Source organism: Anarhichas minor, unplaced genomic scaffold, assembly GCF_050575085.1.
Source record: "Anarhichas minor isolate MPS153535 unplaced genomic scaffold, ASM5057508v1 ptg000007l, whole genome shotgun sequence".
NCBI lineage: Eukaryota > Metazoa > Chordata > Actinopteri > Perciformes > Anarhichadidae > Anarhichas > Anarhichas minor.
Window position 1 is genome coordinate 15,406,016 of NW_027466453.1, and position 104,025 is coordinate 15,510,040.

The 104,025-nt window shown below is 41.3% G+C and overlaps 10 protein-coding genes across 16 annotated transcripts; 1 reads left to right on the forward strand and 9 right to left on the reverse strand.

Moving 5' to 3' along the window:
* The first annotated feature begins 2,539 nt into the window (after window positions 1-2,539).
* LOC142944904 (septin-9-like) lies at window positions 2,540-79,668 on the forward strand. 2 transcript variants are annotated; one of them, XM_076086101.1, is made up of 11 exons: window positions 2,540-2,814; window positions 10,195-10,965; window positions 71,246-71,455; window positions 72,968-73,096; window positions 73,533-73,614; window positions 73,868-74,005; window positions 75,671-75,788; window positions 77,024-77,119; window positions 77,271-77,367; window positions 78,025-78,076; window positions 78,264-79,668. In XM_076086101.1, the coding sequence occupies exons 1-11, from the start codon at window positions 2,760-2,762 to the stop codon at window positions 78,403-78,405; spliced, it is 1,890 nt and encodes a 629-aa protein (XP_075942216.1). In that variant the 5' UTR covers window positions 2,540-2,759; the 3' UTR covers window positions 78,406-79,668. The 2 variants fall into 2 exon arrangements, with proteins under 2 accessions (XP_075942216.1, XP_075942217.1); XM_076086102.1 differs by lacking the exons at window positions 2,540-2,814; window positions 10,195-10,965 and adding an exon at window positions 61,592-61,757.
* LOC142944913 (uncharacterized) lies at window positions 18,990-21,352 on the reverse strand. The gene is made up of 2 exons (XM_076086117.1): window positions 21,204-21,352; window positions 18,990-20,968 (listed from the first exon to the last, which is right to left on the reverse strand). Exon 2 carries the CDS (start codon window positions 20,965-20,967, stop codon window positions 20,089-20,091), a length of 879 nt encoding a protein of 292 aa, XP_075942232.1. The 5' UTR covers window position 20,968; window positions 21,204-21,352; the 3' UTR covers window positions 18,990-20,088.
* LOC142944909 (uncharacterized) lies at window positions 22,556-23,945 on the reverse strand. Its single transcript, XM_076086112.1, has 2 exons — window positions 23,872-23,945; window positions 22,556-23,580 (listed from the first exon to the last, which is right to left on the reverse strand). Exon 2 carries the CDS (start codon window positions 23,577-23,579, stop codon window positions 22,566-22,568), a length of 1,014 nt encoding a protein of 337 aa, XP_075942227.1. The 5' UTR covers window position 23,580; window positions 23,872-23,945; the 3' UTR covers window positions 22,556-22,565.
* Window positions 26,012-28,229, reverse strand: LOC142944907 (uncharacterized). The gene is made up of 2 exons (XM_076086110.1): window positions 28,189-28,229; window positions 26,012-27,658 (listed from the first exon to the last, which is right to left on the reverse strand). Coding segments are annotated over exons 1-2 (1,026 nt in total). The 5' UTR covers window positions 28,191-28,229; the 3' UTR covers window positions 26,012-26,634.
* Window positions 29,443-32,128, reverse strand: LOC142945210 (uncharacterized). Its single transcript, XM_076086632.1, has one exon. It carries the CDS (start codon window positions 32,126-32,128, stop codon window positions 31,106-31,108), a length of 1,023 nt encoding a protein of 340 aa, XP_075942747.1. The 3' UTR covers window positions 29,443-31,105.
* On the reverse strand, window positions 35,838-37,535 carry LOC142944910 (uncharacterized). The gene has a single exon (XM_076086113.1). It carries the CDS (start codon window positions 37,533-37,535, stop codon window positions 36,528-36,530), a length of 1,008 nt encoding a protein of 335 aa, XP_075942228.1. The 3' UTR covers window positions 35,838-36,527.
* On the reverse strand, window positions 40,117-42,836 carry LOC142944908 (uncharacterized). Its single transcript, XM_076086111.1, has one exon. The coding sequence runs from the start codon at window positions 42,833-42,835 to the stop codon at window positions 41,813-41,815; it is 1,023 nt and encodes a 340-aa protein (XP_075942226.1). The 5' UTR covers window position 42,836; the 3' UTR covers window positions 40,117-41,812.
* LOC142944912 (uncharacterized) lies at window positions 43,888-46,033 on the reverse strand. The gene is made up of 2 exons (XM_076086115.1): window positions 45,916-46,033; window positions 43,888-45,377 (listed from the first exon to the last, which is right to left on the reverse strand). Exon 2 carries the CDS (start codon window positions 45,374-45,376, stop codon window positions 44,414-44,416), a length of 963 nt encoding a protein of 320 aa, XP_075942230.1. The 5' UTR covers window position 45,377; window positions 45,916-46,033; the 3' UTR covers window positions 43,888-44,413.
* LOC142944911 (uncharacterized) lies at window positions 46,612-48,747 on the reverse strand. The gene is made up of 2 exons (XM_076086114.1): window positions 48,668-48,747; window positions 46,612-48,110 (listed from the first exon to the last, which is right to left on the reverse strand). The coding sequence occupies exon 2, from the start codon at window positions 48,107-48,109 to the stop codon at window positions 47,144-47,146; it is 966 nt and encodes a 321-aa protein (XP_075942229.1). The 5' UTR covers window position 48,110; window positions 48,668-48,747; the 3' UTR covers window positions 46,612-47,143.
* LOC142944905 (uncharacterized) lies at window positions 49,048-57,007 on the reverse strand. Of its 6 annotated transcripts, none has more exons than XM_076086103.1 (4): window positions 56,853-57,007; window positions 55,872-56,125; window positions 51,342-51,427; window positions 49,048-50,811 (listed from the first exon to the last, which is right to left on the reverse strand). In XM_076086103.1, exons 2-4 carry the CDS (start codon window positions 55,887-55,889, stop codon window positions 49,812-49,814), a joined length of 1,104 nt encoding a protein of 367 aa, XP_075942218.1. In that variant the 5' UTR covers window positions 55,890-56,125; window positions 56,853-57,007; the 3' UTR covers window positions 49,048-49,811. The 6 variants fall into 6 exon arrangements, with proteins under 6 accessions (XP_075942218.1, XP_075942219.1, XP_075942222.1 ...); XM_076086107.1 differs by lacking the exons at window positions 49,048-50,811; window positions 51,342-51,427 and adding exons at window positions 51,715-53,381; window positions 53,901-53,973 and having other exon boundaries at window positions 54,100-56,125; XM_076086105.1 differs by lacking the exons at window positions 49,048-50,811; window positions 51,342-51,427 and adding exons at window positions 51,715-53,381; window positions 53,901-53,985 and having other exon boundaries at window positions 54,100-56,125.
* Window positions 79,669-104,025: the final 24,357 nt, after the last annotated feature.

The window sequence follows — 104,025 nt, forward strand, 5'->3', positions numbered from 1 at the left end:
AATCTAAATCAGAAAGTCCTACAGATGGCATTTCTATCTGATATGAATGTTTCCTGTTCTCTGGCCTACTGCATTACTTCTATATATCACATTTCATCCTCACTGGTGACAAAGAAGAATTTTGTTTTGTAGAAGTAAACCCTTTAGTCATAAGGGAGATAATCATGGCGCAGCTATCGGATTCCCTTGAAAGAGGAGACGGTGTGGTGGAATTCACACCACAAGAAGCTAAAGACATGCATGACCATGTATATAACCTTTCACGGTATTGCAAACATTTAGGCCATTACATACCGCGTCCGAGGCTTATGTTCTGTTAATGGCAGATTAAAGCTGTTTTCAGAGCAGTGCATTGCATACCGCATCACTACGATACTGCTGTGATGTGAGTGGAGTTCTTACAGATCAGGGCGAAAAACACTGTGACAGTTGTTACAGCAGATTGAATTAGCGCTGTCTGGGCTTGTTGGGGTTTGCAAGGATATGCAGTAGAAGGAAGTGTGCTTTTCTTCTATGTGTATGTGTTTTTTAGTGACTAAAGGGCAGATTCCATGCATGTGTTGCTCACTGAAGTGTGTGAGCATGTTTACAAATCTGTCGTCCGTGTGTGCACATGCATCTGAGTTTTAGTCTGGATGTGAGTGTGTGCCAGGGCGTGGAGGAATCTGACGCACGTGTGTTGGGCAGGACTCACTGTGTGGGTGGAGGGTGTGTCTGGTGCAGGATTCTCTCCATGTCTTTATCTTTATCCATTTCCAGATCACATTACTATACGCTGGTGACACCGCTCCCACTAACACTGTTGGCCATAGCAACAGGCTTTATTTATAGGAGTAACACTGACCCCTGCTGGAGAAGGTGACGCAGTGTCAGTTATTGTGGGGTTCATACCTCAAGGAAAGAAGTATGCTCAAATACGATAGATGATCATATCTGGATGAGTCAATTGGATAAGTAAGACTACCCACCACAAGTGTCCCAGCCAGCTACATGAACAGTTTTAAACCTGTCCTGGCTTTTAAAAATTCCAGGCACAGGTCCAGTTTTCATGTTTGCCAGAAATGTTTTGTGACGATTAGAGAGTTTTCTCATACATATTGTGGGTTACATGCTTTGCATGGTTCAACTGCGGGGAAATGTGGTGTAAGATTAAGATCAGATTGCAGGTTTTGGTACAGTAAAGCCTCATATTTGTTTTTAAATATGTGCGTTAGTGTGTGTTTGTGGACTCGTGCACATCTGTGTTTATGATTGGTAAACATGCCTAAATCAACAGAAAATGCAAACCTCTATTCAAATGTAAGCAACAAATTGGCAGTAAGCTTGCCGGACATGCAAGATTTAAGTCCTTAACGCTTTATGATAAATCACACATGGGGTAACAACTATGCTTTTTTTCTGTCGCTTTACAGCCGGAAAGATTTATTACAGCTCAAATCCAAATTATTTTCCATTATCTCTCTACTTTCTCATCTCTCCAAATGCATTTGTCATTTCACGTACCTTCTCATTTCTCGCCGAGTTGTTGCTCTCAGAGCTCCATTCATTTTGGAAGCAGTGTTTGAGAAGAGAGTTGTGAGTGAGTACAGAGTCTCCTATAACACACACACACACCGCTACTGCTACTACTACTGTTAGTTCTTACTGTCTGCTCACTGCTAGCTGGTTATTTTTGGCGAAGAGACCAGCAGCATTGGTTTATTGACTTGTAAAGGTTGAATAAGCTTTAGTTGCCTCAGGGCAACTTCTCACTGTCTGTCGGACGGCTGGGTAACTCCAGCTTTCATAGAGGGGGAGAATAGAAGTGACTTTACACCAATGGTTACTGTGAGACAGCAGACACAGACACACACACACACACACACACACACACACACACACACACACACACACACACACACACAGAGCCTCATTCACATGGTCATTAAGTCATTAGGCTACTTATTTATTGATGTCTGCCTCCAGAGCGACTGAGCATGTCAGGCGATCTTCTAACCGCCTGCGAGAGTATGTCCTGACCATATTAGTCCATAGTATGATTCTGTCTCCACTCTGGATTTATTTATCTATCTACTGTAACTTTTCACTTCATCCACGTAAAGATACGTTTGGATGGAGACCTTTTTCTATGTGACTTTACGTAAGTGTGCTGATTTATGTGCTTAGAGGATGATAGCATGTTGGCATAATGGACAGAGTAAGGCTTTTAAAAAAAACTCAGTTATCCATGTGTTTCATCAGTTGCCCCGAGTGTGTTAGTCATGTGGTCGAGCCTACAGGAAGTGCGATTGAATGTTGCATGTTTATACTTTGACCGGCCCAGTCAAAAATGGGAGCTTTCACAGAAAGGAACCAGTCTGAGAGGACGGCTGCAGAAGGGGAGGGAGGTATGGAGGGAAGGAGAAAAGGGGGGGAGGGAAGACAGAGAGCTAGAGAGAGAGACCGAGAGAGCGAGAGAGAGGGAGGGTGGGGGGTTGTCATCGCTCGCTCATTCCAAGCTCTGGAAGTTGAGAAGGAGAAGAAGAGAAAAATAAGTTGCTGCTTTAAGAAAGAGAGGAGAGATAGAGAGAGGGTTTGGATCAGTGAGCTGAACTTTGTTTTTTCCCCCTCCCCTCCTCTCTCTTTCATGGGCTCCTAATTTGGGATTTGTTTAAAAGCAGGACTGCGCCTCAAGAAGACTTTTCCTTGCTGGGGAAAGGGAACCCTGCTCCCTCTCTCTGGCATTATACAAACCCGCACATACTCACTTGCTCCCCAAAATGTCTGATTCCACTGTCAACGCTCACTTGGAAGGGATCATATCAGACTTTGAAGGTTAGTTTCTGTCTGTCTTGAGCTCTGCTGCTCCGCCACTGTTCTTCTTCTTGTCCCTCCGTGGAGCGAGGCACTCTTTAACCCTGCCATGAGGACACCATAGATGGTTTCCACATGTGTGATTGGCACCGAGCGGATCTGGAAAAAAACGTCTAGCGGTGAGCTGTGGTGTTGTTGAAAGGGAAATCATGCTAAAAGTGTTGTTTTATATGTCTCCTTCACTGTTGTGATGCATTTGTTGTGGGTGTGGTGTGTGTATCTGAGATGTGTCAAAGAGAGAAACGGTGCATTCAGGAAAAAGGCGTGCAACTGATTTAGCCTCTCTTAAAGAGCATGACAGGGATACGTTGAGCTCCCAGGAGACGGCAACTGACCATACGGCTGTGAGGGGAACACCTGGCACACCCCCCCCCCCCCCCCTCTCTCTTCCCTCTTCTCCTCTTCCTTTTCATCTCTCAGCCCCTGGCCCACAGATTCCCGCTGTCATCCCTCTCCTCCCACTCGTCCTCCTCCTTCACTTCTTCGTCCAACGGCTGTGCTTCCTCTTTCCTCTCTCAGCAGCTCGTCCATCCTCAGCCCCTCTCCCCTTGGCCTGGGCTGCTGTTGGATGCGAGTAGGGTGGGTGGGGGTTGTTTGACAGGCCTCCCCCCCCTTCAACCTGTCTGTCTATCTGACTATCTGTCTCCTGTCTCTCACAAACACATAGCCATTAGGAACGCATCCGCACTTGTCCGGAGCTGCTCCTCTGTCAACACCAGTTTGCTCGTGGTATGTATTGTGAATCTCTCTTCCTCCCTTTAGGTCTTTAAACCGCCGGCTTACACAGAGCAACAGAGCAGAAAGATAAGTGGCGTTCAGAAAAGAGGGGCATCAGGAGCGAGAAAGTGGGCTTCATCCATGTGGCTGCAAGTCATGCTTTTAGACAGCCCCCCGCTCATGTGTAACACCAACATAATGGCTCACTGTTGTGATTGTCAATGGTGTGTGTTGCCCGTGGTTGGGCTGAGTGGGTGGTAATACCTTGGTGTCACCACCATGCACCATGATGTATGGCCCTGTGTGGCTCGGTGAGGACGGCATGGGACAGATGCAGCGGAGCGTGAGTCCTCAGCAGGTTGATAAGCATCAGGGTCAGAAAGTAAAGTTCTCGCCTTACAGTAAAATATTAGCTTCGTCATGGGGCTCTTTTTTATTCTAACACATTCTAAAATCAAAAACTCTGCTTTCATGAGATTAGACATGAGATTAGACACTAAAACTAGAAAAGATGGCTCCTTGGCTCAACTTTGCTCCTATGAGGCCATCTGCAAAAAGCATTGTTATGAATATATTCACTCATATCAAAATGGTTACTATTATGACGCCGCACTGGCCTTTTCACTGAGTCCATATCATAATCAAGCAAATGTCACTCAGAGTCATCCTCCAAAAAGACTTTGTACTTTTAGTCAACTAGCTTTCTAATTTTAAGGCGAGGCGATACAACTATTGAAAGGAGAAACAGGGAGGTTGCTGCCACTGCCTTACTTGGTCTGGTATGACAAGTAGCTTATGGTGGCTACTGTAAGCAAACTTTTGATAGATACTGTTGTATAATGGATAATACGGAGTCAGTCTCTCCACTTTGTTTTACATTCATGTGGTCACGGTTGCCGCTGTTAAGCAAATACATTGTCTGGATAATATTTAAGTTAGGTTACAGATGCAGGATTTTCCAGTTTTTACTTTGTTAATGTGTTAAATAACATATAGTAAATGACTGAAAGCCTCTTTATTTTTGAGTAATTTTCTATGGCTGCATTATTTGTGCACTCTTAATCTAATATATAAGTGCATGGTGGGAATATTTGCTCTTGAATCTTTCACACTATCAACATGCTGACTAGCCTCACTGCTCGCAGTCATCTTATTACATTTTGATGAGTGAAAAGTTGTGCATGCAATACATTCACATCATGTGCTTGTTATTATTAGAACTCTTGAAAAAGCAAAAACGAATGTGACACTTGTGCAAGCCAGTGCTACTGTAAACTATTCAGTTGACTTGTGAACGAAAACAGGAAGTTTAGTCGTGTAACAGTGTGTCTATTTGCTGTCTGATTGTGATTCAGTCTATCGTGCCCTTAGCTGATGACGCCAGCGAGAGGCTGAAAGAGACAGAGGACAGGATTTTGTTGCCCATGAGGCTGATGACCTCAGCTGCGACTTCAACCTCACAGACTGACTCAGATCATCGACCGGGCCACTGGGTCTTCCGCTCACCAGAATGAACACACACATTCATACGGCGTCATTTTTACAGCTCCTTGAAAAGAGGCCTGTTGTCTTGCAAATAGCCTCTTGTGTTTCCCTCTCAGGTTAATCATAGTGAAACGTTTAGCTATAGGTTAAATATCCCATCAAACGGATATGAACCAGATATTTCAACTTCTAGCAATGGAACCCAAACACTGCCACTGCTGCCAGTCTCTAAACTTTCATTTCTTTCCCTGCCTTCCTCTCTGTCTCTCTACGCTGCATGTTAAGGGCATTCACTGGTCCAGTGAAAGGAAATTCCGCAGGAGTTGATTTCTGTGGTTGGGGAAAATGTCGGGGTTAGAAGTGGAGGAGTGGATCTCAGCACAGCGCATTTATCATCTACAAAGAGGCCACGTGAAACATTTAACCCTGAAACATTCAAAAGAAACTTGCCATTCCAGGTTGCCGCTTTCACTAATTGCTCCTGAATCATATACAGGAGAATTTTAACAATCTCTACTAAATTAGAGGACCCACTTTGTTTTAGTACAATAATCTTTTATGGTTGACGGAGACAGATTTGACTGAGAATCATAGTAGGATTGCAAAAGCCTTTCGAAATGAGAACTGCCACTTAGCTGTGGTTTTGGATTTTTTTCAGGAACTCCGTTAAGTTAGTTGGTGCACCGTTACCCGTAATACACTGAAACTGTGCTATTAACAAGCTTTGGTATAAATATGCCAAAGAACAGACCATTAACTGTGAAAGTGTGAGGTCAGTCTTGTGACAAAACGCCACGAGGAGCCTCATAGACGTAGCTTGTGTGTTAGAGGGAGGAAGTGTCTCCTGACACAGGCTGATGATAGCCGTCCTCGGGAGTCTCCATCCTTATCAGCATTATCAGGACGCTCTATACTCACCAGCTCGGACAGGTTTCCTGCTCATGACGCCAACAGCATCAGAGCTGCTGGGAAGCACCAAGGGTCACTCTGAGGAGGAGTGAACACTGCAGGTCTTTGTTGGGATTCAAAGCTATAGTCCTTGCTGCTTTTCTCACTGTTGGACACGCGGAGTGAAATCTGCACTGATGCCAACCCCAGGCAAGACCCCAGAGTTAACAACAGGCTCCATGCTACGGCTAAAAACAAAGAGCCCGCGTTGAAAGGTTTTCTTTTGTACATTGAGTAGAACGTTGTTGTTTTTTCTGCAGGGAATGGAAAGTAAATTCTAAAAACGTAAAAGAATGTTTGACAACTGTGGCAGACATTTCCAGGAAGGAAAATTGGGCTTTAAGATTATATGTAAGGGCCAAATACCCCAATTCCAGTGGTCCAAAGCACAATTTGACCTTTTTTAGGCTACTGTGGTAAACTACTGAACTTTTTTACAGAGAGCGTGCAGCTCTTCATCTAACAGCTTATTGTCCTCAAGTGTTGCTTCTTTTTCCATTCCCCACAAATCTTGTCACGGTCAGCAGTACCCTCGCTGACGACTTCTTTACGCTTCCCCGCGACCGCTTCACAATTTAAAGTCATCCTGTGTTTTGCCAGTTAAATGCTTTTAATGTGAAGCAGCAGCAGTGGGACATGTTGCATTTGCATTAGCAGTAAACTAATAGAGCTCTGACATGGTTGTGGGCGAGTGAACAAACTGTGAGGCTTGTAACGAAATAAAATGTTTTTTCAGTTACGCTGTATTACATGCATGTTAAGGCAACGTGAAGCTAGCTGAAGGTTTAACAAGTTATGACTTTGAGCCTATTGCTAAAAAACGATCATGAAATAGTATCAAAACGGATTTTGCAGAGTATACCAGAGTATTATATGTTGTATGATGCTGCTTGTGATAGTACAGTACGTTTAGTTAGCAGTTTGACATAATTCCTTACTCATACTGTAGCAATACTCAGTTTCCCCCCCACCACTGAAGACAAGAGACGGCTCATCTGTCATGCTCAGAGAGGCATAGAGAATGTCCGTGTGGTGCTCATCCAGTACATGCTACACTGGAGAACAGTATCATCATGTGTTGTTCTGGCGGTCTAATCATGTTTCAATGTGTGTTAGTTGAAAAACATTATGCTTGGCCGCAATGTCTTCCTTATTTGGCAGTTCAGTCCGCAAGCAAGTTTACAGTATATCGCTGAGAATGTGAGTCCAAGATTAATGAGGTTTCAATTCCAGGTTGAATGAGAGGTAAAGAGAGGTAGGGAGAGCTAATGCAGAGAGAGAGAGAGAGAGGACTAATGTTGACATTTGGATCACATTGGTGCTCATTAGTATTATCTCAGCTTGGTTGGAATGGCTGCGATCACAGCTATCGCCTCAGAGCAGCAGCAGCATACAGCAGCTTGGAGACATCAAATGGTTTTATCCTTGATAACAAAATCGCATTTGTACAGCTATTTTTTTTTAAAAAAGGCAAGTAACGGAGGGAGAGATATCGATGTGTGACCTCCCCATCTACCTTCATTCATGCACACACAGATCCCATGATGCAGTGCGCTATGACGTCAACAAAGGCAAAGAGTTTGGCTTTAACCAGGGGCTTTAACCAGGGGCGACCAGGCTGTGTTTGCTTTACTCTACAGCTGTGTTTAAACACACATACACACACACACACACATATACATACAGAGAGAGAGAGAGAGATGGAAACATAACTGATAGGGCCTCTGTCTCCACTGTGTCTGTGAGGGCTTCACTGTGTCGGGCTCTTCTGTCGCCACAGAGCAGGCACACACACCACACAGTTTGCACAGTTCCAGGCAAAGGAGGTCATTATATCACAATCACAGTCTAACACAAATTAAAGTGGTCTGTGGCACTTTGAATATGCTTTTGCATATTAAATGGTCTTTTACTGCTCAAGCGTTTGCCCTTTAAAAGCTGAGCATCACCCGTCATGAACAGTGCGTGGTAATGTTCATTAAAGGCCGGAGGGAGAAATAGCTTCGGTAAATTAGATGCACCATTTGTGGTTCGTTTCCTGTCTTTATTGGCAACACATTCTTATCCATGTCGAAGGCCTTTACCACGCCATCCAGTGAATTTTACATATCATTTCATTGAGACTGTCTTTTTTTCTTCTACTTAAAGAAGAACATAGCACAAAGACGAGGACAAGTCTGTCTTCTGGGAACATTTTAAAGCCAGTTTTCTCAAATGAAATTACATTATTTCATTTGAGCAACACAAAGAGCTTTGTTTCAGAGAAGGATGAAACTATCTGTGATGGTGGAGAAGCAAACTATACAATGAGAGTTTGAATCTAAGTAACACATTTTTTTTTGTCATCGCCTCTCTTTCTATTTTTCCCCCTGTCGCTCAGTGGTGTAATAAAGAAGTGCCAAAATTGCCACATACAGTTAACACACAGGAATTTATTTTTACGGTATTCTGTATTCGAGAGGACTTACTGAGGCAAATCAACGAAAGACATTTGAGGACACATTACACCAGGGCCTATACAAAAGGCCAAAGTGCAATACATGTTATTGATTACTCAGTCTGCTGTTAAAGCCAGTGTTTCAAATTTGCACCCAGTGGACGTTTCCAGCCAGCAGCTGCCTGCTTCTCAGCAGACCCTCTGATATCACACACAGAAACCTGATAAAACATACAAAGGATGTGGAAGCAGTAAGCTCCAGGAGGAGGGTCTTCTCCCATGCTGGTGCTTGGCCCGCCAGCCTTGAAGCGGGCTACACGCCTGCGCAGGCTCCGATGTTTATCTGGGACAGAGGCTGTGTTGCTCCAGGGTTTGTAGCTGCTCTGTCCTCCGGGCCGAGCTGAGGTGAGCCTGGAGTCAACCTCACCATCTGACATGGAGCTCACTGTTGCCAGAGAAGAAAGCTTTTTAGCAAACATCGATAACAACAATATTGGCACTTTAAATTCATATGGAGGGAGAGGGCTAGTCAGTGTGGGAATGGGTTTGATAAAATATTTGGTGTGATTCGTCAGACACTTACTATAAAAGAAATGTGTTGGTGCTACCACTTAAAAATTATTTAAAAATGCAGTTTTAAATGTATTTTTTTGTTTTGTTTTTCAAAGCAGCAGCATATCAAACATGACATTTAATGTTACTGTGAACTAATAACACACAGGCAAAAACAGATTATTGTTATTTACCATTGCATAAAAAATAGCAGTCCCCCCCCCCCCCCCTATTAAAACAGTACATTTCTGGCCTCATATATTCATGTATTTGTTATAAAGTAGTTTAAATATCAACCAAACAAATACGCTGTCTCAAAGACACGGTGCATGTTGATATAACACCACAACAAAAGTTTTCCATAATATCTTGGTCAGTTATAAATTACGTTTGGTTTGTTCCCCCGTGAATGAAATAAAGTTATGTGGATCAGCGGTTACGCGATCAATAAATTAGAACGCGCGCGAGGCGTGGTCAGTTCGTTAGTCGTCAGGGCTACAGGTGCGCGAGGTGTCTGCGTAACGTAACATGTCAAGAGAAGACGTCCGTGTATCATAAACTGTAGTCACGAGGATCTTTTCGGTCAGTGCTATATGTGTGTTTGTACCTGACGTTATTATTAAAACTGGATTAGAGGAATATTCTTCTCCCGAGTCAATTAGAAATTACAAACGTCATGCTGTCGAGCTATGTGAAGCGTGTCAAAACCGGTAAGATTAGCATATTCAATTGGAGTTTATATTGGGCGATTTATTGGCTACAGCAATGTGTAAAGCGATAGTAACTGCGTTTTGTCTATGACTTGCCACCCCGTGCTCATAGCTACCGTATGTGGTGCACACTGCTTGTCATCTTCAGTTGCATTGTATGTTCTGTTTGCTCCCACACAACAAATAAGTCAACATGTTGTTTTTGGGCTTTTGTTAAGCGTTCTCTTCCTTTTCTGATTTAAAATCAAAGCACATCTTGTTCTGCTTCTGGTTTGAGTTGCTGCATCATGTGTCTTCAGTAAAAAGTCAGGCAAGCTGTGTTTTTGTTTTGCAAAATAATCGTAAAATGCATTAATAATGACGACAGTAAAATATCATACAGATCTCAAGCCAGCACCAGCATCTGAATGGTCTAATAGGTTCCTTCTGTTTCTAGTCTAACCACGAACATTAATATCATTATTAAATGTTCTGTGTTCTGTGTTTTCCCAGCACTGAAGCGGTCGTTTGAGGTGGAGGAGACGGATTCATCCGCACACTCTTCACCCCTGACTCGTCGGAACACCAACCCCCTCCGCTCATCCACCTCCTCCACATCCAGCCAGCGGAGCTACGACCTGAGCTCCCGCAACTCCGACTACTCCTCTTCCAGATCCTCCCCCTCCGAGTCCTCCAACCCACGCTCCCCAAAGACCGGCATGAGGCGCATGGAGTTGCCAGGGGGTCGTAACCCTGACGCGGCCTCGTCCCGCCGCACAGAGATGTCCATTGAGGTTTCCTCTAAGCAGATTGACAACTCACCTAGTGCCGGCATCGCCCGCTTTGGTCTCAAGCGCCCTGAGGTCAGTTTGAGCAGTCGGAGTACTCCACTGGACAGCTCCTCCAACTCCACCTCTAGCTCCATAAGCAAGCGGGCAGAGCTCAGCATGACGCGGCCCCACGAGCCCCCCGCCCCTCCCAAGAGGGTGGACGCCCAGCTGTCCTCGGCCCCGATCTCGAGGATCCCCGAGCCCCCTCAGAGAAGAGCAGAGCCCCCGTCCCCGAGCATCAGCCCGGTCGAGGGGGCCTCGAGGAGGCCGGAGATGCCCGTCTTCAGGCAGCCGGACGGTTTGGTGCCAAGCAGTGCAGCAGTGGAGAACAACAACAACAACAACCACCAGCCGCCTCCTGCACCTAGTGCTCCCCTGCCCTCCCTGACTGAGCCAAGGGTGGAGAGGATGCAGTCCCCGGTCGCAGAGCCACCCACAGCCCGACCAACAGACAGTGAGTACCTGCTCAGTTCAGCATGTTGTATAAACTCACTCTTGTGTGTGAAACAGCTGCCAAGGATAAGCTATATTTGTTGTTGTGATCTTCTCTAGCCTGTTTACATACCACCCATACATTAAGGGTGATTTCACACCTGTAGGTCGGTTAATTTGGTCGGGACCAAGAGAAAAACAATTGTACACCATTGCATATTTGTCCTATTCTGGTAATGAAGCAAGAGAAGTTAACATCAAATTATACAGACTCCGTTTTGGTGATTGTCATCCTGCATCAACAGGACATCATCAGGACCCTTGTGGGAAATCAAATTCCATTCAAGTCGGTGTCACAAAGCCTGATTATAGGCATTATTTGTATTTTTAGACTGCAAATCAGCTGCAGGTTATGATGAATAATGACTTAACGGGTAAAGACAGGACTGTACAAAAGCCGCTTTGCACGCTTCCAGATGTGAACGTCGGCATGAGGCGCATTGCTGTGGGATCGCTGTCACACACTTTCTATAATGGACTAAATGAATAATCCTGCCATTGGCAGCCTATTTCATCCGGCACTCTCCTCCCCTTCTGTTATCTCCGCTATCTATTTTGCAGAGGCATCGTAACTCCATCCTGTGCTCAGATTGTGATTGGTTTAAAGAAATAGAAACAAGCAGGAGCCTTTTTTCCCCCCCTATACCAGGCTGATAACGTGTGGAGCCAGACCTTTTGTTTAGCGCTGACACAGCGCTGCGGTGATAGGTCTGGCTATGCAAGACTAGTCTAGACTAACTGTCAATGTAGGTCAGGCAGGGTGATGATGAGAATCCCAGGGCTGCGTTAAAATCACTATAAATTCAGATTAGCTGAAATAGAGATTTGCAGTTTACAGTTTTTGTGTGTTAAATGTGCAGTAGGTGCATTAACCAGTTAATATTAAGATGCTAGCGACACAGCAAGTTTGTTAGCTACATTTTGGCCTTTTGTGTTTAATTTATTTTGTCTGTTCATTGTTTGCTTGACTTTTGTAGCATAAGAAGTTATACTTGTTTTTTTTTACATTATGTAAATCAACACTAAATCTGTCCAAAATCTAAGCAGTGCAGAGAGGGCACTATTGATGAAATCTAATATTTAAGTTCACCCCATGACCTTTCTTTTAGCGCCACCCTCAGGACAAACTCTGTATTTCATTTTTATCTGAATTACTGGCAAAGTTCTGTGAATACCTAAATTGTCCGTATGTTTATTTAATCTGTGTAATAAATTGCAGGCCTCTAAGCTTTTAGTCTTTGTTTTCATTTTTGGTTTCAGGATTATGGAGGATAGGTTATGTTACAGTTTCAGCGGCATGCTTTTATCTTTTCATTGTGTTGATTCACGAGGAGGCTGTAATAGAGTTTGTGTTACGCTGGCAAACGTGTGTGTTTATTTGTGATGCTTTGTGTGCGGTGGCTTCTAGAGCTCCACTTCTCTTGCGGGTTGTTTGTGTCGTTTCCTTCCTCAACCATTAGCCAATCAGAATTGCTTGTTTTGTACGCGTGTGTGTACTGTTATCTGGAGACAGCTGTGCTCATGGGTTGCTCGCCCTGGTTCAGTAGTATCCAGGCGTGGGCGGCTGGGAGGCGATACATTCCAAATGTGGAGGTCATAAAACATTCAACACAAAAATAGAAGGCCTCCAATTTCCACTTTTTACGCCGTGTGTCTGTTTCTCTCTCTTCCTCTCTCCATCCACGGCACTTCCTTTGCAGACGGCAAGGGCTTTCATTTAGTTCTGCCTTTGGCTGAGGCTATTTCTTTCCCGTAGTGTCTTAGGTATTGGTGAATCAGTCAGCAAATATGCATGCAAAATGTCTGAAATGTGGCCTTGTCTCAGTAGAAGGGGAAAATAAGCAAGAAAAAGTGAGAGGATTAAGTCTCAACTTCAGCCACATTTGGCTCAGATTACCACCTTTCTGCTCGGTCGTGCATGTGGAAAGAGGGAGGCGCTGCTTGAGAAGAAACAATGAGCAGATAGGAGGTAGAGAGAGAGAGAGAGAGAGAGAGAGAGAGAGAGAGAGGAGGTTCAGTGGCCAGAAGGGGAGAGGAAGAAAAATGGAGAAAGACTTAAAGTGTGCAAGAGAGAGTGTGATTTCCTGTAAAGTCTGTCTGCTGGAAGAAAACAAAATTAGAGAAGCCCACTTTAACCTCTAGTTATTTGGGAGTAAAACTAAGCTGACAGACCACACCGCTTTGACGACTTGTCCAAAACTACAATTTACTTTCCATTTCCTCAACAAGTACACACAGTACAGATTCAGGCGCATTCTTTTTTTTTTTTTTTTCATATTGTGTATTTTTTTAGAAGGGGAACCTGAGAGTGTTTTCAGTCTGTTTGTCTGTTGTTTACTTTTACTGCTGGTATCAGCACAGTATCCGGTGGGACGCTGGCGGTGTGTTTTTTTTTTATGTGTCCCATTTGGCCAATTAGACTGTTGCTTGAGGGCTCATGTGACGTTTCAGATCTGCCTGCCTCTGGGCTCCTAGTGCGTTAGTGTCTCTGTGCTCACATACAAGTATTCAATATATTGAATGTATGCATTCATCCTCGCACAGATGACGGGGTTCAGAATGCGGCGGCTGTCGCAAAGCGCACGGTGCTGTGTGACATGCTCCGTGTTTTTCGGTTGATTTGTTGGCTAATCATGAGCAGCTGCATAACGTCTTGTTGTGCTTCAACAGGATGTGACCCCATGTGTACAGACAGACGCACACATTCATCCGTTCAGTACGCTGCTCATCTTAGTTTCCTGTCCCACGCCTCGACTTGCTGTATTACACATTACATCGCATGTAGCATTGTGCTAAATCTACTGTTTACATTGTCATAAATGGTAAGCTGGCTGCATTAGAAAGGCATTGCTTTGCTTACACACGTGAATGTGTGCGTTTGTGTGAGTGGTGCCAACATAATCCGTTCCCTTTCCATCCTCCCACGCCCTCACAGCACCGACACTGACCACTGTGTGATCTCGGGAAGTCATTTGAAGTAATTCCCCACTGTTTTACTGGTCCAAAAAGAATGGTGTTAAGCTCCTTTTAGAAGATACTTGCTAATATATACCCGTTGAATTTTAATTTAACAACTGCCGGGCTATATGAAGAGGTGAGTTGATCCAGGGAAGCATGATGGGGAAGTTGAGCAAGGGACCTTGATGCAATGTGCTCTATTTAGTTCACTTAAACACAGTCCTGTTGTTGGGCTGTGGAGTCATGCGTTGTGAGTGCCGATAACACTTTTATCTGCCCTCATATTTGAGCGTAGCATTATGTGTTGTGCGCATGTGTGAAATAATCTGAAATAGTAAGCAACAATTTTAATATTATTTTATAAAATGATTTTGTTTAAAAAAAGCATAACGGCACATAGACTCTGGTTTTGCTGATTTTCTGCGTTGTTCTATATCATTTCAAAATAAAGATCTCTAAGTGTTGGACTGCTGGTCAGACAAAACAAGTTTGTTTATTATTAATTATTTATTGATTTTAAAAAACTAAGATGTGTTTGGGGTCAGTACATGTCCCAGAATGCTCGTAGAGTAAACTGGAAGTGAGAGAGTGAACAACACAAATGTTAAGTTTCAGTTCAGTGTTGAATAAGTCAATTTATCAACACAAAACCAAAAAACTTTTTTTTTTTGTGACAGGAATAACATGGTTTCTGCAGACTACCATTCTTCCTCATATGAATTATGAATGGTTGATTGGAAGTGTCTGCTGTGTTTTCTATCGAACCGCAGTGCCTGTTTGTTATTCAATATTGGCTCTGAACTCCGTCAGTCTTTAGAGGAACCTTTGATTTATAGTTATAATTAAAGCTGAGTCAGCAACAGTTTTTAATGACTCATTATCTTCTGATCTGCTGGGTCTTGTGCTGGCCTGCTGACTGCTATCCTGGTTTCGCCACATTTAAACGGCACTCGTCTCTTTCACACAAACATAAAGGCCTTTTGATGGGCCTGCCTGGGAGTTGGCAAGAAACGAGGACTTGTGCATGTCACAAGGGATGGAAATGGCTTGCTGCTAAATCGTTAGTGTGTGTGCGTGTGTGTGTGTTTTGCATGAAGCATGGAAAAACAGACCTGACTTCCTGTTTTTGCATATCTAGCTTATGTTCATCCAGTTTCCTTGAACTTAAAATAAAAACACTGACATCAGTCTGGCTGTTAACTATATTTTAATAAACACAATTTCAAACACTACAGAAAGAATACAAAACCATAAATGAAATACACTTTCTTTTTTTTTTTTTTTTTTGTAAAACTAATGAATTATCAGTGAAAGCTGTCCTTAACAGACTAGAGAACCGTTAACTTATCTCTTTCATTTTTTTGGTCAGCCACGGGATGGAAACCTTTCTTTATTACACAACAGTCATTTTGTAAATAGAGCTACAAATTTCAAAATATCAACATCAATGGTGAAACACTTCCTACCTGTTATGAGAAATGTAAACTGTCATGTTTTTGTAATTGTTTTACAGCAGATGTCTCAAACAGTGACATGGAGTTTAAAGTCTGCAGGGTTTCAGTTCAAGCAAACACCAAACCGTCCTCTTCCTCTTCTTTAACATATGAACATCTCTTGGTGAGGAAGATTAAAAACAGAGTTTAGTCTGAAATAACGTTGACTAACCGACTTGGTGGGACTGAGAAACTGAATAGTCTCAGCCCTTCATCACAGAGGGGGGACTTTTGGCCTTTTATCACAAGCATGTCGTACTGAGCCTATATCTCAGTCTTAACTCAACGTTTACAAAATAAGCTAATATAGTACACAATAAAATACAAAAATATTGACGTCAAACAAAATATACAACACCAGAGAACAGAACAATGAGGTGTCGTTCTCTTTTGAGATGCACTCCCATCACACCTTGGATTTGGCAATCAAAAATATAATGCATGTGACAATAAAGATGGATAAAAGAATCCAAGTACAATAATTACAATTATTTTCTCTGTCTGTACTTTTCTTCGATCACAATATACAACAGCAGTCCAAGCGTATATCTCCATCTTAACTGAACCCCATTTACAAAAAAGATAATATAGTAAAGAATAAAATCAAACATGTGGAAGCAAAACAAAGAAATACCCCTGGCCATTGTTCAGGAGTACTGAGGTGTTGTAACTGCCTTTTTATTTTTTTTTTATTTTTATTTTTTTTTTCCCCAATCGATTGATGACTCTTGCTGGCTTCGTGGTCCTAATCATCCTCAAAAAGCTATACTGTCACACCTTGGTTTAGACAATATCTATTGTTCTCCCTCATTTCTTATCTATATCCCGGATTGGATGAGACCATACATATGAAAATAAAAATCAAAACAAATATAATAACAATAATGCACTTTAACAAAGCACCACCCCATCCATTATTTTGCACGTTTGCGTGTCTGTTGTAGCTTTGTGGTTTGAAGTTGGTTGCTGGTCTGTTTTGTTGGTTAGAGGAGTACCTTTCCTGCATCACAATAAACAGCAGCAGTCCAAGGCCAGCAAGTTTAGCACCCCATGTGTTGCTGATGTGGGAAAGATCAGCGTTGCTTCTGAAGCGGTTTCTGAGTTGCAACAGTTGCTGTTGGTTTTGTCCACCTGAAAACTCTCTGATCTGTCTCAAGAGGTTAGTAGTGATCCTGTAGGTATCATCTGGATCATATTCCCCCTCCTGGTCAATATGCTGTGTGATATAAACTTGGTCTATATTCTGCAAAGCTCTACGTCCTGTGTTCTGCCCCCTGACACGAATTATGATCCTGTCACTGTTACTTCCCTCATACTCTGTTGCTGGGGGACGGACAACATAACGAGGAAGTTGCATGGATGCTCCTTGATTGAGACTGCCAACAGTGTAGTACCGGTATACATTTCCCCGAGGCAGTGGGTCCAACAGCTCCTCAAAGTTACCATAATGATGTGAGCCATAATCTCTACTGTCCGGGTCAAAAGGCAGGCTTATGTGGCCGTACGAATTGATGTCCACTGTGTTGGCAAACCAGTAGAGCAGCACAAGACTGTGTTTGGGCACAGATTGACCAAAGTTGATTTTCTTCAAATCATCGATTGAATCAAGATCTCTCTGCACAGCCGACACAGAGGTCAGCACAAGGAGCAGAGCTACACAGCAGATCATGACTCTTCCTGTCTTCTCCATCATCCTGTAGAGATATTTAAAAATGTATTGCTTACATTAATCATCCTTGCATTACATTCTCAATCTATACTATATATTATTAACTAGAGATGCATCAAATTATTATTTTTATGATTTGATCAGTAAGAATCCGGTTAGTATTACGAAGGAATACATCGTCCTCATTCAAATGTATTTGTAAGTTTATCTGATGTTAGTGAGGCTTCATGTTGCAATAGAAAGCGTTTCCTTGTTGAGTTGCGGTGGAGCGATGGTAACATAGAGAGAACAAAAAACTCACAAAAAACACTTCGTGTGGGATAACGCCTCGGCAAATACTAATTAAACAAAACTAACGTTCAGAAAATAAGAGAACTCACCTGAGTAAGTCTGCTGCCGTCAGGTATCTGATTTTCTCCCATTAATCATCCATACTGTACATTCTTAATCTATAACATATATTTTTAACTAGAGATGCATCAAATTACTATTTCATGAATTTTAAATCTATTTATTAGTTTTCATTCTAATGAATAGCTCACTCTAACACCTAATGGATAGGATGACAATTAACGCTCTGTAGTGATAGTAACATAGCTTGAGGTTAATTCTTCCCCAGTCACGGGGAATAGTGCCGCAGTAAATACTTAAACCAGTGTTCAGAAAAAAAGGAAAGCTCACCTTAGTCTGTCTGCTGCCGTTAGGTTTCTGATCTCTGTGTTTGTGAGAGCCTGTTCAACTCCTCCTAGGTTTTGTTTCCCTGAAAATGAAACTTATGAAACCTACTCTGCAACGCTTGTTCTTTCAAACGGCTTTTTGAAAAACAACTTCCTGCTGTGTTCAAGAAAAGAAAAGCAGTTCTCCCTTTCAGTGTTTTGACATTTACCAGTCTGTAGAAATGGAAAAAGATGATTATTTTTATTCGCAACTTTTAGAGGAATTATTCTGTAAAGTCTGTCTGTGAGTCATCAGGGATTTCTTTTTTTTTTCTTTTATGAAACCAGCCTGTGCATGTCCAGTTCGACCGTGAGACTGCAGAGGGACGGACTATGAGATTTGTAGTACTTCCTGGCTTATTATTAGCAGCATTCACTTATTACAGATCCATTTAAATTTACACGCGTTTCATGACTGCACATTTAGGTGTTTTGCTGCTCTTTTTCTTTATTCAAATGTTCATAATAGCGTTGTTGTAATTTACATTGGAGGTCACTGCAATAAATGAACACAGAATGAATTTTAAGATGAGATTTAAGTGCATGGTCAAGTGTTTCTTTCATTCTTTATTGAAATGAATGAAACACAAGTCATTTTTCCTTGTGAGAATAACCTTTTTTTATATATGAATTATTTTTTTGGTGTTTTTATGCATTTAGTTGATGGTACAGCTGAAGATAGACACTAAAGCGGGAAAGAGAGGTGACGACATGCAGCGAAGGGATGTGTGTCAGAGTTAAACTTGTGCCACTGCTCAGGTCTGCTCTACCAGGTGAGCTAACAAGGTGTGAGAGTTTCTTGATAGAGATTGCCAACAGTGTGGTACTGCTATCTGACATTTCCCCGAGGCAGTGGGTCCAACAGCCTCTCAAAGTTACCATAATAATGATGTGAGCCATAATCTCCTCCGTTTGGGCCAAAGGTCAGCGATATGATATCGTTATTGTCGATGTCCACTGTGTTGGCAAACCAGTGAAGGAGCACAAGACTGTTTAGGCACAAGGGATGGAAATGGCTTGCTGCTAAATCGTTAAAGTGTGTGTGTTTTGCATGAAGCATGGAAAAACAGACCTGACTTCCTGTTTTTGCATATCTAGCTTGTGTTCATCCAGTTTCCTTGAACTTAAAATAAAAACACTGACATCAGTCTGGCTGTTAACTATATTTTAATAAACACAATTTCAAACACTACAGAAAGAATACAAAACCATAAATGAAATACACTTTCTTTTTTTTCTTTTTTGTAAAACTAATGAATTATCAGTGAAAGCTGTCCTTAACAGACTAGAGAACCGTTAACTTATCTCTTTCATTTTTTTGGTCAGCCACGGGATGGAAACCTTTCTTTATTACACAACAGTCATTTTGTAAATAGAGCTACAAATTTCAAAATATCAACATCAATGGTGAAACACTTCCTACCTGTTATGAGAAATGTAAACTGTCATGTTTTTGTAATTGTTTTACAGCAGATGTCTCAAACAGTGACATGGAGTTTAAAGTCTGCAGGGTTTCAGTTCAAGCAAACACCAAACCGTCCTCTTCCTCTTCTTTAACATATGAACATCTCTTGGTGAGGAAGATTAAAAACAGAGTTTAGTCTGAAATAACGTTGACTAACCGACTTGGTGGGACTGAGAAACTGAATAGTCTCAGCCCTTCATCACAGAGGGGGGACTTTTGGCCTTTTATCACAAGCATGTCGTACTGAGCCTATATCTCAGTCTTAACTCAACGTTTACAAAATAAGCTAATATAGTACACAATAAAATACAAAAATATTGACGTCAAACAAAATATACAACACCAGAGAACAGAACAATGAGGTGTCGTTCTCTTTTGAGATGCACTCCCATCACACCTTGGATTTGGCAATCAAAAATATAATGCATGTGACAATAAAGATGGATAAAAGAATCCAAGTACAATAATTACAATTATTTTCTCTGTCTGTACTTTTCTTCGATCACAATATACAACAGCGGTCCAAGCGTATATCTCCATCTTAACTGAACCCCATTTACAAAAAAGATAATATAGTAAAGAATAAAATCAAACATGTGGAAGCAAAACAAAGAAATACCCCTGGCCATTGTTCAGGAGTACTGAGGTGTCGTAACTGCCTGTTTTCTTTTTTTTTTTTTTCAATCGATTGATGACTCTTGCTGGCTTCGTGGTCCTAATCGTCCTCAAAAAGCTATACTGTCACACCTTGGTTTAGACAATATCTATTGTTCTCCCTCATTTCTTATCTATATCCCGGATTGGATGATACCATACATATGAAAATAACAATCAAAACAAATATAATAAAAATAATGCACTTTAACAAAGCATAACACCATCCATTATTTTCCACGTTTGCGTGTCTGTCGCAGCTTTGTGGTGTGAAGTTGGTTGCTGGTCTGTTTTGTTGGTTAGAGGAGTACCTTTCCTGGATCACAATAAGCAGCAGCAGTCCAAGGCCAGCAAGTTTAGCACCCCATGTGTTTCTGATGTGGGAAAGATCAGCGTTACTTCCGAAGCGGTTTCTGAGTTGCCACAGTTGCTGTTGGTTTTGTCCACCCGAAAACTCTCTGATCTGTCTCAAGAGGTTAGTAGTGATCATGTAGGTATCATCTGGATCATATTCCCCCTCCTGGTCAATATGCTGTGTGACATAAACTTGGTCTATATTCTGCAAAGCTCTACGTCCTGTGTTCGGCCCCCTGACACGAATTATGATCCTTTCTCTGTTACTTCCCACGTACTCTCTTGCTGGGGGACGGACAACATAACGAGGAAGTTGCATGGATGCTCCTTGATTGAGACTGCCAAGAGTGTAGTACCGGTATACATTTCCCCGAGGCAGTCGGTCCAACATTCCCTCAGAGTTGTGATAACGATGTGAACCATAATCTCTGCTGTCCGGGTCAAAACTCAGGCTTATGTCGTCGTCCTCATCGATGTTAACTGCGTTGGCAAACCAGTAGAGCAGCACAAGACTGTGTTTAGGCACAGATTGACCAAAGTTGATTTCCTTCAAATCATCGATTGAATCAAGATCTCTCTGCACAGCCGACACAGAGGTCAGCACAAGGAGCAGAGCTACACAGCAGATCATGACTCTTCCTGTCTTCTCCATCATCCTGTAGAGATATTTAAAGTTATTTCTCCCATTATTCATCCATACTGTACATTCTTAATCTATAATTTATATTTTTAACTAGAGATGCATCAAATTACTATTTCATGAATTTTAAATCTATGGATTTGTTTTCATTCTAATGAATAGCTCACTCTAACACCTAATGGATAGGATCACGGGGAATAGTGCCGCAGTAAATACTTAAACCAGTGTTCAGGAAAAAAAAGAAAGCTCACCTTAGTCTGTCTGCTGCCGTTAGGTTTCTGATCTCTGTGTTTGTGAGAGCCTGTTCAACTCCTCCTAGGTTTTGTTTCCCTGAAAATGAAACTTATGAAACCTTCTCTGCAACGCTTGTTCTGTCAAACGGCTTTTTGAAAAAAACTTCCTGCTGTGTTCAAGAAAAGAAAAGCAGTTCTCCCTTTCAGTGTTTTGGCATTTACCAGTCTGTAGAAATGGAAAAAGATGATTATTTTTATTTGCAACTTTTAGAGGAATTATTCTGTAAAGTCTGTCTGTGAGTCATCAGGGATTTCTTTTTTTTTTCTTTTATGAAACCAGCCTGTGCATGTCCAGTTCGACCGTGAGACTGCAGAGGGACGGACTATGAGATTTGTAGTACTTCCTGGCTTATTATTAGCAGCATTCACTTATTACAGATCCATTTCAATTTACACGCGTTTCATGACTGCACATTTAGGTCTTTTGCTGCTCTTTTTCTTTATTCAAATGTTCATAATAGCGTTGTTGTAATTTACATTGGAGGTCACTGCAATAAATGAACACAGAATGAATTTTAAGATAAGATTTAAGTGCATGGTCAAGTGTGCTTCACAATATTCCAGTTCAACATGGGCAGTAGTTGTACCACTACTATTTTGTTCTTCAAAACTGATGCCAGCAGATCTCACTAGTCTGCGGAAAGTTCTCTCTCTGGTGTGATTGTCTGTAAAACGAGGAATAGTTAAAGTTGTCCTCATGAATCTGCACATCTAACTTGCGTTCATCCATTTTCCTTAAACTTCAAATAAAAGCACGGACATCAGTCTGATTGTTAATTACAGTGTAATAAACACTATCAACACTACAGAAAGTATACACCAGCTGTCCTGAACAGACCAGAAAGCATCGGACACAGAATGAATCATCAGTGAGTTAGACGAGACGTGCTGGAGCTTGACTTTGTTGATTGACTTAAGCTTGGAGCTCAATGACCGTGCCAGAGCAGTGCATTATAATGTACAATAAGACATTTCACTCGGATCAAATACTTTTAACTGAATAACAAATAACCAGATATTTATACGATGCACATAAACGGTAATCTTTGCAGTCACATAAATAATAATTGTATTACGATTATTATTCTCACAGGACACGGTGGTATATTATCTGCATTATCATGTGCGTAGTCATGAACGTTGTATTGGTCATATACTCTGAGGCTACATGCATACATATCTATATGCAACCCCACCTAAACTGATTTCCACTGCTACCCTGCTTATCATTTATTAACCTGATTTTGCCATTGTTTATAATATATATATATATATATATATATATTTTCTCACACACACACACACACACACAGTTTTATCTCATTTTATCTGCTCTTTATACCATAACAATAATATAGTAAACAATGATATTAAGCATATGGTGGCAATACAACACATGCAACAACAGATCCACTGCCGGATGTTCTGGGGAGGTGAGTTGTTGTCAACGACTGATACTCTGTTCCTAATCGTCCTGCTGGCATTTTGGTCCACATAGTCATTGAAATCCACGACAACATCAGCTTGGTTTCGAGAACCTCGAGGAACGTTGGTCTCTCTTGCCGCAGTATCATTCAAATCGCTTCTTCTGTTTTTTGGTCTGTTGTTGGGACGGTGGAAGGAGGACTTCTCCTGGATCACAATAAACAACAGCAGTCCAAGGCAAGCAAGGTCACCCCATGTGTTTCTGATGTCGGGAATATTAGCGTTGCTTCTGAAGTTGTTTCTGAGTTGCAACAGTTGCTGTTGGTTTTGTCTAACAGAAAACTGTCTGATCTGTCTCAAGAGGTTAGTAGTGATCATGTAGGTATGATCTGGATCATACGGTGTCCCCTGATTTTCAGAAGTGTCATAATGCTGTGTGATATAAACTTGGTCTATACTCTGCAAAGCTCTACGTCCTGTGTTCTGCTCCCTGACACGGATTATGATCCTGTCCCTGTTACTTCCCACATACTCTGTTGCTGGGGGACGGACAACATAATCAGGAAGTGGCATGGATGTTCCTTGATAGAGATTGCCAATAGTGTAGTACTGGTATACATTTCCCTGAGGCAGTGGGTCCAACAGCCCCTCATAGTTACCATAATGATGTGAGCCATAATCTCCTCCGTTTGGGTCAAAGGTCAGCGATATGATATAGTTATTGTCGATGTTCACTGTGTTGGCAAACCAGTGAAGCAGCACAAGACTGTGTTTGGGCACAGATTGACCAAAGTTGATTTTCTTCAAATCGTTGATTGAATCAATCTTTGTCTGCACAGCCGACACAGAGGTCAGCACAAGGAGCAGAGCTACACAGCAGATCATGACTCTTCCTGTTTTCTCCATCATCCTGTAGAGATATTTAAAATGTATTTCTTACATTAATCATCCATACTGTACATTCTTAATCTATAACATATATTTTTAACTAGAGATGCATCAAATTACTATTTCATGAATTTTAAATCTATTTATTAGTTTTCATTCTAATGAATAGCTCACTCTAACACCTAATGGATAGGATGACAATTAACGCTCTGTAGTGATAGTAACATAGCTTGAGGTTAATTCTTCCCCAGTCACGGGGAATAGTGCCGCAGTAAATACTTAAACCAGTGTTCAGAAAAAAAGGAAAGCTCACCTTAGTCTGTCTGCTGCCGTTAGGTTTCTGATCTCTGTGTTTGTGAGAGCCTGTTCAACTCCTCCTAGGTTTTGTTTCCCTGAAAATGAAACCGAAAGAACAAGCGTCGCAGAGTAGGTTTCATAAAACAGCTTTTTTTTTCTTTCATTTTTTCTTTCTTTCTTTTATGAAACCAGCCTGTGCATGTCCAGTTCGACCGTGAGACTGCAGAGGGACGGACTATGAGATTTGTAGTACTTCCTGGCTTATTATTAGCAGCATTCACTTATTACAGATCCATTTCAATTTACACGCGTTTCATGACTGCACATTTAGGTGTTTTGCTGCTCTTTTTCTTTATTCAAATGTTCATAATAGCGTTGTTGTAATTTACATTGGAGGTCACTGCAATAAATGAACACAGAATGAATTTTAAGATGAGATTTAAGTGCATGGTCAAGTGTTTCTTTCATTCTTTATTGAAATGAATGAAACACAAGTCATTTTTCCTTGTGAGAATAACCTTTTTTTATATATGAATTATTTTTTTGGTGTTTTTATGCATTTAGTTGATGGTACAGCCGAAGATAGACACTAAAGCGGGAAAGAGAGGTGACGACATGCAGCGAAGGGATGTGTGTCAGAGTTAAACTTGTGCCACTGCTCAGGTCTGCTCTACCAGGTGAGCTAACAAGGTGTGAGAGTTTCTTGATAGAGATTGCCAACAGTGTGGTACTGCTATCTGACATTTCCCCGAGGCAGTGGGTCCAACAGCCTCTCAAAGTTACCATAATAATGTGAGAGCCATAATCTCCTCCGCTTGGGTCAAAGGTCAGCGATGTATCGTTATTGTCGATGTCCACTGTGTTGGCAAACCAGTGAAGGAGCACAAGACTGTTTAGGCACAGATTGACCAAAGTTGATTTTATTTTAATATCGTTGATTGAATCAATCTTTGTCTGCACAGACGACACAGAGGTCAGCACAAGGAACAGAGCTACATTTAACATTTAACAAATCGGATGATAATTACAAGTGTGTCTGAAAACAATAAAGACAGGCGGCCATATTAACATTGAAACAGGTTTTGTTTGTTGTCATCATTCCTCCTGCTCATACCGATAAGTAAGAGGTAGGCCAGTATGAGGAAGTTATACACGTTCCTCATTCTGTGCAAAAAACTCTTTGTAAACTGAAATTAATTGGACTTCAGCAGCCTGAGTTAATCAAAACAAGTGAATATCTTCCAAAGTTAGTCTATTTAGTTTGTGTTTCAGTATACAGCGTTTCCTTGTTGAGCTGTGGTGGAGGGATATTAATATAAAGAGGAAAGAACACTCTCAAAGTAGAATTGAGTTGAATGCTCCACCAGTCATGTGGGATAGTGCCGCGGTAAATACGTAAAACAAAACTAGCAGTCATAGAATAAAGAGGGCTCACCTGCGTCTGTCTGCTGCCGTTGGTGTTCTGATCTGATTGTGTGAGAGCATGTTCAGCTGCTGTTAGATTACTGGTTTCCTACGAATGAAACTGGGGAATCAAGTGTTGCTTCTGTTTACAGGAAGTTTCATGTTACAGCTGATCTGGATTTGGATCTTAGAAAAAGTAGTACTCCCTTTCATTTCTGTGTTTGCTATTATCAGTCATGTGGCAGTGGGAATGCAAGAAGCAGACTGTTTTTATTCAGTGTTTAGAGGATTGATTGTGATGTTATGGGTTAAGACCACTCGGTCACCAGCACATTTTATCTGATTTGTCCAATATTTTCCCGTCCACAAAGGCTGTTTTCTTCCTCTTTTAAGAGTTTAAATACAAATTCTGGTGCACAATAATTAAAACTTTTTTTTAGACATTTAAGATTATTACTACATCACAATATTCCAGTTCAACAATTGGCAACATAGGCAGTAGTTGTACCACTACTATTTTGTTCTTCAAAACTGATGCCAGCAGATCTCAATAGTCTGCGGAAAGTTCTCTCTCTGGTGTGATTGTCTGTAGAACGAGGAATAGTTAAAGTTGTCCTCATGAATCTGCACATCTAACTTGCGTTCATCCATTTTCCTTAAACTTCAAATAAAAGCACGGACATCAGTCTGATTGTTAATTACAGTGTAATAAACACTGTCAACACTACAGAAAGTATACACCAGCTGTCCTGAACAGACCAGAAATCCTTTTATTTATGTTTTATTTATCAGTGCAATACATTCGCTTCATCACTGTCGGACACAGAATGAATCATCAGTGAGTTAGACGAGACGTGCTGGAGCTTGACTTTGTTGATTGACTTAAGCTTGGAGCTCAATGACCGTGCCAGAGCAGTGCATTATAATGTACAATAAGACATTTCACTCGGATCAAATACTTTTAACTGAATAACAAATAACCAGATATTTACACGATGCACATGAACGGTAATCTTTGCAGTCACATAAATAATAATTGTATTACAATTATTATTCTCACAACTGACTCACAGGACACGGTGGGATATTAACTGCATTATCATGTGCGTAGTCATGAACGTTGTATTGGTCATATACTCTAAAGCTACATGCATACATATCTATATGCAACCCCACCTAAACTGATTTCCACTGCTACCCTGCTTATCATTTATTAACCTGATTTTGCCATTGTTTATATTTTGGATTTACTCCTTTCTTTAAACTTGATTGTAATCTTAGACTTTAATATTTACACTCTTTATATTTCCACTCTTTCCACTTTGTATTGCAACTGCTGCACAGCAATTTCCTTTGCAATATATACAGTTTTATCTCATTTTAGCTTCCCTTTATACCATAACAATAATATAGTAAACAATGAAATCAAGCATATGGTGGCAATACAACAAATGCAACAAATACAACAGAACCGCCGCCGGATGTTGTTCTGGGGAGGTGAGTTGTTGTAACCGCCTGATTCTCTGTTACTAATCGTCCTGCTGGCATTTTGGTCCTCATAGTCTTCTAACGGCACTTGATCATAACCTTGGTTTCGTGAACCTCGAGGAGCGTTGGTCTCTCTTGCCGCAGTATCATCCAAATCGCTTCTTCTGTTTTTTGGTCTGTTGTTGGGACGGTGGAAGGAGGACTTCTCCTGGATCACAATAAACAACAGCAGTCCAAGGCAAGCAAGGTCACCCCATGTGTTTCTGATGTCGGAAACATCAGCGTTGCTTCTGAAGTTGTTTCTGAGTTGCAACAGTTGCTGTGGGTTTTGTCCAACAGAAAACTCTCTGATCTGTCTCAAGAGGTTAGTAGTGATCATGTAGGTATGATCTGGATCATACGGTGTCCCCTGATTTTCAGAAGTGTCATAATGCTGTGTGATATAAACTTGGTCTATACTCTGCAAAGCTCTACGTCCTGTGTTCTGCCCCCTGACACGGATTATGATCCTGTCCCTGTTCCTTCCCACATACTCTGTTGCTGGGGGACGGACAACATAATCAGGAAGTGGCATGGATGTTTGTTGATTGAGATTGCCAATAGTGTAGTACCGGTATACATTTCCCCGAGGCAGTGGGTCCAACAGCTCCTCATAGTTACCATAATGATGTGAGCCATAATCTCCTCCGTTTGGGTCAAAGGTCAGCGATATGATATAGTTATTGTCGATGTCCACTGTGTTGGCAAACCAGTGAAGCAGCACAAGACTGTGTTTAGGCACAGATTGACCAAAGTTGATTTTCTTCAAAGCATTGATTGAATCAAGATCTCTCTGCACAGCCGACACAGAGGTCAGCACAAGGAGCAGAGCTACACAGCAGATCATGACTCTTCCTGTCTTCTTCATCATCCTGTAGAGATATTTAAAGTTATTTCTCCCATTATTCAAACATACTGTACATGATCAACCTCAATGTATTTGTAGCCAGAGATTCATCTAATGGATATTTTCATGATTTGATTAATCTATACTTTCTCTTTTCTTTGTTGAATATCTCACACTAAGGCCTCACCAACTGATAGGATGACAATTTTTCAAGTGTCTCAAAACAATAGTCAGACGGCCATATGAACGTTGAAACAGGTTTTGCTTGTTATCATTCCTCCTGCTTTTACTGACTAGTAAGAGGTAGGCCAGAATGAGGAAGTAATACACATTCCTTATTCTGTGCAAAATTAATTCATTTCAGATAAACTTAGACTTCAGCAGTGTGAGTTAATCAAATCAAGTATTTTCCAAAGTTACTGTCTCTATAACAAATTCCCTTTTGAGAACGCTCACAAAGAAGAACTGAGTTAAATGCTTCACCAGTCATGTTGCATAGTGCGAGGTTAGATAATAAAAACAAAACCTGGTCATATTTAAAGAGGGCTCACCTACATTTGTCTGCTGTCGTTTTCTGATCCCTGTGATTGTGTGAGAGCCTGTTCAACTCCTCCTGGTTACTGTGTCCTGCAAATGAAACTGTGAAATCAAGTGTTGCTTGTGGTTACAGGAAGTTGCATCATACAGCTGTTTTGGATTCAAGAATATAATACTATGTAACAAAACTAGTAATCAGAAAATAAGAGAACTCACCTGCGTTTGTTTGCTGCCGTCAGGTATCTGATCTGTGTTTTTGTGAGAGTAGGCGTGACATCTTCTAGGTCACCGCTTCTCTGTAAATGAAACTGACTAAACGAGCTTTGCTGGTGGTAACAAGAAGTCTAATAAGTTTGATTACTTCCTTCTTCCTTTATTGTATTAAAATAAAAACACTCACATCATTGTGATAGTTAATTATAGTTTAATAAACACAAAACCATAGATGAAATAAACCCTTTTTTTACAAGCTAAAACATTATCGATCACAGCTGTCGTTAACACACCATAGAGCCTTTCACCGATCAGTTTCATTCATCCATCAGAGCAATTTACATTCTCTGTATCTGTATTAGTTAGAACAATCGAGGAATCATCAGTGAGTCATTACTATTAGATTATACATGCTGGAGCACGACAGTGTTGCCTGAATGGATCCTGAAGCTTAATGACGATGCCAGAGCAGTGCATTATGATATACAATAAAAGACCTGGATCTGGATTTGGATCTTCTGTATTCAAGAAAAGAAAAAGTAGTACTCCCTTTCATTTCTGTGTTTGCTATTATCAGTCATGTGGCAGTGGGAATGCAAGAAGCAGACTGTTTTTATTCAGTGTTTAGAGGATTGATTGTGATGTTGTGGGTTAAGACCACTCGGTCACCAGCACATTTTATGATTTGTCCAATATTTTCCCGTCCACAAAGGCTGTTTTCTTCCTCTTTTAGCAGTTTAAATACAAATTCTGGTGCACAATAATTAAAACTTTTTTTTAGACATTTAAGATTATTACTACATTACAATATTCCAGTTCAACAATTGGCAACATAGGCAGTAGTTGTACCACTTCTATTTTGTTCTTCAAAACTGATGCCAGCAGATCTCAATAGTCTGCGGAAAGTTCTCTCTCTGGTGTGATTGTCTGTAGAACGAGGAATAGTTAAAGTTGTCCTCATGAATCTGCACATCTAACTTGCGTTCATCCATTTTCCTTGAACTTAAAATAAAAACACGGACATCAGTCTGATTGTTAATTACAGTGTAATAAACACTATCAACACAAAAGAAAGTATACACAAGCTGTCCTGAACAGACCATAAATCCTTTTATTCATGTTTTATTTATCAGTGCAATACATTCGCTTCATCACTGTCGGACACAGAATGAATCATCAGTGAGTTAGACGAGACGTGCTGGAGCTTGACTTTGTTGACTGACTTAAGCTTGGAGCTCAATGACCGTGCCAGAGCAGTGCATTATAATGTACAATAAGACATTTCACTCTGATCAAATACTTTTAACTGAATAACAAATAACCAGATATTTACACGATGCACATAAACGGTAATCTTTGCAGTCACATAAATAATAATTGTATTACAATTATTATTCTCACAACTGACTCACAGGACACGGTGGGATATTAACTGCATTATCATGGGCGTAGTCATGAACGTTGTATTGGTCATATACTCTAAAGCAGGGGTCGGCAACCTGCGGCTCTTTAGCCTCTCTGTTGCGGCTCCCTGAGGTCCCCAACTGGCGCACCGGATCCGGACCCAGGAACTAAAAAACGATGAGATAATTCGGAATTATACATATTAGGCACCGAGTTTAAACTTTAACCGGCGCCTCTTATTCAGCCGTTACGGCACTTGTTCGGCGGTGCAGGAAACACACCGACCAATGCATTGCAAATCACATCACGTGATGCAGCTCAGCCAATCACATTTGGGTATTCTGACAAGTTTCCTGATTCGAGCGAGGTTTACACACACGTGACACACGGGGCTGAGACGAGGAAATAGAAAGAAGAGCAGGAAATTGCGCTAATCGAAGAAGTTATCTCACATGACGTTCTCCAGAAAGAGAAATGTGTTCAGAGAGAATATAATTTATCAGCAAGAATGAACAGAATCTTATGTTAATTATTCCCACAGGCAGTTAAATCCTCTACCCCTGTCAAGCGCCTTTCCCTGCAGGTGGCTAATCATGATTTTCAGACCCACGCCCTCTGTAAACTATCAATGGATAAATCCAAAAAAAAAAAAGTCACGGAGGAAAATAGAGAGTTTAATTCTGCGTGGACGTATTCATTTGCTTTCACTGCCAACGATGCTGGCTTACCTGTATGCTTCCTGAACGAGCACACAGCATTTGCTGAAAAGTGTCACGCTGGAGATGAGCGACAAAGAGCGATTTCTCAGCTGCTGCAGAAAACTCTCCTCTTCATAAGAGTTTGATATTGTTATATCAGGTAAAATTGCAAAAAAATGTCAAGAATTGTCTTTATTCTTGTTCTATATTTTCATAAATACAACAAACTATAGTTTTTGTATATATAACTATATATACAACTTTATAAGCTGTGATATCAAATAGCTTTTGCGGCTCCAGACAAATTTTATTTGGTGGAAAATAGGGCAAAATGGCTCTTTGGATAGAAAAGGTTGCCGACCCCTGCTCTAAAGCTACATGCATACATATCTATATGCAACCCCACCTAAACTGATTTCCACTGCTACCCTGCTTATCATTTATTAACCTGATTTTGCCATTGTTTATATTTTGGATTTACTCCTTTCTTTAAACTTGATTGTTATCTTAGACTTTAATATTTACACTCTTTATATTTACACTCTTTATATTTACACTCTTTCCACTTTGTATTGCAACTGCTGCACAGCAATTTCCCTTGCAATATATACAGTTTTATCTCATTTTATCTGCTTTTTATACCATAACAATAATATAGTAAACAATGATATTAAGCATATGGTGGCAATACAACAAATGCAACAACAGATCCACTGCCGGATGTTCTGGGGAGGTGAGTTGTTGTCAACGACTGATACTCTGTTCCTAATCGTCCTGCTGGCATTTTGGTCCTCATAGTCATTGAAATCCACGACAACATGAGCTTGGTTTCGAAAACCTCGAGGAACGTTGGTCTCTCTTGCCGCAGTATCATTCAAATCACTTCTTCTTTTTTTTGGTCTGTTGTTGGGACGGTGGAAGGACGACTTCTCCTGGATCACAATAAACAACAGCAGTCCAAGGCAAGCAAGGTCACCCCATGTGTCTCTGATGTGGAAAGCATCAGAGACGCATGCGTTGCTCCTGAAGTTGTTTCTGAGTTGCCACAGTTGCTGTGGGTTTTGTCCAACACAAAACTGTCTGATCTGTCTCAAGAGGTTAGTAGTGATCATGTAGGTATGATCTGGATCATACGGTGTCCCCAGATTTTCAGAAGGGTCATAATGCTGTGTGATATAAACTTGGTCTATACTCTGCAAAGCTCTACGTCCTGTGTTCTGCCCCCTGACACGGATTATGATCCTGTCCCTGTTACTTCCCTCATACTCTGTTGCTGGGGGACGGACAACATAATCAGGAAGTGGCATGGATGTTCCTTGATAGAGATTGCCAATAGTGTAGTACTGGTATACATTTCCCTGAGGCAGTGGGTCCAACAGCCCCTCATAGTTACCATAATGATGTGAGCCATAATCTCCTCCGTTTGGGTCAAAGGTCAGCGATATGATATCGTTATTGTCGATGTCCACTGTGTTGGCAAACCAGTGAAGCAGCACAAGACTGTGTTTGGGCACAGATTGACCGAAGTTGATTTTCTTCAAAGCATTGATTGAATCAATCTTTGTCTGCACAGCCGACACAGAGTTCAGCACAAGGAGCAGAGCTACACAGCAGATCATGACTCTTCCTGTCTTCTCCATCATCCTGTGGAGATATTTAAAAATGTATTGCTTACAATAATCATCCTTGCATTACATTCTCAATCTATACTATATATTTTTAACTAGTGATGCATCAAATTATTATTTTCATGATTTGATCAGTAAGAATCCGGTTAGTATTACGAAGGAATACATCGTCCTCATTCAAATGTATTTGTAAGTTTATCTGATGTTTGTGAGGCTTCATGTTGCAATAGAAAGCGTTTCCTTGTTGAGTTGCGATGGAGCGATGGTAACATAGAGAGAACAAAACACACACAAAAAACACTTTGTGTGGAATAATTCTACGGCAAATACTAATTAAACAAAACTTGCGTTCAGAAAATAAGAGAACTCACCTGAGTAAGTCTGCTGCCGTCGGGTATCTGATCTCTGTTTGTGTGATAGTAGGAGTAACTCCTCCTGGTCACTGCTTCGCTGTAAATGAAACTGGTGGTTTTTAGAGGAACGATTGTGTAAAGTCTGTGAGTCAGCTGGTGATTTTTTGAGCAGGGTTAGAACAGGAAGTAGCTTCTGCAGATCTATACTTGATAGTGTCCTTTGGACTGCATGGTGAGGCTGCCTGGGTTATTATTGGCTAGTATTCAATTATCACGGATCAAGTTGCAGTACATGCACATTTTATATGCTGATTATGTATGTTTTGCCATTTTCTTTATTCAAACTTTCATTGTAGTGTTTTAAATGACATTGAAGGTCACTGTTCAATATGCTCATCTTATATTTACCTTGAATGTTTTCAGTAAAGTGTCCTAACTTGTATCTGTGTCACAACCTTTGATCACCGAACATGAGGGATCATTGCCTGAAAGTGGAGTGAAATATTGTCAGGTATATACTTGTCAGATTTTTATTGTTTGTACTATTTCATGTCATCTGCCTCAAAAATGTGTTAAATTTGGCATATTGCCTTTATTGGACAGTACACAGTATAGTTTGTGGGTTAAGAATCAAGGATGACCTGCAACAAAACATCCCCGTCTGGATTCGAACCAATGATGCGGTGGTTTTAGAGCACTTGATCAACAAAACACCATTTAAAAACAATTTATTTATTTATCAGTTTATATTGATTTATCCAGTATTCCCATCAATAAGGGGTGAAACTTTTCTTTAAAACCATGTTTTCAAGACATTTGACAATTCTTCATAAAATCTTTTCTCGCTGGATTAATGTCCCCTGTGGAATACATTCGATTTGTTATTAATACAACTCAACTGCTCCCAACTAACTCACGGGACATAAAGGGACATACAATGGAATATGTTGGTCTTAATAATAAACGTTCTGTTCTAACCGTGTACTCTTAGATTACCTATTGTTACGACCCAGCTTGTTTAAGGAAAATGAAGTTTCATAAAAGCTGATGTTTTAAGGTTTACAAAGTTATACTCCTGGACCATCAACTGGGAGGGTCTCTACATACGCAATGTACCTGAAAGGCATCTCTCACACACACACACACACACACACACACACACACACACACACACACACACACACACACACACACACACACACACAAACCAAGGCCAGAACACCTAATCATTATCCTTAAACTTTAATATTTGCAACTGTTGCACTGAAAAGTTTTATCTTCTCCTATACATAAACATAAAAAATATATATAAAACACAATATGATTGTGAGACATATGAGAATACAACAGAACTTCCTCATGGTCTGAGCTACTGAGTCAATGCCTGATTCTCTGTTCCCAGTCGTCCCGTTGGCTTCGTGGTCCTCATTGACGTCCACTAGAACATAATCTTGGTTGCGGAAATCTCTAGAAACGTTGCTGTCGGAAGCATCATTGTCCCGAAGTTTTTGTCTTTTATCATGTTGGTTGTTGCGTCGGTTAGAGGAGGACTTCTCCTGGATCACAATATATAACAGCAGTCCAAGGCCAGCAAGGTTGGCACCCCATGTGTTTCTGATGTGGAAAACATCAGCGTTGCTTCCGAAGTTGTTTCTGAGTTGCAACAGTTGCTGTGGGTTTTGTCCAACAGAAAATTCTCTGATCTGTCTCAAGAGGTTAGTAGTGATCCTGTAGGTATGATCTGGATCATAATCTGTCCCCAGACCGTCATAAATGTCATAATGCTGTGTGATATAAACTTGGTCTATCCTCTGCAAAGCTCTACGTCCTGTGTTCTGCTCCCTGACACGAATTATGATCCTGTCCCTGTTTCCTCCCTCATACTCTGTTTGGGGATGGACAACATAACGAGGAAGTGGCATGAATGTTTCTTGATAGAGATTGCCAACAGTGTAGTACTGGTATACATTTCCCCGAGGCAAGTCGTCCAACAGCTCCTCAGAGTTGTGATAATAATGTGAGCCATAATCTTCTCTGTTAGGGTCAAAGGTTAATCATATGACGTTATTGTTGTCGATGTCCACTGCGTTGGCAAACCAGTAGAGCAGCACAAGACTGTTTGGGCACAGATTGACCAAAGTTGATTTTCTTCAAATCATCGATTGAATCAAGATCTCTCTGCACAGCCGACACAGAGGTCAGCACAAGGAGCAGAGCTACACAGCAGATCATGACTCTTCCTGTCTTCTCCATCATCCTGTAGAGATATTTAAAAAGTTATTTCTCCCATTATCAAACATACTGTACATGATCAACCTCGATGTATTTGTAGCCAGAGATTCATCTAATGGCTATTTTCATGATTTGATTAATCTGTAATTTCTCTTTTCTTTGTTGAATATCTCACACTAAGGCCTCACCAACGGATAGGATGACAATTTTTCAAGTGTCTCAAAACAATAGTCAGACGGCCATATGAACGTTGAAACAGGTTTTGTTTGTTATCATTCCTCCTGCTTTTACTGACTAGTAAGAGGTAGGCCAGAATGAGGAAGTAATGCACATTCCTCATTCTGTGCAAAATAAATTAATTTCAGGTAAACTTACAAATATGAGATTTCAGCAGCGTGAGTTAATCAAATCAAGTATTTTCCAAAGTTACTGTCTATATACCAAATTCCATTTTGAGAACGCTCACAAAGAAGAACTGAGTTAAATGCTTCACCAGTCATGTTGCATAGTGCGAGGTTAGATAATAAAAACAAAGCGTGGTCATATTTAAAGAGGGCTCACCTACATTTGTCTGCTGTCGTTTTCTGATCCCTGTGATTGTGTGAGAGCCTGTTCAACTCCTTTTAGGTTACTGTGTCCTGCAAATGAAACTGTGAAATCAAGTGTTGCTTGTGGTTACAAGAAGTTGCATCATAGAGCTGTTTTGGATTCAAGAATATAATACTATGTAACAAAACTAGTAATTAGAAAATAAGAGAACTCACCTGCGTTTGTTTGCTGCCGTCAGGTATCTGATCTGTGTTTTTGTGAGAGTAGGAGTGACATCTTCTTGGTCACCGCTTCGCTGTAAATGAAACTGACTAAACGAGCTTTGCTGGTGGTAACAAGAAGTCTAACAAGTTTGATTACTTCCTTCTTCCTTTATTGTATTAAAATAAAAACACTCACATCATTGTGATTGTTAATTATAGTTTAATAAACACAAAACCATAGATCTCAATAGTCTGCTTAAAGTTCTCTCTCTGGTGTGATTGTCTGTAGAACGAGGAATAGTTAAAGTTGTCCTCATGAATCTGCACATCTAACTTGCGTTCGTCCATTTTCCTTAAACTTCAAATAAAAGCACGGACATCAGTCTGATTGTTAATTACAGTGTAATAAACACTGTCAACACTACAGAAAGTATACACCAGCTGTCCTGAACAGACCAGAAAGCCTTTTATTTGTGTTTTATTTATCAGTGCAATACATTCGCTTCATCACTGTCGGACACAGAATGAATCATCAGTGAGTTAGACGAGACGTGCTGGAGCTTGACTTTGTTGATTGACTTAAGCTTGGAGCTCAATGACCGTGCCAGAGCAGTGCATTATAATGTACAATTAGACATTTCACTCGGATCAAATACTTTTAACTGAATAACAAATAACCAGATATTTACACGATGCACATAAACGGTAATCTTTGCAGTCACATAAATAATAATAATTGTATTACCATTCTCACAACTGACTCACAGGACACGGTGGGATATTAACTGCATTATCATGTGCGTAGTCATGAACGTTTTATTGGTCATATACTCTAAAGCTACATGCATACATATCTATATGCAACCCCACCTAAACTGATTTCCACTGCTACCCTGCTTATCATTTATTAACCTGATTTTGCCATTGTTTATATTTTGGATTTACTCCTTTTTTTTTTTTACTTGATTGTAATCTTAGACTTTAATATTTACACTCTTTATATTTACACTCTTTCCACTTTGTATTGCAACTGCTGCACAGCAATTTCCTTTGCAATATATACAGTTTTATCTCATTTTAGCTTCCCTTTATAAGATACCATAACAATAATATAATAAACAATGCAATCAAGCATATGGTGGCAATACAACAAATGCAACAACAGATCCGCCGCCGGATGTTCTGGGGAGGTGAGTTGTTGTCAACGACTGATACTCTGTTCCTAATCGTCCTGCTGGCATTTTGGTCCACATAGTCATTGAAATCCACGACAACATCAGCTTGGTTTCGTGAACCTCGAGGAACGTTGGTCTCTCTTGCCGCAGTATCATTCAAATCACTTCTTCTGTTTTTTGGTCTGTTGTTGGGACGGTGGAAGGAGGACTTCTCCTGGATCACAATAAACAACAGCAGTCCAAGGCAAGCAAGGTCACCCCATGTGTTTCTGATGTCGGAAACATTAGCGTTGCTTCCGAAGTTGTTTCTGAGTTGCAACAGTTGCTGTTGGTTTTGTCCAACAGAAAACTGTCTGATCTGTCTCAAGAGGTTAGTAGTGATCATGTAGGTATGATCTGGATCATACGGTGTCCCCAGATTTTCAGAAGTGTCATAATGCTGTGTGATATAAACTTGGTCTATACTCTGCAAAGCTCTACGTCCTGTGTTCTGCCCCCTGACACGGATTATGATCCTGTCCCTGTTACTTCCCACATACTCTGTTTGGGGATGGACAACATAATCAGGAAGTGGCATGGATGTTCCTTGATAGAGATTGCCAATAGTGTAGTACTGGTATACATTTCCCTGAGGCAGTGGGTCCAACAGCCCCTCATAGTTACCATAATGATGTGAGCCATAATCTCCTCCGTTTGGGTCAAAGGTCAGCGATATGATATCGTTATTGTCGATGTCCACTGTGTTGGCAAACCAGTGAAGCAGCACAAGACTGTGTTTGGGCACAGATTGACCGAAGTTGATTTTCTTCAAATCGTTGATTGAATCAGTCTTTGTCTGCACAGCCGACACAGAGGTCAGCACAAGGAGCAGAGCTACACAGCAGATCATGACTCTTCCTGTCTTCTCCATCATCCTGTAGAGATATTTAAAAATGTATTGCTTACAATAATCATCCTTGCATTACATTCTCAATCTATACTATATATTAACTAGAGATGCATCAAATTATTATTTTCATGATTTGATCAGTAAGAATCCGGTTAGTATTACGAAGGAATACATCGTCCTCATTCAAATGTATTTGTAAGTTTATCTGATGTTTGTGAGGCTTCATGTTGCAATAGAAAGCGTTTCCTTGTTGAGTTGCAATGGTAACACAAAGAGAACAAAACACTCTCAAAAAACACTTTGTGTGGAATAATTCTACGGCAAATACTAATTAAACAAAACTTGCGTTCAGAAAATAAGAGAACTCACCTGAGTAAGTCTGCTGCCGTCAGGTATCTGATCTCTGTTTGTGTGATAGTAGGAGTAACTCCTCCTGGTCACCGCTTCCCTGTAAATCAAACTGTTGGTTTTTAGAGGAACGATTGTGTAAAGTCTGTGAGTCAGCTGGTGATTTTATGAGCAGGGTTAGAACAGGAAGTATCTTCTGCAGGTCTAGACTTGATAGTGTCCTTTGGACTGCATGGTGAGGCTGCCTGGGTTATTATTGGCTAGTATTCAATTATCACGGATCAAGTTGCAGTACATGCACATTTTATAGGCTGATTATGTATGTTTTGCTATTTTCTTTATTCAAACTTTCATTGTAGTGTTTTAAATGATATTGAAGGTCACTGTTCAATATGCTCATCTTATATTTACCTTGAATGTTTTCAGTAAAGTGTCCTAACTTGTATCTGTGTCACAACCTTTGATCACCGAACACGAGGGATCATTGCCTGAAAGTGGAGTGAAATATTGTCAGGTATATACTTGTCAGATTTTTATTGTTTGTACTATTTCATGTCATCTGCCTCAAAAATGTGTTAAATTTGGCATATTGCCTTTATTGGACTGTACACAGTATAGTTTGTGGGTTAAGAATCAAGGATGACCTGCAACAAAACATCCCCGTCTGGATTCGAACCAATGATGCGGTGGTTTTAGAGCACTTGATCAACAAAACACCATTTAAAAACAATTTATTTATTTATCAGTTTATATTGATTTATCCAGTATTCCCATCAATAAGGGGTGAAACATTTCTTTAAAACCATGTTTTCAAGACATTTGACAATTCTTCATAAAATCTTTTCTCGCTGGATTAATGTCCCCTGTGGAATACATTCGATTTGTTATTAATACAACTCAACTGCTCCCAACTAACTCACGGGACATAAAGGGACATACAATGGAATATGTTGGTCTTAATAATAAACGTTCTGTTCTAACCGTGTACTCTTAGATGACCTATTGTTACGACCCAGCTTGTTTAAGGAAAATGAAGTTTCATAAAAGCTGATGTTTTAAGGTTTACAAAGTTATACTCCTGGACCATCAACTGGGAGGGTCTCCACATACGCAATGTAACTGAAAGGCATCACACACACACACACACACACACACACACACACACACACACACACACACCAAGGCCAGAACACCTTATCATTATCCTTAAACTTTAATATTTGCAACTGTTGCACTGAAAAGTTTTATCTTCTCCTATACATAAAAAATATATATAAAACACAATATGATTGTGAGACATATGAGAATACAACAGAACTTCCTCATGGTCTGAGCTACTGAGTCAATGCCTGATTCTCTGTTCCCAGTCGTCCCGTTGGCTTCGTGGTCCTCATTGACGTCCACTAGAACATAATCTTGGTTGCGGAAATCTCTAGAAACGTTGCTCTCAGAAGCATCATTGTCCCGAAGTTTTTGTCTTTTATCATGTTGGTTGTTGCGTCGGTTAGAGGAGGACTTCTCCTGGATCACAATATATAACAGCAGTCCAAGTCCAGCAAGTCCACCCCATGTGTTTCTGATGTGCCTTAACTGGAAATCATCAGCGTTGCTTCCGAAGTTGTTTCTGAGTTGCAACAGTTGCTGTTGGTTTTCTCCCGCAGAAAGCTCTCTGATCTGTCTCAAGAGGTTAGTAGTGATCCTGTAGGTATGATCTGGATCATAATCACTCCGATGTTCAATATGCTGTGTGATATAAACTTGGTCTATACTCTGCAAAGCTCTACGTCCTGTGTTCTGCTCCGTGACACGGATTATGATCCTGTCCCTGTTTCCTCCCTCATACTCTGTTTGGGGATGGACAACATAACGAGGAAGTGGCATGAATGTTTCTTGATAGAGATTGCCAACAGTGTAGTACTGGTATACATTTCCCCGAGGCAAGTCGTCCAACAGCTCCTCAGAGTTGTGATAATAATGTGAGCCATAATCTTCTCTGTTAGGGTCAAAGGTTAACCATATGACGTTATTGTTGTCGATGTGCACTGCGTTGGCAAACCAGTAGAGCAGCACAAGACTGTTTGGGCACAGATTCACCAAAGTTGATTTTCTTCAAAGCGTTGATTGAACGAAGCTTTTGTACAGCCGACACAGAGGTCAGCACAAGGAGCAGAGCTACACAGCAGATCATGACTCTTTGATTACTTACAAGTTTGATTACTTCCTTTATTGTATTAAAATAAAAACACTCACATCATTGTGATTGTTAATTATAGTTTAATAAACACAAAACCATAGATGAAATAAACCCTTTTTTTTAAGCTAAAACATTATCAATCACAGCTGTCGTTAACACACCATAGAGCCTTTCACCGATCTGTTTCATTTATCCATCAGAGCAATTTACATTCTCTGTATCTGTATTAGTTAGAACAATCGAGGAATCATCAGTGAGTCATTACTATTAGATTATACATGCTGGAGCACGACAGTGTTGCCTGAATGGACCCTGAAGCTTAATGACGATGCCAGAGCAGTGCATTATGATATACAATAAAAGACATTTAGCTCAGTTTAAATTCTTTTCAATCATTTTTAATTTAGCTTTTATTAACGGACGCAATTTAGTAGACCGAGCTTTGAAGGTCCAAATGTCCTTAAGATTCTCAGACCATCACAGCGGTTTGAGATGGGTGATTGAAGGAATTTGGAATTTCATCACCAGATTATATACAAAGCATATATCTCTATCCTAACTGAACCCCATTTACAAAAAAAATAATATAGCAAACAAAATCAGAAATGTGGAGGCAAAACAAAGAAATACCCCTGGCATTGTTCAGGAGTACTGAGGTGTCGTAACTGCCCAGTTCCTTTTTTTTTTTTTTCCTGATTTGTCCAATATTTTCCCGTCCACAAAGGCTGTTTTCTTCCTCTTTTAAGAGTTTTAATACAAATTCCGGTGCACAATAATTAAAACGTTTTTTAGACATTTAACGTTATTACTACATCACAATATTCCAGTTCAACAATTGGCAACATAGGCAGTAGTTGTACCACTACTATTTTGTTCTTCAAAACTGATGCCAGCAGATCTCAATAGTCTGCGGAAAGTTCTCTCTCTGGTGTGATTGTCTGTAGAACGAGGAATAGTTAAAGTTGTCCTCATGAATCTGCACATCTAACTTGCGTTCGTCCATTTTCCTTGACATTTAAATAAAAGCACGGACATCAGTCTGATTGTTAATTACAGTGTAATAAACACTATCAACACGAGAAAGTATACACCAGCTGTCCTGAACAGACCAGAAAGCCTTTTATTTATGTTTTATTTATCAGTGCAATACATTCGCTTCATCACTGTCGGACACAGAATGAATCATCAGTGAGTTAGACGAGACGTGCTGGAGCTTGACTTTGTTGATTGACTTAAGCTTGGAGCTCAATGACCGTGCCAGAGCAGTGCATTATAATGTACAATAAGACATTTCACTCGGATCAAATACTTTTAACTGAATAACAAATAACCAGATATTTACACGATGCACATGAACGGTAATCTTTGCAGTCACATAAATAATAATAATTGTATTACGATTATTATTCTCACAACTGACTCACAGGACACGGTGGGATATTAACTGCATTATCATGGGCGTAGTCATGAACGTTGTATTGGTCATATACTCTAAAGCTACATGCATACATATCTATATGCAACCCCACCTAAACTGATTTCCACTGCTACCCTGCTTATCATTTATTAACCTGATTTTGCCATTGTTTATATTTTGGATTTACTCCTTTTTTTTAACTTGATTGTAATCTTAGACTTTAATATTTACACTCTCTATATTTACACTCTCTATATTTACTCTTTATATTTACACTCTTTACAATTTGTATTGCAACTGCTGCACAGCAATTTCCTTTGCAATATATACAGTTTTATCTCATTTTAGCTTCCTTTTATACCATAAAAATACTATAGTAACTATAGTAAACAATGGAATCAAGCTTATGGTGGCAATACAACAAACGCAACAAATGCAACAGATCCACTGCCGGATGTTCTGGGGAAGTGAGTTGTTGTCAACGACTGATACTCTGTTCCTAATCGTCCTGCTGGCATTTTGGTCCACATAGTCATTGAAATCCACGACAACATCAGCTTGGTTTCGAAAACCTCGAGGAACGTTGGTCTCTCTTGCCGCAGTATCATTCAAATCACTTCTTCTGTTTTTTGGTCTGTTGTTGAGACGGTGGAAGGAGGACTTCTCCTGGATCACAATAAACAACAGCAGTCCAAGGCAAGCAAGGTCACCCCATGTGTTTCTGATGTGGGAAACATCAGCGTTGCTTCCGAAGTTGTCTCTGAGTTCCAACAGTTGCTGTTGGTTTTGTCCAACAGAAAACTGTCTGATCTGTCTCAAGAGGTTAGTAGTGATCATGTAGGTATGATCTGGATCATACGGTGTCCCCAGATTTTCAGAAGGGTCATAATGCTGTGTGATATAAACTTGGTCTATACTCTGCAAAGCTCTACGTCCTGTGTTCTGCTCCGTGACACGGATTATGATCCTGTCCCTGTTACTTCCCACATACTCTGTTTGGGGACGGACAACATAATCAGGAAGTGGCATGGATGTTCCTTGATAGAGATTGCCAACAGTGTAGTACCGGTATACATTTCCCCGAGGCAGTGGGTCCAACAGCCCCTCATAGTTACCATAATGATGTGAGCCATAATCTCCTCCGTTTGGGTCAAAGGTCAGCGATATGATATCGTTATTGTCGATGTCCACTGTGTTGGCAAACCAGTGAAGCAGCACAAGACTGTGTGTGGGCACAGATTGACCGAAGTTGATTTTCTTCAAAGCATTGATTGAATCAAGATCTCTCTGCACAGCCGACACAGAGGTCAGCACAAGGAGCAGAGCTACACAGCAGATCATGACTCTTCCTGTCTTCTCCATCATCCTGTGGAGATATTTAAAAATGTATTGCTTACAATAATCATACTTGCATTACATTCTCAATCTATACTATATATTTTTAACTAGTGATGCATCAAATTATTATTTTCATGATTTGATCAGTAAGAATCCGGTTAGTATTACGAAGGAATACATCGTCCTCATTCAAATGTATTTGTAAGTTTATCTGATGTTTGTGAGGCTTCATGTTGCAATAGAAAGCGTTTCCTTGTTGAGTTGCGATGGAGCGATGGTAACATAGAGAGAACAAAACACTCACAAAAAACACTTTGTGTGGAATAATTATACGGCAAATACTAATTAAACAAAACTTGCGTTCAGAAAATAAGAGAACTCACCTGAGTAAGTCTGCTGCCGTCAGGTATCTGATCTCTGTTTGTGTGATAGTAGGAGTAACTCCTCCTGGTCACTGCTTCGCTGTAAATGAAACTGGTGGTTTTTAGAGGAACGATTGTGTAAAGTCTGTGAGTCAGCTGGTGATTTTTTGAGCAGGGTTAGAACAGGAAGTAGCTTCTGCAGATCTATACTTGATAGTGTCCTTTGGACTGCATGGTGAGGCTGCCTGGGTTATTATTGGCTAGTATTCAATTATCACGGATCAAGTTGCAGTACATGCACATTTTATAGGCTGATTATGTATGTTTTGCTATTTTCTTTATTCAAACTTTTATTGTAGTGTTTTAAATAACATTGAAGGTCACTGTTCAATATGCTCATCTTATATTTACCTTGAATGTTTTCAGTAAAGTGTCCTAACTTGTATCTGTGTCACAACCTTTGATCACCGAACACGAGGGATCATTGCCTGAAAGTGGAGTGAAATATTGTCAGGTATATACTTGTCAGATTTTTATTGTTTGTACTATTTCATGTCATCTGCCTCAAAAATGTGTTAAATTTGGCATATTGCCTTTATTGGACTGTACACAGTATAGTTTGTGGGTTAAGAATCAAGGATGACCTGCAACAAAACATCCCCGTCTGGATTCGAACCAATGATGCGGTGGTTTTAGAGCACTTGATCAACAAAACACCATTTAAAAACAATTTATTTATCAGTTTATATTGATTTATCCAGTATTCCCATCAATAAGGGGTGAAACTTTTCTTTAAAACCATGTTTTCAAGACATTTTACAATTCTTCATAAAATCTTTTCTTGCTGGATTAATGTCCCCTGTGGAATACATTCGATTTGTTATTAATACAACTCAACTGCTCCCAACTAACTCACGGGACATAAAGGGACATACAATGGAATATGTTGGTCTTAATAATAAACGTTCTGTTCTAACCGTGTACTCTTAGATGACCTATTGTTACGACCCAGCTTGTTTAAGGAAAATGAAGTTTCATAAAAGCTGATGTTTTAAGGTTTACAAAGTTATACTCCTGGACCATCAACTGGGAGGGTCTCCACATACGCAATGTAACTGAAAGGCATCTCACACACACACACACACACACACACACACACACACACCAAGGCCAGAACACCTTATCATTATCCTTAAACTTTAATATTTGCAACTGTTGCACTGAAAAGTTTTATCTTCTCCTATACATAAAAAATATATATAAAACACAATATGATTGTGAGACATATGAGAATACAACAGAACTTCCTCATGGTCTGAGCTACTGAGTCAATGCCTGATTCTCTGTTCCCAGTCGTCCCGTTGGCTTCGTGGTCCTCATCGACGTTCACTAGAACATAATCTTGGTTGCGGAAATCTCTAGAAACGTTGCTCTTGGAAGCATCATTGTCCCGAAGTTTTTGTCTTTTATCATGTTGGTTGTTGCGTTGGTTAGAGGAGGACTTCTCCTGGATCACAATATATAACAGCAGTCCAAGTCCAGCAAGTCCACCCCATGTGTTTCTGATGTGCCTTAACTGGAAATCATCAGCGTTGCTTCCGAAGTTGTTTCTGAGTTGCAACAGTTGCTGTTGGTTTTCTCCCGCAGAAAGCTCTCTGATCTGTCTCAAGAGGTTAGTAGTGATCCTGTAGGTATGATCTGGATCATAATCACTCCGATGTTCAATATGCTGTGTGATATAAACTTGGTCTATACTCTGCAAAGCTCTACGTCCTGTGTTCTGCTCCCTGACACGGATTATGATCCTGTCCCTGTTACTTCCCTCATACTCTGTTGCTGGGGGACGGACAACATAATCAGGAAGTGGCATGGATGTTTGTTGATAGAGATTGCCAATAGTGTAGTCCTGGTGTACATTTCCCTGAGGCAGTGGGTCCAACAGCCTCTCAGAGTTGCGATAATGATGTGAACCATAATCTCTACTGTTTGGGTCAAAGGTCAGCCATATGACGTTATTGTCGATGTCCACTGTGTTGGCAAACCAGTAGAGCAGCACAAGACTGTGTTTGGGCACAGATTGACCAAAGTTGATTTTCTTCAAATCATCGATTGAATCAAGATCTCTCTGCACAGCCGACACAGAGGTCAGCACAAGGAGCAGAGCTACACAGCAGATCATGACTCGTCCTGTCTTCTCCATCATCCTGTAGAGATATTTAAAAATGTATTGCTTACATTAATCATCCTTACATTACATGATCAACCTCAATGTATTTGTAGCCAGAGATTCATCTAATGGCTATTTTCATGATTTGATTAATCTATACTTTCTCTTTTCTTTGTTGAATATCTCACACTAAGGCCTCACCAATGGATAGTATGACAATTTTTCACGTGTCTCAAAACAATAGTCAGACGGCCATATGAACGTTGAAACAGGTTTTGTTTGTTATCATTCCTCCTGCTTTTACTGACTAGTAAGAGGTAGGCCAGAATGAGGAAGGAATACACATTCCTTATTCTGTGCAAAATAAATAAATTTCAGATGAATTTACAAATTTGAGATTTCAGCAGCGTGAGTTAATCAAATCAAGTATTTTCCAAAGTTACTGTCTATATACCAAATTCCCTTTTTGAGAACGCTCACAAAGAAGAACTGAGTTAAATGCTTCACCAGTCATGTTGCATAGTGCGAGGTTAGATAATAAAAACAAAGCGTGATCATATTTAAAGAGGGCTCACCTGCGTTTGTCTGCTGCCGTTAGTTTTCTGATCCCTGTGATTGTGTGAGAGCCTGTTCAACTCCTTTTAGGTTACTGCTTCCCTGTAAATGAAACTGTTGGTTTTTAGAGGAACGATTGTGTAAAGTCTGTGAGTCAGCTGGTGATTTTATGAGCAGGGTTAGAACAGGAAGTATCTTCTGCAGGTCTATACTTGATAGTGTCCTTTGGACTGCATGGTGAGGCTGCCTGGGTTATTATTGGCTAGTATTCAATTATCACGGATCAAGTTGCAGTACATGCACATTTTATATGCTGATTATGTATGTTTTGCCATTTTCTTTATTCAAACTTTCATTGTAGTGTTTTAAATGACATTGAAGGTCACTGTTCAATATGCTCATCTTATATTTACCTTGAATGTTTTCAGTAAAGTGTCCTAACTTGTATCTGTGTCACAACCTTTGATCACCGAACACGAGGGATCATTGCCTGAAAGTGGAGTGAAATATTGTCAGGTATATACTTGTCAGATTTTTATTGTTTGTACTATTTCATGTCATCTGCCTCAAAAATGTGTTAAATTTGGCATATTGCCTTTATTGGACTGTACACAGTATAGTTTGTGGGTTAAGAATCAAGGATGACCTGCAACAAAACATCCCCGTCTGGATTCGAACCAATGATGCGGTGGTTTTAGAGCACTTGATCAACAAAACACCATTTAAAAACAATTTATTTATTTATCAGTTTATATTGATTTATCCAGTATTCCCATCAATAAGGGGTGAAACATTTCTTTAAAACCATGTTTTCAAGACATTTGACAATTCTTCATAAAATCTTTTCTCGCTGGATTAATGTCCCCTGTGGAATACATTCGATTTGTTATTAATACAACTCAACTGCTCCCAACTAACTCACGGGACATAAAGGGACATACAATGGAATATGTTGGTCTTAATAATAAACGTTCTGTTCTAACCGTGTACTCTTAGATGACCTATTGTTACGACCCAGCTTGTTTAAGGAAAATGAAGTTTCATAAAAGCTGATGTTTTAAGGTTTACAAAGTTATACTCCTGGACCATCAACTGGGAGGGTCTCCACATACGCAATGTAACTGAAAGGCATCACACACACACACACACACACACACACACACACACACACACCAAGGCCAGAACACCTAATCATTATCCTTAAACTTTAATATTTGCAACTGTTGCACTGAAAAGTGTTATCCTCTCCTATACATAAAAAATATATATAAAACACAATATGATTGTGAGACATATGAGAATACAACAGAACTTCTTCATGGTCTGAGCTACTGAGTCAATGCCTGATTCTCTGTTCCCAGTCGTCCCGTTGGCTTCGTGGTCCTCATTGACGTCCACTAGAACATAATCTTGGTTGCGGAAATCTCTGGAAACGTTGCTCTCAGAAGCATCATTGTCCCGAAGTTTTTGTCTTTTATCATGTTGGTTGTTGCGTTGGTTAGAGGAGGACTTCTCCTGGATCACAATATATAACAGCAGTCCAAGGCCAGCAAGGTTGGCACCCCATGTGTTTCTGATGTGGAAAACATCAGCGTTGCTTCCGAAGTTGTTTCTGAGTTGCAACAGTTGCTGTTGGTTTTGTCCAACAGAAAATTCTCTGATCTGTCTCAAGAGGTTAGTAGTGATCCTGTAGGTATGATCTGGATCATAATCTGTCCCCAGACCGTCATAAATGTCATAATGCTGTGTGATATAAACTTGGTCTATCCTCTGCAAAGCTCTACGTCCTGTGTTCTGCTCCCTGACACGGATTATGATCCTGTCCCTGTTTCCTCCCTCATACTCTGTTTGGGGATGGACAACATAACGAGGAAGTGGCATGAATGTTTCTTGATAGAGATTGCCAACAGTGTAGTACTGGTATACATTTCCCCAAGGCAAGTCGTCCAACAGCTCCTCAGAGTTGTAATAATAATGTGAGCCATAATCTTCTCTGTTAGGGTCAAAGGTTAACCATATGACGTTATTGTTGTCGATGTGCACTGCGTTGGCAAACCAGTAGAGCAGCACAAGACTGTGTTTGGGCACAGATTGACCAAAGTTGATTTTCTTCAAAGCGTTGATTGAACGAAGCTTTTGTACAGCCGACACAGAGGTCAGCACAAGGAGCAGAGCTACACAGCAGATCATGACTCTTCCTGTCTTCTCCATCATCCTGTAGAGATATTTAAAAAGTTATTTCTCCCATTATTCAAACATACTGTACATGATCAACCTCAATGTATTTGTAGCCAGAGATTCATCTAATGTCTATTGTCATGATTGGATTAATCTATAATTTCTTTTTTGTTGAATATCTCACACTAAGGCCTCACCAACGGATAGGATGACAATGTTTCAAGTGTCTCAAAACAATAGTCAGACGGCCATATGAACGTTGAAACAGGTTTTGTTTGTTATCATTCCTCCTGCTTTTACTGACTAGTAAGAGGTAGGCCAGAATGAGGAAGGAATGCACATTCCTTATTTTATGTAAAATAAAAATGCATATTTTGCATATTTTATGCAAAATATATTAATTTCAGATAAACTTAGACTTCAGCAGTGTGAGTTAATCAAATCAAGTATTTTTCCAAAGTTACTGTCTATACCAAATTCCCTTTTGAGAACGCTCACAAAGAAGAACTGAGTTAAATGCTTCACCAGTCATGTTGCATAGTGCGAGGTTAGATAATGAAAACAAAGCGTGGTCTTAGAATAAAGAGGGCTCACCTGCGTTTGTCTGCTGCCGTTAGTTTTCTGATCCCTGTGATTGTGTGAGAGCCTGTTCAACTCCTTTTAGGTTACTGGTTCCCTGTAAATGAAACTGAAAGCAAGTGTTGCTTGTGGTTACAGGAAGTTGCATCATAGAGCTGTTTTGGATTCAAGAATATAATACTATGTAACAAAACTAGTAATCAGAAAATAAGAGAACTCACCTGCGTTTGTTTGTCAGGTATCTGATCTGTGTTTTTGTGAGAGTAGGCGTGACATCTTCTAGGTCACCGCTTCGCTGTAAATGAAACTGACTAAACGAGCTTTGTTGGTGGTAACAAGAAGTCTAACAAGTTTGATTTCTTCTTTTATTGTATTAAATAAAAACACTCACATCATTGTGATTGTTAATTATAGTTTAATAAACACAAAACCATAGATGAAATAAACCCGTTTTTATAAGCTAAAACATTATCAATCACAGCTGTCGCTAACACACCATAGAGCCTTTCACCGATCAGTTTCATTCATCCATCAGAGCAATTTACATTCTCTGTATCTGTATTAGTTAGAACAATCGATGAATCATCAGTGAGTCATTACTATTAGATTATACATGCTGGAGCACGACAGTGTTGCCTGAATGGACCCTGAAGCTTAATGACGATGCCAGAGCAGTGCATTATGATATACAATAAAAGACATTTAGCTCAGTTTAAATTATTTTCAATAATTTTAGCTTTTATTAACGGACGCAATTTAGGAGACCGAGCTTTGAAGGTCCAAATGTCCTTAAGATTCTCAGACCATCACAGCGGTTTGAGATGGGTGATTGAAGGAATTTGGCATTTCATCACCAGATTATATACAAAGCATATATCTCTACGCTAACTGAACCCCATTTACAAAAAAAATAACATAGTAAACAATAAAATCAGACATGTGGAGGCAAAACAAAGTATTGGTCATATACTCTGAGGCTAAATGCATACATATCTATATCCAACCCCACCTAAACTGATTGTTTATATTTTGGATTTACTCCTTTTTTAAACTTTGTTATCTTAGACTTTAATATTTACACTCTTTATATTTACACTCTTTCCACTTTGTATTGCAACTGCTAAGCGGCAATTTCCTTTGCAAAATATACAGTTTTATCTCATTTTAGCTTCCCTTCATACCATAAAAATACTATAGTAAACAATGAAATTAAGCATATGGTGGCAATACAACTGCAACAGATCCACCACTGGATGTTGTTCTGGGGAGGTGAGTTGTTGTCAACGCCTGATACTCTGTTCCTAATCGTCCTGCTGGCATTTTGGTACACATAGTCTTTGAAATCCACGACAACATCAGCTTTGTTTCGTGAACCTCGAGGAATGTTGGTCTCTCTTGCCGCAGTATCATCCAAATCACTTCTTCTGTTTTTTGGTCTGTTGTTGGGACGGTGGAAGGACGACTTCTCCTGGATCACAATAAACAGCAGCAGTCCAAGGCAAGCAAGGTCACCCCATGTGTTTCTGATGTGGGAAACATCAGCGTTGCTTCCGAAGTTGTTTCTCAGTTGCAACAGTTGCTGTTGGTTTTGTCCAACAGAAAACTCTCTGATCTGTCTCAAGAGGTTAGTAGTGATCCTGTAGGTATTATCTGGATCATATTCCCTCTGATGTTCAATATGCTGTGTGATATAAACTTGGTCTATCCTCTGCAAAGCTCTACGTCCTGTGTTCTGCTCCCTGACACGGATTATGATCCTGTCCCTGTTCCTTCCCACATACTCTGTTGCTGGGGGACGGACAACATAATCAGGAAGTGGCATGGATGTTTGTTGATTGAGATTGCCAATAGTGTAGTACCGGTATACATTTCCCCGAGGCAGTGGGTCCAACAGCTCCTCATAGTTACCATAATGATGTGAGCCATAATCTCCTCCGTTTGGGTCAAAGGTCAGCGATATGATATAGTTATTGTCGATGTTCACTGTGTTGGCAAACCAGTGAAGCAGCACAAGACTGTGTTTAGGCACGGATTGACCAAAGTTGATTTTCTTCAAAGCATTGATTGAATCAAGATCTCTCTGCACAGCCGACACAGAGTTCAGCACAAGGAGCAGAGCTACACAGCAGATCATGACTCTTCCTGTCTTCTTCATCATCCTGTAGAGATATTTAAAGTTATTTCTCCCATTATTCAAACATACTGTACATGATCAACCTCAATGTATTTGTAGCCAGAGATTCATCTAATGGATATTTTCATGATTTGATTAATCTGTACTTTCTCTTTTCTTTGTTGAATATCTCACACTAAGGCCTCACCAACTGATAGGATGACAATTTTTCAAGTGTCTCAAAACAATAGTCAGACGGCCATATGAACGTTGAAACAGGTTTTGTTTGTTATCAGTCCTCCTGCTTTTACTGACTAGTAAGAGGTAGGCCAGAATGAGGAAGTAATACACATTCCTTATTCTGTGCAAAATTAATTCATTTCAGATAAACTTAGACTTCAGCAGTGTGAGTTAATCAAATCAAGTATTTTCCAAAGTTACTGTCTATATAACAAATTCCCATTTGAGAACGCTCACAAAGAAGAACTGAGTTAAATGCTTCACCAGTCATGTTGCATAGTGCGAGGTTAGATAATAAAAACAAAGCGTGGTCATATTTAAAGAGGGCTCACCTACATTTGTCTGCTGTCGTTTTCTGATCCCTGTGATTGTGTGAGAGCCTGTTCAACTCCTTTTAGGTTACTGGTTCCCTGTAAATGAAACTGAAAGCAAGTGTTGCTTGTGGTTACAGGAAGTTGCATCATAGAGCTGTTTTGGATTCAAGAATATAATACTATGTAACAAAACTAGTAATCAGAAAATAAGAGAACTCACCTGTGTTTGTTTGTCAGGTATCTGATCTGTGTTTTTGTGAGAGTAGGTGTGACATCTTCTAGGTCACCGCTTCGCTGTAAATGAAACTGACTAAACGAGCTTTGTTGGTGGTAACAAGAAGTCTAACAAGTTTGATTTCTTCTTTTATTGTATTAAAATAAAAACACTCACATCATTGTGATTGTTAATTATAGTTTAATAAACACAAAACCATAGATGAAATAAACCCTTTTTTTTAAGCTAAAACATTATCAATCACAGCTGTCGTTAACACACCATAGAGCCTTTCACCGATCAGTTTCATTTATCCATCAGAGCAATTTACATTCTCTGTATCTGTATTAGTTAGAACAATCGAGGAATCATCAGTGAGTCATTACTATTAGATTATACATGCTGGAGCACGACAGTGTTGCCTGAATGGACCCTGAAGCTTAATGACGATGCCAGAGCAGTGCATTATGATATACAATAAAAGACATTTTGCTCAGTTTAAATTCTTTTCAATAATTTTAGCTTTTATTAACGAACGCAATTTAGTAGACCGAGCTTTGAAGGTCCAAATGTCCTTAAGATTCTCATCACAGCGGTTTGAGATGGGTGATTGAAGGAATTTGGCATTTCATCACCAGATTATATACAAAGCATATATCTCTACGCTAACTGAACCCCATTTACAAAAAAAATAATATAGTATAAAATCAAACATGTGGCGGCAAAACAAAGAAATACCCCTGGCCATTGTTCAGTATTACTGAGGTGTCATAACTACTGATTCTTTTTTTTCCCATTGATTGATGAATCTTGCTGGCTTCGTGGTCCTAATAGTCCTCAAAAAGCTATACTGTCGCACCTTGCTTTCGACGATATCTATTGTTCTCCCTCATTTCTTATCGAAATCCCCTATTGTATGAGAACATATATATGAGAAGACAAATCAAAACGAATGCAAACATAATGCACTTCACCAAAGCATCATCCCATCCATTATTTTGCATGTTTGCATGCGTGTTGTAGTTTTGCGGTGTGAAGTTGGTTGCTGGTCTGTAGTACGTTTGTGGTGTGAAGACGTTTCCTGTTCCGTAGTTGCTTTGCAATGAGAAGTTGGTTGCTGGTCTGTTTTGTTGGTTAAAGGAGTACCTTTCCTGGATCACAATAAACAACAGCAGTCCAAGGCCAGCAAGGTTAGCACCCCATGTGTTTCTCAAGTGGGAAACATCAGCGTTGCTTCTGAAGTGGTTTCTGAGTTGCAACAGTTGCTGTTGGTTTTGTCCAACAGAAAACAGTCTGATCTGTCTCAAGAGGTTAGTAGTGATCCTGTAGGTATGATCTGGATCATATTCCCTCTCATCTTCAATATGCTGTGTGATATAAACTTGGTCTATCCGCTGCGGAACTTGCCATCCTATGTTCGGCCCCCTGATGCGAATTATGATCCTGTCCCTGTTACTTCCCTCATACTCTGTTGCTGGGGGACGGACAACATAAGTAGGAAGTGGCTTGGACAATTCTTGATTGAGACTGCCAACAGTGTAGTACTGGTATCTGACATTACTCGAAGGCAGTGGGTCCAACAGCTCCTCAAAGTTGCCATAATGATGTGAGCCATAAGCTCTACTTTCCGGGTCAAAGGTCAGGCTTATGTCGCCGTCCTCATCAATGTTAACTGCGTTGGCAAACCAGTAGAGCAGCAAAAGACTGTGTTTGGGCACAGATTGACCAAAGTCGATTTTCTTCAAATCGTTGATTGAATCAATCTTTGTCTGCACAGCCGACACAGAGGTCAGCACAAGGAGCAGAGCTACACAGCAGATCATGACTCTTCCTGTCTTCTTCATCATCCTGTAGAGATATTTAAAAATGTATTGCTTACATTAATCATCTATTTTGTAGATTCTCAAAGCATACTTGCAACTGGCAATTCATCTCATGATTATTTTCCTGACTCAATAAATCTATTTTATAATATCTTTTATTTTGATGAATAGCTCAACACCTAAAGGGTGAGTTCACATTCAAAACAATAGTCAGACGGCCATATGAACGTTGAAACAGGTTTTGCTTGTTATCATTCCTCCTGCTTTTACTGACTAGTAAGAGGTAGGCCAGAATGAGGAAGTAATGCACATTCCTCATTCTGTGCAAAATTAATTATTTTCAGGTAAACTTACAAATATGAGACTTCAGCAGTGTGAGTTAATCAAATCAAGTATTTTCCAAAGTTACTGTCTATATGCCAAATTCCCTTTTGAGAACGCTCACAAAGAAGAACTGAGTTAAATGCTTCACCAGTCATGTTGCATAGTGCGAGGTTAGATAATGAAAACAAAACATGATCATATTTAAAGAGGGCTCACCTACATTTGTCTGCTGTCGTTTTCTGATCCCTGTGATCGTGTGAGAGCCTGTTCAACTCCTTTTAGGTTACTGTGTCCTGCAAATGAAACTGTGAAATCAAGTGTTGCTTGTGGTTACAGGAAGTTGCATCATAGAGCTGTTTTGGATTCAAGAATATAATACTATGTAACAAAACTAGTAATCAGAAAATAAGAGAACTCACCTGCGTTTGTTTGCTGCCGTCAGGTATCTGATCTGTGTTTTTGTGAGAGTAGGCGTGACATCTTCTAGGTCACCGCTTCGCTGTAAATGAAACTGACTAAACGAGCTTTGCTGGTGGTAACAAGAAGTCTAATAACAAGTTTGATTACTTCCTTCTTCCTTTATTGTATTCAAATAAAAACACTCACATCATTGTGATTGTTAATTATAGTTTAATAAACACAAAACCATAGATGAAATAAACCCTTTTTTTTAAGCTAAAACATTATCAATCACAGCTGTCGTTAACACACCATAGAGCCTTTCACCGATCAGTTTCATTTATCCATCAGAGCAATTTACATTCTCTGTATCTGTATTAGTTAGAACAATCGAGGAATCATCAGTGAGTCATTACTATTAGATTATACATGCTGGAGCACGACAGTGTTGCCTGAATGGACCCTGAAGCTTAATGACGATGCCAGAGCAGTGCATTATGATATACAATAAAAGACATTTTGCTCAGTTTAAATTATTTTCAATAATTTAGACTTTTTGCTTTTATTAACGGACGCAATTTAGTAGACCGAGCTTTGAAGGTCCAAATGTCCTTAAGATTCTCAGACCATCACAGCGGTTTGAGATGGGTGTTTGAAGGAATTTGGCATTTCATCACCAGATTATATACAAAGCATATATCTCTACGCTAACTGAACCCCATTTACAAAAAAAAAATAGTAAACAATAAAATCAGACATGTGGAGGCAAAACAAAGCATACAGCGGAACAACCCCTGACATTGTTCAGGAGTACTGAGGTGTTAGTTACTGATTCTTTTTTTTTTTTTTCAATTGATTGATGAATCTGTTGGCTTTATGGTCCTAATCGGCCTTATAAAAGCTATACCGTCACACCTTGGTTTAGACAATATCTATTGTTCTCCCTTATTTTTTGTCATCTAAATTCTCATTGATTTAAGAAAATATATGAATAAACAAATTAAAACCAATACCAAAGGTATGCAGATCATTAAAGCGTCATCCTCCCCATTATTTTGTATGTTTCCTGGTCTGTAGTTGTTTTGTGGTCCGTAGCTTTGTGTTGTGTGGTTGTTTTCAGTTTGGCCGTTGTTTTCCATTGGGCAACTGTTTTTCGTTTTGTTTTCCATTTGGCAACTGTTTTCCGTTTGGTGGTTGTTTTCCTTTTGGTGGTTGTTTTCCATTTGCCAACTGTTTACCGTTTGGTAGTTGTTTTCCGTTTGGTAGTTGTTTTCCATTTGCCAACTGTTTTCCGTTTGGTAGTTGTCTTCAGTTTGGTAGTTGTTTTCTGGGTAAAAGGAGGACCTTTCCTGAATCACAATAAACAACAGCAGTCCAAGGCCAGCAAGTCCACCCCATGTGTTTCTGATGTGGGACATATCAGTGTTGCTTCTAAAGTGGTTTCTGAGTTGCAACAGTTGCTGTTGGTTTTCTCCCACAGAAAACTCTCTGATCTGTCTCAAGAGGTTAGTAGTGATCATGTAGGTATTATCTGGATCATATTCCCTCTGATGTTCAATATGCTGTGTGATATAAACTTGGTCTATATTCTGCTGAGCTCTACGTCCTATGTTCGGCTCCCTGATGCGAATTATGATCCTGTCCCTGTTACTTCCCACGTACTCTGTTGCTGGGGGACGGACAACATAACGAGGAAGTTGCATGGAAGTTTCTTGAAAGAGACTGCCAAGAGTGTAGTAATTGTATCTGACATTGCTCAAAGGCAAGTCGTCCAACAGCCCCTCATAGTTACCATAATGATGTGAGCCATAAGCTCTACTTTCCGGGTCAAAGGTCAGGCTTATGTCGTCGTCCTCCTCATCGATGTCCACTACGTTGGCAAACCAGTGAAGCAGCAAAAGACTGTGCTTGGGCACAGATTGACCAAAGTTGATTCCCTTCAAATCGTTGATTGAATCAAGATCTCTCTGTACAGCCGACACAGAGGTCAGGACAAGGAGCAGAGCTACACAGCAGATCATGACTCTTCCTGTCTTCTCCATCATCCTGTAGAGATATTTAAAAACGTTATTGCTTACATTAATCATCTATTTTGTACATTACCAAAGCATACTTGCAACTGGCGATGCATCTCATGATTATTTTCCTGACTCAATAAATCTATTTTATAATATCTTTTATTTTGACGAATAGCTCAACACCTAAAGGATAAGTTCTAGGGGTGTAACAATACACGTATTTGTATTGAACCGTTCGGTACGAGGTGTTCGGTTCCCTACGCATTACGAACCGAACAATACGTTTGAATAATACTATTGCATTTATGCAAAAGCTTAAACTGTGGGAAATATAATGTTCTCTCGGTGGAGCCACTGCGCTCAACATGGCAACCCACCCGACGTAATGGACAACGTGCTGTCTGACACTCCCACCACGGAAGAAAAACATTCTACTGTCTGTACGAACATGCTTAGGTTCAAGCAGGGTATTGGTCCACTCTCCTCCGCTGCCCATTGCAACCTGCACAATCTAGGGGTTATTTTTGATCGATCCATGTCGTTTGACCCCCATGTTAAGCAGCTGTCCAGATCATGTTTCTTCCACCTAAGAAATATCAGTAAACTGAGATCTGTAGTATCAACAGCTGAACTAGAGTTGATCATACACGCCTTCATCTCTTCACCCATCGACTACTGCAACACACTTTTCTCATCAGTGTAGCTGCTCTCAACCGTTTGCAGGTAATCCAAAACGCTGCCGCCAGATTACTCACCAGGACAAATCGATGGTCTCGCATCACCCCCGTACTCCGATCTCTCCACTGGCTCCCTGTAGCATTTAGGATCCACTTTAAAATTCTCACTCTCACTTACAGAGCACTACACGGCCAGGCTCTTACATATTTGACTGAATTACTTCACCCTTATTCACCCGCCCGCCCTCTCAGGTCAAACATGTTAAATTATCTGGCATTTGACTAAAAACTCATGTCCTAGGCCTGCTTTTAAACCATGTTTTAATTTTATACTTTCTGTGTGTATGTAAATTATTGGCCCTTATATGGTCACATTGTGTTGTTTATGTTTGTAATTCTGCCCCTGTTTAGCACTTTGTGACTTATGTCTGTAAAAAGTGCTAAATAAATAAATCATACTTACTTACTTAATGTTATTGAGCCCCGTGACACTCCTCCTTCACAAGCCCATTTCGACCATAATTCCTGCTTTGTAAAAGAAAACAAAACCCCAAACAGAGAAGCAAATGTCCGAAGCACCCGCTGTTCCTCTGACAACAGACGGCCGGACGTCACAGACTACACAAAGCTACCTGACTGTAACGACACATTACCTCACTACTGCATGGGAGATGAAGAGCCATGTTCTTAAGACACGCCCCCTTAAGAGTCTCACCAGCGAGGATTTGGCATTTCTGCTTTTTTGCTGTATTGAAAATGTACCGACCGACAATTTTGTGAACCGTTACACCCCTAGTAAGTTCACATTGAGATGTCTTTCTTAAAACATTAGTCTAGTGGCCATATGAACGTTAAAACAGGTTTTGCTTGTTGCCATTTTTCCTGCTAAGCAGAAAGAGTTAAAGTATCAGAAGGAATCCACAGTCCTCGTTTCTGTACAAACATGTATTTTATCTGAAGTTCATATGAGCCATTTACAAAGAAGATTTGAGTTAAATGCTTCACCAGTCATGTCGATTAGTCCCACAATAAATAATAAAAACAAATCTAGTGATAAGAAAAGGATGGCGCTCACCTGTGTTGATCTGCTGCCGTCTGGTATCTGATCTGTGTTGGCGTTACTAGGTATTTAAACTGGCTCAACAAGTATTCCTTGTGGTTACAAGATGTTTAGTCATAGTTCGATTACTTCCTTGTTTCATTTGTTTTTTTTATATTTGTATGTATACTATCGTCAGATGTTTGTTGCTTATAGCATTTCACGGCAATATCTGCTTCAAAAACGTGGTGGATTTGGCATTTTGTCTTCCAATGTGTGCTAGCAATTGTTGGTTGACGAGGATGACCAACCATTTCTTTCTTTTTTTTAAATTTAATTACAGATTTTTTTAATCAAATCATCTTTATATCTTTCATCTATATTGTGGAGATGTTACATTGAAATCTCTTTGAAATGCCATTTTTGTTGGCAAAATATATGCATGCCTGTTCACTGCCTGCACTGCTGCATCTCTACCAGCAGCCAGCAGGAGATGCTGTCACACAGGTAGTTGGTCTCTCACACCTGGAAGGTATCAAGCCTTGAGCTTGTGAAAGCTTTTTGCTGCATTTAAAGGCCGTTATAGTTTACATTTTGAAACGTACCAAACAGCCGATCAGCGGTCTTGCTCTGTGTTTGCATACATGCAGCACAGTTCGTTGTGAGGCTGCTGAAGCCGTTTTGTTTTTGGTCTTCTATAAATCCTTTTTTTCTCAGAAAAGTGAATTCATGCGACACCTCCATAAACACAGTGAACACAGTGTATTCACAGAGACACACTGACGTTTCTCTTGATATCCTGTACGGAGGCTTTGGTATTCCCTGTGGGAAAGACAGAAAGTCAAATACACACAAAGGAAACCTTTAGTTCCTCTGTGGTCACCACCCACATCTTTCACATGGGCAGCACAAGAGCATCATACAAGCAATGCAGTACTAACGATGCTCTCAACATGTACGGTGCTGCCAGAGATGCTGATAATTCGGTAAACGTTTTAGTTTGTTGTAGAGAAATTGATTAAAATAATTGTCATGACAGCAAATTTGCACAAGACATGTCCCTGTGTTCCCGTTGATACAATTGTATTGCGCTCTCAAATGTTCTTACATATTCTACTCTTCACTCTTTCTGTAAAGGAAAAATCAGCCACTGATGCATTAAATGTAATGCAGCCGGTGATTCATGCTACTTGGAGCCATCAAGTTGTTATGCAAGTCCTTGGACAGCTGCAGGGAACATTGTCGGGAGTCAGCCAGGCAGCCCTCTACTCCACCTCCCAATACATGACACCATCTTGGCTCGGCGCTCCCTGCCATTGACCTTCTGTCACTCCCATCGTCTGTCTCCTCAAAATATAGATAATGTGATCTGAGATGGCCGTGTCCCCAAACATGGCAGCTCCTCTTAAATGAAGCGGCATGCCAAGCTATGTCGAATCAAACGCATTATGTCACTATCACTATGCGTGCATGCAGGGTTCACTCAGGAGTCAGCGACTTTAAGAAGAATCTTCGACGGGGAGGGAGTGGAAATCTTCTGTTTTTTATCTTGTTATATTGTTTTGACCTATTACTAACATCTGTGAAGTCGTGTGTCAGCTTGCGTAGCAGACTGAGCTATAGTAAAACCTGCAGTGAATAGGAGTATGTTGGGCGTCACACAGATTTACACTCTGAACTCTGGGGAGCTCAGAAAAACTTTGACTCGAGGGTTTGGGGTAAAAGAGAGAAAGACGAGCCGGAGTTATTAGTGAGCGCGAAAGATGGTAAAAGAGTTTGGCTGCAGAGAGGCAGTGGTGGGAGGAAGAGGCGAAAGGAAAAGTTTGTTTTAAGAGCTCAGAGTTGTTCAACCCTTTCATTTCTTTTCAAACAGAGCAACTATGCCATGTCAGCAGATTCTGCTGCGTCATTAAATTCATTGAATTTGGGTGTTAAATGGTTTGCATTATATGGCAAACGGAAAGAACATGTTTTTTTTCTGCCTCTGTTTATGAAATGTAAAATGTATTTTTTTTGTCTCTGTGTAAAGGCTTATGGTAGGAGTAGCATGGTGCTTGTATAAAACCGTCCTATGGTCATGTCTGCATCATCCACAGGACAGCGTTGTAAAGAACCCAGTGACAAAGAGCCAATGCCTTCAAGAACTCCAGAAGTATTCGCTGTGAAGTACATGAAAATGGGTCTGAGGTGATTAAAAAAAAATAAAAAAAAATAGCAGAGACCAGCAAACTCTCTTACTAGTAGCTTCTAATCGCACAAGTAACTCCTGTCAGTTTTATCTACATTTTAGTACCTCCCGTTTAAACACTGAGCTTTTATTGGGGCGATAAAGTGGAGTTTCAGATAGAGGTCAGATGAAAAGAGAGAAGGCAAAGGCTGAACAGTTTTAGGACAGGGGGGCCGTAGTTTGGGGAAAATGTTTCCCACATTGTAAAACTAAGTATAACGGTGGTTTATTCCAAATCCTTATTTGGTAAATCCGGGTTTTAATCCCACTAACAAGTCTGTCTGTGTGTGTTTTGTTTTTTTGTCTCATAGTAGTCTCATGTGTATGTATAAATACTGTATTTTGGTAAAGTGCAGAATTTTGAAGGCCCATAACGATGCTTCCGATTGGTTAGCTGGACATGCTATATATTCTGATCTGGGTGTAACGGGCGTTTAACCATTGAGGTGCCAACATGTGCTGGGAGAAAAGTTTATCTTGGCAGCAAACATGTGTAATGAAATGAAACAAATCCATCTTTCCAGCCTGTTGTGCCTGCTTTTTAAGAAACATGACTTTATCTGGAGGAATGCAGGTGTTGCCCTGTGTGTGTGTGTGTGTGCGCGTGTGTGTCTGCTCATGTGGCTGTACGGTTGCTCTCTGCACTGGTGTGTAATTACACTTCCTGTGAGGCTGGAGACAGCTGTTTCCTCTCCTCTTTAATCACACAAATACATACTGTATAAGAATAGTAATCAGCCAAAGTAATTGGTTTGTTCCCAGGTTTTAAAAAAAATACGTTAAGGCTGCATTTTTGTCTATTCAACAGAAAATCTGCAAATGTTAAGGCACTTTTGAGTTGTACTTTAATTTAACTGTCATCTCTTTGGGTTCCCCTCTAAACATAATACATTAATGTTGGAAAACTGACTTTAATTGCTGCTATGTTTTTTAAAGTTGCTGTGTTGGCTCTCTACTTGATGATAGATTCATAGTGATAATTTGCTGTTTGCTGTGAAATTATGCAACGACAACCAGCTTTTTCAACATTTTTCTCACTTTTGAGAAAAGAACAAATGTCTTCATATCCTCCTCTCATTCCGCAACACACAAGAATGCCTGAATGCGATGCCTGTGGAAACGGCAGCCCTGAGTCGTAGATGACGATGATAACCCAAAGGTGTTGAGCACCAAAGGGTTTGTTTGAATCTTGAAAACTTAAAGCGGAGTGCATCAGTGCACCAACAGATGACAAAGGGAATCTCGGTCGTGTGATGTGTCTCAGGTCTGTGTGAGGAGAATGAATGGGATGTGATGAATGCAACGCCTGAGGAGCAGATGAGAGGGTCAGGTCAGATAATTAGGGTTGTATATCCCGGAGAGAAGACATTCAGCTGCCCCAAAGGCTCCTTCTACAGCCTTTTTCTCTCTAACGTCCAGCTCATTCTCCCCCCTTACTCGATGTTTAAACTCTGCTACTTTTTCATAGTAAAAGTTCATTTTTGCATGCATACAGGTTGGAAGTTTCTTTCTGTGTTAGAGTGTGAGTGTGTGTTTGTGTGGGGGTTTGAAGGAAGTGGGCGTCTCTGGTTGCCTTTGCGTGCTCGGTCACATGACAGGCCTGGGTGGGAGGAGCAGGCAGGGAGCTTCCAGAGCCTCAGCAGAGTTTGGCCTCTCACTGGAGCGCTGCGCTTTGGCAGGGGACGACTCGTACACACATACACACAGTTCATACACGGTGAGTGTTTTGCATACCGGGAGAGTATCTGTGTGTGTGTGCGTGTGCGTGACGTGGGTGTGTTTGTAAGAAACCAGTTGGAATCTACAGGGAGTAAATTGTCCTTTGTTGTGTTCTCTTTTTTTTTTTTTTTTTTTTTTTTTTTTTTCTCTTCCATGTTCCTTCTCTTCAGCAGAAGAACAGATTTGATCATCTGTCTTTCCCCATACTTTACTTGATTAATATCGCTGCATGCCTTCCATACTTGACTCGGGCACCCAGCTGTTTATTTGTGTCTATATGTTACTGTTATTTTTAGCAGTTGAGTGTCAGGCTCAAAATGCAAGATGACTGCAAAGAAAACTGTTTTTTGAGTCCAGTTATAGGTGGGAGTTTTCCAGTTATTACACTCCGTTTTAACACACTTTTTAATTTACATGCGTGTGTGTGTGTACTTGCATGTTCGCTTAATTACCATTGTTGAAGTTTTACATTCCTTCTGTCTTTCATCTCCTAAATGGTGTGTGTGTGTGTCTGCTCTGTGCCAAGCTTTGTATTCAGTCTGTATGTATGTTTACAGAGTGATGCTCCATCATGTTTCAGCCCCTACTCTGTTTAAATTCACTTTTCTGTTTCTTCATGTCTCCTCCCTCCCGACGTTGTCCACACACTGGACGTGGTGTGTGTGTGTGTGTGTGTGTGTGTGTGTGTGTGTGTGTGTGTGTGTGTGTGTGTGTGTGTGTGTGTGTGTGTGTGTGTGTGTGTGTGTGTGTGTGTGTGTGTGTGTGTGTGTGTGTGTGTGTGTGTGTGTGTGTGTGTGTGTGTGTGTGTGTGTGTGTGTGTGTGTGTGTCAAAGTGAAAGGTCAGCTCCACACTTGTGGTTAGGAGGGTCCACAGAGTGCAGAAGGGAATTAAGTTTAGTTTCTGCTTTAGAAAGTACAGTGAAGGAATCATCTTATTTAATGATAATCAGTAAAAAGTGGTCCTTATTCCTGTTTAGTGGGAAACGCTATGTATCAAATTTTGACCGAAATCAAAGGATATTCAAATTCCTTGTTCTTTTGAGCTTCTTTGTTCGCCCCAAACAGTTTCTCTTTCAAGCTATTTTTTTTCACGTCAACTTTTGTGATTAGCCTCTCTGTCTGTGTTTAAATGTGATTGTGTGAGCTTTTGGCTAACTGGCGATGTGGCAGCAGGAGGAAGGAGTTGAGCCGCTGCATTGTATCACCCGGGCTTCGTTGCCTAGCATTGACCTGAGGAATAAAAGGCATTGCTCTCTGATAACATCAAACCGATGGAAAACAGCAACCACCCTTCACCTTTTAAGAGAGTCACCCGCCTCTGTTTTGCCTCACAAGCATGCACACACAAAGACTTTGAGACACACACACACACACACACAGCTGTTGAAAGGAGCTCTGTTGTGGCCCCTGTGCATTGCCAGGCGAGAACAGACAGTGGCCTTTCACCAGTGTTTGATGGGACGCTGAAAAGGTCATCGTTACCTTCTGTATCTTGAATGTCTTTGTCTGTCCGTGTATGCTTGAGTCAGCCAATAAGTCAGTGCAGTAAGATTATGTTTCTGTTGTGGAATTCAGCATCATAACTATGAAATGCAAAATATCCCGTGCATGTAACCGGAGCTCTCTTCGCGTAAAATTGATAAGGTTTTGTCTCTGTAGCTCGACATGCTGCACAGTCTCAGAATATCACGTTTAGTATGTGTGGATGTGCATGGATGCATGCATGTTGTGTTTAGTATAAGTATGGGTTGTAAAAAGAGAGGTGTAAAGGTTTTGCTTCAGTTGTCGCTTAACTTTTAAAACATTTTGGCATACAGAAACAAACTGTTTTCATTCCGTTGACGTTCAGGAAACGGAACCTTTACCGCCCCTCGTCTGTCACAAAAAGATCAGCTGTGAATCAGGACATACTGTAATGTAGTAACGGCAACAGTCCTTAACTATTTTAAGTGTAGGACTTAATCTCTGAGCAGTGAGTAATGTCAGCAAAATCTATAATTATGTTTTAGAGGCCATGTTCTATTTAAAAATTCCAAACACTGACTGTAAGACTGTATGAACCGATAGTAGTAAACCTTCCACATCAAGTGTGTGTGAAGATCGGACATTAAAGACATTTATTATGATGCTATAACGGTGAAGTACCAATATCAGTGATGAGGAGGCCATCATAATTGACTCATATCTAACCTGCTTTGCAAATGGTAGAAAATAAGAACTGAATGAAAATGGAATCACACTTTGTCAAATGTCAGAACAGGAAATCATGTCGAACTCGTATCGGGACTGAGCAAATAATCATCGTCAGTAGTTGGGTCTTCTGAAGTAATGTCTTCCATTGTACTCTTGAGCTTTGTATGTGGGTCAGTCACAGTCTATAAATAATACTGCTGAGGCCTGGAGAGGACCAGAGTGACGGGCTTTATGTCTCACACACACACACACACATACTGATTGTGAAGTGTGTCAAAGAGCCTACGGATTCCTGCTTGTTGTGTTGTCAATAGAACAATAGATATGTGTCCGTGCACATACACAAACACATTGTTTAGGAGTCTTGGAGACCTTAAGACTCCTCGTCTTAACATTGAAATAAATAAAGTTGACCTCTTAAATTGAGAGAATGCGCCCTTTTTGTTAGCAGGCGTTAAATGACTCCAGCTTTTTTTTTTTTCTTCGGAACCGGTGTAAGAGCTGATGTTATCACACTGCTTTCAGTAACAACAATGGGCCTTTTCACATTTACCATAGGTTGCCCCAGGTGTAACTGAACACCCGCCGTGCCTTTTACTGACACCTCACCTCTGAGTATTATATGATGTGGAAATATTTCTAGAGGAATAGAGTCTGAATGTTTAAATATACTGATATTAATAATTAAAAAATAATAATAATTGCTGTCTCATGTTCCGCTGCATACCGACGTACAGCTGAATGCGAGAATCTTGTTTGATTAGAGTTTCACATCTTGTGACTGTTGTCGCTGATGTGAGGTCTGTGTGAGGACAGAGGTCGGATTCCTGAGCCCTCTGGCCCCGTAGACCTACGCTTGCTGTCAGCCAAGCATTTCACTGATACACTTTGACCCGCTCACTAAGATTAAGAACTACACTGGCTAGCTACCACAGCCTGGCTAATGATTTCAACAGCTCCCGTCAGTGAGCAGCTAGCAGATAATAGCTAGCTAAGTTATTATTCAGCCAGTTTTCAAAGAGCCTCGGAAATTTGGCAACTTCCTGACTCTGTTAGCTTTTGTGTAAACATACTTGGGGGTTAATGTTTAGCAGTTGCTTTGGGCTAAAATATTGTTTTGTAACGCTTAAAAATTCTGTCAATTGCAGGAATGTCGTAGTTCGGTGGAATTGCTTTCCTTAAATGTAGATGTTGAGTTAGAAATTAAATAAATGAGCCTTTGAGTCGGGAGTTGGTCCGTAAAGGTTAAGCACTCTTGTTTTTCATAATACATGGATTAAAGCATGCAAAGTGCACTTTGTTGCAGTTCAAGAACCCTTTTCTCGTGAGGAGGCCGTTAAAGAGCCTAAAAAGACAACAGCTCTCTGTTGTGCACAACCACCGTGTGGAGGCTGAACACATTCCTCTGGCAGTCTAGACGAACCTGTGGTCTTCTACTGTCATTACTGCAGTTTACCAACATTTCTCAAACGTCTGCAAAGTAACGTTTGCACTGACTGAATAAAACCTGGGTTTTGTAGACCGAAAGATCCATGATTAAGACTTAGAAGGTGACAAGTAGTTATCATGTATGCCCTTACAAACATGCGTACAAAATACTGTGTATAGTGTACACATGACATCACACGTTAGGAATAGAGGAAAGCGTATCGCATATATGACGGATACACACTCGGTGTCCAGTCCCAGGTGACACGATGAGCGACTGGGACCCTGCAGGGGTCAAAGGGCAGATTTCTCCAGAGAGCCGAACAAGTAAGACTCTGGGAACTGGGCCTTGCTGCACAAACACTGCGATTTTAATTACACAACAGACCATGTTTGGACTGCTACCACTCCAATTTCCTCCTTTTTATTAAGAGATTCACTGTCAGAGGGTGGGACAAAGTGTTTGGGTGTATGTATGTGTTTATATTCCTCCCCTGGGCCATGTGGTTGAAACCCCAGTTCAAAGTAATTTAATGGCCTCATGCACTTTATTCTTTCCTCAATTGTGTTTGTACCATCTCTTCCTCTTAGGGGGAAATCAAATTTGAAAGGCCTGACAGAAACCTTTTCTTGATTTAATCACATTGAATAAGATTTGCAGCAGCCCACAAACTTCTGGAGAAGCATCTGAGTCACCGTCAAAACAAACATTAAGATGAGACGAGATGCAGAGCTTCTTTGTCCAGTCTGGGAATGTAAATAAAGGACAAGAGGAGCAGCTGTTTTCAAAGAAGACCCATACAGATTTTAGACCAGAGCAAAGATGCAAACGACCCATTTGGTGGATTAGTACGGTAACCTGTGTTTGACATGGAGCTCAAGACAAAGTAGTGGAATGGCTTGGCATGATAATAAGTGAGCTCAAGCCACCTCCCCACTTTAAGGGATTATGAACGGTGGAGGACCTGTACTGCGGTCAGCCACAAAAACTTCACCTTCAAAGTAATTGCGCTCTTAATGTCTTGATTAGTAGTATTACAGTAATTAAAACAAACCACAGCAATGGCCAACTGTGTGTCCCTAATAATGGGTGTAAACAATATTGCATCGTGACGAGTCATCCTGAAAGTGTTAACAGTACTCTCCAGCTAAAGAAAACATGAGGGTGTATCATGGCTCATAGAAATGGAATAAAATAGGTGGTACTTTCTACTTGCTCTTTTCACACAGTCCTATAAATGTCTAAACAAAGACTTATCAGTTTTAAAGAGTTGTCTTTGAGTGAATCACTCTCCTGCATATGAGCTTCTCTCGGTCCAAGTTTCCAGTCCTTTTTTTTTTTTTTTTTTTTCTCTGGATTCCTCTCTTGTGATTTTAAGTCTGTTTGTACAGAGGGTCAAACCACTGGTTTGTCATAGAGGGTACAACCTCAGCGCCACTTTTTATTTTTTATTTTTTTAAACTAAACTGGGAACATGACTCTGACCTGCTTGCCATGCTGTCAAGATCAACACCCAGGACAGCTGAGGCTCAGTGGTTTTGACCACATCTCCACTAAACATAGACAACACAGTCACAGGCACAGTTCTTCTATGGTCTTCTTTTCTTTAAAAAGGCAACGTAAAGAGACATGTTTAACTACGTCCCTGCTTGAAGGCCTCTGTGTAGTTAGTGAGGAATGACCCAAAAGTGGAATAAATCATAAATCACAAATGCTACTCTCCTTTTCCCTGTTTCCTCCCCTCCTCCTCCTTCATTCCAAACTCCTTCCTCTGTCCTCTTTTTTTCCTGGCCTTATCTAGTTTACCTCCCCCTACTCAATAGTCCTTTTCCTTTTAGCTTCTTCTCTTTATCTCATGCTTATCCCCGCACTCCTTCCTCTTCTTGACTACATCTTTTCTTGCTGCTTTGACTTTCTCCTCATTGTTCTCGTGTCTCCTCTGTTCTCCCCTCCAAAATGCTTTTGTGCTATAGGAGACTGTCGGCCATGTTTACAGAAAGCAAAGTAATCTGATGCTGCTGGAAGCAAGAAAAAAACCCAAAATGTTCTTTAGTGCCTGTAATTGAAAACAGGATCACAGGAAGTCCAGTGAGTCATTTTTATGCTTTCCAATTTCTAAAATTAATTTGGCTTTCTTACAGACTCAAAGGAAAATCCTTTATTTATAATTTATAGCTCAACAATATAAATCAAAGTTTTGGAACAAATACTCCTAGCTGTTATTTACTAGAATTTAACTCTAACAAAGCTAATCTGCTATTAGGACTGTGTGGGTGTGGTCGGATCAGACCGGCATTTCCCTGATATGTTACGAGGTCTTGAGGTTTAATTTAAAGGCCATTTTATTGGGCCTCCGGTGATAAAGTTATTGTCACTAAACACTGTTTGCTTTTGAGCTCCCTTGTTGACTCGTAAAGGAGGAGCAGTTCTGCAGGGTTGCTGTGGGGGATGGTAGGACGATTACATTGGGTTTGATAGCCTTTTATCCAATCTAAATCCTTTTCAATCCCTTATTGATCTTTGTAGGTAGCTTATCTTAAATGTCTCCATTTGCCACCAGGGCCAGACATTGATCATGTAGAGGTCAGATGTCATTTGTAAGGTCATGCTCCAACCTGCTGTCTCCTGACACCTCTTTTTACTGGCTAAGAACCATTAAAGGTCTACAGCACTTTGGAAGCGCATCATGGAAGAGCTGCAGGTATGAATGCCTCGGTCTGATAAATGGTCAGTTTATCCAGATGTTTCACTATTCCTGAGGCCTTCACCTGCCTGGTTTTTACTCAAAACGGCAGAATTGACACGGTAAGCTTCACTTGTTGGGTTTGTAGTTTACTGAAATTGACGACATAGGTCTGAAACGGTTTACTACCTGTAATGAAGGTGATTGATTTCCATTGTTGGGTAGAGCTGTGTTTCCCATAGTAATGCTCCGGCACTTTGTGTTCTTCAGTGTGTGTTGTATGTTTGCCAAGTCTTTGACAGTGTTTGACTCTACTTTGGCTCGGGCAAACTGGCGGCGTGTCCTCATGAAAGACGGTTAACGATGGTCTGAAGAGTCTTGCTGCTTCTGTCTGGGTAACCAGCTCGTTGAGATGCAGGATACACGGACATCGTTCTGTCTCGCCTCCATTCACTCTGTGTTTTGGTGGCTTTAGAAGTTTTTCCACCCACACTGGGAGATCGGTGTGTGTGCTTACTATTTGTGAAACAGAACAGCTTGGTAATACAATAGATGTGGGTGGTATTGTTCGCAGTACCCTGTACTGAGCCATGTTCATCACGTTTACCTAAAGTCCAGGGTGATGTCTTCAACAGTTGTTGAAGACATCACCCTGGACTTTAGGTCCAAAGATGTTCAGTTCACTATCAAAAAGAAATGCAGCTAATTCTTACAATTGAGAAACTAGAACAGTTGAATGTTTTGCATTCAAATTGTAAAATAAAACATTGTTTCAGCTTTGAGATGTCTCTGACATTGTGTCGTATTAACAGAGAAGAAGGAGGGTTATTTTATTTTAGTGTTTTGCAGGTTTAGCTGCTTTTGGTGATATTTGAGCACTCCGGGGCTGATACTTTATCTCAAGTGTCTGTTAACCCCATTCATTTCATGTCCATTCCCTTTGATGCTTTGCTGGCATCCCGCCTCAGGTGAGGCTCAGTTGTCGCATGCTTGCCTGTCAAAGTGAGCTAGCCCCTGGCCAACATCTCTGTTTACAGCACATAGCTATCAGAGAAGTGTTGGCAGGGCAGCGAGGGAGCTTGACATGAAAAGTGGCCAGCAGAGGATAAAAAGAAATGGGTTTTGCGAGGTAGAGATAAAGGCAGTAAAAGCAGTGACTTCAGGAGAGTTTAGAAAAGGGAGAACAAATGAAATGTCAAAGATAAAAGCCAGATGAGCTGTGGGAGGGAGAAAGAAGGCGAAGATGTAATGTCAGACTAAAAGAAGACGGGGGAGTCGACAGGAGAGACAAAAGAAAGCCAAGAGATGGAGTGGAGAGGGGAAAATGAAGATGAGAGAGATTGGACATTATCAGTGTGTGGAGAGAGAAAAGGGTGAGGCTGAGAGAGAAAAGGCACGAGCAGAGGTACGGGAATGTGGGAGGTGGAGGGCAGTAAGTCGCAGTAAGTTGCTGACTGACTGCTGGAACAGGATGGGGAAGTGGTGAATGAGGCCAGGAGAGCTGCTTCCATAGGTGGGTCTCTGGGACATATGTGCGCGCACGCACACACACACACACACACACACACACACACACACACACACACACAATGGAACACATTAGAAAAGCAAGACTCAACGTTGAATACGAACCACTGTTGAGTTTCCACAGTGGTGTTATTCTTCACTGAATTTCTTCCATTAATCAATGCAGTGCCAGGTTTTGAAGTGTGTGGACTTTCTACTTGTCATTCCCTGTTGATTTAATTTCCCCGAGTAGTGCGAGTGAACTGGCTAGTCGTCTGGACTTCGTCTCCTTGTGACAGACCAAGTGTTGTGAAGTGAAATTTGTGTCTGAGCTGGAAGCCAATAGCTGTTTAATTCTTGGCAGCAGCTGACGGTCCGCGCGATTTCATGTGCATGCCTGTAGGTCAGCTATGTGATCAAATGGAGGAAAGGCTGTGTGTGTGAGCGGTGTCATGGCGTCCACTGTGTTTAAATGCACAAACGCAAGCATGTACTCTCTCGCTCTGTGTGTGAGAGAGACCAGGGCTAACTGGGTGAGCGGATCAGGTTTCAGCCTCCCTCTTTTCCACTCTCACATTAACAGGACAGTAACACAGTACTGTGGAGAGCGAGGGGAAGGGAGGCCTTGTGGGGGGGAGCAGCTACATGAAGTACTGTCCATACACACCTACGCTGACTTAACATATTGTCATGGTTCAGCCACTTTCTGCATGCATATTGGAGGCCGTTAACGGTGTCAACAGACCTCGGTGAGCATGTTAAAAGTTTAATATTTGTCTTACAATTGGACACATGTCCGAAGGCATTCCACAGGAGGACATTAAGCTAATCATTATCAAAACAAACTGCAGGGATAACCTCCTGCCAAGTGCAAAGTACTTTAATTCTACAGAGTATATTTTCTTAAAGTTTTCTGTTGAGACCATGAGACCAGCCTCTCCCGCTGTTTGAAAGTGAGGTGTTTTTTAACAGGTGTGTGTGTGTGTTAGAATAAAAAGCAAGCTAAAACAACTAACCAGATTCAGCCGTCACTTCCACTACAGTCTTGCAACAGGTGCATCCAAAGCACTGATGAGCAGCATTTTGTGAAATACACTTATTTGCTTTCTTTTGAAAAGTTAGATGAGAAAATCCGACATAATTCTTATATTAAATATAAGGCTACAGCCAGGAGCCACTTCGCTTAGCACAAAGACTTGAACCAGGAGGAAACAGCTAGCCCGACTCTGTCCAAAGGTAATAAAATCCACCGACCAGCAAGTCATCTGAGGCTCACTGTTTATTAACACTTTATATCTTACTTGATTAATACACACAAAAAACAAAGTCTAAAAGCATCAATTTGCAGTTTTCCAGAGTTTTTTTTTTACCAATTTTGGCTGTGACCATTAATAACTTCCTCCCTTCAGCAGTGAGGTGACATTGATCCTCTCACCAAACTCCCTGCCAATAAGGTTTTTTTTTTTCCCAAAATCTAGTATTGCTTTAGGTTTTTGTGCATCTTGGCAGTTTAGTACAATAAGTTGTTCCTTATTCAACAGGTGTTTTCATAGAATCTTAGATTCTTCATTTATCTGCCACTTCTATCCACCCTCATTCCCTTCACACCCTTAATCCCCTCTTATCACACCTCATCTCATTCCCTCTAACCATCTCTCTCTCTCTTTCAAACCAGGGCCCGAGGTGATTCCCAGCTACAGCAGCAGTGCCATGTCTGAGGCGGTGGTGCCTGATGCTATGGTGGCCCCAGCAGTGGGGGGGCCGTACGGGGAGAAGGCCGGCGGCCCCGGGGTGGACTTCAGTTACGTGGGCATTGACGCTATTCTGGAGCAGATGAGGAGGAAGGCCATGAAGCAGGGTTTTGAGCTCAACATCATGGTTGTGGGTAAGTAGCGCATGTGCTCACCAGCTAATGTTTCAGTCATATCCTCCAGATTTAGTTTGAGCGAGAATGAATGTTCTACGTACTGCACACTGAAAAGGTCGCTTTTTAGTCACAGAAATACTTTTTTTCTTTCTCATTCTGTGAGCCTTGTCATCAAGTGCAGACTCTAAAGTCAATTTCACATTTTTTTTGGTATCAACTCGTTACCATTACACTTAAACATGTGTCTCAAAACATCGTCAGTCAGCTGTACTAAAATGTGTCTTGTAATTCAAGTATGATGCAGTTTTCTCTCTAATCATGGCAGAAGATGGAGGCCTCAAACTTTATTTTAATAAGCAGCCACTTAAAACACTTTCTCACTAAGCCCTCATCACTGTGATCAGACACCTTTTAAAACAGGAGCTAATTACACATACACACCTCAACACTAGACAAACCCACACAGCCTCCCTACTGTACGTCTCCTCTGGATGATGTCGCGCCGGTTGGTCTTGTGTTTCATCCTCTCATTAAAAAGAAGTTTGTTTTAGAAGCAGTCTCAGGCTTGAGACTGATTTAAATAAAGTTTTGGAGGCAATGGTAAACAAAACGGAACAAACTTGGTTTCCATGTTTAGGTGACGTTATGTACCGCCACTTTAAGAAAGGGGAGCCGTGCAGGACGGAATGCAGCTGTTGGCTTCCATACCGGTTGTACAGATCCATGTGACTGTGTCTGAGTTTGTCTCCATAAATCAGTAAAGGTCTCCATGTTGACTTAACTTGAAGTTGAACTGTGAATGTTCGCTGCCCAGTGGGCCCCTCTAAACTCCTCTTCATTAACCCGTGGTGATGTTAGCATGGTGTGTGCAGGAGTCACAGAGGGTCCCATCCATATCAACAAACAGTTTATGATGACTCGGAGAGTCTAGAGTGAGTCTTGCTGCTTCTTCTACACTAAAGTCGACCTCGATTAATCTCCTCCATTTGGGGAGCCTTTTATCAGCTAACTGCAACGTGAACTTCAAGACTCACAGTATTGTCATGTCCTTTCCAAGAAAACGACAACCATTCATGCATTTGTATAGATTAAATGTGTGTGCAAATATTATGAATGAAGGTTGTAGTTTTTCATATTTACATCCATTCTTTTCTGGCTCAGTCTCACCCAGAATTAAAAACTGAAGGTAGTATTTACAACAGGTCTGAAGGGGGATTCTTTATTTCTGGTGGCTTAGTGCACAATAATCCAAGCCTTCTGATTGTTGTTTTTTTTTAGACTAAAAACTGTTTTACCACGGATCCGATGTGTCTTATTGATGGTGTGTTTGGGTTGAAGTCATGTGTCCTAATGGCTTTTCTGACAGTGTTAGTGCTGGCGTACACCTGCAGCTCGTCACTGTCAACTGACAGCGTGGAGTCGTCCCAACTGTCCAAATAATGGGTCTTGCTTGGGTTTTTTATGGCACCAATGTTGCAGTGTGTGTATCTGTCTCACTGTCTGCCTCTCTGACTGTGTTTTTGCTTACAGGACAGAGTGGCCTGGGAAAGTCTACTCTGATGAACACGCTGTTCAAGTCTAAAGTCAGCCGTAAGTCGGTGCTGGCTACAGCCCAGGAGAAGATCCCCAAAACAATCGAAATAAAGTCCATCAGTCATGGTATGGCCCTCTTGAACCCCTCAGCTCTTCTCTCTGTCCCTTCTTTTTTACCTGTTTATTTGTGTTTTTCTGTCATCTGTTTGCCAAAATCCACTCATCTCATTCTCTGCCACTAAGTTGTTTTTCTCTTTCCCTCTGTGTTTACACTTTTCTCTTACATACTGCTCGTGTAGTCGCTCCAAACATTTACAGTACCTTATCCTTATTTCACTCTACTTTTGTCTAATTGTAATTTTCTTTAATTACTGTAATCTTGGATGAAACAACCTTTGATTAAACTGTATTCTCAGCCTCATAAAACCAGCCCATTTTCTAATTTGGCAGCTGTGCAGTTGCAGAATCATGCTACATTTATTTTGCATCTCTAGTGCGTGGTTAAGTAGTAGTTAAAAGTACAAAGTGTTTTTGACATTAAAGTATATTTCTGTGTGTGCAGACATCGAGGAGAAGGGAGTGAGAATGAAGCTGACAGTCATTGACACACCAGGTTTTGGAGACCAGATCAACAATGAGAACTGGTACGCTACTATTTTACCATCATTGCATTGACGACATAGTGAAGTATTTCAATTGTGTCTAACCAGATGCCCCTCCCTTTCTCCTTACTTTTCCTGTCCTCTGCCTCTCTATATCCTTATCTTCCTCCTCTTTCCTCGTTTTACCCATCTACACCTTCTCCTTCTTTTCCTCTTTTTACCTCGGTGTTGCTTCCTCTTTTCCTCATCTCTTCCCTTTCCACTCCTCCCTCATCGTTCCCTCACCATGGACTAGCTGGCAGCCCATCATGAAGTTCATTAATGACCAGTACGAGGCGTACCTGCAGGAGGAGATCAACATCAACAGGAAGAAAAGGATTCCAGACTCCAGAGTCCACTGCTGCATATACTTCATCCCCCCGACCGGACACTGGTAAGGACACACGCAAACATGGTTAAATGTAGACATGAGAGCACAACACACGAGGTGATGGACGCTTTGAAAGAAAAACATTTTGGCGAATACACTTGTTCACTTTCAGATTGAAACCACTAATGTATGAACATTATAGATGAAGCTACCGCCAGCAGCTTGCTAACTTATCCTAACGGTGTACTGTGGAGCTTCACTCATTAAATCACATTGAGATCTTTCAGGTCTAACAAAAGCGTTGAATGCATTTCCTTCCTTATAAACTATTTGCAAACATATTTCGGACCTTGCATCGTCAACATTCCTGTTCACTAGCTCGTAGTCTTCTTCTTCCCTGCCTTTGTTGGCGTATTGCTGCGTTTCCTGACGCATTGCAAATTGATCCTTAGCTGAGAAAAGAATCACAAAAAACCTGAAACTTCAACAACTGCCACTGGCAGTAACAGTGAGCATCAACTAATCGACGACGAGATGCAGCCGTTGAGCATGTGCTGACAGATCATATAAAGATACAGACTTTCTTTGTTTGTTCTCAAGCTTCTTGGTGAGGCAATGTGAAACATTTCTTACCCCTCATATTGAACACACACACACACACGCCCACACACATTTCCGCAGCACGATGCAACATATCCCAGAACACCACCACACACACACACACACAGGAAAGATGGGCTGCTCTCGCCAGGCCCTGCAGCAGCACAATGTCCCGAGTTTCACTCCCTGGATCTATTACAGAGACGCACATCTGGCTCTGATCGAACTGCATAAACTGCCGTCTCTCTCCACACTGTTGGTTCAGCGCCTCGCTGTTCGGAGCTCAGGGGGTTGGCGTATACCAGCAGAAGAAATTAGGGGCAGAGTACAAACAGTCTCATGTGTCCATCAAGTAATATTTTCACAGAGCATGTTATAGCCTTTGCTTTTGTGTTACTCCAGTCGAGCGCTGCGGCCGGTCTTGGGGAAAATGTTGAAGGCAGCTGTGGATTGTCACCCTCGTTTGAGCACACGCACAAAGACACACACGCACACCGTTGATCATCAGCACTATTCATGTGCTGCACCTCTATTCATTTTTGTGTCATGGACCTGTCTTTACTCTGGCAGGGGGCTGGTGTGAAAAGGCCCCCTGTCTCCGCGCCCCATCCAGCAAGGTTTCATGTTGATCCAACTCTGCAGATGTCACATGGGCTGGCCAGCAGCTGCTCAAGGATTGCCTTAAAAAGTCTAATGGGAGAGAGGAAGGAAGGACGAGAGAGACACACAGTCTGTGTGGGTGTCTGGGAGCATGCAATCAATTTTGCACTTTTGTCTTTTTCTGAGCGTGCTCTTGCATAAGTGCATGAGACTCCTTGTTAACAATAGCTGGTCTTTGTCAAAGTGTTGTTAACCAGGCCAGCATCCTCTACCATAACCACATGCAGATGCTTTTGTCAAACTGGGGGCCACTCAAACTGACCACAACTCCTTTCAACCTCATCAAATAGATGTTCACACGTATAAAGTATGATTAGGTCAACAGTTTGAACTGTTAATACTCTGTGTTGTTAGGTACAGGAGTTCCTCCATCTGGGAGAATTATTGGGAACACCTGCCCCCTGGTGGAGGAGTTCTGTGTTACAACTCATGTCATCTTTCTTGTTTTCTTGTCTCTCCCCGTCTCAGTCTGCGGCCTCTTGATGTAGAATTCATGAGACGTCTCAGTAAGGTGGTCAACATTGTCCCAGTCATCGCCAAGGCCGACACACTCACCCTGGAGGAGAGGGACTTCTTCAAAAAGAAGGTAACATTTTTCTGGTGCCATTTCCTCTTTTGTTTATTCTTTTAATAGATTTCTGTTTTACTGTATCTAAAATGTCTTTATCTTTCTTTTTTCTGCCATTAATCTGCAATCTAGAAACATGCTCTTTTTTTTCTTCTTCTCCCTCTTCATGCGTGCATTTTTCCATGTTTGTGGAGCAGTAACCAGAGATAAGTTCCTGTAGTTGCACTCTCCCCTCGCTCTCTAGACAGTCACAAAACATGGCTCGACTCAAGAGCATCCGTCTCTTTCTTTACCCTTTACGTTCTACACTTCCTCTACGCGGTTAATAAGGCTGCAGCCGTTCATTTGTATGTTTTTATTGGCAGTCTGCAAGGATCTCAGGATTTCCCCTCCTCTCATTAGCGGCATAAACCCCCTGGTTTATGTGTGCATGCTTGTGTGCTTGTGTTTGCTTGTGTCGGTGCATGGCAGACCTGGTGTGTGCACATCTTGTGAGGTTTTCTGTTTTGTTTGTATACAGACAGCGATTAACCACTAAGCCCAAACCTTTGGAGTAGATTAGAAGGCAGATTAGTGTTAATACTGCCAGATTAAGGTACATTTGTTTGATGTCTCTCAAGACTGCATCAAGCATGTCCGTCTAATTACTCCTGCAATTAAAGGCCTTAGTTTGTATCCTTTCAAATCTGTAGTGCGTTCAAAGTTTGTTGTGTTTCTCTTTGGCTATGTTCACATCACAAGGCCCTAATCCGTGATTCTCAAGTGACACAGATGTGATCTTTTGCATCCGATTTTTTCCAACCAGATCTGGGCCATTTTCATATGTGGTCCTAAATCCAGTCGCTGGTCATGCAAACGGTCATATTGGAATTCATGTGTGTTTTTCCAAGTCGTACTTCATTGTGCAGATCGCTCACCCTATCGAGCAGTAACGTTACACATCCAGTCATGCAAAGTCATATGTTTTGATTTAGGAGTATCATCTTTGTAATGGGGAACCCAGATCTGTTAAATCAAACAATATGTTGACAGTCCCTAGACTTCAACAACTCCAGTGTGTATTTTCGAGATACTGGGCAATCCCCCTCGTGTGTGACGTTTTTGGTTGCATGTGAGACATTTCAGGGCAGACATCTGTTCACACTGATGTCGGGTATGGGTCACTTCAAACATGAATGTCAACAGAAATGTAATTGAGCATTAATCCCTGTAATGTGAACTTAACCGTTCATGTTTGAACATGCTCTCACCAGATCAGGGAAGAGCTGCGAGCCAACGGGATCGACGTGTACCCTCAGAAGGAATTTGACGAGGATGCCGAGGACAGAATGATCAACGAGAAGATCAGGGTGAGCGAAAACTTTCAAAGCAATTACACATACATGTGGCAGGAGTTGCGAGTCTATTATCTGCCATCCTGAAACCATTCAGTCATTTTTAATGTACTTAAAATGAATAATTTCTGACTCCGTTGTCTGTTGATACTTAACCTGTGAGCAGGAGATGATCCCATTTGCTGTGGTGGGCAGCGACCAGGAGTACCAGGTCAATGGCAGGAGGCTGCTGGGGAGGAAGACCAAGTGGGGAACCATTGAAGGTATTACTCTCTCTCCCCTCTTCTTTCCTATTTCACTTTTTTGTTCTCCTTATTTAAATTGTTTGGAAGAGACACTTCCAGTACAGAATACCTCAGTGTGTACATGACTAACCCAGAGGGGGTTTTGTTGAGAAGAAAAGACAAAAGGGAGTCTGGTAAAGACCTCACTGAGACAGTCAGTCAATGAAACAATGCTCCATTCAGTGTGCAGACTGGTGTCGTGTGCCATACAGCTGGTTCAGGCCTCTAGCAGACGCAGTCTGTCTGAAGAGGTCTGATGTGTTTGCTTGGCGCCCCCCCCCACACACACACCCCCCTTTGTACCACAAAGGATACACTGTGGATGCTCTCATAGGATATACGTACATTTTACTCAAATTTATACACACACACACACACACACACACGCATACAAGCTTATCTCTTCAGGAGGACTCTACAGAGTTCTGCAATGGCTGAGGGCATTTGAGTGTTGAGACAACAAACAGCAGCTCTTGGTCTACAGGGACGTCACACTGAGATCACTGATTCCACCTAGTGGACTGTTTAGGAACATGTAATAGCACCTAAGCTTACCTCACAACTGTCATGCTGTCCTTTTTGTGTGCATTAGCTCACTTTCAGTTATTTCTGATAACTCTTTTCTGTCTCCTTCAGTTGAGAACATAGCCCACTGTGAGTTTGCCTATTTACGGGATCTCCTCATCAGGTGAGGGAATTTTGTCTCCATATCATTTTGTCTTAGTCTTGAATGTTTCTGTTTTCATGCAGCCTTGTGTCAGTGTGTGTTTTATGAAATGTAATAATTTGCGTTTGATATGGTTATTCCATAAAGAGGTTTTGAGGTGTGTCCATCTCTTCTACTGGTTTCTAATGGGTGTGTATGTTTCTTCCAGGACCCATATGCAGAACATTAAGGACATCACCAGCAGCATCCACTATGAAATGTACCGTGTGAGGCGCCTCAATGAGAACAACACGGTGGTGGCTCATGCCAACGGTGTGCCAGAACATCGTCTTGCCGCCCACGAGATGTAGACGCCAGCTGCCTGACTGCAGTTGACCCTCAACTGGGTGTAATTCATTTGCTATGAGACTTTGACCATCATTGACAGTCTTCCACCACTCCAGCCCTCCACTCCATCCATCTCCATCTCACAGGTGGGATAGAAACTTAAACGCCTGCCAGAGGGACTTTATTTTCAGTGACTGTCGGCGGCTGAATGGACTGTTCATGTCAGTTTATTGCCTCATGAATAAAACACTATCGTCTCAACTGTCGCTGACAAAGAGAGTGAAGAGATGTTGGATTCTTCTTCATGGGCTGCATCTAGATTTTACCTGCTTCCAGATCTTACGGTTAACTTTCTTGGTTTTTCTTTGTGGTGCCAAACATTAAGGCATCTGCCAAACAGAAACGACTTACACTTAATATCTTTCATTGTCAGAGTTGCCTTAACCAGTAACGTGTTATAATCCTCAACTTTTTCTTCTAAGTTTGATGTTTTTTTAGCAGTGCTTATAATTCAGTGTTGCACTTGATCACTACATTGTCTGCCATTGACAAGCATGCCGACATGCGACGCACATACAGTCATACCTGTCTGTCTGTGTGATGCAGCGTCAGTCAGCTCCCTCACCCGAGGTAAACATAAAAAGGTTATCGACCAGCACATCATTTGTTTGTTTCTTTTTTGTCACAAGCTGTGTTTTGCTTTAACTGTTTGTTAAATGTTAAATATGGATGTCGGTACGTTGGCGTCCTTCTAAATTCCCTTTAATGTCATTGTTTATTAATAGAAATATCTTAAGAGTGATTTTAAGATGAACAAGTATTTATGCATGATATAAAATGTGAAAGTTTATCATCAGTTGTGGTCCACTTAATCAGATTATTCACACACGCACACACAGATACACACACTCAAACACATACTTGCTTTCGGGCCCATTGTAGTGCCTTATTTATTGGAGAATGTTTTCTAGCATTTTGGCTGAAACTGGAAAGAGAGCAGGTTTGTTGGTGCCAAGTTGACTACATTTGGTTATTTTTCAATCTTTTGCTTGTTTATCTCCAGTCTTCCATTGACCAGCCCACTTTTTTTGTCTATTTCTCATGATATACCACGGATCTTTATCAGTTTGAACCATATATGTTTCCCTAAAAGCTGTCACTGTCATGCTCTGTGCTGTGTATTCTTCTGTGTTCTCATACATTTTTTTGTACTTGTATTATTGATAATAGCACATTGTCTTTTATCTTATTTTAAAGAAATAAAGATTAAAGTTGTAAATATATAATTTCTTGGATGATTTTTTTTAAATATTACCATTGCAATAATGTACATTTTCCCTTTTTAAACGACTGTATGAACCGCTTCCCCCCCCCCCCCCAATAGATGCATGTACAGACCCGGCCTGCAGAGTAGCTTAAGATGAACAAATAGACTCTTTCATCAGCTCTGACTGCAGAAGACCACACTTTAGATCATTTTCTACTACACTGGATCCCCCATAGCATTTAATTGCATGTGTAATTCACGTTCTGAAGCATTTTAATTGCCATGTCATTAGGCTTTTTCCTTGATTAGCCTCTGAAATCAATATGGCCGCCTGCTAGGTAAGTGCATGGCTGATTAGCACTAATTACTCGAATGCATAAGTGTGTGTTTTCCTCCTTTTTTAGAAAGGGAGAAGACGAGTCCTGAGCTCCAGACAAGGCCTCGGATCGGTGTGAGGATGTGCAGACGTCAGCGTCCTGAGGCACTGGAGCAGCAGCAGAATGTAGACGGAGCTAACGGCTGACGTCAAGTAAAAAACGACTACAATCGCAGTGTTTTTCATGTCTCATTAATTTAAAGAACCTCATGCTTGATTTTGGATGTACACAAAACTGAGATGCAAAACAAAGTGATGGTTTCTTCACATGCTGGGAACAAAAAGACGGAGCTAAATCCACTTTGTGAATGTGAGAGAAACGGAAGGTTTGGTGAAATGTAGAATATCAGTTGCTTATCTGACATTAAATTGTTGCAGCAAAGTTAATGCAGTTATCTGACTTGATAAGTTCTCAATCAGCGTCTCTGAGGGCCAAAATGTAAACTATGGCTCAGATGTTTGTATGATGTGATGTTCGTCTTTTATCAATTCACATGTTCCCCATGCGCTTCAAAATGGCGACTCGCTGCATCGCTCCTCAAAATGGCGTCTGCCGCACCCCGTCTTCTGCAGTATTAAGATGGCACACGCCTGCAACGCCCACAACCCCCAACCCTCCAGCAAACCCCTATAACCTCAACTCATAAGTTGAGACCCCCACATTCTCTGACTCCTTTTCTACAACTCTCTCCCTCCCATCTCCCCCGGGAACAAGAGAGAAGCAGCTGCATCTCAACTCTCGCCGGCCGAGGCTCGTCCCCTCCCTTCATGCCACCCAGCAGTCGTCCTGTTGGCAGCCACCCAGCGCTACACCGCTTGCCTTAATGACATTCCTTAATGAGCTGCCTTCTTCCTGTATACTAATGAAGTCTGGCGGCTCAGACGGAGAACGAACCCGTGAGTTTCTTTACAGGCTGCGTGTTTGTGTACAAGCGCATGTAGAGCTGTAGTTGTATTTCAGGTTTTATTGTTATGTAGCTTGTGGTGATAGTCCTGCTTGAGTGAACATTGAGTTGTACACAGAGTTTACACAGTAAAGGTGTGTACATGCTCCAGATTGCACCATGCCAGCTGATTTAATGGTTAGTGACACCTTGACAGCTTTGCCACTCTGCTGCCAGATTGCACTGCAGATTAAAGTATGTGATCCACCGTTGCACAATATTGCTAGATAGACATGACCGATCACTCCACCAGGCATTATTGGACAGGTATTAATAGATGAGGGCATGCTTATTGGTCAAAGTTGGCACAGCGTGATGGATGGGACCTATCGGAGCCCAGCGAGCCCTCTGGACAGGAAGCATTTTGACGAATACTCAACCTAATGTAGTGGTTATACTGTCAGTATATTTTGGGGAGGAGTGTCCTTGGAAGTGACTTTCCTTATCTAATACAAAAGTCAGCCTATAGTTTAGTATGTGTATGTACACTTACATGAGTGCATGTCGTCCACATGCAGCGTCCCCCTCTATGAAGTTGCCATGATGTTGGTCGACAAATGCGTTGCATTGCACCTCATTGCCATATCTTGTTATCCACCCAGCTCATCTGCATAGAGCCATCGTGCCACCGATTAACACCTGTTTGTAAGATGAGTATAACTATTTAGCATGCATCGCGTTCATTTTTTTTTTTTTTTTTGATTTTTTAATTAGCTAACTTGATTGCTAAATCTGTGGAGATATTTGTGCCAGTGTGATGCCGTGTGTGCATGCACACGGTGATCATGTTGTGCGTTTGTTTGTGCGTGTGTGTAGCTGTGTGTGTGCACGTCTGACTCCCCCATTTCATGGCATGAGTTCTTGTTTGCCCCCATTTGTCTCCTCCTTCCCCCATCTGCTGTTTCTCTTCTCCTTTGTTGGCAGACACCTCACCTTCTCCTCCTCCATCCGTGTCTTCCTCCCTCCTTATTCCTCTCTCGCCGATGTCAGTTTCCACCCCTTCCCTTGGCTCTGTGCCAGACACGTAGGGGGGAGGGGCTGTCAACCATATGCAAATTATCTGACTTTATGCAAATCGGCCCTGCTGTTAATTAAAAGTCGGATGGAAATTCAATTAGCTGACTGAACAGAGAGGAGTGGGTTTGCTTGGATTGCTTTGATGTGGGATGGGAATAAAAAAAATTCCAAAACATTGTGTGGGTGAGGACTGGAAAAACAAAAGAAATCAGGACTGGGGGGGGGGTTAATAAAAGGCAAGATACGGGGTTTAAACGGTCACTTCATTGTGGGCATAAACTCTTCAAGCGGTATACGTGATGCCAGTCACCGGTCATAATATAACAATGCAGGCGTGTTCTGCTCTTTATAAAACACTGGCATGCTGGTTGACACACACACAGAGATCCAGACAGAGGAAGAGAGAGAAGAGCATCGTTGGTAGCTCCTGCCTCTGGCTAATTACTGTGAGTAATTAAACTAGTCGCAGATATATGTCAACCCTTATGCTGCTGTAATGGAAATGAATGCGAGCGGTGAATGTGTGTATATGTGCTTTGAACTGTGCACGCATGTGTAGAAGGTTTGTCTGTCTGGAATCTGTAAGCTTTGTGAATGTTGGTCTTAGTCTCTTCCGCTGCCCTCAACTTGACATGAGGACCGTTTTATCCAAAGCAGTTTTTGCGATAAAGAGTTTTTAGTCATTTTTAGCATAGGTGATCCATCTGGAGCACCAAAGGGATGGGCTTCAGAGATGACTCCTGAAAGATATGAGAGGATGGGTGGCTGAGATATGATGGTGGCACACCGCCAAGACCCGACCAACAGAGTTGATGGATGAGAGGGAGTTTGGGGTGAACCGAGCAAAAGAGATAAAAATGCATGTGAAGAAAGAAGGGGATGGGGTGAGAGAAGGGGGACAGACAAATGACACAGAATGAGGAGAGAAATGAAAAAAAGAGAGATTGGAATGGTGTGTGTGTGTGTGTGTGTGTGTGTTACTGGGGAATTTCCTTTCTGTTAACAGAAGTCGTCTCCGCAGTGAAGTGAGAAAGTCAATACTTCCCATAATTGTGTCGATGGTTTCTGCACTGGTTTTTACGGAGGTTTAGGAATTTTTAGAACTGAATGCTGCAAGGCCCGGTTTGTCTTTGGTTAGCTCATCTGTAGTTTTGTGTGTTTGTGTAGATCATCTGCATGCAGGACTACCTCGCACCAAAAGATCCAATCAGTGTGTTGGTGCCTGGGGAAAATCCTAAATGTGCTCCTGTAGCAAGGACATGCTTGCCAGATTGGTTTTTGACTTTCCTGCTCAAGTCTCCTGACAGCCTGCAAATTTCATCGGAGATGGGGTGAATAAAGCCAGCCATCTCTCTGGAAAAGAGGCTTTTAAAGCCAGTTTGATGTATGCAGCCAGGTGAGACTGCAGGTGAATAGTAATGGAGGTTAAGAGGTAGAAAGCGGGATGGAGAGGAGATTCATGGCATAAGAAATACATTTTCCCCATGGTTGTGCATCTCTTTCAGTGGTGATACACAGGAGGGAGGTGTGAATGCTTAGATGGACCATACAGACGTACATAAAAAAGTCCACACACACTCACTGAGGCATGCTGCAATTACCCAGAAACGGCACCTCCTCCACTCGGATGCTGATAATTGCAAAAAGTAGATCGGCATGAAGAAAAAGAATGCAGGAGAGGAGAATGTGACGGGAAGAATGATGGCAAACTGAGCCTCAGGAGAGGAGAGAAGCACTGAGGCAAAGAAGCCCCCCCCCCCCCCCCCCCCCCCTCCCCGTTTAATTTCCAACTATTGACCTCAAAACTGACAACAATGTATAGGTGCTGCCACAGAGCTTTAAGATCAAGTCCTAGTTGATTGTCTGTCCTATCTTTTTGTCCCCCAGGTTGTGGAACTGCCATCAGACGTCCACAGAGACACTGAGGACAAACAGGGCAGCAGGTGTTTCCTTTTTTATTTCCCTATTGGTTGTAATAGTCAAGTTTGCTGACTTGATAAACCGCTCACAAAGCCTCCTATACCTGCCTAATTAAACAAATCTCATGGCAGGAAGTCCCTTGAGATAATAAAGGAGTGATTCCTTAAGTCTTACCCTTAAACAAAGCCAGTTTAACCTCCTTGGCTCTTATTATATCAAATATGACATACGATTACCAGAAAAAGTCAACTTTATTGCCATGCACATCTGTCCTCGGGGCATTTGCGCTCTCTCCATCAACTTGTCTCTTTTCTTTTCCATGAAAGGTTTGATATAGTGAGGGTTTAATATTGTGTGAATGCTGACCACACACACACACACACATATAGACACACACTTCCCCCTGTGGCTGCAGTCAGTCAGTCAGATATGAACCAATAAAGCCAGACTCTCTAAGCCTGCAGTGAGCGGCAGAGGAGGAACGTGCTCTTTATTAGAGGAGAAATGTTGACTCTGTAAATTCACTCTGTGCTGCTCTACTGATCCTCCGCCTTCACTTCGTCTCCACAGCCCCTCGGTCTACACCGTCTCTGTCTCCGCTCTGATGTGTTCAATATTGTCGGGCCTGGTGTACAATATGATGTGGAACTATTCTTTTTTTTTTTTTTTAAGTTTCCATGTGCAGCTGTGAGATTTGAGCCCGCTATACAGTTACCAAAAGCGTTTCTGTTTGCTGTCATTCCTCTGGGAGAGGTGGGTGGACAGCTATTGATCGGCGACTGTCATTTAAGGAGTGATATATTTAGACACCCACTGTTCAGCAGACAAGAGAAAGGGATGTGTGACAGAAACACCATGTGCACTTAAATCATTATCAGCAGGGTATTATTCCTCATAATTAGAGGTCATGTGGACACGCACTGCACCAGCAACTGCCTGGATTACAATTGACAAATCTCGCCCCCCCCAATAACTGTTCCTCAACACACCTGTCAAGCTCTGCATTTGCAATGTCAACTGTGGCAGATTTACCTTTTAAAAAAAGCAGAATTAGACTGTTATTTCATTCTAACGTCACTCTGTTGAGCTGCTTAGCTTACCTCCTTAGATAAGCAAGACACAGGTTGGATCTGTGTGAAGGAGGGACGAAGCATAATCAGATTTTATATTAAACCTCTGATGAATATACATTGTGTACAGTATTTGGAGCCACTCAGAATGTTTAACTCTGGTCTGTAATGATTTAAGGGTTAGCTTTACTTTCTTACAGACTTTCTGGTATCTTTCGCTCTTGCTTTCTTTTATGCTCGTGCGGACGCGCACACACACACACACACACACACACACACACACACACACACACACACACACACACACGTCCCCATCCCTGTGCACCTGCATGGAAACTTGGATGTTATGCACCGTGGAGATGACAAGCCCGTCTGTGAAAGATGATTTCAGCACTCGCTCCTTCTCTCTCCTGTTTTTCACATTTTTATCTCCATCTACTCATTTGACTCTTTGTCTTGTTGTTTCCTCGAGGATGTTCAAGGTGTCCCTCTCTATGAAACCGCATCCTTTATTGAACCTTGATTGTCTTAATGGTATTACCAAAACGTGTGTGTGTGTGTGTGTGTGTGTGTGGGTGTGTAGGTGCCAGGTTGGCAGACTATCCATTAACCTGGTGCTAATCTACACACTGCAGAAACAAATGGATTAGAGCCAGCCGGCCTCAGCAGCCAATAGCATTTGACAGATGGTATCCTTCACTCAAACACAAACACATGCAAAGACGCACACATACACACCAACAGTCTAGTTTGTGCTGTAATGACATTATAGGGGTGGGCCTCCCACATGAAATTAGATTTATCTATTATGACTGGAAGCTCTGTGTGTGCATGTGTCTATGGGTTGTGAATATTTACACTTCCTTACTCGTTTCCTGCCATCGAGACGACCCATCTCGACAGTGTCTACTTAAAAACACCCAATGGCTTTCCATCACTCACATCACAGTTGAAAACACAACCTTGTTTTTTCTTTTAGAAGACTTTAACAGCCATGCTTAATGACATAACAGACAGACGGAAGGGGAAACACTGTCCCTGTAACAACACATGAGGCTGCTTTAATAAGCATGTATGTGGTTTTTATGTTTTTGACTACAGCTCTCCTCCTCAGGTTCCGTTCATTATAGACGACCCCTGGAAGGTTTCCTTCATTCATTTGGACGTCGGGTTCAAAGAGACACAAGAGGAGGCCGCATAATCCTTTATAGATGGTTGGAATCGATGCAGGGAATCTGTGATACAAATAAAGAAAGCAAGAGGGCTTTGTGTCCTTTATTGAGTGGATGGAAATCTACATCCTCCTCCCCGCGGCTAAAAGCAAACTGCTTAGTTAGCGAGAGATTTTTATGAGAACACCGGCATACAGTATTTTCTTCTCTTATATTTGTATATCAGGCTATGTATAGATGTTTTTAGTGTTTGGGGGGCAGAGGTCACAAGACAAATAATTAATATGGTCCGTTCATTTTTATTAATCATGTAGAAAGAAAGCTGCATGTGTGAGTTCAGTTATCAGCCGTGTATTTACTACTGATAACACTAATAGTATGTGCAAAATCTTAATGTTTTGAGGAGACGAAGTGGACAAAGGGAACAGATTCATACCGAATATTTCTTTGTGCTTTCCATGAAGCTCCGATATCTGATTTGATTCTGTTCGGCGGCCAACTCTTAAAGGAAAAGTTTTGAGAAATCTGCACATTCTTTTTTTTTTTTTTTTTTTTCTTGCCTTCTTGAGGGTTAAATGAGAAGATTGATACTTATTTCATACACGTGCAGTAAATATGCAGATGCCGCCAGTTAGCTTAGCTTAGCATAAAGGCTGGAAACAGGGCAAAACAGTTAGCCTACCAGCAGAGACTCCAGGACGTTACTCAGTAAGAAAGCAAATGGCGTATAGATAGCAAATTTCTGCTACTGCTTTCAGCTGCGTCTTCTGTGATAATCTAAATAAAAACACTGCTGTTTAAAGGACAGATCATTTAAAGTAAGTTTCACATTCATTTTCATACCAAAGTTTCACACCTATGGCTGCATAGAAAATAAACGCTATGATATGCTTTGGAAAATGGGAACCTGTAATGTTAAATCTAGGGTAGGTCATGTATTTTAGAAACCGTTTTTGTCATATTTATAATATTCATAATTTAAATTATTTTTAAATTCCGGCAGCAATCAATAAATCCCATGCTCTGGCAAAATAATGTGGTATCTCTTGCTGTTGCAAGACTGTAATTAACCTATCCAATGATTTCATTCGGCCTGATGACGGATAGCAAATAGGCTGGTGCCATTATCACAGCTGTGTAGTTCAGCTCCTGCCCAACAGCACCACATGAAAGTAGTCGGGCTTTGAAGAATGCAAATCTCTCTAAAGTCAGAGAGGGGTTTTGCGGTGCACTAATGTCTTGCTATGGATTTATCCAAGATTTGGGAATCTTGTAAAGAATGAAAGAGGATTTTCTGGCTGAGATTAAGAGAATCAGAGCAGGGGATACGTACCTGTCCTTTCTGTCCTTATCTTTTATTCATCTTTTATTCATCTTCTTCCTCCTGTCTAGATCTCTGCTTCTCACACCACAGGGAACAGATCTCACACACGAGCACATATCTGTCCGAAACAAAAGAGTATAAAAACGTACATCTCATTTTATCCGGGCTGCAGAGATTCATGCTTTCAGTTCTCTCTCATCTGAGCAGTACAGTAAACACAACTGCAGAAGTCCTCCATATGTGTGTGTGTGAGACATAATAATGTGAGGTGGTTGAACAGCGTGTCTAAGACTGAGGCCTGAGGGAGCGGTTTATCCTGTTGTGGAGCTGACAGAATTGAAGCTTTCATTTCAAAGTGAATGGCCATGTTGGATGCTGCCGCTAGGATACATGCACATAAACCCTAATGCACCAAATGAATATAGTCGCACAGGAACAGAAGGCTGGAGACAGAATGATGGACGCACAGAAGTGTTTAGTGTACAACAAAAATGGAAGTATAAAGATGAGAATTCCCTGTTTTACTGGAGATTATGTGCCAGACTATTTTATTGAGCAGTTAAAAAATATATAGAATAAGATAAATATATATATATACATAAATGGAAATAAACTGTGAATTGACATTTTTACACTTTGTACGAGTTTTTGCCAGCTTTTATGTGGATACCCAATGAATGCTGACGGTGAATGTAGTCACTGAAGAAATACATTTGTGCTTAGCGTTAACTGAGATGCAAAAGTTTCCCACAGTCTGTACCAGTTCATCGCATAAGCTTTTGTGTAAAATGACTTACTGTATAATAACACCTTGATAATTAGCCCGGCATAAAACACACTATGGAACATCACGGATGGTGTGTAGTGTACAGTGTACACGGGCAGCTTTAAATGATCTGTACCCTCCTGTCTCCACTGAGACAGAGGTCAGCTTCTTGGAAAATGCTATTTCTCTAGACAAGATGAACACAGCCCAGATGCTACCACACAGACGTGCACACAGACACACACACACACACACACACACCGGTCTCCGCACCAAGGTGTAACTCGAATTCTCCGGCTTAATTAAGAGCAGCCCACTCTGGAGCTGCCATCTCGTTTAGCTAATTAGTGATGAATATGAAATGCCAGGATTTTAATTAGCTTGCCGTTGTCAGAGAGGGAGAGAGAGAGAAATCACACTCATTTTCTCGCCTCACTTGGTCACGCGTTATATAAAGGCCGAGTAGGGATTTGATTTGATTTCTTTGTAACAATCAGTACGTTGTAGGAGAGTGCATGCAAGGTCATTTTCACTCTTTTACTGTGTATTTTGATGGATTCTATATTTGATTTATTTATATATATATATATAATTAGACCTCAACTAATCCACAAACATGTCATATAACTATAGGCACCATTTTCAAGTATCAGAAAGCACTTAACAATAAAAGATACCGGTATAAAGAGGAAGTATGGATGGCAACTTGGGTGAAGGGCTAAAAATTGCATAAAGCTAAAATTATTACCAGCAAACAAACTAAAACACTGAAAAACAACTTAATTTGTGTAAATGTGAGCCTAATATGTGCGTTTCTAAAATGTTGTCATTTGCACAACATAAATGTCCAGATAATTAAAACATATTCATGTTCATCTCCTTCCAACTGACTAATAAAACCTGCTCTTATTTGTGAATTCCACATCTGTTTCCTCTCCTTTTCGCTATTAACCATCAAATAATCAAATGCTCTTCAATCAAGCTCTGCCGAGGTGGGGGATGCTTGGACCAAAGGCCCCGAGAGGGTCTGGAAGGTTTGGCAGACAGGTAGATGGGGTCTGGGGTCCATTCGGCGGTTGGTAATTAGATTGATTAAGGCTGAGCTGGTGCTGGAGACGCGGCGACAGGGAGTGGGGAAATGGAGATGGATGATCCTGCGGGGCTGCGGCTACGAGATAGGAATGGTGAATAGAGCTCACCGTGGCTCGCCGGCTGTCTGTCTGGCTGCTGTGGAGAGAAGAACAGGCCGTTGGGCTGTTAGCCCCTCGCCGTCCCCAGTCTGTGACTGGACTCAGCCGGGCACCAATTCACTCCCATCAAGATGTCACTGGACAGTGGGCTCGTGAGTTTGTCCTTTTTGATTGCTGGATGGACTCCTCTTTTGTGTTGGCTTTGCGCTCCAGTGTGTGTGTGTGTGTCTGTGTGTGTGTGTGTGTGTGTGTGTGTGTTTGTCTGTCTCTTGACTGCAGAGCCAAGCTGGAGTTGGGCATCTTAACAAGCGCGCACACACATACACTGATTGTGCGGTGAGGAGAACAGGTGGGTGCACTGTGTGTGTCTATCACTCCCCGTGGAGTTAATGTTTGATCAGGTTGAGAGAGAGAGAGATGAAGTAACTCACCGTGATTACTTCCTGTCGTCGGGCAGAGCTGCTGCCAAACCGCAGCTTCCTTGGTCAATATCAGGTTCCAGAGCTTCGACTGCTAGGTGTTTTCCACACGTTTCAGAGCTCACTGGGGGAATTCGACGGCCCACACAATGACATTTCACCCAGCTAACACAATAAACCATCAAACATTTGTTACCTGCCAGAGCTCCGATAAAAGTCTTGAAATAATCCACCATTGTGTTTTATGTGGGTTGCCAGGGAAACGGTTCTATTTAGCATGCGGTCTCCGTCGTGGTGCCAAACGAAATGGCAATTAACTCGCTGCTCGCCCAGGCCTCAGTGCATTAGGGGTTAAGAGCACAGAGGATCATGGCGGGACTGATTGGAGGCTGAGTTGTACAGCATATGCTCGGTAAACAGATACAGAGGAGGGGGGGGGGGGTCCTCATACTAAACTTGATTGCTGTGACTCTGTTCACTCATCTGAAGTCTGTTTTTTTTTTATGATGTCCAGGAATATGAATGTGTTCACATCAACACTGCATGGAAGGATCATCTGTTCACTTGGAAGTTTAGGATTGGGTGAAAGTGTTTTAGCTTTTTGCCAAAAGTGTTTTGGTTCTTTGTTCTCTGAAGCACTATATATTTATAGAAGTTTAGTATACATTTTACATACAGTATGAGACTGTGGAAAAGAATCAATAAGACACCCCTTACTGACTCTTGGGATGCGGTTTGTAGTCTCTTCTATTGTAATTACTATAGAATTGTTTTACTCTAAATCCATCAGTGTTTTGTGCTTTTTGTATTACAAGGCTGGATTATAGTTATAAGCGTCAGTGGGAATTTGTTAGAAGTCTTCCTACATCTGTAGGAAAACCCTAAATATTCGGTTTTCACCGTGGCTCTCTAAAAAGTCTGTGCAAAATATCTCAGCAATCCGTCCAATAGTTGTCAATATACTTCCATCTGGACCACAGCGGACCAGGAGCGAGACATTTTCATCCCTGGAGCCATGCGGCTAGTATGACAAACATTGTATTTTTGCAAATTAAATTCAATAAACAGGTTTTTGCTGATGGTTAAATGGATTAAGTGCACAATCACAGTGGTAAAACGGGACAACTTTACCAGCTACAATCAATGCTCACAAAACCTTCTGGTGTTTCCAACCTACTAGCAAGCGGAGAGAAAATACTAATGATGAAAATTTAGAGACAAGGGATCTTTGATGGATTCTGAATATGTAAAGTGAGAAGAAGTAGCGTATAGAAGGAATGAACGCGTGCCGTCTTGAGTGCAGGTGGCATGTTTTTCTCCTGCCTCTCAAACAGAAGAGGCGTGATATCAATCTAAAGCTCTCTGAGGAACTCGTATTCATGAGAGAGCTGATTTAATAGAAATACCTCAGCCTTCCATTCATCACAAAAACTAAGGTTTATGCTTCTGTTCATTTGCAGCGCTGCACAGCTCTGAGTGTGTGTGTGTGTGTGTGTGTGTGTGTGTGTGTGTGTGTGTCTAAATGAAATAATTGTCCAAATGTTCTTTCTCCCTCCCCCTCTCTCTTGTCCTTTAACACACACACACGTGTGCTAACCCCTGTTGCAACGAAATTAAAATTGTAATGGTTATTGATCTGTGGTTTATAAATAACACCCTTGTTCATCATCCTCCTCACCCCTCCCTACTTTTTCACACTCTCTAATAATAAAAGTACTCTCTGAAACTGCACATGCACAACCAGCAACCCCCCCTCACTACGAAGTGTGCATTTATATTTTGTTTCTTTGCTACACTCTGGTTCATAGGAAACAAAGCCAAGGGCAGACTTAGGCATGGCAGGCAACGTGGGTCTGTGACCCCCCCCCCCCCCAAAATATATATTGAATCATGTTACTATTGTAACTCCTTGAACCCTAAAATTACCCCCAAAGCACTGAACAAATACGCAACTCAACTGTGCAGCTTACTGTGTCTTTCTGTTGGAAGTCTTGGATATTGATCAGCTGTTGTGAAGGTTTGATGTCAGGGGTCGTGTCTGGGCTGGTCTGTCTGAAGCCCTGACCTCTGACCTCTCCAGGGACTCCCAGGGGAATCTGGGATTGACGAGACGAAAAGTGCCTCGTGTTGGCTCATGTGCACCTATACTGTTTGAATTTTCTCTCTGACAGGAATAGTTTGAGGTGTGGAAAATCTGCTTTTCTGCTTTATTGACGAGAATAAGACAAGAAAATGTATACCACTCCTACATCTGTCCCGTAAATATAAGCAGTGTCCCCTTTGAAATTTGATTTAATAGAAGTATACGGCTATTTGTCCATAGACGTTTAGTTTTAATTAAAGTTATTCAAGGTTGAAAAAGTTTTTAAACTCTGGGATAAGGCAGGATTTTGTGCCCAGACTGAAACATTTTCAACTCTCGCCAGACCTTCACGCCGAGTCACGTCTTATATGCAATCGCTCCGACTCTGAATTTCCTCTTGCATTCTGTCATATTTATAACACAGATCTGACAGCAGTATCAATCTTCTCCTCTAACTCTCCAACATAAACGGAATATGGGTGCTTGAACTATTCCTTCAAGCATGATTGTTAATGGATTTTAATTATTGCTTGATAGTGATTTAGGTGCCTGTGTTTTTAGCAGCAGAGCAAGAGTTTCAATAGCGCCATTTGTGAACACATGCAGTGTATTTATTTCCTTGGGATTCTTCTCTCTCTCTCTCTCTCTCACACACACACACACATACACACACCATTATTTATCTTTGCCACCGCAGGCGGGGATGTGATAAGAGAGCATCCTAGTAGGAGATTAAACACACATCAACGTACTGTTGGAAACTTGTGCTCATTGCCAATTCATGTTCCTGCAACTTAAAGGTCATGTCATCGAATAAAGCTCCCCGAAGCAGATAACGGTGAAATGAATAAAGGCTGAGGAACAAAGAGCGGAGCCGTCTCCCCTCGCCTCTCTCTTTTTCTCTCCTCTGTCTCCTCCACTCTTTATCTGTTAATGAAGCACAATCCTCTCAAGAGCACATGCACTGGGATTTGTCAAGTTATCGCAGGCTTGCCCGGCTCTGCTACTCTTTAATTTTACAGCTTCTCAGTCTGTCTGCCCATATGTCTGAATTCTAAGTGATATTTTTTCCCCCACATTCGTTCGTATATTTCTCTCATTCTAAATACTTCTCATTCTATCTTTTAGTTGTTATTCTGCTGCTCAACTCTTCCCCTCATCCTTCTTTTTAAACACCTTCCTCGCCCTCACTTTGTTTTTCTCTCTCGCTGCTGCATTCACTGCTGAGGATCAGAGCGGATGGCCAGGAGCCCACCATCAGGTCAAATTTAATTTCTCTGTTTACAAGAATCAGCGAGAGCCCAGTGCACAATATTATCCTCAGTGAGTGTTTATTGCAAAAATCTGTCCCCGGACAAAAAACTCACTGTGGAGGATTCCACATAAAAATGATGCACACTTATTAACTACGGCCTGGGAGAAGTCTAATCACAGAAATGTGGTTTTCATTTCCATAAATATAACGTACGCTGTCATTGCACCTCACACACCTCATGAATTTGATTGAAGCTATTGAAGATATTAAAAGATACAAAATTGCATAATTGTGTTCCCTGTAACAATAGTTTTGCCTCGCAATGACAATATTATGAGCATCGCAATCTACCTCAGGATTCCCCTCACCCACTGCAATGCAGTATGCTAATGATGCTACGCTAACTGCCACAATAAAAGTAATGATGATTACCGAGGCGGTGGGGGTAGTAACAATAACAAACCCGCTGATGTATAGGGAATTATAAACATCCGCCCTGTAATTTCATAGTTGGTTCATATTTTTATTAGGGGTCAGGGAAACTGTCTCTCTGCACTGAACGGTTGTGTACAGAGTGTGTGTGTGTGTGTGTGTGTGTGCAAATAGGCCTACTGTATATTGCCTTTTTTAATATATTGCTTCATGCATGACTTCATCTGTTTATTGCGTGTGCAAAAGCAATTCAATTCAATAAAATTTATTTTATATAGCCCAAAATCAGAAATCAGAAATTCGCGTCAGAGGGCTTTACAATCTGTAAAACATACGACATCCTCTGTCCCAAGACCCTCACATCGGTACAAGAAAATGTTTACACTTTACATGGTAAAAACAGAAACAATAGAAGTAATTACAATAAGAACAAAATAGATGACATAACGGTAAGGAACAACACGAAAAAGAAAAACATACATAACTGACTTTACAGGTTAAAAGCAGATTTAAATAGATGAGTTTTAAATGCAGATTTGAAAGTGGCGAGTGACGGAGAATGTCTGAGGTGTTGGGGGAGATTATATATTATAATAATGGTAATGATAATAAAAACAGTAGTGGTAATAGTAATAGAAATGTGACTAATAATAATAATGATAGTAGCAGTGGGTGTCAGCAGGGCCGTGGCAGGAGGCGGGGCCATGTTCCAGATGTAACCAGGATCCATGGAAACCTGTGAGGCGAGAAAGCACAAAGACTCCGGGGAAGAAGCAAAGTTAGTAATGTGCATTAATAAGACAAATTCATACAGAGGAGAGAGAGAGGAGAGGAGCTCAGTGTATCTTAGGAAGTCCCCCGGCAGTCTAGACCTATAGCAGCATATCTAGGGGCTGGACTAAGGCAAACCTGAGCCAGCCCCCTGTCAGCGTTATCAAAGAGGAAAGTCTTCTCTTAAATGTGGTGAGTGTGTCTGCCCCCTGGGCTGAACCTGGAAGCTGGGTCCACAGAGCACATGATCTCTGTGTGTTAGCTCACCATCTGTCAAATATGAAATGGGAGAGTTAACATTTCCTGCCAGTAGAAGTGAGGAATATAAAATGACTGGGAATATGTTCGTGGGCCAACATCTTAACAGGGATTGTATATTGTTGCTGGGCAGCGTACGACTCACCTGCAGGTGGCAGTGTATCTCACTGTGTGTGTGTGTGTGTGTGTGTGTGTGTGTGTGTGTGTGTGTGTGTGTGTGAGAGACACTCTTGCAGTGTAAATGCATCTGCCATTGGGCAGTTACGCATTCGTGCACAATGTGTGTGTGTTTATGTGCGTGAGTGATGATAGCATATGTCTGATCATTTATGCAGCACGCTGACCGCGTCATGTTGAATGTTAGGAGAGTCCCGGGAGGGAAGCGCGCATGACAGCCACCTAGGGGCTGTCCAGTTGACTGATTTGTGTCGGGACACACACACACCCATAAACCAGGCCTATACACACCATCACCTCACACGCCACGCTGAATGTGTCCACACACACACACACATCTCGCTTGTTGGTCACAGTTCCCCAGAGAGGTGGCCGGGTTTGGTTTTATTGCCTGTATTGATCGCGGCTCGGGCCGGGCAGGGGGATCAATATGTGGATTATAGGGAGGGGCGGGGGGGGTTAACTCCTCGGCGCTGTCCTAGAAACCTCTCAGTTCTCTAACACCTCTCACATTCACACTCAGCACCTGATCACCGCCGCGTAACAGAGAGAAATGCGGGACAGCGTAGAGACATCTATACATTTAAATGGACAGGTGGACACGCGAGGCTCTCCCCTCCCTGCCTCGGCGCCCACCCAGATAGCCCAAACTCTCTGCCTATATCTACATAACTACAGGAATTTACATTTCCCATCTGGCACGTGTATCTTCCTCCCGTTATTTCTATGGCAACCATTAGTGGGGGCCTTTAGCTGAGTGAGTTAGTTGCGCCCCTTGGGCCAAGGCGTCTAGCCGGCTGCCTGCTACTAAAAGCTCTCAGGAGAGCACAGGGGATTTTCCCACTGCCCTCTAATAAGGTACAGTAAATAGTCAGACACTCTACCTAATTCTGTTTAGGCTTGTGATTATGATCCAGGAAGCGACCAGGATGCCTCTATACCTTACTGTGGTTCATTTCATTCATTTATTTTCATTTACATTTAAGTAAAAGTGCAAATCTATGAATATCTCTAAGCCTATTTCAAAGACATACTCGAGCTCAGTAATCAATTTGCTCATATCTCTGGATCCTCCAGGTAATAATAACTTTTCTTTAACAGGATAAAGCAGTCCGGATGACACATTGAGTGGATTTATAATTTTCTTTCTGAGCCAGATTTGCTTTTGTGTGTGTATCAGTCTTTTCTTCTCTAGCCGCTCACATTTAGCTCATTCCTCCCCCATATGTGATCCTCATTACTGTCTCTCTCACATTGCATCTGTCTCCTCATTCACTCTCTTTAATTCCCGTCTCTTTTCATCTATCTGTCACTGTCTCACCCTCTCTTTCTCACCTTCATTGAAAGAAAAAAAAAAAGAAAAAAGGGTGAACACAGGGTGTGAGTTTAGAAGGTCTGTCCCACCAGCTCCGGTTGTAGTGCAGCAATTAGCAGTTTGAGAACTTGCCAAGATAACAGCGGAACTAATACGCACATATGCAAAACACACACACACACTCACACACACACACACACACACACACACACACACGGTCCCCTCAGACTCCAGACATTAAAGGCATTTGTATGTGAGAGAGGGGAGGACAGGAGAGGAAGAGGTGAGATTCTTGGTGAGTGGATGCATTAACAGGAAAACACTCTGGGTTCTTGAGATGGAATAATATGTTTTTGTAGGTTGCAGAGGGCGGGGATAATGGAAGACTAAACGGCACTCATCCCCTTTTCTCATATAGACCAGGCTTGTCGTGTTGTGGTCCTTTGTGATGTAATGGCTGTCAGAGTGGATTCCACTTTTCTGTCATTCTCACAGCAGGATACAATATACCAAGAACCCTCTCTCTCTGTCTTTCTTTGTGTGTGTGTTTGTGTGTGATGAGTGACAAAAAAAAACAAGCTGATGAGCTGTTAAACCAGTGTGAACATGTTGTAAGGCACTAAACACATAAAGGCCTATGGCAGAAATAATTGCAAATATAGACGTTTGTTTACTGTGTATTATGCACAGAGGCAGGCATCACAACACCTCACATGATGGGAATTTCTGTATTGAACACACAGACAAACAAGCACTAGCATGCACACCACAGCCTGCACTGCCTTGTAAGTCTGGTACTTTCCGCAGCACTCATCTGACCTTACTGACAAACACGGCGGGTGGCCGTATGCTGTGTACAAAACAACCAGGGTGCAGAAGTCTATCTCAACCTCATTTGACAGATAAACAAATAAAAACAGCGCTTTAATATAATAAGGCTTGTATGATCAACAACATTGTATCACTTTCTAACATGCCGGTGCGTTCATACATCAAATGCAGTATGTTTGCGTGGTGGATATTTGTGTTTTCCCCACACATGCATAGCCACCGGTCAGTCTAATATCTTAAGAGGCCGAGCAGTTCTTAAAAGGCTCTTTTAATTTTGCCGATTTGGAGCATTTTGTACTTTCCTTAATGGATCTTTAGTCATGACCCACGATTGTTTAGCTTTTCCCTGCAACAAAACATTGCAGCAGCTGATTTCACTGATTAATTTCCCCCGAGGGGAAATGAGCTGGCGTAGCTGTAATGTATTGGCTGTTAGGAGAGAGAGAGCGAGAGAGAGAGAGAGAGAGAGAGAGAGAGACCCCTTCACACAGGGGAAATGGAAAATCCTTGCAGAGCTGATGAAAGAATGGAGACGTTAACACGCTTTCTAACTCTCCCGCTGCTGATAATATCACAGACACGAGGACAGATTTGCTCTTCAAACAGAATCAAGACCCCTCCCTTTGACCATGTGTGGTTGTGTTATCTTCTGTCACTGCGTGTGTTGTTTCGATCCCGCTGCTGCACCACATGGGGGTGGTCTCAGGGGACGATAAGTGTATTACAGTCTGTGTGATTTAGAGGCCTGCTGACCAGAGTCAGCGATATCCTGACTGCACTTCATCTGCTGCACTTCAACTTGCAGCAGATGCTTCTGTACACACAAGCTGTTGCATGCCAGAAATGATGTCTGTGGTCTCTTGGTGGTTCAATGTTGTCATGTTTACAGTTACTGCTCGGCATTATTTTTGGACAATGATTATGTCAATCACGGGAGACAAGTGAATGATGAAAAGATAATCGTTTATTATAACAGATGACGTGTGACGGTGAAGTCTTGACAGAAAGTCTTTGTCTCTTCGACTCTCGGGGTAGATCTGTAATCGAGGGGCGTCTGCACTGAGCAGCAACATAAATCCCACCGTGGAGTCCAGACACTGGTGGTGTCGGCTGGTGATTCTGTTGAGACCGGTGGGCTGAGGAGGATGATGGAGCTGATAAATCTGGAAAGACTAGTGATGGGGAGGTAGATAGGCGCATTTAACAGCAGCATTTTTAAATCAGACAATCTAATAAAAAAAGGTGTGTCGCTGTGTTATTTGGATGGATGTAAGCAGGTGATGAGAACAGCTGATATCCTGATTGACAGCTCCACACAGTGACAGCAAGGGAATCATGAGTGAGCACGTGTGAGAGGAGGGAATAGCTGGATGAATGAGAAATAAACTTTAGCCCTAAGCATGCAAAAGTATAGTCTTAGCGACGGAACTTTTGCTCGAGCTTCGTTTGTTTTATTTCCATTGTTATTCAGAAATCATTTTACGCTCACCTTTCATTTAATTTATTACCAATTCGGTAGATTCCCAAAGCATTGTTTTGTTCAATCGTATTATTCATTATTTCCAAGCTCCCTTTTTAAATACTTTTCTCTTCCAGCCCAGTGATTCCCAACCAAGCGGTACTTCTGCAGTTGCCAGGGGGTATATGGAAAGTTTATAGACTAGCTCTTGAAATAAAACATAAATAGAAATTATAAGCTAAAAGCAATAAAGAGTTAAATAGAGTTGGATAGCTTAAAGTAATGGATAAAACTTAAAGTGCTGCCACTCCGAGTGAAAGTTGTACGAAAGCAAACTTGACTCCGCTGACCTAAACATCAGCTCAGTTGTATGAATTAACAAACATCTGGCAGGGCTGTAGGGGTATATCATATAAAAAAAGGTTTGAAAGTACACTGACACCTTTCTGTGTCTACGTGTTCCAGTGTGTCCCTGAAGCTGTCCCTCTTGATCTTGATCTTGAGCAAACGTTGTCTGTGTGTGTGCTGTATTGGCTTTTTTTCTTTGGTCCGGCTTTGACTCAGACAAGTCTACAGCTATGCGTGAATACTGTACGCAAGCATGTAGACACATCATTTCACAAAAAGAAATGTGTTATGACTCGAGGTAGTATTATTAAACACATACAATGATGTCAGTCTTATCTACTTTATGAATATATTGCCCATATCAGCAAATCAGACCTTATGAAATAGTTAAATGTCTTACCCAGCCTCCCCGTAACATGCTTTGTATCTATTTCATCTATTTAATCCGTCGCAGACTGAATTGTCTTGTATCTTAACCCATTTCATTTCTAGCCTCTCTATTACGACCCTCTTCTCTCTCTCTTCCCTCTCCGTGCTCGTCTCACTGTCTTTCTCTCTGTCTGTCTCTCTCTCTCTCTCGCTCTCTCTCTCTGGGGAGACGGCCGAGGGCATTATGTGCTGCTATGAATGATTCATCGCCCTCTGTGGTGTGTATGTGCCTGGACTAGAAAACAAGAAGGGGAAGAGAGGGCGCGGGAGATGGCTGCAGGAAGGGGAGATGAGGTGACAGGAGTCAGACCATAGCCAGAGGTGGAGGACAGCAGTGGGGAACACGAACGAGACATTGTGAGGTTTGGGGTAAAACAACATAAATACAATTTTAGAGTAATCTTCCTGTGTCTGTGCACCAGTGTGCATGCAATGACCATCACGTCATCTCATTAACATTGTGTTTATGTTGGTTATTACCTTCAGGACAGTCTCTGACAGAGGATTCCTGAAATGAATGCTCTCATTACTACTTAAGGGTCCACAGTCCTCATGGTGCTAATTGTAATTCATCATCCTTGTAAAATCACATCTTATTGTCCCATTAATCTAAATACATCCCAGGCTTGTTTACGTCTTTGTTTCACCTACTTTATTCCTCCCTCCTTTCATACAGCTTTTACCAATAATGGAAATAATTCTTTCCCATACACTCTTAACCTCTCATAAATCCATAACCCAGCCAGCAGGAAACTCTCAGCGCTCTCCTCGAGATGGTGAGACCCTTGAAACAACGTTGTCTTTCCTTATCTAATTTCCCACGACCTGGAGTAGACTCTCCGCCGGATGATGAAGACCTGCTGCATAATTAAGTGGACAATAACGCTAATTCATGAATAATATATCTGTTTATGATGGCGAGGCATAGACAGTGGTTGGCTGCGGCGCTGACAGGAAGATTGATGCTGTGGCCTAGATAAGATCTCTCCAGTGAGGGGATGCTGTTGACTGCGACGCTGCCCATATTCATTAGGCCACTGTCATTGGCTTCTGCGCGTAATGACATACTTATGTATAATTTACAGGCATATCCCAAGGCAGAGGTGGCGTACGTGATGAAACGGAACAAATGGGCCTTTTTGGCATGATGCATATGCAGTTTAGCTTTTACAGTCCTACGGTATGTTCCCATAGGTTGAGACTGATCGATTACTCACTTATTATTTTAATCTCTTTTTTCTCTCTGACGTGTCGCTGAGTGTGTGTAGTGAAGCATGCAGTATTAGTCCCTTTTGTATCCAGAGAAGTTGATTAAAAAGCTCCTTCTGATCGGAATGAGTTACCTTTAAATATCAGTCCTCTGTCATCATTTTACTTATTTAAAAATGTTTTAAATAGACTGCCAATGTTTTCAGTAATGCCATCACTTGTTCTTTTTCTATTTGGAGGTAAACAAGACGATACATCTCAGAGAGTTCATCCCGACATATAATACGTTTCCAACATGTATCCGCGCAGTATGTTTTCATAGGCACATGTATGCCAGCACTTAAGTGTAGTCTGTCACATAGGCAGATGGTGGACTTGACAGTAATGTAAGCAGGGTGCTATGTACTGTACATGTCATGATGCAGGTGTAATAAAGCCTTTAAACATTGTGTAGGAGTGTGTGCAGACGTGTGTGGGAGGCGTTGCATCAGACACTTGTGCATGTGTGTGTATACAGACTGCGTACTAAAGCTTCAACATCAATGAAACAGCCCACCGCACCCTGATCTAGTCCAGCCCAGCACTGCAGAGCCTGCAGCACCCCAGCCAGTTTGATTACATTTGCGACTAGAGCTGTGGCTAAGCGATGGTGAATTATGCCCGAGCAGTTACCTTGCTGTAGCTGCCGAGGAAATGAAGCAGCCAAGCTGCATTTGCCCCACTACTGCTGACCTTGGAGGTCACTCACAGGAAAGAGACATTCATCACTCTGACACTTGGATGCTGTGGGGAGAAGAGGATGGGGTGTGTGTGTGTGTGTGGAGACTATTACAGTATTATTCCCCTCAACACTTCTGTGCTACCAATAGTATTAAATCCGTAGCTATGCAGTGTATACGTCATCATTCCCTTACTGTATTGATCTACTCATCTTACATCGATGCTGTATTCTGTGTGATGCTGTTGTTAATTGCAATTATCTTAAGATACGATGGTTTTACAAACACCTGCACATTCTTTGTGTCTGGTGGAAGTCCGGTCTTCCCTCTCCGTGTGCGGTCTCTCTCCTGCTTTCTGTGCATATAATCGCGGGTGGCAGACAAATATCGACCAGGGCCATTGTTGGCCCAAGTGTCTATTTGCTCACAAGAAAAGACTCATTATGTTACGACAGATTGATATCTTTTCCCCCCAAGGACTTTAATCTAATCTCAAATGAAAATAGAAACAATCATAGCTGCTGGTGGGGTGACACTTTTAGCGCTGTAGCACGCTCGCGCCACTCCCCCCGCACCCCCCACCCCAAAAACAGCAGCGTGGCCTTGGCAGGTGCGGTCTTTGCTGACTTTGAAGGATGACAAACTGGCAAGTTTTCATAGCCTACTGTGTCATCTCTTCCTCCCAAATGTCTCCTCTCTGTGGGAGGGATGTGCTTCGTATTTGTGTGCATCTGTCTGTGTTTGTGCTTTGAAGATGTAATGTTGGTCATCAGAGGAAAGGGAAAGGATCTTGAAGCTATGAAACAGAGAAACAGAGAATTAGAAAGAGACGGAACATACAAATAAAGCATTGAGAAGGCAAATTAATATTTGCCGAAGCTTAATTGTTCTATTGAATCATTTGAATCAAAGGCACACAATTGTATTATGCATACCATAAATCTGATTAGCACTGAGCGATGCTCTGCAAATGCAACAAGGTCTGTATGGAGGGCTAATGCCCACCCGCACAGCTCACGTCTGGTTAGAGAGCACCACCACTTATTTCTCTTTCTATCACCGTACAATCTATGAAGTGAAGTATGGTGATTTATTACTCAAACTTAATTGCACAGTTGTTTCTTATTCAGGACTCAAACATCGGCGTTAAAATGACGCTGAAAGAGAGAAATGTGTGGTGTTTGTCTGAACAGGGTTTGGTGGAACTACTGCTCATGTTTGTTTTTGTTGATGATTCATTATGAATGAAATACATTGATAGTGTTCTGGCTGTTTTTCTGTGAAATTGATATATCTTGAATACTTGTAATGTCTGGCGATTCAACATAGAGGTTTATCACTTTCCATATATTCTCCATTTGCCAACATCTACCATTTCTGAAAAATAAACCGACATTAGATCACTCTAGCACTTACACACTATGGGGAGCAAATGCTGTGCCAATGTATGGGTAGAAGTAATTCATTAGATTATTAGTATGAATAAGGCAAACCTGTTTCTCAACACATTTGAGATGAACAAAATAGGATGCCAAATTAAGTATAAGTACTGGCTTTTAGCACTGAAACACTGCAAAGATGCTGCAAAGTCTGAGAAAGTGGTCCAGCATCGCATCAGACTTCATGGACTCCCTCCAGTTTGCAGAAGAGTGACACTGATAGAAGCAATGTGATAATTGACTCACTCTAATGGACAGGCTCTCGGCAACCATACTGTCACCTGCTGTCTCGCTACACTTGAAACACAAGATGTAGCTTGGAGTCGTGAAGCCTCGGGTGGTTTTCAGATGACTGCTCTACTGAAGGAATAATACAGGCAGAAGAGGAGGAAGAGGAGGAGGACATGTAGGCCTAGGCCTGTTGTGATGTTCTCTTCGTTTATGCAGATAAAAGCATCAACAATTTCAACGACAGTAAATGAAGAATATTTGCTAAATTCACTTAAAGTATCAGAGGGAACAGTATTCATAATTTAGAAAAATGGTCCCTGTGAATGTTATACTGATATTATTATTGTTGGAATATTTAAACTGGTGGATTCATGTTTAAATATAATTTTACTGTTGTGGTTGGTCGAGTTGCAGCTATTTTTTTAATGTCAAATTGTAATCTGCAAAGTAACTAGTAATTATAAATTTAGTGTGCAGTAGCATGAAATGAGTACAAATACCTCACTGTTAACAATGAGCATTGATATTTCATACTTAATCATGAAACAATGATTAAAATAGTTATTTATCCATTATGTTACTGTTACACATGAACCTATTAAGACAGCACAAGTGTCATAAGTTGTTTCCAACACCTTTAACTCCATCGATACCAATGCCTCTCTGCTCCTGGGAGATCTCCCAGACCTGACTCTGACTCCTCCTCGGTATTGAATGACACTGTGATTGACCCCCCCCCCCCCCTCCCAGATTCACATCGACTGGCTGCGTTCACAGATCAATGCTGCTAACAGCCAAAGTGGAGACAGGCCAGGTCAGATTTCATTCTCTTTAACAACTTACCACTGTCACTTACACACAAACACACACAAAAGAGACTGGTGCTACATCCATGTACGGGTCAAAAGTACAGCCTCACCTCGCCTGTCTAAAAAGCACCAATGACCAACAGTGAAATAGGAAATATAACGTCTATGTACATGTCTGGTGTTCTGTTAGTTGTAAACAAAATAAATAGCGCAAAGAAATATATACTGAATGATTGAATATGCATGGACTGGATGATTATGTACAGTATGTTCATGTAAAGATGTCTAAATTCAGTGTGTAGAATTCATATCGACAGTGACATATTATATGTGCGTATTAAAAAACGAATAAAATTATAATCTATAACGGCAGCGGTGGATATTTTGGTGTTAAGAGGGTCATTGACTGGAGT

Excerpts from the sequence above, each read along its gene's own strand:
- LOC142944905 (XM_076086103.1), bottom strand. Across the intron at positions 50,812-51,341 it reads GAAAACGACAGCAGACAAAT|GATGATGAAGAAGACAGGAA; the intron begins GTAGGTGAGCCC and ends ATATCTCTACAG.
- LOC142944908 (XM_076086111.1), bottom strand. The coding sequence starts at position 42,835 with ATGGAGAAGACAGGAAGAGTCATGATCTGCTGTGTAGCTCTGCTCCTT.
- LOC142944904 (XM_076086101.1), top strand. The coding sequence starts at position 2,760 with ATGTCTGATTCCACTGTCAACGCTCACTTGGAAGGGATCATATCAGAC. Across the intron at positions 10,966-71,245 it reads CACAGCCCGACCAACAGACA|GGCCCGAGGTGATTCCCAGC; the intron begins GTGAGTACCTGC and ends CTTTCAAACCAG. Across the intron at positions 77,368-78,024 it reads CAAGTGGGGAACCATTGAAG|TTGAGAACATAGCCCACTGT; the intron begins GTATTACTCTCT and ends TGTCTCCTTCAG.
- LOC142944911 (XM_076086114.1), bottom strand. The coding sequence starts at position 48,109 with ATGATGGAGAAGACAGGAAGAGTCATGATCTGCTGTGTAGCTCTGCTC.
- LOC142944909 (XM_076086112.1), bottom strand. The coding sequence starts at position 23,579 with ATGATGGAGAAAACAGGAAGAGTCATGATCTGCTGTGTAGCTCTGCTC.
- LOC142945210 (XM_076086632.1), bottom strand. The coding sequence starts at position 32,128 with ATGATGGAGAAGACAGGAAGAGTCATGATCTGCTGTGTAGCTCTGCTC.
- LOC142944913 (XM_076086117.1), bottom strand. The coding sequence starts at position 20,967 with ATGATGGAGAAGACAGGAAGAGTCATGATCTGCTGTGTAGCTCTGCTC.
- LOC142944912 (XM_076086115.1), bottom strand. The coding sequence starts at position 45,376 with ATGATGGAGAAGACAGGACGAGTCATGATCTGCTGTGTAGCTCTGCTC.
- LOC142944910 (XM_076086113.1), bottom strand. The coding sequence starts at position 37,535 with ATGGAGAAGACAGGAAGAGTCATGATCTGCTGTGTAGCTCTGCTCCTT.